Raw genomic sequence first — 144,179 nt, forward strand, 5'->3', positions numbered from 1 at the left:
TTCTACCAGCTTTCTGATGAGCTGACTTTGGTATTGACAGGCTACCTGCCGCCGCCTGAGCCGCACTGACAGGGTAAACAGCGCCCATCTGCTGCTGCTGCTGCTGCTGGACACAAACGCCAAATAAGGCCTGACCCTGAGTGCGTGCTGAAGGAGAGAGAGCGCGGGGGGGGGGGGGCGAGGGAGAGTTACTCCGAGTCCTTGACTGATGCTTATGAGCTGCATCACTTCGGCTGGAGTTCTGGAAAGCACGGAGTATCCACTCAGTGGAAGTGGAACTTCCTGCCCGTGGCGTCTCATTGAACGTGTTCTTCATCGTAAACAAGTGAATGAGTCAGAGCGCGGCCTGCAGCTGTGGGGCGGCAGCAGGTTGGCGTCAGGACGGGAACTCATGAAGATCCTGGTGTTTAGAATCAGGTTCTGTGTTCCACACATTAACCCTTTGAGTGCAGCTATAAACGATGTTTATGTGTGAGGATCCCCACTCACGCGGCGCTGTCTCTTTAAAAGCGAATGTTTGGCTGAGTTTACATTTTGTGAGGCAGGGCTCCCTCTTGTTTTCTTTACAGCAGCCTTCAGGCTGATGGATGGCAGCGTGTGTGTGTGTGTGGAGCTGTCAGGGGTCACATGTTTCTCAGACACACACTGCTCATTAATAAACAGTGTGTGTGTGTGTGAGATTACGCGCCCGTTATAATGAGGGGCCCGTTCTGGTGCTGTCATCTCATCAGAGACACACTCCGACACTTTATTCTGTCTTCAAGGTCTGTTGTTTTCCTCTCTGCTGACATTTATTTGCATATCAGGCACCAACTTTTGACTTTTGACCTCATTTTCATATTATTACAACAGAACACAGTCAAATAATCCCAGTAATGTCCTGGACCTTCCTCTCCACCATGACACACACAGTTAAACAGGAAACATGTTCATGGTCGTGAGCTCTTTGACGCCTGGAGAGCTGCACCATCATGGCGACTTAAAAACAGGCACATTAGTGGAAGTGAAATGAACCTCTGACACGCTGAGACGGCTGTGGTTTGATATCTTTAGAGTCTGAGCAGATATTAGAGGAACTTCACTGTACCTGTGGTCTGACGCTCATGGGTCGACATTTTTGTTTCTCATGAAACATCTCACACAGTTTGTCTTATTTTACACAGGAAGTGGGCTCACACACACACACACACACACACACTCCAGCTGGTTTAGGAAACTTCTTGCTGTCAGTTTTACTGTTTTTGTTTTGTTCTGGCTCGAGCAGGTTCTCTGTCAGCTCGTGGGTCTCTGCCAGACATCAGCCAGTTAAAGTTAAAGTAAATTAAATCAGACTCCATCAACAGCAGCTGTAGATGGGCCGTGAGGCTGAATATGTGCTCAACAACAGGCTCTGGAGGAGCTGCAGAGGCTCACAGAGGCTCACAGATATGTGGCGCTGTGTTTGTGTAAGGGGTAAGGAGGAGGAGTTACATATTTACCTCTGAAGTTAGTGTTTGTTCCTCCTGTTATCTGTCCGTCACTCGGCCGGTGCTGCACATGATGCTGTTTGCTCAGAGACCATCACGTTCAGTCTGACGGGTTCCTCTCAGGGAAGTCCGGCATCTCCTCTCAGTTACATTCCACCTTCGGGGGTCCGGGCGTCCTGACCGGCTCGCTCTGCGCAGCTCATCCCACATCCGTGCGTAGCAGCCATGTTTGTACCGCTCCTCTGATCAATGCGTCCGTCAGCTGATCACAACCTGCAACAAAACACAAGTCAATTCTGTGATAGATTAATGCCAATGTTATTGTTTTCTTGTATTTTGTGGATTTGTAATCTGTATGTATTTAGTTTTTTCCTCCCCCCAACATGTGGCCCTGATGCAGCCTGTGCTGTTCAGGAAAATGTGAGACGAGGTCAACATTTCAGAACATGTGTGCATATTTCATAGTCCTGGCAGCCGAAGATGTGATTGTGCACCAGGAAAATGTGTCTAAGGTTATGAATGAATATTAATAATGAATGCATGAAGAGCCCTCGCCCAGTTTTTATTCCCTAACCTTAAAAAGCAGCTTTTTTATGTCAAATCAAACCACGATTAAAAATCAAACTTTCAGCTGAAAACACAGCAGCTCACGGCGTCAGGGGGACTCGGACCTCAGACCCCCACCCCACGTCCCCAGCCTGGACTTTATAACCATTTGTCATATCTGGCGGATGTATTATCGACCGATGTGTCTTTCTTTGTGAGGACGTGTTGACTTTTCTGCAGGACACTTACACAGAGGACTTTTTGTTCCAGGCAGGTCGATGTGCTGCCACTCTCAGTGCAGCTAGGTGGAGGGGCTGTGGAGGTGGAGCAGCGGCTGAACTCTGTACGTCTCTTTTGTTCCACATCGATGTGGTAAAGCTGCAGCCCCCCCCGTCGCCTCCGTCAGGAATGTTTGGAGAGTGAAAAGTTCAATCGACCTGTGGCTTTCATACAATTCAGAAGGAGCTCAGAAATCAATGTGTCACGCTGCATATTTCCGTCACCTCCGCAGGCCCCTGCTGCTCCGTCATTACCGCCTCCGCTCACGTGTCCCGGTGGTTGAAAGATGCAGATCGATGGTGCAGCAGCTCGTCCCTGCTGCGGCTCCTTTCAGACTCACCAACAGGTGACACTTTGTGTGGCGTCCCAGAGGAGCTGCAGGGCGAGTCGGTTCATGCCCTCTTACGCAGCTCCACACTGGGACTCACAGGCGCTTCCACCTGAGGCTGTCAGCATCTGACAGCGATGGCACAGAATTAATTTATGACTTCATAATGAAGGATGTTTATGAGCAGTAAGCCTGTGCGGTGCCCGGCTTCCTCTGAGGCTGACGCCGCTGACTGCTGCTGCGTTCAGCAGGTTTGTAAATATCAAACAGGCCTTGGGGTTCACAGGCGAGCCGCCGCCTCCGTCCTTGTCCTCTCCGAGCCTCTTATCAGTCTGAGAAAACACAGCGAGCGAGGCAGCGAGCAAATCTGACAGATCCAATCAGTCATGTTAACAGCAGGGTGGGAGGACTGTGACCAGCGAGGTTCATGTGTTCACAGGGATGCACCTAAAATGGTGTCAGACTCCGGTTTGTCATCAGGCCGCCCTGTGAACATGTGACACACAATCATACAAAGATGTCATGGAAACTGTCTGATCACAGACCAGCTGTAACATCGGCCGTGACGATGACGGACAGATGCCTGCAGTGCAGCGAGGAGCCGATGCTGCTCCTGGAACATCTGAAGAGAATGATGAGGACCTACAGGAGGAGACGTGTCATTATTTATTGAAGTTTAGTTGACTTTCAGCTATTAAAAGACACCATGTGCTATATTTAACTGGCTCAAAGGTTAAAATATCAGCACATGTCCATTCAATGAGATGACAGGATAAGAAGACACATTTCAAACACACACACAGTAACACAGCTACAAACAGGTAGAAGGCTGCGGCTCAGACAGACACTCTCTGAATGTTGGTCATGTGACTGCTGCTCACATGTGAAGTCATCAGGAGCTCACAGACAGTCTGTGATATGACTGCTGAGTCTTTAATGGCTTCCAGGCTGCACTAAACGGGAGAAATGTTTGGTTTCATTTTCTAAAACCTTCTCCATGAATACACTTTTGAAGCTTACGCTCTCTGATGTGAGTGGATGTCACTAAGAGAAGCTGACCTCCTGGATGAGGCTCTGGAGCAGTTTGTGGACCTTGGCTGGCCACGGACAACAGAAAACGCATTACCCACCAGCTGTGAAAGTTATCGGTAAACTTTGTGCGACATTTCAAAATTAGTTCTGACGAAGAGTCAGACTCTGCAGCGAGTCTCCATCCAGACAAACTTCTGCAGACACGGAGGTCATGTGAGCGTCTGAGGAGGTTTCTGCAGAGCCAAATGCCACAAAGTCCACAGAGATGGAGCGGATTTGTTTCACTTCTCTGTTCTGTTTTGTCTGCAAAGTGCTGAGAGGGGTTTTGCATTCAGAACTAAGCGTCTCGGAGCGGCCGGCTGGCTTTCATCTCTGCCGAGCGCGTCCTCTGACTCATAAGCAGCAGCTGAACACACAGCGGCTCTCTGTGGCCGCCGATCAATAACCATTTCCAGCCCAGGAGTTTTCTCAAGCTCTGTCAATTTGGGGATTGATTGTCTAAACGCTGCTGAATGTGTGTGCTTTTATTAGTGTGTGTTTATCAATTTGCTTCCATGAGTGTGTGTGTGTGTTCAGCCTCAGGCCAGAATAAGCAGCCTGTGTGTACTCTGAGTAATTAGACTCTGCTCTCCAGAATAAAGTCATCACAGCCTTCCTCCATTTCACATTTGAAAGGATCCAGTGTCTGACTCAAGCGCTTCCTGCGCCTCGCCATCGCGCCGGCTTTAAACCTGGTTCTTGGTCGGAACAGACCCTTTCTGCCCTCTGCAACAAGCTTCTCCACCTTTTTATGACTAATCATGGTCGCAAAGGAAACAAATGACCACAGGGGGGCGACAGGTATGTGAACACTGAGGAGCTACAAACGCTAATCTTAAATATCATGCTAACCATCATCACTCAGGACATTAAACAACTTCTAAACTGGACCACAGGAGGGCGCCAAACACACCAACACAAGCTGTTTTTTTGTGGTTTGATTCCCCTTAGATCAGATGTAGTGCTCTGGATTCAGATGTCCGTGGATGTTCCTCTGGCATCGTCATCATTTGTGACAGAAATGTTGCTCTTTATGAAAAACACACAGCCCCTACATGCAGCACCTGATTCTCCTGAGTGGGATGGAATTAGCTTCGCACAGCTGGAAGCTGGAGGTGTTTACTGTTGGACAGAAATAGCTGCAGCTGCCGGTCCTGCTGCTCGCTTTGACACAGGGGACCGGCGCTGATTTCCACTGAAGGCACACTTTGTGCTGGCGAGTGTATCCTGACTTTCCGCGGCAGCTCGGTGCGTCCTGGCTGAAACCGAACGTGCAGAATATGCGGTGTGAACGAAGGGAGACGATGATGCTGCGATGCCTCGACATGATCAGGTTTATAAAAACAGCACGCGCTGTGTGAGAACTTCTCGTCATGGACTCCAATCTGTGGCTTCACCTTCTTTAACGTCTCCTCTGACTGTGCCGTCCCAGCATCCTCTCTGTCTCGCTGTGTTTTTTTTATTATTTGTGTCTGTGTGTGTGATGGGGCCAAATTTTCTGCTCCAGTTTTCCTGCCTGCCGCTCAGCCTCCCGCCTGTAACATGCTCGTCTTAAATCAGCTGCAGGAAGCGGCTCCTGCTGCGGACAGCGGAGCTTCATGTTATTCAGAAGAAACGCCTCACCTGAACCAGGCTGTGTGTTTAAACTGCTCCTACATGAGGCTGTTAGAGGGCTCACCTGAAAGTGAGTTAACAGACTGCTCTGGATGAAAGTACAGACCTCTGCTGCCATCTTTCTTCTACGTTTCACTGCCTGGTTTGTGAGAAACTGATGTTAAAAGGCGCCGGACTGCACGTCCAGGAGTGATGAGAAACATAAGAATGTGCAGCTTAGTTTATGAACCTGTCTGAACCAGCAGTGCCTCTTCTAGCCTTTATGCTAAGCTAAGCTAAGCTAAGCACACAGAAATGAGAGGACAGGCTTAAAGAGAATGAGTAACAGAGTAATCAATAAATAATCTGTGGGTTGTGAATGGTATCAGGGAGGAAGGATGAGCAAAGGGGCTGCCCCCGCTGAGCTGCAGCTGTCTGCTGTGGCTGCACATGGGTTTTAAAATGGAGGTCAGTGTGACACAGGGCTGTGTTGTTCTTGGCCCTGGGCTGGATTCACAGCAGGACGCCGTTCCTGTCAGAGCCCCACAGACAGCATGGCTCTCCATCCATCCATCCTCCAGACTGTCTGCTGATCCATGAAAGGCTCTGAAGGCAACAGGTCAGCGTGAAGATCCACATGGAGAAGAGGCCAAAATATAGAGAGGATATGGCCCACGACCACCCGCATGGTCCTTCACAGGGGGACACGGACACAGGGGGGACGTTGGATTAAACTCAGTAAAAATGAGTTTGTTGAAAGTAGGAGTAAAAAAAGCTGTTTCAGGGCCTCCTGCAGCTCCTCCTTCAGCTCCTCCTGCAGCTCCTCCTGCAGCTCCTCCTTCAGCTCCTCCTGCAGCTCCTCCTTCAGCTCTTCCTGCAGCTCCTCCTGCAGCTCCTCCTTCAGCTCCTCCTGCAGCTCCTCCTTCAGCTCCTTCAGCTCTTCCTGCAGCTCCTCCTGCAGCTCCTCCTTCAGCTCCTCCTGCAGCTCCTCCTTCAGCTCTTCCTGCAGCTCCTCCTGCAGCTCCTCCTTCAGCTCTTCCTGCAGCTCCTCCTGCAGCTCCTCCTGCAGCTCCTCCTTCAGCTCTTCCTGCAGCTCCTCCTGCAGCTCCTCCTGCAGCTCCTCCTTCAGCTCTTCCTGCAGCTCCTCCTGCTCTCTGCTGTCAGCCTCCAGCAGATTCTCCAGCAGATGTGGAGACAGAGCGAGTGTGTCACAGCTTCACCGGCAGGAGCACAGAACCTGACAGGTTCTCCTCTGCTCTGGGGGCCGGACATTTACAGAGACCCCAGCACCTCCCGAAGACCTCCATCTGCCTGACCGGGGGGGGGTTTGCTGACAGAGAGCCAAGATCAAACATTTAGAGCGGAGGAACTGAGCAGGTGGAGCAGAGACGTGGAGGTGAAGGAGGTGAAGATGGAGGGATGGGGGGGGGGGGCTGATGACATGAAGAGAGTCGGCCATCTGCTCCTCTTTTCAACCTTTCTGACTGGCCGGACAGGATTGTGGATTAATAATATGATATAAAGAGGTTTCAGTGAGCGCCGCCGCCGCCGCTTTGATCAATCACATGTTTGTTAACTCAGCAGCATGTGAGGGTGAACGATTGGAGACTGTGTGGTGGAGAGGCAGCGGAAACAGAGGAAAAGGTGCAGGTGGTGCTCATGTAGTGTGTGTGTGTGTGTGTGTGTGCAGTGAGGTTTCACTGAGCCTGCACTCTAAAACCTGCAGTGAATTCCAGGTTTATCTGAGCTTAAATACCTGAAAAACTCAGAGACGAGCAGCGCTGCAGGATTTCTCTCACCTAAAGTAAAATTACTTTATTTATTGATGTTCTCTCTCCACATTGGACTGCAGAGCTGCTGGTCCCGGGCAGGGACAGCTGCTGGAGTCTCTGTCTGCAGTGTCCAGTGTCAGCTTTGGTCCACACATGGACAGAGGACTGATGGATCCAGACTTCATGACCCCCAAAAGAACCAGGAGGAGACAGAGCAGCCTGAACAGGAAATGACGACCTGAAACATGTCGATTTAAAGATGGAGGTCGGTCAGACGGCATGAAGTGATTTCACAGTGATTGATATCTGGGATTAGCAGATTAGCTTAGCACTGTAACAATGGACCTGGATGGATGAGACACGTCTGCAGCAGAAATCAATTAGACCTGATTCAAAGATGACGTGATAAGAAGGCTGCTTCTTTGCTCTCTGTGTCATTTTAACATTAGGGACTCGTTTTTATGCATTAAATCCTCTTCTGCTGGCGCCATCATCCACATGAAGGGATGCTGGATGTGTGTGGCAGGCGCACCACGCCGTCCTTTGTGTGTCCCTGCCAGCAGTTTGCAGGTTAAATTAAGTCCTTTGTGTGCGACGCGGGGCCTTTTCTCCAGGTTGTGGTGGCCCTGCCCCGGCTCTTCAAACACGGAAACCACACGCCCAGCAGGGGGAAAGCGTGCCTTCGGCTGAATAGCCATTGTCTGCCCAGATGATTGTGAGTCACTGTAACTGGCAGCACAAGCCGGGGGAGTCAAATGATGTGATGCAGCAGAGAGACCTCCATTGTGGCCCCGTGTGAAGCCGCGGCAGGGACGGCGGCCCTGGCAGATACCGGCTTGTCGGACACTTGCAGGAGGCTTTGTGTGAATAGTGGAGTGATTCAGACAGCGGCGGCCGGGCGAGCATCATTCTCAGTAGATCAGACTGACTCTGTGAGTAGAACGTCTGAGGTTTGGTCAGGAGGTCACGGCTGCTTCCTGACAACGAGACCACAGGGTCTGGACCGCAGGGCGCCAGTTTAGCTCTTTTTAAAACTCGTGCACAATAATTCAGACTTCAGTTGTGTTTGGTTTGTAGTCAGCAGAGAGAGTGAGAGTTTAAATACAAGTGAACAGGTTCAGAATAACAGCTGTCATTAGTCAGCAGAGCTCAGACATGATATCACTGCTCAGTCCCAGCTGCTTCATAATTCAGAAGCAGATTCAGATTTTTTTAGGAACCTGAACTGTTTTTGTACATTTTAATCACAGACATGCAGATTTATAATAAAACTGCTTCTAATAATCCTGATTTGTGCTGATACTGAAGTCCTCTTCCTGTGAGCTGACAGATGGTGAAAAAATCTTCAACTGTGAGAGCCGGCCAGCAAGCCGCAGGTGTGTGTGTGTGAGAGAGAGAGAGTGCTGAGCCTACCCACACACACTACCTGCCTCCTCTACATTCTCAGATCCTACGGGGTGCACAGTGGGACAAAAATCTGTTTTTTAGTCCGATTCACAGCCTGTAAAAAAAAACAAAACTGAGCTGGACGAGCGGCGTCTCTGAGTGATGGATGTCTGTCACAGCAGTGTGAACCTGCTCCTTCAGAAGCTGCTGGAGCGTACCACAAAGAAGAAGCTCGCTTCAGTCCTTTCATGACTCGTGTTTTTGTGCTTCATCTTAACGTGTCGTCCATCTGTGTGGAAGCTCTTCTTCTGCTGGTCTGTGTGTCTAAACTCCAGTTTTCTTTCTCTTTCAGAGGCCAGAGATCAAAATGGGAGGCAAGCTCAGCAAAAAGAAGAAGGGATACAACGTAAACGATGACAAGGCCAAAGACAAGGACGCCAAAGCCGAGGGGGCCTCAGCCGAGGAGAGCGAAGCACCGAAAGACAACAAAGACGAGGCCCCGGCCGCCACCGACGCTAAGGATGTAGCGAATGACACGGCGGCTAAGGAGGCGCCGGCGGCTGATGCTGCGGCGCCCAAAGAGGAAGAGAAGAACGCGGCTCCTGCAGCCAAGGAGCCCGAGAAACCCGCCGCCAACGCCGAGCCGAAAACAGAGGCGCCCAAGAGCGTGGAGCCCGCCAAGGCCGAGGAGAAGCCAGCCGCCCCGGCCAAAGAACCCGCCCCTGCCGCCAAGGAGCCTGAGGCGAAAGCCGCGGCCCCCGCCCCGGCTGCAGAGAGCAAAGGTGAGGCCGACGCCAAAAAGACTGAGGCCCCCGCGGCACCAGCAGCCAAAGCCGAGGCGGCCCCTGCAGCCTCCCCCGACCCCAAGCCCACAGAAGCGGCAGCGGCGGCTGCGGCGCCGCCAAAGGAGGCCGCCGCCGCTGCACCTAGTTCAACACCAGCTGCCGACCCTCCTGCCAAGGAGGCGAACGCCACAGAGGCGCCAAGCAAGGATCAAACCGTAGCAGTTCAAGATTAATGGACAGCTTCTTTTCGGAAATGAAGAAATAAATTACTTAACTCAACAAGGATGAAGATTAAAAAACGAAAATGAAATTTACTAGCCCACCCATATTACGATAACAATAATAATAATAATTGTAATGATGATGATGATGATGATGATTTGTGAGGAGGACTGGAGGAGTTTCCCACCGCCGCAGATGATTATTGCTATTATTATTGTTATGTTTTATTCTATTTTTTTCTGCTGTAGTATTTGAACTTTGATACGAGTCTGTGTCGGCCACACGCCTCGCCATCCCACATCCCATCATCCCTCACACTCACACGGTCCAGAGGTTCGACCTGACCCATCCAGCACGCTGCGGATCAGTCCTGATGGAAGGAGGAGGGGGGAGGGGCTTAGAATCACCAGCTGGACTCGAACTGTCCGCTCTCCAGCCCCTCCTCCTCCTCCTCCTCCTCCTCCTGTGTTCTCGGCTTGGTTCCTCGGGTTCTTCGGTGCTGTGGAGTTGTGTGTTCGTCCGGCTCGTCCTCCCCTCGGCTCCTCGGTGTTGTGCGGTCGTGTTGTTTCCTCGATTTGAATTGATGGTCGTCAGACCGGCTGCTGAGACTTTCTCAGACGTTTTGAAGGTTTCAGAGGTTCTGCAGAGAAAAACACGTTCTTAGACGCATTAAAACACTCACGGGAGTTTTTCAGATATTTTGTACTGAAACCCTTAGATATATTCTAATGAAACTAAGTGGTTTTTTAACATTTGTAATGCTTATAAAATCTGCAAAGCTTCTGTGAAAAGGATCTTCACGATGCTCTGAGAAGGTTTCGTGCACGTTGTGAACACATCCGGTGAAAACAGGCTGCACACTCACCGCTCTGAGCTGACGTCTGTGGCCTCCTGAGGACCGCTCGGACCTCTTCTCACCTGCTGCATGATGCTTGTAGTGCACGCTTGAAAGGCCCCGAGACAGGCAGGACATGGACATCTGTCTCCAGAGAACCTATTATCAGTGGAAAAATATACATACATTTGAATTTGAACCCCCCCTTAAAGCAGCCTCTCGGCCCCGCCCACAGAGTCTATGTGACTCTATGTGGCGGCCATTTTGCGCATGTTGCGGTGCAGCTGTGTTCTGTCCACTGTGGAGGAGGAGCGGGGGTGTTTCTGCCGATCATCAGACCCATCAGGTCACCTGGTCGGCGTGCGATGGTCCGTGCCACGGAGGCTGCCGCCAGCCATGCTGCGATAAGCCGTGCACGTGGAAGGGAGCCTCTGATTTTCACCCGTCATGCTTTTCCCCGTTACGTTTCAGATCACATATACGTCCATGTGTGCAGTGGTGGAAACATTACGATGCGATGAAGCTGTGCTGAGACGCAAAGTGGACGTTTTAATCTGACGATGAGCACGCAGCGCTGGAATCACAGGCTAAAATCTAAAACGTCGGTCAGAGGCACCAGCAGTGAAGCCTGTACAGCACTCAAACACCTTTCCACCTCTGCACACATGCATGTATGAGTGTATGCATCCATCAGTCCCATCCATCAGACACACCGCGTCTTCCTCCCAGCACTCGTAGCAGAAACAAACATCGGAGGAGCGCCGTGCGTCGCCCGGTTCAGTTCTTCTTCCTCTCTTTGACTCAGTAAATTGCATGTCCGTGGTTGGGTGAACCTGTAGTCCTGTCTTTTTTGGTCAAGTGGAACAAAAAAAAAAAAAAAAATTCTCAGTCTGCATCCATGGCAACTACAGTTGATATTTTCATTCCATGTCTCACTCCATCGCTTTTCCCACACCACACATTCATACAAAAAGATGATATGAAATTGATGCATTCAAAATTATATGTACTTGTATAAATGGTGCAACAGTAATAAAATGTAAGAAATTGACCTTGAGCTCCGTGTGCTGGTCCACTTTTGTTTTTCAGGGGCGTACACCCCCCACCAGAGACGTCCTGAAGAAGTCCTGTTTAATGAACTTTAAGGTTAAACGTAACTGATGAGGCTGATAAAACACTGGAAGCTGATCACTTCCTGTGAGTCACACCTGGCACAGTTACAGCCCCCAGCCTCTCTGAGCTGTCATACAACAAGGACAGGCTTATTTTAAGGAGGAGAGAAATTGAGGTTAGATCAGCGACGCCTCCTCCATCCTCAGCAGGGCCGGTCTCAAACTGACTGCACTCTGCAATAAAGGAACAATATGACATATGAAAGTTCAAAATAAAAGAAACGTCTGCAGGAAACTCTGCTGGAACATGGTGAGGGTGAAACAAAGCAGCTGAGCCCCGTCAGCTGATGACTGCATGAAACAGTCCACAGCTCCTCTACGTGAAGTGAAACACCAGAAAGTCCTGTGTGTGCAAGCAGAGAAAATAAAGTTTATAAATGTTCTTACGGTAATTCTTAAAAGGACACATTTCTGGTCAGACAGAGGAGTGAAGAAACTGACGAGTATAAAGAGAATCAAAAAGCAGGATGACAGACAGACATCACAGCAGATAGACGATCAGACAAGCGGCTGCGTGTAGACGATGAGGACGTGTATAGAGGACAGTTGAGCAGAGGGGACAGGTGAGGACAATCACATGAAGCAGAGCAGCTGGGGGACCTCAGGCAGAGCAGAATGACAGAAGAGTCAGATGATCACAGAGCAGGTTGAAGCTGTGGAGGGCCTCACACAGACACAGGTTCAGATTAACACACTGCTGCAGAGTCAGGAACATTAAAATGCTCAGAAGCAGGAGCTCTGACCTTTAGGGTGTGAAACCAATCACACACACACTGGAGAGACAAGCCTCTGTCAGAACCTCGTCCATCAATCCATCAGTGTGAACGTTGGGATAAAAGAAGCAGACACGCAGTAATTACAGACAGAAGCGCTGTCAGGCGGACGACTGCTTTCCTGTCAGAGGCGTCACGTCGTGCCACAGTGACGGCGCCTGAATGAGAACAAACTATTGTCACTTTCTATTTTCCTGCTTTAGAATATATTTGAGTTTGAATAACACTCGTCATTCACAGAGAGGCTGCGGGCGGCCGTGGTCCTGATCCGGCTGCACCGTGCTTCTGTCCTCAGCGTGACCCCCCCAGTCCCTCACGACTGATCTCACGACTTCACGGGTTTACCTGAAGGTTCTGGCGAGAACCGTGACATCACACAGTCCTCTGTGTGTCCGTTGTGTTTTTATTTTGAAAATCAAGCCTTACTTCGTGAAGTTGGAAGTTGGACGTGTCTGGCACCGAGCCAGCCCTCATGTGGCTACATGAGGAACTGCAGTTCCACGTCAGCTCCTGACATAAGTAGCTTGATAAACATTTACATTTCTCCCTGATGTAAAGCAGATTGAGGAGATGGACAGATTATCTGTCAGCCTAAATAAGAAGCTCATTAAGAAGCAGAACTCCCTGTTTGTCTCCACATGCCCCCCCTCCAGTCAGAGCATGTGGACTTGCTGCAGGTCTTCCTGCTCTCGTACTAAGGAGCTCGTCACTCGGCCGCCTTTGTTTCTGCCTCTCCACTGAGATGCTCTTTGAAGCCTGCATGAGGAGCTGTGTGAGTTTCAAAGCCTTCAGCTTTCTGACTGTGAGCAGGTCCTCACCCAGCCTCCATCGCTCAGCTGTTCAAAGCCGAGAGCGTTGTGGGGGAGGATCACAGCGAAAGGGGGGGGGCATGATGGAGGCGAGGCTTTGTGGAAGATCAGTCAGATCCTCCTGACGGGTGGATGCTACTCTCCATCCTCCGGGCCAAATGTGCAGAATCTGTCAGGGACGATCTGGCAGCATGTTTGTCACCAGATATTCTCGTGATGGTAATCAGACATGGTTCAGGCTGTGGGGACACAGAGACGTGTCAAAATGTGAAACAAAGAAGAACACGAGGCACTGTAAAGGAGCCACAGAGATGATGCTTATTTTCAGCTTCTCTTGGTGCAGGTGTGGGTAGAGGAGGGTCAGAGAACTCAAGATCCAGGTGTTAGTCTCAGCAAGCAGTGCAGTCAAAATGAGAAGTTAAAGCAGAATAAAGAAGACACATCATGTCTATGGACAGACAGCAGGAAGAGCAGAGGAGGAAGAGGAGCATGCATGCAGTAATGTGCAGCTAGATGTATGAACAGAGGCAGAGAGGCTGGTCTGATAGCTCTCAGAAGGACTACACAGGAAAACAGGCCTGCTGAGAGAGTGGGGGCAGCACTGCCAGCCATGCTCATTGGAGCTCAGAGGGTTAACCTTTAGAGGAGTGCTCAGATCAGACCCTGTCATCACTTTGTACAAACACCAGTGATTAGTGGAGCTCAATGAACAGCAGTGAATGTTGGCTGGGAAGACCAGCAGGTGTAGCTGGAGATGGAGGAAGCGGCTCATTGATCCTTCACGGCCATGATGAACGACATCCTGAAGAAGCAGCACCTAAAATGAACACTTCACCTCCATAAAGCGCCGTTTGGCTGTAAGGAAAGAGTGAGAGTGACCAACAGTGAGGAAGAGGAGGACGGCAGGTGGAGCAGGTGGAGCAGGTCTTTGTAGAATAAGCAGAACTTGTCTTGATGATCTGAACGCTGACCTGAACGCGTGGACGCTCGGAGCAGCTTCTGATGGAGTCAGCGTGAGTACACTCACACTGACTCCATCAGAAGCTGGAGTAAAGGCAGTGCTGGGGAAATGTGCATTTGTAACAAGCTAGTGGAGCAAATTTGGAGCGAGTGAAGCATGAGGGCGCTCCTAAAATATTCAGCGTTTCCCATGATCTCCCCCATGTTTCCCCCGTCTCCCTGGTTCTTGCGTAATCTTACATAATGTTCTGAATATTTAACGTGCTGCTCTCCGCTGCTGAAGGAACGAGGGCGACGGGCTTGATCCACTCTGGAGGAAGTGGGAGCAGCTTGTTGCAGATAATGAAAGGATGTGTTCTCCTGTCGAGGAGGATGCACACACACACACACACACACTCTGAAAGCTGCCTACTGCTGAAGTTTAATTGAAATGTTTACTCTCCAAAAACACGACTCTGTGACAGCTGGAAACAAGAAGCAGCTCCATCATTCACAGAGTTCCATGTGTAGGCTGCAGCATCCCCCGTGTTCCCTCCACAATCAGCCAATCAGAGCCCTCCATCATATTTGGACTTATTCCGATAAATAAAAGTTATTGATCCTCACAGGTGTAGTTCAGCAGGATCATCCTCACTGATTAACACCACTTTATGATGTTTGAAGCCTGAATATGATCACCAGAAGCTAAAAGCTAATGCTAAGCTAACTACAGCACCGTCACATGACTCCACCACCAGCACCACCAAGTTCACCGCTCTGACCTCTGACCTCTTCTACAGTACAAACACCTTTAATGACATTGTCTGTGGTCCCATTTAGCATGTAGCTAACAGGTTTAGCATCTTCACTGTGTGTTTGTGTGGTAGAATAAGAACCTGCTGAGACACACACTGAGGGGACAGGAAGTGCTAACATGCTAACACGTGGGCCGGGTGCTGAGATGCTTCCTTGGGCGTCTGCACTGTGATTGTGACTGTGATGGAGAAACTGCTCTTCATCCTCTAAGCGTCTGAGTGCATCAAATCAAAATGGAGGAAGACATTTACATGATCAGCTTTAGCTCAAACTGCTGTTTGTCTTAATTAAGGAAGGTTATTCAACACTTTATTTCTTAATATGTAGGAATGTTAGAAGTTTAAATGATGCACAAAATGCATCAGATTCTCTCTGACTCCTTAAAAATCTGAATTCTGTGGCTGTCTGCAGGTCGGTGTTGATGAATGTTGTTTATGAGCAGCATCAAACCGAAGACAAAAATGGACCAAAAAAAAAAAGGCGACACAACGGGAGGATGACAGCGGCGGCGCCTCATTTCCAGAATTAATGGCGGCTTTAACGGCTCCCTGGAGCTCCTCTGTGAGGAGGCATCACCATTAACGGGCCACAACAAAGAACCTGAAGCCACCGGTGCTACAAGAAGAAGCAGGAAATAACTGGAGACACCTGCTTTGATGTCCAACACGCCACAACTACCCCGCTGAGAAATCAGTGGAAAAAACTCCATGAAGAACCCGAGCGCCGGCCCTCCGCCCCGCTCTGACGCCTCATTGGTGCAGCCGCTTCCTGCATCCTCACGATTGGCTGTGAAGGCAGCCTCAGTGCCGGCTCTCGCCTAGCAACAGGCACGAGTGCATCCACTGCAGAGCACCCCACCACCCCACCCCCACTTACCCACTCCTGAGTGGGAGAGCAGCTGATAGATCGAGCAGAGAGAGAGAGAGAGAGAGAGAGAGAGAGAGAGAGAGAGAGAGAAGGATGGCAAATGTACACGAACACACAAAGTCACAGGGCGTGCACACACACACACACACACATGCATACACACACACACAGCAGCAGTTGTGTGTTGTGTTTTGAAATGTCACTCAGATCTCAGTTCATCACTGAACATTAATCATATTAATCATATTGATTGATCGCTTCCAACAACAACAAGTCCAGAGTGTGGTTCAGATCCTGGAGCGAGTGGACACGGCGTGCCAGCAGAACGCCGGCTGAAGCACCACGCTGCCTCCGCCAGCGCGCCGTCCTCTCATCCTGGTGTCACAGGTAAGAGACCATCCTCATGATGTCACAGGAAGTCCTCGGACCAGGCTCTGTCCATGGTCTGAGGTCCACTTCGTGATTGGTTTTATTGGTTTATTAGCTAGTAGTTAGCTAGTTTATTATAGATCCCCATTAGTCACTGCCTCAGCAGATCACCTTCTCTCTGTCCCTTTAAGCCGCCGCTCTTCACAGCCAATAAACCCACTGTCCTCTCACTGTTCTCCCAATTTAGATCTCACAAGTTTGGCAGACGATTACAAAGACTGACAGGTCTGTGAGAGCGTTAGCTGTCAGGCTGCTGCGGAGCAGAGGAGGAGGAGGAGGAGGAGGAAGAAGAGGAAGAGTTGGAGGAGGCATCTTCATGTCTCACTTTAAGGCTTTGGTTAATGTCACACAGGTACGCGGCCGCTCGCACCTCCACACACTAACAAGCTGAACATGGTGCTGATGTGACATCACAGCTTCTTAAATGAGGGGACGCTCCATCCATGTTCAGCCACTTACAGGCTCCAGGATCCAGTTACAGATTCAACCAGGGACTGTGTTGCTGGGAGGTGCCCGTGCTGCCAGCCACAGTTTTATTCTGTCTGTGTTGGGCTCACAGGGCTCGGTCTGGCTGGAGGTCTGAAGGTCTGAAGGTCTGAGCGTCAGGGTTTGATGAAACCTCCGGGGCCTTTTGTCCCAGTCAGCTCTCAGAGTGTATATTTCCTGTCCCTACTGCAGCGTACTCCATCAGGGTCGTTCAGACACCCAGACCTGTTACCTCCTCCAGATCCTGCTGGGGGGACCACAACCTGCTCCCAGGCCAGATGGTAGATGTAATCTCTCCAGCAGTGACATCTCCCTGGGTTGGCCCTGAGCCTGCTACACCTCTAAATCGAGGCGGCCAGATGCCCAAACACGGACGCTGTTTTCTTCTGTGTGATCAGATTCTTCCTCAGACTGTGCGGTGAGCTGTGCACTCGGCTCAGTGGGGAAAATGTCACATGCATCCATTCAGGAGGAGGAAAGGGTCCAACAAGTGCTCCTGCAGATCTTCATGAAACTGCAGGAGAAATCCAACACAGCAGCAGGAAGGCCGTGACACGTTCACTCCATCAGAGGTGCTCCTTGCCGAGCCTCCACCCAGCCTCCACCTCCAGCTCCTCGCTCCTTTTTTTGTCCACCTCTCCATCCTGCCCAGCAGGGGGTCTGTGCAGCCATCGGGCTCCGCTGTGTGGGAGAATGGGGGGGGGGGGGTGTTTCTGTGATTGTTATAATTTTCATCTCCATCCCCCCCGTTCATGTCTCTGGTCCGGGGCCATAGAGGGGAGTCAGCAGGCTTCAGTGGCCACGTCGTCATGGCAACCTCATACATACCGCACTGTACTGCTCTCAGAGACGACACAGCGATGTCGGCGAGTCATTTCTGTGTGTTTACCTCCATGTGACGTCTGTTTCTACAGCTGATGGAGGAGGTCTAACAGGGAACACACACATGTAATCATCACACACACACACTGATGTAAAGAATGTCTCCATCAGGTTCGTCGTTTCTCTGCTTACTCACACATGGACACATTCTTCCAAACAAACACTGCAGACTGCAGCTTGATGCTGCTTTTCTGCTCCGCTAGCTTCAGCTGGCTCTCTGCTCTCTCTGCTCCCCGCTGAGGATGTCTGTCTCCACATTTTTAGAACAAGAGAGAGAGAGAGAGGGAGAGGGAGCGTTCATTTTTGGCTTGTTCGCCTCAACAAGCTTCAATTTGTCTTCCACTTAGAGACCAATCGACTCGCTCAGCCCTTCGCCCCTGAGACCTGTGAGCGGTTTGGATTAGAAAATGGAGCTTTGCTAAACAGCGCTCAGCGGCGCGTGAGGTCCTCGGCTGGACGTCCAGAAAAAACAAATCTGCTTTAGCAGGATGGAACAATTGTGTCTACAGACCCACAAAGAGACAATCCCATCCAGCTCGTCTGGTTCCTGATCAAAAAGAGTGTTTGAATGATTCCAGCCCCTTATGATGTCATAAGGGATTTATTAGGTGGCTAACCAGGAAGTTAGCATCGACTTGTTTCCGTGAGCTAACAAGACAAAGTTTTTGTAGAATAATCCTGACTCATGAACACCGCCATCTTTAAAGCCTAAATGACACCACCGTGACCTCTGACCTTCTTCACAGCACAAACATCTAGATGATGATTTAGCCACTTGTTAGCAAACATCTGTGATGTACTTGCTAGTGGGGTGGAATGTATGACAGCTGTTAGCATGATAGCATCAATTAGCATTTGCATACTTAGGCCACATGACTATGAACATGTTTACAAAGAGTCAGCTAACAGCTAGCTAACAGCTAACCCGGTCTAAACTGGTATCTGCTGCTGGCCGGGCTCGCTCTTTCTGATCCCTACAAATCAATGCATGAGCAACATCAAATCTGAGCATCAGGTTCTGGCCTGAGACCTGGGGAGGTGCAGCCAGCTGGCAGAGGGAGCAGGGATCCGTTACCTTCCCTGGAGTCTGGCTGCTGGTGTGGCTGAAAACACAAATACCAAGAAATCCTGCGATGTTTCGGGGTGCAGCGCTGTTCAGAGGCAGACCTGTCACATCCTGTTAGGGGAGTGTGAGGCAGCGGCGTGTGTGTGTGTGTTGGGGTGAGACTGGTTCTTGGATGTGGGTTCAGCAGCACTGACAAGCCAAACATCATCGCCACCCCCCCCCCCCTCTCCTTAAGCCAGTCTAGCAGCTTGTCCTTCCCCAGGGTCCCGTGTCTGCCATGTCAGTCCACGTCTGGGTACTCAGTGGATCATAAAAACACACACACACAGCTTTATAAATACTCCTTATAAGCATCAAGATTAAATATGAAGATACATGTCTGTCTGATCATCAGAAGGCAGAGCGCCCTCTTGTGGTCATGTGAATAACTGCGTGTGACGATGGAAGATGGGATTGTGTGTGAGGCCGAAACCTGACCGGATACACGGTGCTAAGATCAGACAGGGTGATACGACAGATGAAATAAAAGACTTCCTGTGTCAGTGTCTCCTCCTCTGTCCCGCCCCTTCAGCAAACTACCCATGGAACCCGAGGCTACAGAGGACAGACGTCTCGTGTGTGTGTGTGTGTGTCTTTGCTGAGCTTCACACTGTGCAGACAGACAGACCTTCACCTGAAGCTCCGTCCTGCTCACAGACGCACCGTCCTCCCAGAAATAACCCGGCCTGCAGTGTTTGCTGACAACAGCTCCACCTCGTCCTGTCAGCGCAGCCGTCAGCTCCCAACACTTCCTGTCACTTCTCAGCCGCTAAACCTCTTAAACCGCAGACAAGCAGCAGCCTCTGTCCCAGGAGAGACGCTGGAGGGAGACTCTGAGAATGTAGGACAGTCGATGGCGCCGCGCAGCAGTGCTGTGATCACTGAGCGTAACAGGCCGTGATTCAGGAGGCGTCCTCGTTTCTGTTTACATTAACCTGCATAAATATGCTCCCAAGAGCCGTCATGACTCCACCTGGCCTGTGGGTGGCAGTGTAGGAAGGAGAAAATGATTCCATTACTGGACTACAGCTGCTCTGGCAGCGTTACTACACAAATAAGGTCGCGCCAGCTGACGCGCAGTTCACATTCAAACACGAATACAGCGTTTTCCGAAATCTCCACTTTTGCCGGAGTTTTCAGAAAGATTCGTTTTCAGAGGCTGCTGGTTGGTCCACTTTGTCCTGATCGCTGCCATCAGTGCATACTTGTGTTCAGGTGCGTGGGGCCCAAAGACAAAAGGCAAAAATATTCAACAAGTGAGCCTAAATTTAAGACCCCAAAAATCCAGAAACTCAAAGGATCCAAATAAACAAACAAAAGATGAACCAAAGACCTGAAAACAGAACCGAACCCAACCAGGAGGGAGGACCACAGACAGTGGGAGCAGTCAGGGCGGGCATGCAGTCACTGTGGAGAACACAAGAGGAAGTAAGACAGAGACATGCAGGGAACCTTTCAAAATAAAACAGGAAGTTCAAGGAAACCATGGAGAGTGAGGACTGAACATGAAGGTAACTAAACCAACTAGAAGAAACTAGCAAAGCAAAGCAAAGCCTGGACAACCCAACCAGAGATCACGGCTACTGAAGGGTTAAAACAGACAGCTGATGCTCTCCACTCAAACACACATAGCAGCCCTCACACAGATATGATTCAGTCAGATGAAGGTTATTGATCCCCGGAGAGGAAGTGGGTCACAGAGCAGCAGCAGGGGCTGAATGAGAGAATCCAGACCGCAGAGAGGACGCTGGCCTCCATCAGTCTGTGGGGGGGTGGAGGAGGAGAGTGATAAATAAATATACATCCAGACCTGGTGCTGCATCATCCATGGACTGTACATAAAGATGAATGACGTGACATCTGGACCGCCTCCTGGTGGCTGGCGGCGCCGTGAGCGAGATGTTTTGGTCTGTCGTCCATCTTTATACTCAGCCACGGTGTTGGACTGTCATTTAACGGATCATGCAGCCTGTCAGGGCTTCTGTCTTCCTCCAACATGGCCGCCTCTCTCTCAGTATTTAAACTCGGATGCAGCTGAAACTTCTGGTCCACCAATAAAAACACATTTCACATGCAAAGGAAGAGCCGAGCCGGAAAGGATCGAAGCCTGTCTGCAGCTCCTCTCTGTGTTCCTCACACTCTGAAACACTGCTGTTGTTGCTTAGCAACCATTACACCCATGAAAATATAACAAAGAACAGTGAGAAGATGCTGTAATCTCTGAGCTCCTGCAGCGAGGCAGCCTGAACCCTGAGCCGGAGTTCTGAGGATGACGTGAGAAAAAAAGAGTCGAACATCTGAGACAGCAGCATAGATGAGGAATAAGTCCAGGTCCTGTATGAAAATGAAATAGTTTAAAGAAAGTCAGAACCGTTCAGAAACAAACAGGATGAATACTGTAAACGTACACTTTCAGAGCCTGATGGAGAACCCGATGGAGCTGCTGAGCTTTCAGAGTCTGATGGAGAACCCGATGGAGCTGCTGAGCTTTCAGAACCTGATGGAGAACGCGAGGGAGCTGCTGAGCTTTCAGAACCTGATGGAGAACCTGATGGAGCTGCTGAGCTTTCAGAGCCTGATGGAGAACCTGATGGAGCTGCTGAGCTTTCAGAACCTGATGGAGAACCCGATGGAGCTGCTGAGCTTTCAGAGTCTGATGGAGAACCCGATGGAGCTGCTGAGCTTTCAGAACCTGATGGAGAACGCGAGGGAGCTGCTGAGCTTTCAGAACCTGATGGAGAACCTGATGGAGCTGCTGAGCTTTCAGAGCCTGATGGAGAACCCGATGGAGCTGCTGAGCTTTCAGAGCCTGATGGAGAACCCGATGGAGCTGCTGAGCTTTCAGCTTTCAGCTCCTTCAGGGTTGTCCCGGGTCCGGAGCCGTCCTCAGGTCTGCCTCCTCCTCCCTAACCTCGGCGCGGCCGGGTACATTTCAGAAGCAGCGCATCATGAGGCGGAGCGCTGAATCATAAAATGTGGAATCAAACATTGATGAAGGATCCGTGAATAATTCAGAGGCCGTGTGGAGACCTGCTGCTGCACAGGAGATCCAACAGGAGGTGAGTCAGACACTCTGTGTGTGTAAACGTCAGGACTCTGAGCTGACCGACCTCTGCTGATAGGGGGCGCTCTTAGGCTAAGTGGAGCCGTGCAGAGTTGGAGCCTCACTGGTCTGGGCTGCGTTCACAGTGTTTCGGTGTTTCACACCATCATGAACCTTTTCTGGCTGTTTGTCGCCTTTTACTCAGAATAACGGTTTGACATTATCGTGAACTCCAGACGCTCCCAGCCTGCGAGGCGGGCGTGAACTCTGAGTGATCAGACCTCATCTTCATCACTGATCTTCATCACTGATCAATGAAACCCTGTCTGCACAGACAGAAGGCTGATGACACTCAAGGACCCACAACGCTTCTGTGGTTACAGTTGCTACATGAGAGTTTCTCTTCACCTCTGTTTAAATAAAACTTCAAAAAATCAATGTGAGAAAAGTTGTTTTTACATTCTCTGGATCCAGACTCCATGATCCCAAAAGAACCAGGAAGAAACAGACGCAGCACAGACTGTTAGACCTGTTAACAGGTTCACCTCACTGTGATGATCAGCTGTTTGAAGCAGCAACCAGCCCAGTGCATTCTGGGAGTTGGATTTTACAGACAGTTCCTGTGTAATTTTGCACTCGCAGCTCTCCTCCTCCTCCTCCCCTCCTCTTCCTCCCCTCCTCTTCCTCCTCCTCCCCCTCTTCCTCCTCTTCTTGCTCTTCCTCCCCTCCTCTTCTACCTCCCCCTCTTCCTCCTCCTCCCCCCTCTCCCCCTCTTCCTCCTCCCCCTCTCCCTCCTCCTCCTCATTATGGTCGCTCCCTGGGACACATTTAAATGTTTTTCTTTTTTCTTCGTTCGTCCGGTTTGTCTCTTCTCTTTTGTCCTCACTGACCCATTTGAGCACTTTCAGGTACAGCCAGAGAGACTCACTGATGTGGGCTCGGGGGCTTGTTGCCTAGCAACAGGCAGCAAGCGGGCTTGTGTGGCGGCGGTGGTTTTATGTAACAGTGGGTTTGATGGTTGAATGTAGGGCGCTCAGTCTCCAGGGGGGGAGTGTAGGGACACGTGTGTGTGTGTGTGTGTGTGTGTGTGTGGCAGCAAATTCTTTGCATTCAACAAAAATATTCATTTAGACACAGACAAGAACTGACTGGAAACACTTTAAACTTCCATCAGTCTGAAGACGCATCAGGTGTTTCGTCTTTACAGGAAACCATGAGGAACCGCCCGTCATCTGTCCAACCAGGGAAACACAACCAGCCGCCGAGGAGCTTTGAAAGCTACCATGTAGCATCTTAGCTGACATGTCTGCAGGAAGGAAAATAAAACCCCCAAAAGTGCCGATACCTCCTCCAAACAGCAGAACCTGGAGGAGGAGGAGCCCGGACCAGCAGCGGCTCGGCTGTTAGCACACGGCTGTTAGCACGTGGCTGTTAGCCGCACTGGATAGATTTGTGAGGAAAGTGTGAGCATAAAGGGCAATGCTGCAGTTCCTCCAGTGTCCACTAGAGGGTGGCTTCAAAAAGAAGTCATTACCTCGCAGACCTCCAAGTTAAAACGTTTTAATGAACACGTTTACACCTGGAGTGTCCAGCGTTGTGTTTGCTCTCAGCTTTATATGCATGCATGTGGTGTGTGTTTGTGTCATGCTGTGTGCCTCTGTGTGTGTCTCTTCTCCCACTCCGCCTCCTGCCACAGATGGCGGTTGACTCTTTGTGGTCAATGGAGGAGCATCACAGACGGGAAGGAGGCGGTTGCCATGGTGACGGTGACGTCTCATTCAGATTCACTTAGTATTTTTATAACCAACTGATGCAGAGAAGCTGGTTTCTGCATGAACTCGGTGAACCCGGTCCTCCTGCCATCACTTCAGATGAGCTCGTTATTATTATTCCCTGCTGCTGTTAAAGTGACGGAGCTGACGGGTGGATGCATCTGAGGTAATAAACCCGAGCTGTGATGGTATCGGCACTGAGAGTGTGTGAGAGACAGGAGAAATCAGTGTGTGTGTGTTAAACTGTTCTCAGAACTAACTGCTGCCCAACTGTTCACCACTAGAGGGCAACATCACCATAAATGAAACACTAGCATGCTGCTAATAGCTCAGGTCAGTTCACATTAGGACTGATGGGACAGCAGGTCCTTCCTCCATGGCAGCCGGGGTCCTCACACACATATATATATAAAGGGGCTCTGCTGCTGCTGGTTGGATGTGTCCAATCAGAATGGAGGATGCTGGGAAGTGGCTTGTGGTGTGGGACTGCCTCCAGAGCGCCCCCTATAGAGCAGGAAGTCTAGAGAGTTCATTCCATGAAGAAATTCTGTTCTAATCAATGAACTGATGTAAATTTGTGTTTAGTTGTTTTTGTTTTAAACACTCACACACACACACTGCAGCCTCGCCGTGCCGATGTCACCATAGCAACCCACATCTCTGCCTCTCCCGCTGTTTCCTCCTCCTCCTCCTCCTCCTCTGTTTTTTCCTCCATGTCAAGAGAAAATCTATATGAGGGAGAAGAACGATCAATTTCTCCGAATGCAGCGTGTTTGTGTTTGTCTCTGTGGTGACCGCATGCTCCCTGGTTGATTTACAGATTTATTCATCAGCGATGGCTCCACACACACACACACACACACACACACACACACAGTGGGAGGACATTTAAAGCTGCAGTGTGTGAACTTCTCAAGTCAAACAGCATTTTAAGATACTTCAGCTGCGCTGCACAAAAACAGTTATTAATGTGTTTTAATCCAGATTAATCACAGCAATTTATCATTTCTGGTTGTATACTGACCCCTAGTGGTCAAGAAGCGACTATCAGGTGTCCACTACACAAAGCCATTATGTTAGATGCTGTATACCAAAAATACCAACTGAACAGTCACTTCCTGTTTCTGAGTCACATGGTCTCCTCCTCTGCCCCGCCCTCTTTAACAGACTGAGGCTGTTGATGGTGATAATACACAGCTTTGATTCATAATAAAAAAACCCTCCTCCTCCTCCTCAGCAGGATGAAGGCTCCAGGTCAGAGTAAAGAACAGACGAAGGGACGACAGATCAGTCACTGCAGGAGGCTAACCTGGAGTCTGTCGCCATCATGTGGACACTTTTGTGAACTGCAGGAGGAGCTCATCTCCTCCACTGTGTCCCCACAAACCAGCAGGGTTTCCTGTCTGATCAGAAGACGTTTTGACTTTTAGAGCTCAAAATAGTTGAAGTCAGCTCCTGAAGACTTTCCCTTCATGTTCCTTTCACACTGTAAACATCTAAAAGACCCACAGCAGCAACACCTCTGTTAAACATCTGTCTAAATATTACTCTCTCCATATTTTTAGGATCCGTTTTTAACAAACAGCTGAAAAACCTTTAAAATGATTATTTATCAGCTCTTATCAAACATCGACACAGTACAAGGAAGTCGTGCTTTTGATGGGGACTACTTTACGCGGTGGAGTAATCCACTGCTTCCTTGGTGTGTGTGTGTGTTTTCTCAGCATTTAAACTTTTATTTTGACTTCAGCTCAGAAACTCAGTGAAGTTCTGCACTGAGGATTCATGACCCGGTCACCGTCCTAATGGACAACACAACGCTTGGAAGCCGTTGACTGACCCGCAGTCCGTCTGATGCCAGCTGTCAAGTGTTTACTTCACGTGTGCAGGAAGTTTGGCCTCGAAAAGTCTCCTCGTTCCTTCTTCTTCTAATAACTGTCAGTTTGTTTTTGCTGCTGATCTCTGTTTGTGTAGTTCTCACGTGATCATACACACGACAGACCCACACCATGAGAATCAAAGAGGCACACACACTCGTGGCTTACATAAAAAATTAGACCCCTTTTATTGTGTTCTCATATATAAAAGAAATACAAAAAAGAAACATCGACACCAGGCGAGGGTCAGAGCGGGGCGGGGTTCCTGGGTCTCAGGCTGGGGAAGGGGGGTCGGTGGCTGGGCGACAAAAAAAGGGGAAACGACAGGAGGAAGGTCAGACAGTCCGAGGGGGTCCGTCACACAGACATCGAACAGATGAGGGCAGATGAAAACAGAACCCTCCCTTCCCCCCCACCACATCCTCCTCTTCCTCCTCCTCTTCATCCGAAGTAGAGTCTCAGTTCAAAAAACCTTCATTAAACTCAGAGCTAAGGAGGCAGCGGTGGTCTGAGTGGCTGAGTTAAACCCCAGTGGGAGGAGTGAAGGAGCTTTGGTGAGAGGTGGACTTCATTCATTGGAAATGACATTCATGATGTTGAAGGTTCGGCAGTTTGAACTTCGCCTCACTCTGATCTGACTGCAGCTGTAAACACACTTTACATTCAGAGCGTTTGTGGTGTCCTGACCGCATCGCAGCGGGGCCACAAGGCCGGTCCATCCTTGGTAACAAGACCTGAACTCTAACAGCCAAACTTTGAGGTTGCTAGGCAACATGAGCATCAGATCAGAAAGAAAAGACTGCTGTTTTGGACACTGCTGTGCTTCTTTCCTCCATGTCTGACACCGACAACACTCCACACATGCATATTCACAAACACTGCATGGATTCTGACCTAATGACCCAAATTCAGGAGTCAAGTCCAGATTTGTGTGTCCACACAGACTAAGCAAACCAGATAAGAGTGTCTTCAGCCCTGTAATCTGAATGTAGCCTTTGACCTGGACCAGGCTGCACAGCTGGGTCTGAGCCCGGTGGCCTGCCCTGAAATGAGTTTTTGTGCTGCCATCGTGTGATCGACATGGAGTCAGAGGCGGACCAGGCCCTCAGCAGCCTCCACCTCCTGTGAGGAGAAGCTCAAACTGCAACAACTCTTTTTGTAAACATGCCAGCGTTCTTCAGGTTTAACTCAACCACCGCGACCCGTTCTGCCTGACCAGCGGCTCCGCCTCCGAGAGAATCTGCACAGAACTGAAACTCCAGTCTGCTCCTCAGGACAGCTCAGTCTTATCCGCCGCCTCGGCGTGATGGCCGCTGCCCACCTCGGTGCCGCCGGGCGCTAACAACGTCCTCCGGTTGTAGTGGTGGTGGCCCTTCATGATGCCCGAGTTGTTGTTCTCGTTGAGGATCTGCTTCTGCTTCTGCCGATTGAGCGACTGCACCAGGCCGAGCACCACGGCCGCCAGCGAGTACTGCCCGGTGATTTTGCGCGGCTGCAGGATGAGCGGGTTGGGCTGGACGCGGCCCAGCAGGAAGTGCGTTCGGATCTTGCCCTCCTGCTCGCTGATGCCCTTCACGTAGATCTCGCCGCGGTACTCGAAGGCGAACCCACGCTCCTTCAGGATCAGGTAGGTCTCCTCGGGCACCTGGATCTTACCGCTCACGCCGGTGCTGTCCATCCGGCTGGCCAGGTTCACGGTCTTCCCCCAGATGTCGTACTGCGGCTTTTTGGCGCCGATCACGCCGGCCACCACCGAGCCGTGAGCCATGCCTGCAGCAAAGATCAAAGACGCATCAGAGAACATCCATGAAACAAAGAAGACTCTGTGTGAGCTGGCAACAGACGGAACCCCGCCCCTCTTACCGATCCTCAGCTCAAAGTTGTTGAAGGAGTGCTTGTTGATCTCCTGGATGCTCTCGTTGAGGGCGATAGCGAAGTCTGCCAGCGCACACAGGTGACCCCATTTATCTTCACACTGCTGCAGGAGCCAGAGCAGAGAGAGGAGTCAGCAGAGCAGCAGGCTGAGGCCAGCGCCACTGCCTCACAACTGTCTGTGTGTGTGTGTGTTAGATTAACACCTCCGATAATATCAGTCATAACGAGTTTTTACTGAGTCTGACCTGTTTTTCAGGCGACAGCCCGGAGACGGCCATGTAGGTGCTGCCGATCGTCTTTATCTTCTCGATGTCCTGGAAACGGTCCTCGCCGAGCAACTGTGGGAAAACACAGAGAGAGAGTTTGTGATGTTTTAAGTGTGAAACATGCTGAACACCGTCACAGGCTCCTTCTTCCTGCACCACATCACTCTCACTGTCCCTGCAGTGTGGGCTCTCCCCTCTCCCACTTTGCACCGATCCAGATGCTTTCATCTAACACAGATGTCGCCTCCATCTTTGAAAAGTCTGCGGCTCACCTCGTCAAAGTCGGCGATGATTTCGTTGAGGAGCCTCAGGCACTCCACTCCCTGGTTGTTCATCTCCGTCTGCGAGTAGAAGTCGGCGAATCCCGGGATGGAGGCGAACATCACGCCCACGGCGTCGTAGGACTGCGAGTACAGCTCCTGCAGGGACAGACACGCCGCTGACCGTCACATCGCTCCTCACAGAGATATGTTCACGGTAAGGGTTAAACTTTCCCCACAAGCTGAGTAAAACATGTATGTATGATGATTTCTCTCCTTCTCCTCTGACAGACACAAAGGCAGAATAAATGTTCCACTACCCTGTTTCCACCACCAGGGGGCAATGTTGACATGTGACCAGAGAGCAGCCGGTCCTCTCACACATGCACTAACTCATTGTGTCATTAGGGGAATATTTTAATTCTAGTAAACACTTCCATCAACATTTCCTCTTAATATTTCAGGAGACGGTCTCTCGGTGTAATTACACACTCAGCCTCTGACACCTCCGCTGACATCATTCACTTTTAATGAGCTCAGTCAGAAGTCACAACTTCACAGGGAAACTTCTCACTTGGCGATGACCTCTGAGGTCGTTACTCAAACGCCCCTCGCTCCCCATCCCACCGCCGCAGCGCGCCGGCCGCCATGTTGGCATCGAAATTAGTGGAGGCCGAAAGAAAGCAGGTCCACGGGCGCTCAGACTGCAGAGCCTTTTATATTTTAATGAACCAATTTATCTGTATGTGTGTTCTGTCCTTGTGCCTGTAAGGCGTCCTCGAGTGTTTTTAAAGGCGCCAATAAAAAAAACATTTTTATTATTATTATTTTGCTCTTTGTTCACAGGGTTCTTGCAGGTTTTAGTTAAATTTGAGACATTTTTAAGACCTTTCAAAGGTGAGGGAGGCGGGGGTGATGGCTTGAGCCCACTGAAGGCTGGTGTTTCTCCACCTTTGGACAAAACAAATGTGGTCGTCTTGCAAAGTTTACAGCGAGCTTGCTGGTTGCAAGGAACCTGTTTTCCCACGACAAGAAGGCGAAGTGACTGAACAGCAGCACCTCAAACAAAACAACAAAAGCAGCTTCTGATTGCAGCGTTTTACTCGGATTTTACGCGGCCAACACTTCTCAGGAATGAACAAAAGCAAAAAAAAAAATCAAGACTTGACAAGATTCAAGACCTGTGGGTGAAAATCTGGCCTTAAGTTTTAAATGTTAGACTTTTTTACGACCCTGCAAGAACCCTGGTTCAAGAGGATTTACAGGATTTTATTCAGATGTGTGATTATTAGGGAGGATGTTATTGATTTAATTATCTTATAGTTTCTTGATTTCATAATTACTTCAGTGATTTCCTCTGTTGAGGACAATCATGTGCACTCTACCGATGATGGCTTGCATCATTGATTGACTGTCCATGATTAATCAATGTGTTCTGACATTTCATGAACACACCAGTGGAATATGTCCAGAACATGTTCCTGGTTCCAGACTAACAGCTCAAACCTCCAACGTTAGAGCAGATCATGAGGGTTCAGATGATCACATGTCCACGGCTGTCCTGACCTAGGACCACCCGATGCCCTTCTTAAGACTTTACAGATACATAATGGGGTGGACAGCAGCCATTACAAACTCTGCATGACCTCCATGGCTCCTCCAGAACCCCACAGGACCCTCAGCTGCTCTGATGGCCATGCCTGGTGCACCTCTGAAGGGACGGACACCCTTCTCCTCAGCAGTGACTCTGCTCCGAGCCCCTCCCAGGAAAAAGCATCTGTACCATGTAACCATGGCAACTGCACATAAAAAAAGTCAGAAGCAGAATCTGAACCAGCAGCAGCTCAGTGTGCTGAAGTGTCCTCCAGCAAGAAACCCTCTAAATGAAAGCTCCAGTCCAGAGACTCCTGTTGACACTCTGTCACTTAATTAATTCCAAAGATCATCCAAACCTCTTCAGGGGTGTAGGATCCTATTAATAAGCTGGCGCTCCGGTATCTGAATCACAGAACAATAAACAGCCTGATTAATAATGTAACGAGTGATTAGGACCCAAACTATCCTAACAGATGCATTTTTAATCATGTCCCTTTTAATTAGGAGCAGGCACGGCAGCTGACATTCATCACTGATCTCCACCTTTGTTTGGGAGGTGACGGAGGATCGGAGGAGTCGGTGACAAAGAAGCCCGGCGAGGACAAAGTGGCGATTTGACTCCTGTGTGCGATAACTCTCCTCTCTGCTGACCAGAAGCATCTGTCACTGCTGAGAGGGTAAACAGGATGAAGGCGTCGCCTTTTTGCCACATTAAGCTGCACTAATCACATCCTGGTGATGGATCCATAAATACCTCCAAATTTATCTCATCTTTCATCCTAATTGCTGGCAGCTCATTACAGAGCGAGGTATCAGCCGCCATTTTAGAAAGACGCGTTTACACGTTTACGATAAAATTAATCTCATCGCAGTTTTTTAGCAGTGACGGACTGACACGCTGCAAATAAAGATGGACCAACCTTCTGTTGGGTTTCTTAAAGAACAGTTCTGAAGCTCACTGCTTCAGGGTTCATCATGTTGCCGCCTGACTCCACCTACCGCCTGTTGAAATATGGACAATAAGGTGGAGCACCCTCACCCTGAGTACAGGGGGAGCATCTTTGGATCGGCCAACATGAATCATTTTGCTGTAAAACTGGACATTAGAACATCGAGGTCTGTGAGGAGGGACAGCCAGCCCCCAGAGGCTGAAGGTTCGTGCTAGTTTGCATGATAAACATCAACATGCTAATGTTAGCCTTAGCTCAACAGAAAACCACACAGGCCAGAAGATGGCGGCACATCTGGTTGTAGATCAGCCTCAAAGGGCCCAGTCAGGGCTGAGTCTGTTCCCATTGATCCCCAGAATCTCCACATAGCTGCACACTCATTGCTCCTACATGGCTTCTTTGACTCCCTCCGGTCCTGTCTGCACTGGTACCAGGTTTCCTCTTGGCACCGCATCCTCTGATAGTCTGCAGCAGTAGCTTTAATATCATGACTGTTCTAAATGGCCAAACATACACCGACACCCCCTGGCTGTCAGGTGCAGAGCGGTTTCAGCCACACCCATTGCTACCAGGCAGATAAAATGATGCTCCACACCCGGTCTCTTCTCAGAACTCTGGCATTGAATGTAAATTTCCAGATGTGATCCGGCACTCTGCCTGAATTCCTTTTTCCCATTAGGTCAGCTTGTCAAACGTCTTCTTCGCCCTAGTCACCAGAGAAGTGCCCAGGAGCAGCAACAGCTACAAAAAAACGAGCCAGACGAGCCCACAGGGACGAGAGAAATCGATCGTCCTCGGTGGCAACAACTGCTGCTGAGCTCCAAACCGAAGCAACATCAACAACACGCCGTAAAGTTCACCGCTGCCCGGCTCTGATGAGCCATGAAAATAAAAACCAGGAGCTAATGCACTGCTGGATGAGGCTGAGAATAATTTCAGTGAATTAATGTGAGTGACTTAAATGCTCCATTCAGTGGAAAGTAAAAGGGCAGCGGCGGCAGGAGCGAACAAAAAGAGAAACTTTATAAAGTTTGACTGCAGAGCCGGGCCGGCTGACTCACTGCTGCGACACAGAGACAAATCAATGCTGCTGACTGACAACATGTTATTAACATCAAATACAATGCATGCGAGCAAAAAAAAGGGTCTGCAGCTCCACAAAGACTTCCGGCTGAACGAACCGCCCAACCAATTCTCTCTCTGTAGAGTCTTTGAAAAGCAATTACACAGAATGTTCTTGTCTGCACAGGCGGGAGGCTGAGCAAACGCATTGTAATGAACGCAGGGGGGTGGGGTGGGGGTGGGGGAGTAGTCTGCGTCTCTGCTTTCTAAAACAGCCAGGAGTGTTTAGATGTGACCTGTCACTGACTGAGCGGTGAGCTCGGGTCTTATTTTCATAACTCCCATCAGCCCTGCTGATAATAACGTGATGTGACACCTGAATAATAAGATACACAGACGAAGCACTCACACAGGACAGAACACACACTTTATCCTGTCAGCTTATCTAATTGAAAAAGAAATTATATGTGGTGTGCCACAAGGCAGCTGTTTGGATCCCCTGCAGTTTCCCCGTGGCTCTAATAAAGCTCCAGTCCAAACCAGAGCTGCTTTGACCTGACACCGTCACACTGACGGAGCAGAACTGTAAAAATAGTTTGACTGAATCAAGAAACCGTCTGTCACATACAGAAGGTCAAGCCATCTTCATCATTCATCTGTTAAACATATTTACGGGCACAGACTTGGAGCTGCTTCAAATATTCGACATGTTTTGCATCATTTGTTAAGAACAGAAGTACCTGATGTTTGTGTTTGTGTGTTGATTGTTATCCTGTTATTGTTGTAATGTCTGTGGACTGATCTGTAGACTGATCTGTAGTAGCCTGAAACCAGGATCAGAGCCCCCACTGAAGATGTCCAGTGTTCTATAACAACATGTAGCCAGTAAAAGTGTCGTTGATCCGTAGGAACTCGGTATTCGACCCTTGTGACCCTGTGTTGCACTGACCTCATTGTCCCGGTCCTTCTCCAGGAAGTGTCGGGCCACATGGCTGGGGAGGATGTTCCTCAGCATGTTCTCATTGTGTTCTCGTAGCTCCTTCATCTCGTTGATCTCCTCTTTGGCCTGGACCCGCCACAGAAAGTCCAGACGTGCCGTGTACTCCAGCTGGAAAACAGCACAGATCTCCAGGTGAACACCACACCTTCCACAGGGATTTACTGTAAAACACCACCTTACACACCTTCGACCTGTTAGTTCAGTGTGTTCAACTTCATCACACTAAGGGCAGATGTTATTTGCACCCAGTGGGGAAGCCAATGCGGAATGTGGCTACTAACAAGTATTGAAATTTAACTATGCTATTAGCACCTGACAGCGTGTGCACTGCGAATCAACTAAAACTAACAATGATTCTGCAATAATGTCAGCACCATGACTTCCTGAATATATGTGTCTAGTTTCACCCAGGTGCAAATAAACAACTCAGCACTTGTTATAACACGTTAGAGCCAGATTTTATTTACACGCTGGTACTAATAATGATGTTTACATAAAAGATGCTATTTGCACTTGCAAGAGAGGCTTCTGGTTAACATTCAAACCAATCAATCAGCTGAGTCTACATTTATATACAACTTTCTGAACACAGACTACTCTCACCCACGTGCAAACAGACACTATCTGTTATTTTTAGTAAGAAGTAGCACATCAGAGTTTTTGTTTACACCCTGGTGTCCAAATCTAATGATGCTATTTGCACCTGGCAAGTCATCATCCAGAGCAGAGTCCACATTGATGTTGCTCTTTATATCATAACACCAGACTATAACCGCCTTCTTGCCAAACCAGGACATCAAGGGCACAAATAGCTAAATATCATGAAGTGACTATTCTCACCCAGGTGTAAATAGACACTCTGCTTTAAAGTGAGAACCCGCTGCTTTCTGTGTGCCCCTCAGAGTCTCCGCTCCTTCAGAAAGGCTTCTCTTCATTACTTAATTGCTGAAAAATGTAAGCAGAGCTCAGGGAAAGTCTGCTGTTGATGTCATTTAGATGATGGAAAGGCTGAGCCGCCATTCTGGAACGAGCCGCTAAATTAAAAAATCCGTTAAAGGCTGGATCAATTATGTAACACATGAGAGTGCGATCAATCTGAAGCGCAGCAATAATAAGCAACAGAAATTGCTTTTTTGAATGCACAATTAATACAAAGTCATTTGAATACATTAGAGCTAAACAAAAGTCGCTGCTGTTTGGTTTGTAGTTGCAAAGGAGACGGGTGAAAAAAATCATCCCTGATATTGAAAATTAATTTGGAGGGCAGACAGATAAGCCTGTGAGGATTTAAGCGGCTGGCGGAAACCGTGTTGTGATTAGTCGTGGTATCAATTAGTCGCTTAATCATATGAGTGAATACAAAAAAACTTCAATCTCATTTTCTGTTTTTCTAATTAAGAACGCAAAGCCTGCCGGGCCCGCGCGGCGGTGGGATAATGAGATGGTGGCCGCTGAAAGAGCGGGTCGCTCCGTCGTTAACCAACATGACCTCTGCAGGCTTCTATTAACCCTCAAAGAGCAAAAATACTCCAAAATCCTAATGAAGGTTTTAGTCACCACAGACAGAGCTGCAGCTGGCTCACACAGCCCCTTCACACGGCTGCAGGTCCAGGCATCAGGGCGGAGTTTAAAACAGCGACTGGGGTTTGACTCCATTTTACTGGCAGCCATGTTTATTCCAACATTGTATAAATAGCGTGTATGAACTAAATCTAAATCCCAAATAACAACATTATGGAGCGCATTTCAGTCAGTTAAATTATGGACAGCCAATCAATTTAGAAACTTGAGAACATGGCTGATCCTCGCCAAAATAGCAGCGATAATAGTCACAACAGGAGACAGGAAGCTGGTATTTACAGTGGGATCTGTTGCCATGGTACCCAAGAAAATGGCAGAGAAGCTGACTGCGCTGGTGGGTGGGAAAACGTTACCTTCTAACAGTTTGTTATTGACTTCATTTGTCAGCACTGGATGTTGATGTTTAAACTATGTTAAATTGTGTATGTGTCTGTTTTTTAATTCCTTAATTCTTTTGTTGTGTTTCAGAAAACACAAAGCTGGACTGTACCCAGGCCGAGATGGAAGATTTCAAAAACTAACAAATATCAAGAAATATCTGCAAACATCATCTTCTCTGCCATTGACACGTGTAACGTCTGGATCTGGATCATCCTTTTGTCGCCGTGCTGTCGTCCATTGTGAGGAAAACGCACAAACACAGAGCGTGTTAAAACTGTTAGTGTTTCTGTGACGAGAGACACTTAAAGCCGTTTCACTGTGATGTGAAGAAGAGTCTATTACAGTAGAGAAGGAGGGACGGGTTCACTCCTTTATTATTCCTCACAGCCTCTTTCATTACCCAGGCGCTCGCTCTCATTCAGGGCTTGGAGTGTTGCGCATAATGTCTTCACAATAACACAACATCTTCACACATGTCCCCCTTTACAACGTGCAGAGATGATTCTCAACACAATCGTCCTCTCAGCTCTTTCATTGTGTAACACAAGTTAATGTGTTGAGTTTGTGCTGCAGGAAGTGGATTTTCTGTGAGCTGAAGAGTAAACTAAGCCACGAGCCTAATGGTGGAGACGGAGCGCTGATGGCGGCGGCTGTTCATGAGTGGCGCTTCCTGTCAGAGCAGTAATTACATGATGGTGAACACGGAGCACTTATTTTGAAATGATTAGTGTTTCTTATTTTGACATCACAGCTTTCTGTTGAATCATTTCAAGACCTGCAAATTAATCAGGCTAGCAGAGGAGATCCAATCTTTTAATTAAGTGGTGTAACAAGTGATCGTGTCACAACAACACAGAGGAAGTGATTCCAGCTTCCTGCGGTCAAAGTCTTCATAAACAGGCTCCGATAGGAGCGAGACGAGACCAAAGCAGGGGGAAGGCTAACTCCACGACCATCTCTGGATGTGTAAAGGCAGATATTTTCAGGGTTTGTAACACCTCCACAGGATGACCACGTTCCCCGGCTGTTTAACACATTCAACACATAAACCACTGAACGCGTTGCCAACATGGCCGAGCCTCCCACACCGACTCAGACATCTATCAGAGAGGGTTCGTCCATATTTATTCACAGTCTATGTTTCCTCCTGACCAACACGTTTTGCATGCTCTATATTAACACAACCACAAGGGGGCAGATGTGAGCACAGTGGTGCATCCTTCAAATATGGACGACTGACCTGAGGTCAGGAAAGCTCACCGGTGGCTCTAAATCCTGCAGAGACTAAAGGAAGCTGGGCATGCCCTCCAGCATCCTCACCAACTTCTACAGGTGTGGTGCTGAGAGCCTGCTGACCGGCTGCATCACAGCGCGGGACAGGATCACAGCAGCTCTACAGAGAGCGGTGGAGACGGCACAGCACGTCACTGGAACCAGGACATCCACCATGAGAGGTGTCTGTGGAAGGCACCCAGCACCACCAGGACCACAGACGCCCAGCATGCAGACTGTCCTCCTGACAAACATCTGACAGACGAGGCAGGAGCCTGAAGGACAGATTCCACCATCCACACACACACACACACAGTCTGCTGCCGCACACACTGTGACACACATTTGTCACTTTATCACTGCACCTACTGCCCTCAATCCTTATTCTGTTTATGAGCGGTGTGTAGATATGTCTTTAAACCAGATCATTCTATACATCCTGCTGCTGGGTCAACCCGTTTCTTCTCATTCACGACGTGTCGTTGTATTGTTGACCCCGTGCTAACCTGCACATGACAAATAAACCTGACCTGAACTAATAACCATCTGAGGAGAAGCGTGATCTAAATAAAACCTGGATTCAGGTGTGCTGAGTTCATTAAAGTATTAACGCTGCAGTGAAGAACGGCCGCTCCTGCTCGGCACACTGGCCCTTCCTGCTGTGAGTAAACGGACTCTTTCATATGCGCTCTGTTCTGTGGGAGCTGTGAGAGCTCCACGCCTTCATGCTGTAAGCCGTCATTGTCTCTGCTTTGCCAAACAAGTGCCCGAATTGACCCAGAGAAAATCAATATGCTGCTGGATGACTTCAAATACGGCTGCTTTCTACTTTCATGAGGCCACAAAAGACCTTCAATTACGGCCGCCTCCCCTCCATCTCTGACCGCCGCCGAGCCGCTGAACTGCATGATCAAAGGTTGCCATAGAGAGAGCATGAAAGCAGCACGGCGACACCAGTTTCCTCCAGGCCGCTGACCGCTGCGTCTTTATAAGAAAGGTTTGTCTAATGTAGCCGATACGTTACAGACCGCTTTTATTAGGATGCAGCTGTGTGTGTGCAGGTCACACACTGATCAGCGACACAGGCTGACAGGATGTTTTCCTGTGCTGTGATGCTGCTGCCTCACCTCCAACCTTTGCTGCTCCCTAAATTGTCGTCTACCTGCTCCCTCTTTGTCACAACAGGCAGTTCAGCCAAAGACCGATTTTCCTTCCTCGCTCTGTCCTTCAGCAGAAGATGAATAATGCCGCTTCCTGTCTTCACCTCACCCAGCTTTATCTCACCGCACAGACTATTCTGGCTTTAATTAACCCAAAGACACATGATCTGTTGTGGAGATTTTCACCTGTCGCCACTCTACGATGCAGCGGCGTGTGATTCCACCCACAGAAATAGAAACATGGCTGCATGTCTTCAGGAGGCAGCCATGACTTACAGTATATTCTCAGCATGTTGTCTGAACAGGATGGAGCTCCTCTGGGGTTCCATCTTAATCACAGCGTCGCTTCTGGCACCGCTCAGTTTATGAATTATTAATGAGCTGATCAATCGAGCCAGTTGTCACACAGTTTTTCCAGTGAGGACGTGTGTGACTCCTCCCTCCTCGCTCTCTTGCACTAAGGTGGGCGGGGCTAAGACCCAGAGGGACAAATGTCCAGGATGAGCAACAAAGAAACGAGAGGATGGGAGGAGCTTCATCATGTCCCTGCTGTGAAACTGGACCAGATCGATCAGGATTGACTCACTTTGGTAGCCAGCCCTCAAGTGGACACTGGAGGAACTGCAACTTTTGTTGCAGTTTTATTTATAAGGGTTTTTTTTTTATCTGTGTTACTGTGTGTACAATTTTAAACACTCACCCTAACTAACTATCTAACACCCTAACACAGCAAGGATTTATCAATAATTATATTTTCACATGTGTAATGAGAGCTCCCCTCTTCACACTTTCTCTCTATATAAATATAACTTACAGGATGAAAGGAAATTACCTTGTGTGTGAAATCAATCACTTTTAGTGTGTTAGGAGGAAAAGCACGGCAACAAGACACAAACATATATTATAAAAATCATTTTTTCAGTGTTACTGTGTGGATTTTTCCATCTCTTTTTTTGTCTTCCTTGACCGCCTTGTCTGCTCTGAAAGGCTGCGCTGTATCATGATACGGCAGCATGTATTATGCAGCAGACTGGTGCAGGTTGGGAGTACGCAGTACGAGCTGGCGCAGCCCTCAGCTGTGAGTCGATGCATTCAGACAGATTACAACAGGAGGCTGAGAGCTGGACAGAGAGACAGACGTGTGACAGACAGGAGCTGCACAGGATCACAAGCTACAGACAGACAGAGCTCACACTGCAACATAAAGTCCTGCTCCTCTATCCACGATCGCTACAAGCAGGGAGAGAGAGTTAGAAAGGCAGAACCATCGGGAGGAACCTCATTTTATGTGACGGTGCATCAATAAAAAACATCATCAACAACGATGCATGATTGTTTTCATCGATCATTACTGTTTGAATATACACATCAGAACCGTTGTACGGTCTTCTCTTCGGCCTTGTACTGAACGTCTGAACACAGCACGTCTGAAGCGTAACCATGAGCTGCTGCTTGCTTTATTTGAATCGATGAATCACTGGCTGCAGCTCTACTTTGTTAACCAGACTCTTTGTGTCATAACAAGTGCAGCGTCTGTTAATCTGTTATTTTTACTTTACGTTCGTCGCTAACACTAATTAGATGGTTGCATAGCAACAAGAATGATGCTGGGCTCCTCAGGCCCGCGGCGCTCTCTGTCTCTCTGTTATTACATTTTAAAGGAGCAGCTCTCCTCTTGTATCCACACCAAACATGCAGTAATTGTTTATATCTTCAGCAGCAGACAGCAACACACCAGAAAGTCCTCAAACTGAGGTATGGATGAGGTGATTGACAGCTGGAAGTGGGCGTGGTCTCACCTGCTGGCCGTGGTAAAACACAGCAAGGAGGAACATGGCCATCAGGAGCAGAGACGTCTCTTTGGTTCCCAGGAAGTTCCTGACGGAGCGGAGAGAAAAAAAGCTGCTGACATTACAGCTGCGAGGACATGGAGACATAATCAGAGGGTTTTTACTCTGAGAGCTCAGACTGCAGACAGATCAGAGGTTCTGATCTGAGGCTCGGTGAGGATTAACGCCTCACCGAGGTGTTTACGGCGCGTTCAGAGAGACTCCCGGAGCAGGAGGAGAATAAGAGCACATCACTGTTCAGTGTGAAGGATCAGCTGTGACTGTGAAATGTACTGAGGCTGGATGATGATACTAAAGACGCTGTTACAAAGTTCTAAGGAAGAAAAAATGACAATTAACTGCAGCAGCAAAGAAAAATACAGATGGAAGAAGCAGATATAAACCTTATAAACTAAGAGAGGAGCAGGGATGGAGCCCCTCTGCTCTCCGTCCAGTTCCTCTGTACGAACAGGCCCTCTGGTTATTTCCTCACACCGTCGGTGTAAATGTCACAGAGAACCTGTGCTAGATGGATTTTTTCTCACATTTGCAACATTCATGTCCAGAAAAAGGTCAACATGGCGGGCTCATGTGAGTCTGAGGCAGTCCCTGTACCTGTCCATGCTCTACACAGATCCATGTGAACTTTAGCAGCAGTGGTTACACTCTGAGCGGCAACACGGAGGTGGGCGGCTGATGACTCACTCTGTGTTGTGGTGGACGGTGTCGTAGCGGACAAACAGCGAGGTGTAGAAAGCCTCCGTCAGCAGCGAGTAGATGGCGATCATCACCAGCAGCACCGCCAGCTTCAACACGGAGTTCAGCCGCAGGAAGACGGCGCACGTCACCATCGCCAGGACGCCCGTAAACACGAAGTACTGGAAGGAGAGAGATGTGGTCAGCGGGTCTGACCTGTGTGACCCTGATATTCAGTCCTGTTAATCATTTAACTCTCAACTTTAATGTCTGAATTCTGTTTTTATTCTCAGGAAAGGTTTAAAATCTGAACCAGGATTAGTTTTTTACAGTGTCTCGTTGCCGGTGTCGATGTATTGAGTCTTTCTTTTATGATGGCTGAACTCATTGGTAACGGAGGCTTTCTGTAATTAAACTGAAATAGCTTCCATGATATCACCATGAAGTCAGTGTCCCCTCCAGCCACAGAGGCAATAATAAACCAATTAACTGACCCTTATATATATATAAAACGGTGGAATGGCCCTTTTTAAAGCATTAAGTTAACAGCCAGCTGCACCCAGCTCTCTGCTCCGGCTCACACATTTGGTAATAATCTGATAATATTGCGGCGTGTTTGCGTGCAGCTGAAAGAGTCCATAAGTCTTTTTTTACGTATCTAAAAACAGCTCTTATTTGCACACAGCAGCGCTCCTGACCCTGGGGAGGAAATAACTTTGTGATGTATACATGCAGCGATACGTGACTCAACCCGAGCTCGCAGCTATAAAAATGTGGCTCTCTTATTGAGTCCATCAATCAGCTGCATATTGTGTGAGCAAAATAACATAATGGATATTTTCTGCGTGACGTTCTGATGGCTCCATCCGTCGCAGCAGTCTGAGGCGAGACCTCCCTCTGGACGCGAGCAGATGTCGAGGATGTTTAATTCATCATTTTGCTGCTGTCGCAGAAACACAACAGATGGACCTGACTGCAGAACTCAGACACCTCATTTAGCCGGTACCTCTGGGTAGAAGCAGATGTCTGGGATGGAGGCCGACTCGTTGTACGTCTGGTTCCTAAAGGTGCTGGACTTGTCGAAGTCGCACCACAGCTGTGAGAGACCAAAGGGGCGGATTATTGTTGTTGTAAAGTATTAAAGTGATGCAAGATGAGTGTAAAAAAATACCCCAAATCCCCTTCCATACACATTTTCATCAAGCCTTTAATCTTTCAAGATGTTTGTGTCAGAAACTTGCAGCTGATCTGTGGGTAAACATGCAGAGACTCAGCTCTCACAGGGGGAGGCTCACAGGAAGTGATGTCAGACACACATAAACAGTGCTCTTCAGGTTAACTAAGGGTGACATCACGGCGTGTTTGTTCATTCATCTCATCGGCTGAACTCACTATGTTGATCATGGCTGCCAGGAAGTTGATGAGGATTGAGACGAAGACGATGACGTTCCGCGCGGCGTACGTCTCGTTGATCCAGCAGCAGGCTTTTCGCAGGATCAGAGGCAGACACTTGTAGTCCTCAGCCGTCGTAACCAGGACCAGGCAGGAATGCAGGACGATGAGGACGGAGAACTGGATCACCATGGTTACCATTCTGCAAAAAACAAAAGATTAACATACAGTTACTGCATGTAAACAACTGTTAAACCCAGAAGCAGTTTATCCTCTCACTCACCTTGCAGAGGGAAGCAGGCTCTGGATGGTTGTGATGAAGATGAGCACGATGAAGGCGCACACCAGGTTGGACTTAAAAACCTCATCCCTCATCTGTGAGTACTGCACCGTGAAGAGGAAGAAGAAGAGAGGAGGAAGAGGAGGTGAGGGGAAGATGGAGAAACAAGTGTTGAGACAAACACAGAGGACTGAAGACGAGCCACAGTGCTCCTCAAACACGCCAGTGCACAGACACATGCGACGGTTCCACCACAAACGGCAGAGAGAGACAGGAGCCGGCGGGCCGTGGGGTCCTGGGGAAGGTGCCAAGCTGACAAGCACAACGCTAGCTGTTAGCCGTTAGCCGTGAGTCAGAGACACAAACGGAGAGCGACATAAGCAAAGCTACACTTTTACAAGGCTAAAATTTGGATTAGGACTTTTTTTTACCCTCCAAGAGCAACGCTAACACTTTCACTGAAAGGACAGAAAGCAGCAGAGTGACTCCAGTCACTTTATTTAAATCCTGATTTTATCTCAGAATAGAAACTAGAGGAACAAGATAGATAATTCATTCACCTACTTAATGTTAGCATAAATAAAAATTAAACATATAATAAATAATATAAATTATATTTAGCTTGTTGTCGATAATAGTTACCATTAAAATTTTCGCAAAGTAACTGTGCTAATCACTGGTCCTGACTCGATCGATCTGTAAATGAGCTAGTGAGGAAGATAACGTTTAACCAAATGCTAAACATGCTCCGTAGCTTCCTGTGCAGGCATCAGATACAGCGGTTAGTAGTAGTAGTTAGCTCCGTGCTAGCAATCAGTAAACATGATGATTTATCTAACATGCATAAAGTAAATCTGCGTGTTTGTAGACTGGAAAATATTTCCTGAACTGTTGTGGTGGGATTTATTGATTAACTGCTTCCTGTTTGAGAATGTTAGCGTCAGCATTGAGTGGAAGGAAGCCGCCATGTAAGACTGAGCCACTTTTCCCCCCCGTGACCCCCGCTGCCCCGTCCTCGCTCTGTCTCTTTCTCAAAGGGTGCTGGGAAATTAGCAAGAGGATGCTTCATGTTTCTTCACAACTTTGGCAAAAAAACAAAAACAAAAACAAAAAAGGAGAAGAAGATGAGGAAGGCCGACAGCAAATCACTGCACATTTACTGAGGAGGGCAACAGAAGAAGAAGGTTTGGAAGATGGGACCCAAAGAAACACGCATGTGGAGGAGGAGGAGGAGGGGCCGATATGAAGATCAACTCAAAGGTCAAAGGTGAGTTCAGTCATGGAACAAAAAAAAGTCGGGGACTAAAAAGCTACAGGAGTGCACTGCATCCACCAAAGAAGAAGATTCAGACTTTCCTCTGACGTCCATGTGTCATGGATCCAACCTAACACCTCCTAATGATCGGAGAATTACCAAAAAATCTAAATAATCAGTCAAATTGCTGCTTTGGGCTGTTTGGCTGGAATCGGTTGCCATGGAAACTGCTTGTCCTGCATGTGTTTGATGCTGTCAGCTGTAGAATCTACCTGTCCCTCTAAAAGCGTCCAATATAAAGAGGAAATGGAGCAAATTAACCTTTAAACTGCCGTTTGTTTTCCATGTGAGAGGCTGATAAACAGCTGAGCTGATGTGTCAGGTTAATACATGCCGACCGCACACTATTAGAAATGTAGCTTATTTGTGGTTTGGTTCATTTTCACTAATCATAAACATATTTCCCTATATAAATATTTTCACTTAAATATGAGCGTGTAGTCAGACATTCTGAACTATGGAAGTCATAATGTTGGAGAAACCTTCTCAGAAACCTGTTTTCTTTGGTGAATGCCGTGTGCTCCCATAAAAACAAAAAGGTTTTCAATTATTTAAAAAAAAAGTCGAACATGTCAACTTTTTCCACAAGACTGTCAGAGGGTAACAGGTCCATGGCATGGACGCTTGGTCATGAGTAAACTGAAGGGGGCGCTGCAGTGTGGGTAAATCAAATCCTCAGCAGTGCTGTACGAGCTCACACGAGTCTTACCAATATGGGCTTAATAATATTTTGCAGGGAAGAATTAATGTAGAATATCAGAGATTTGAGTGTACAGAGTCCAAAGTGTGCCAGAAAGATAATTTGAACTACATTAATGGCTGCTACAAACAGGTAAGAATAAATATATATATCAGCACAGATTATCCATAGCAGGGATGGATTACTGCACAGGTATACTGGGTCCCAGGCCTAGGGGCCCAAAAGCTCAGGGGGCCCTGAACTCTCTCCTACTGTCGGCCCTGCAGTCAAAGCTCACTGTGTTCTATGATATACTTTCACAGGGCTAACACTTAATCCAAGTCATATTTGTTTTAGGAAAGCAGATTTTTTAAAAAACCCTCTTCACCAATCCTGGGATGGATCTCCCTCCAAACGTGTCACGTGTGGACCGGACACTTGGTCACATGGTAACGCAGCATGTTAGCATTAATGTAAACAGCCAGACCGTCCACACAGGAAGTGATGGGAGTAGATGCCACGCCACCATGACACCATCACCGCTTCCTCATCAAGCAGTGGCTTTTATATTTGTAGACAGGAAAGAAGAAGCTGTAACCATGGTAACAGAGACCCAACCCCTGCCGTCCTCTTCTCCTTGATCTAAACGGTCAGTTTTGAATGATTGTTATTGGCACACTGGAGACTCCGTACACTGTGACACTCGACCTGTGGTGAATACATGCATTTAATAATCTTCCTCTTATGTTACAGGGACTCATGTGAATAAATTAAAATAAAAATAATTTCAGGTGCCTTTAGCTTACTCATGATAGAACAAAAAAAATGTTGGTCATAGTTTTGCGTCTGAAAATCTTCATCTAAGTAAGAGTAGATATGAGGAGGGAGAGAGAAAGAAAAAAACATATGATCTATCTAAAACCCCAGCTACCTTCTCTTCCAGGCTGGAGTCTTTAAACATCAGTGAGAAAGGCTTGATATGCTCTCTTCTCAACTTATCGCCACTCCGTAAGTCGATGGCGCTCTCTATTCGCTTGTTAATTTCCTCAGGACCAGAGTGGACATGCAAAGCTTGTGCGAGATGGTTTGGAAGCAGATTTATCGAATTTCTCGTTAGGGCAGCCAGAGTCTAGAGGGAAAGCACATGCACATAGAATGAACCTGCTTGTCCCCCTCATGTTTCATTCAAGTTACAAATGAAAAAAGAAGAACAGACACACAGTTTGTTACATACACAAAAGAAAAGGGAGGACCAAAATGCAACATTCGCCGTCAGAGCAAGTCATGCATCTCCCATTCGCCTTCACAGCAGGTTACAACTTGCACTGTTAGTGGTAGTTATGCACACATTAAAACAACGCTGTCATTCATGTGCACGACGGGGGGGTGGAGGTGAAAGGTGGCGCAGCGTGAAATGAAGAAGGGAAAACGAGGCTGACAGGAAGAGCGTGGCTGAGGTGAGACGGAAGGAAACCAAAGGTTTTTAACCTGTTAACAAAAAGTTACTGAAGAACAATACAGCAGCCAAAACCCTAAAAAACAAACGTGTGCTGTTATAGGGTGACGACACATCAACACATCACTGTGATGACGTCATTTGTCAAGGTATCACAAACGGCTGAAGGAACAGCGGCCACAGTGAATAACTACAGACATTCTGAGCAGCCATGTTGACAGCAGTCCGCCTACACTCCAAATACAGGCAAGGAGGTGGAGCACAAAGGGAACTGAGGCCAGTCAGTGGGCAGAGAGCGCCCCCGGAGGAGAGAGAAGGGATCAGCCATCACAGCTGCTGTCTGTAGCTCCTCTCTACATCAGCATCTCTGCCCTAACTTCACCTCTGAAAACAGTTTCCCATCGTTATCTGGACAAAGGAAGCAAACGTTCAGGGTCAGAGCCGACGGATTAAAACGAAGCATATGAGCACAGAGAGCAGAGTTCCGTGAGGGGGTGGAGGCCCGACAGAGTAAAACACTGCTAAAACACAGAGTACTGTAAGGGGGGTCACAGATTCTACTTTGGCTTTGGCTGCCTGTTTCTGTGTGTCCAACACAGTCATGTGATCAGATATTCGGGTCAGAATTTAACTACTCAGATCAGCTTGTTGTTGAAGATTATGTCTCTTTGTCGCCTGTGATGTTGTAACAACATCATAACCACCGCAGCTGTCGGCTGGAATAAGCCACGTCTGTAAAGAAAGTAAAGCGCATCGTCACATCCCTCAGCCCCAGCCTGTCCCTGCGTGTCCCATCACCGACCTCGTCGTCTTCACCTCTGTTGCTATCCAGAAACAAGCAAAAGAACATTAACCGGATCCTCATCCTGAAGGAGACACCACAAAGGTCACACATGAGGAGTTAATTTCCTCTGAGCCGCTGACATTAGCTCTCCGCCATTAGCGGCGACTTAAAGCAGCCACATGGTGACTTCGGACAAATCACCCTCTGGAGTGCCGGAGCCCTGCAGAGCCGGCGGCCATTAGAGTCATTATGTGTGAGTGGTGTGTGTGTGATGATGGAGACGTTGAGAAATCCAATATGTATCTCACACAGACTCCGACTAAAGGAACGTCTCAATTAATGCAGAAAATCCATCACACTCAGACGGGTCATTAAGAATTCATTCTCTGTTAAGTTCGTCGATGCCTTCAGACAAATCTGCATTAATGGACTCATCTTTTTCTTCTTTTCTGTTACCTGTCGGCTTCTCATCATTACACACTCAAATGTGAGGCTAACCACAGCAGCTTGGAGGTTATACACAGCAGCGACAGACCCAGTTTGAAGTGAGAAACATTCAAAGTTTCATAAAAACGTGGATGTTTTGGAGTACATGCTCAGATAAATAAGGCTAAAACGGGATAAAAACAGAACCAGGAAAAGCCTGTAAACACTCATAGCAGCCTGAATTCAGCCATTTCTTCTCCTGCAGAGAGCTGAGCTGAGCTGAACTTGAACTCAGCCAAACCTCTTCCTGCATATGAATGAAAACTGGTGGCCTGCGTGTCAGATCATTAGCATATCAGGAGCGGCCACAGAAAACACACGAGCTTCATTATAATGAAGACAATCAGACGGCTTTGTGAAAGCGTTCCCGGGTCGAGTTTGGGCGTTGACACGCTCACCTTATCATCAGCTAATGTTAGCACGATCGCTCTGCAGAGACGCTCTCTGTGACAGTGGCTTTATGAAGTCCACGCTGAGCGTTCGGGTAGAAACCAGCCTGAATAATTCACTAAAAAACATTCATAGCGTTACTATTTTTGTCTCTATCTTCCTATATCAGGACTATTAAAGGGCAGCACGGGCATGAAGCAGAGAGAGAGAATTCATATGTGGAGCACGAAGCGTCCTCCTCACTTCTGAGAAGCAAATTCAACCATAAAGAACATTTAGAGTACATTTCTTTAAGTAACATCCGAGTCGTAAAAGCTACGGTTTCCACACTGCAGTGAACGTTACATAAAGTATATATTACTACACCTCCTTCCTTCCAGAAGCTGCATTAATCTTTCATGGAGAAAAGTCTTCGGAGCTGTGATGAAAGCATTCTGTGCACTCCGTCCTATCAGAAAATCTCCACTTTAACTCCAGACAGAAGCAGGTTTCTGTGAATCTAATACCTTACAGACTAGTTCAATAAGATACCTGCCCTCAGCCTCGGACTCCAGGGTCACGCTATGAGCTGCGCTGCCATGATTGTTTTTGGCGTGCACGTCCCCGAGGGAAGCAAACAGCCTAAAGGCCACAAGCCTCCATCTCTGGCATTTCTCTTCTTTATGCCGTCTGCTGTGCTGATGTTTCCCCGAGCAGCGCCGGGCTGTATGGGGTTATATGTATGAAACATATTAATAACACAACATTCATCTGTTGGAAATGCCAACATATGAAAAAAGGGCAGGTGGTGGTGGAGGTGGAGGTGGTGGCTACGCACGCAGAGGATTTTCATGTGGCGGAGCGCTCACATGTCTGCTGGTGTGACAGATTAACGGACACTTTGGAGCCAGAAAGTCGAACGCAGTGCAGCGTGTCTTGTTTGGAAGCAGCGCTCTTCAAAGGATTGCAGGCAGCCGGTTACATAAAGCACAAACAGCCCTCAGGGCAGGAGAAGGATCTGGACCAACACAGTAATAGAAAGTGAAATATCTCAACAACTCCTGGACTGACTGCCTCCAAACCCAGCATGTGCACTAAGGAACATATTTTCATAAAAATATGTTTTTATGCACCAGGTCGTCATATACACGCTATAATTAGCATTTATAGAGATATCTATTGGAGTTAGCATGCTAATAAGCTAGCCACTATACAGTCTGATAAAAGGTCCATGTAGGGTCTAGTTGGCCCCATTGTTTAACCAGAGCAGGTGTTGGTGTCTCTGGTCCAGAAGCCTCCAGCAGCAGCCTGTGTGAGGGTCTGCTGGATCAGCTCCGTGCTCTCTGCTGGATCAGGGACCAGGCTTCTAGTCCTCCACACTGCATGATGTCTCCGTGTGAGGAAGAGGAGGCTCCGTGTGAGGAAGAGGAGGCTCCGTGCTCGGCCGGCCGCTCCGTCCTGCGCTCTGACGTCTCCTCCCTGAATAAATGTCTCCTATCCGGACTCGGCGGTGGGAGTTCAGAGCCCGCTGCGTCTTTGTCCTCACAGAGACGTGGCTCAGAGACAGAGTTCTGGACGCCTCCGTCCAGCTGGCCCGGCTGGTTTGGTGCTGACAGACGTGCAGCTCTGTGCGGTGAGGCTTCGCCGTGGCGGCTGCTGTGTTTACATCAGCTCAGCTTCTACTTCCTGCTGCTGCTTTGTATGAAGACTACAGTGAGTGTGAAGTTATAGTACATCAGGACCGGAGCAGCCTCGGGATCGACTCAAGGGCGCCCCCTTGCTTACAAAAAGCTTCTTTAAAACATTTGTCACATTTTGTCACAGTAGGTGGCAATAATGTAGCTTAACGTCGGTTACCTTGTTCTCCCATATTTACAATAATCATCCTGCGAATTCGACCACAGCACAGAATCAGAATCAGAATCAGAATCAGAATCATGTTTATTGCCATGTAAGTGAAGGGGGTTCACATTACTAGGAATTTGCCTTAGTGATTGGTGCATACAAAGAACATATAATAATTAACATGCAATAAGATAAAAACTAAGATAAAATTAAGTAAATAAACTAAAGTAAGGCTAAATTTACATGACAGACATGGCGTAACAGACATACAATGAACAGAACATAAAATACTTGGCGGATGAAATGGTAAACATAGACCCTTATATGATCGAATGGAACAGTGTAATAATGTAATAATGTAACAGGTACCACATGGATCGGTGAGGTGGTACTCGTGTGCAAGTAGTGCAAGATGGAGTAAACAGTGCAAATAGTCGTCATTGTGCAGTGACTATACTAAAGTGACCTTCTGAAGACAGTGCAGAGCAGTGCATTAATTACAGTTTAACAGTCCAACAGCAGAGGGGAAGAAGCTGTTCTTGTGGCGTGAGGTTCTGGTCCGAATGGACCATAACCTCCTGCCTGAGGGGAGTGGCTCAAAGAGTCCGTGTCCAGGGTGAGAAGGGTCAGCTGTGATCCGACCTGCACGCCTCAGAGTCCTGGAGACGTACAGGCCCTCGATAGATGGCAGGCTGCAGCCGATCACCTTCTCAGCAGAGCGCACAACACGCTGCAGTCTGTGCCTGTCCCTGGCAGTGGCCCCAGCGTACCACACTGTGATGGAGGAGGTGAGGATGGACTCAATGATGGCCGTGTAGAACTGAACCATCATCCTGGCTGGCACCTTGAGTTTCCTCAGCTGCCGCAGGAAGTACATCCTCTGCTGGGCCTTTTTGATGAGGGAGCTGATGGTGAGCTCCCACTTGAGGTCCTGGGTGATGGTGGTACCCAGGAAGCGGAAAGAGTCCACTGTGGAGATGGGGGTGTCTGTCAGGGTGAGGGGGGGTGATGGAGCTGGCACTTTCCGAAAGTCTACTGTCATCTCCACTGTCTTCTGGGCATTCAGCTCCAGGTTGTTGTCAGCACACCAGGACACCAGACGGTCCACCTCCATCCTGTAGGCAGACTCATCCCCGTCTGAGATGAGTCCAATGAGGGTGGTGTCGTCAGCAAACTTAATCAGCTTGACAGACTGGTGGCTGGAGGTGCAGCAGTTGGTGTACAGGGAGAAGAGCAGAGGGGAAAGTACACAGCCTTGGGGGGTACCAGTGCTGATGGTCCTTGTTTCCGAGACATTCGTCCCCAGCCTCACATGCTGTCTCCTGTCTGTCAGGAAGTCAGTGATCCACCGGCAGATGGAGTCTGGAACATGCAGCAGGGACAGCTTGTCTTGGAGGAGAGCTGGGCTGATTGTGTTGAAAGCAGAGCTGAAGTCCACAAACAGGATCCTAGCATAGGTTCCCGGGGAGTCCAGATGCTGCAGGATGTAGTGAAGAGCCAGGTTGACAGCATCGTCCACAGATCTGTTAGCTCTGTAGGCGAACTGCAGGGGGTCCAGTAGGGGGGCTGTGATGGTCTTGAGGTGGGACAGTACCAGGTGCTCAAAGGACTTCATGACTACAGACGTCAGTGCCACAGGTCTGTAGTCATTAAGACCAGTGATCCTTGGTTTCTTGGGAACTGGAACAATGGTGGAGGATTTGAAGCAGGCTGGCACATGGCATGACTCCAGAGAGGTGTTAAAGATGTCTGTGAGCACTGGAGTCAGCTCATCTGCACAGTGTCTTAGGGAGGAGGGGGACACACCATCAGGTCCAGGAGCCTTGCGGGGGTTCAGTCTCCTGAACAGCCTGTTAACATCCTCCTCCAGGATTGAGAGGGCAGCCGAGGGGGAGGAGGAGGGGGGTAAGGAGGACTCTGATGGGGTATCTTTGATGTGGATGTCCGTGTTGATGGGGTGTGGAGAGGTATGTGGAGAGGTGTCAGGGCTGGCTGATAGTCCATCAAAGCGGCAGTAGAACTCGTTCAGACTGTTGGCTAATTGCAGGTCGTCAGCTGAGTGGGGGGCTTTGGGCTTGTAGTTGGTGATCTGCCTCAGTCCTTTCCACACAGAGGCAGAGTTGTTAGCAGAGAACTGCTGCTGGATTTTCTCAGAGTACAGTGATTTAGCACTTCTCACCTCCTTGCTAAACCTGTACTTGGCCTGTTTGTAGCAGTCTCTGTCCCCACTTCTGAAAGCGGCCTCCTTCTCTAGCCTCAGCTGTCTGAGTTTAGCTGTGAACCAGGGTTTGTCATTGTTATAACTCACCCTGGTGCGTGTTGGCACAATACTGTCCTCACAGTACTGTATATATGACGTCACAGTGTCTGTATACTCATGAAGACTATCAGTGGCAGCCCTGAACACCTCCCAGTCCGTTGTCTCAAAACAGGAGCGAAGCTCCTCCACAGCCTGGCTGGTCCACTTTTTAGATGTCCTCACCACAGGTTTGGAGAGCTTCAGCCTCTGTCTGTACGCAGGAATCAGATGGACCATCACGTGGTCAGATAGTCCAAGAGCAGCACGGGGCACTGCGCGATATGCCTCGCTTATTGTGGTGTAACAGTGATCCAGTGTGTTCTCCTCTCTGGTCGGGCATTTGATCAGCTGTTTGTACTTCGGGAGTTCTTTGCTCAGGTTTCCTTTATTAAAGTCACCAAGGACAATAATTAAAGAGTCCGGATATGTTTGCTCCAAACACAGGATCTGATCCGCGAGTGCACGCTGAGCCTCGTGCACGTCCGCACCGGGCGAGATGTAAACAGCGGCCAGAATGAATGAAGCAAACTCACGTGGAGAGTAAAACGGCTTACAGTGAATGAATAAGTATTCCAGAGCAGGAGAGCAGTGCTGGGAGATCACAGTCACATCAGTACACCAACCACTGTTGATATAGAAACAGACACCTCCACCTTTGGTTTTACCGGAGAGTTCCCTGTGGCGATCCGCTCGGAGGAGTTGGAATCCCTCCAGCTGCAGCGCGCAGTCCGGTATCTGTTCACAAAGCCAGGTCTCCGTGAAGCACAACACACAAGATGAAGAAAAGTCCCTGTTCCTTCCCATCAACAGTGTCAGCTCGTCCATTTTGTTGCTAAGTGAGCGGACGTTAGAGAGAAAAATCCCAGGTAACGGTGTGCGCGTCCCACCACGTCTCCGGAGGCGCACCAGCTCTCTTCCCTCTGCGCCGGCGTCTCACCTTTTTAACTAAAACGTGTAGTAAATCGGCAGCAGATGCTAAAAAAACTGGTGATAAGTCCACAGGTATGGTAAATCTGATGTTCATGAGCTCTTCTCTGGTGTAAGAGCATGCAGACACACAGTTTGTGCATAAAAACAAACAAAACAGAGCGCACCAAAACACCAGGGCGTCCGTACCCGGCGCCATCTTGATTTGTGATCAGTGAGCATGTTGCTCTGAGATGGCACGTTAAAGTCAGAGCAGCTGTTTGGGTCACACACAAAGTGAAAAGGTGAACACTTCCAGGGTGCCGTAAACACCTGATATCGTGACAGCTGTAATGGAAGTGAATTAGGTGGAGACGGTGGAGCTGCATGTGTCCTCCTTCCATTGTATGTGTGTCTCTGAAGAAAAAAACATGAAAGCGAGCCCTCTTCTTCCTGGCCTGGATTTCATAGCGTGGCGTCTGACTGACTGAGTAACTGGGTCTTCTGAGGAAACAAGTGACCCCCTTCGAGGTGAAAGTGATGTGACAGTGCTGTGCATCATGGGAGCCAGCAGGTACACAGTGAAGCATGAAAGAGGTAAAGACAGAGCCTTCCAGCCGGCGCACAGCCCACACAGACCTGGCAGTCTGATTTCAGGGCTCCGTCCGTGCAGGAATCCTCACACCCGTGATCAGAGGGATGGACGGGATACCATGTCATTTATTCAGAGCTTATGAACCGGAAGAGTGACACATACACTCAGTGCTGTCTCTGTGTTTACCAGCATGCTTTGCTGCACATTATACAGAGGCCGGCAGGGCCCACATGACCATGGACGCTCTTACACTGTGTTAGGATGTCTCCTGTATTAACCCTCTGAACCCCAACAGACACAAGAAACAGTGAAAACTAAAACAACATTCTGGCTTTCATCCATCTAATGGCCCTGACATCCTACCCTCTCTGACCTCCAAGGCATCGGCACTGTCTCTCTATTACTGGTCTATGCAGGCCTGTGTGTGTCAGTCACAGTTTAAGATCTCTCAGTGGAACAAAAACAATGGAAGTTTCCACTCCTCCCTGCATAATTAAACAAAACTGAAATATTCACGTTTTGTTTTTCTCCCTTTCACGCTGTTTTTCCTCTCTCTCTCTCTCTCACACACACAGACACTATTTCACTTTGTCCTCAATCCAGTGATGCTGAAACAGACCAACAGGAAGGCGGGACGGGGACCCGGAGGACACAAAACCACCGGAGAGGGAGAACTTCAGGAGCGCCGACATAAAAGACACTTCAAAAACTCCAGCGTGAAGCCTTTGATATGCAAAGAGACGCGGCCGTCCTGACAGCCTTTCATTATGCCAGAAACAAAGAAGTGGCACTTTTCACAAATAACATTCCTCAGATTGCAAACACACGCTTACATCACATGCTATGAGCTGCAGCTGAGGTAACGCAGGGTTCACGGTTAGCTGCAAGAAAATAACACGCAGCTCAGACACAAGCTGAGACAAACTGGCAGCTGATGGTCCTCACTCACTGACATCTCCAGTGTCTCTGTCTTTTTGAAGCAGCCTGCCAATGTGCTTAACAAGAAAGATGAAGCTAAGTGATCTCGAGCGTTTCCCTGACGATGGGGATGGGGGGGTGGGTGGCACCAGTTGGAGGAACACTGAGTCCCCGGACAGGCGACGCGTTCTTTTTTTTTTTTTTGGCGGCAGCTCGTCCCCTCAAAGCAATCTGGGGATGCAAAGGCGGCTTGAACATGCAGCTTCCTCCCTCTTCCTGTCTGAGCACTTATGGACGATGACATGTCCACACCTCCAAGTCTGTGTGCGGCCATGTGGGCTTCACAACAACATTCTCCCAGAGTGTAGCCCAGAAAACTGAATAAATAAGCTGAGCTGCTGCACAGAGCACTCTGAACCCTCTCCATGTCAAATCCAATACATCACACACATCCCTTCCAAAAAAAAAAACAAAGTGCAGACAGAAACGTCCACAGATGTAAACCCTGACGTGTTTATAAGGAGGGCGCCCACCCTGTTTACAGCTTGAAGCAGGACAACTGCACTCATGAGAAGCAGGAAGGAGGAGGAAGTCTTGCTGCTCCTCAAATCGCATTTCTCCTCTTCTTTTCCTCTGCTGCCTGTCTGGACCATTGGATTCATGTAAAAATCATTTATATGCAGAGTATCTGCTGGACTACATACTGTAAGGCTGACATACTTCCTGCCTGCTCGAGCCGGTGTGTTGCAGACTGAAACGGCTTTGCTACAAATGTGAAGACAAAACAGACTGGTATCTTTAGCTTGGAGCAGAGTGAGGGGTCACATCTAATGGGACCTCATGCACCGAGTGGTGTGGCAGCACTGGAGCAGCAGCACCTAGATGCAGGAGCCAGGAGGGGTCCAGCTGCTTTGAGGTCTTGAAAAATGACCCGGGTGACTGAGAGTCGTCATCAAACAATGAACCAAAGACATGAGCTGCTTTTTAGTTTCATCTGGTGTTCTGACATGTTTCTGAATGAAAACAGATGCTGCCTGTGAGGCTGACTTTGACTGTTTTTGATAGTAGTAGTTGTTCGTGTGAGCTCGACACACACAGCCATGCAGCGCAGTCTGTGGTCAGCAGAGGGCGCTGTGAATTTTCAGGAGAAAACCAGATACAATCAAAACAACCAGCATGTCTGTGGACAGGAAGTGAAGGAATTTGAGCTGCTGACAGTGTCATAACGTTCAGGTCCCAAACAAAATAAAGAGGAAAAACTAAAACGCATTTATAGAGTTTAAATTAAAGCATAAATCCTGTTTCATGCTGTTTTCTCCAGTTTCAACCATCTGAGATAAAGACACCTGGAGGGTCTGTGGTGGGGGGGCCGGGGGACAAATGGAGAAAGAATGAGGGGGATGTTTAAATGGGCCACACAATCAGAAGCTTGTCATCTTAAAAAGAAAAGCAGGCTGACACACAGCGATGCGTTGCCATGGAAACACATTCTCTCCACCATCCACTCGTTCCCAAGAAAACAAAAGAAAACAACAAACGGGCGAGAGAGACAACAGAAGATCTCGTGCACCGATAAGACCGCCCATCTTCAGAAACACCGCCGCGCTGCAGCCGCGCTTACACGCCGGCGCAGCTTCCTCCTCCGCTGCAGAGACGGTTTTCCTGTCAAGATGGGCGCTCCTTCACAGTGTGACAAAAACGCACCACGTGACTGCAGCAGCGGCGGCACTTACATTCTGCTTCCCCACGATGTTGTCAAAGGGGAGCTCCGGGCTCCACGAGGCCTCGTTGAAGGTGGCACTGCTGGCCCGGCGGTCGGCCGAGCTGGCCGCCTCCTTCATGATGTCCTCTGGCAGCGTCAGCAGGCTCTCCTCAGGCTGCTTGATCAGGTACGTCTCGATGTTGTGGCGCCGGAGGAAGTCGTTGCGGTCCTTCCCGTGGCCTTCCTCCACCTCGTAGTCGCCGTTCAAACAGTCCAGAGCGGCTTTGGAGATGTGGATCCTCCTGAAACAGGATCCAGAAATTTAGGTCAAATAAATCTGACTTTTTGTCCTCCTGCTGTCACTCAGACAAAGTCCAGCAGCAGTCCTGTCGCTGTTTCCTTGGAGACATGGACGCCTCAGCCACTGAGGAAAGTATGTGAAAGAAAGCTGAAACAGAAAGCCCATCAACTGGTGACACCTTCATGCAAAGAATCAGCCAATCAGAGAGCACGCAGGTGTGAATGAAATCCTGCACAGTGTCAGGTCAATGACTGAACTCAAAGGCCTGGTCCCCCATGTTCCAGCACTTATCAGAGGGTGTCACATGTGCTGGATCTCTCATAAAGATCTTCAGTCAATTTTTGGCCTTTCTGTATTTCTGTATTTCTCCTCAGATTATATATGCTGTATATATATGTATTTACTGTGGGTGGTACGTGTAGAGACAGAAAAGCTGTCCTCACCCTGGGATGCCTCCTGACTCCAGCTTGTTGGCGATGTCCACGTCCCAGGACCAGACGTCGAACTGCCACTTCCTGAGTCCCAACACGCCGCACAGCACCGAGCCCGAGTGGATCCCGATACGCATGTCGATGTCGTGTTTCGTGCGTGATCTCACATATCTGTAAAAAATAAAATAAAAGAACATCAAAAACAAAGGGTTCAGTGAAGGTAGCAGAGGGCATGCTGGTCCTGTGAGGTGTGTTTGGGTCCCGCTGTGCGCACTAATGCAGCAAATGAATGAACATGAAATTGACCTCTGGTGAAACGGAGCGCAGGCGACGCTGTCCGCCAATCACTGGTTATAAATCCACAGAGAATGGAACACAATACGTTTCACACATATCAGCGGCTCTTCAACTAAAGGGTTGAGACACAGCCCCTGCAGGCTCCACACCCCTTAATACATTTGTTTCTCATTTCATACTTTATTATAATAAAAAGCAGGCTGATAAAAAAGTGCAGACCGGGCTGTCACGCCCGAACCTGCCTCCCGGCCTCATTTCATGCTTCATAACAGCAGCGACGAATGTGAGGTGAAAGGCATCCTGGGAGTTTGTGACAGGTGCTTAAAGTCAGTCGACTGCCGAACGGGTGGAAATTAAGTCAAACCACCTGCAGTTGGTCTGATGACGAGGAGGATAATGAGGACGGCGTGGAGTCTGAGGGAGACTTTGAGGTCAGAGACGTCTGCATGAGACCCGTGCAGCGGAGAGCAGAGAGTAATGACATCAGCAGAGCTTTGGGTGCGCTCGCCTCTTCATCCTCAACACTAATTAACCACTGTGCTTCCCTCAGTGTTAATGTGCTGCAGGTAAAACGAACACTTCCTGCTGAGGATTGGAGGAGAGCTGTGTTTTCTGGGCTCATTCTCAGAGGAATACTTCCACCAGGGGACCAACCGAGACACTGGGAGTCTGCAAATATTGTCATTGTGTCAGTTTTATAATCTTTACTTTTCAGGGTGTTAGTCAAATGGACTAAATCACCGTGTGAAGATGCCACATGACACACAGACCTGGCTTCAATCCAAACGCGGCTGGCTTCAGTTTCCTGAGAACACCACCACCCCCTCCAGTGGTTAAAGGCTGACAACGGCTGTTCATTACCCACCTGTGTGGTTGTGGTTAGGTCCCTTTTGTTGGTTAATGGTCTGAAACTGGACCATGTGAGGAGCTAGTTAATGACCCATTGTTATCACCTCCCAGGACGAGATGCAGGGACTGAGCTGCTAACAGGTGAGAGCTGATGTCTGAGCCCTCCTCTTCCTCTGGGAGGGACTGTTTAGTTTTACACAGATGGCCTCCTTCCAAATCCTTCTCCTTACCTACAAGGCTCTACATGGACTAGCTCCATGATCTCTGCAGGACCTGATAGAACCGTATGTTCCTAACAGAACAGTCAGATCTCAGAGCGCAGCTTCACTTGTAGTTCCTAGGATTCATCACAGTAGAATGGGAGGACGAGCCTTTAGCTGTCAGGCACCGCTACTATGGACCCAGCTTCAGTTCCTGAGGCAGACACTGCCTCCACCTGTAAGACCAGACGACACCCTTTCTGTTCAGTAAGGTGTATAACTAGTCTAAACTAGTGTCAGATCTAGATACAGGCACGTGTCGACATGGCCTCAGCCTCAGGTAGAACAGGTTTCATAGGGCCGATACATTCTTAGCACAGCTATGCTGCTACAGGCCTACACTGTTAGGGGGCACAAACATGACCCACTGAGCAGTTCCCCTCTGACCTCTGACCTCTGCTCTGTTCTCATCAGCCCGGTTCATACTAATGATGATGATGATGTAATGAAAGTTTCCTGATGAAGCCCACAAACATGTGGACAGCAGACTGATGATCATCATCATTAAATCCATATTCTGAGCCTCCACACACACACAGACACACACACTGACAGACACACAAACACAGAGACACACACATACATGCACACAGACACACGCGCACACACAGACACACGCACACAGACAGACAGACACACGGACAGACACACAGACACAGACACACTTTTTGTCTTTGTGAACATCTAACTCTGCTTTCTGATTTCCACCCACAGCACTGCGGCACTCTTGCAGCACACGTGTGTGTGTGTGTGTGTGTGTGTGTGTGTTTGCCATTTTGACTTAACAGTATACAGCACAGATCTGCCGGCTTATCCGTCACTAATCCCTCTCTCTGCTCCACACATCCTCTCCTCCCTGAGCATCACGCTCAAAGTGATGCAACGGGGTCAAAATGCTGCGACGACCATCATGAAAGTGAAAACGTCGCCTCCGGCTTCAAAAGCACAAACGGCAGTGTGTGTGTGTGTGTGTGTGTGAGTCTTTTCATGACAGTCTGAAGTGATTGTGACACTTATGAACTGATGATTACACAGCGACACAGAGCTTTATAAAAACACGATGCCTTCTCTAAAAAACTGATCGTTATTTGTCAGTGATCTTGTGCAGAAACTCAGCCGGAGGGAAAATTCTTACAAATGCAAATAAAGCGGGGAGGTTTCTGTCAGACCTGCTGCACCGAGCGCAGCCACAAACAAGATAAAAGGCATGTACAGATCTGGAGGTGAGATATTTTTGTGTTGCTAGATGATGCCTTTAAAGCTGCAGAGGAGTCTTTCTATAGGAAGAAATGAAACTGGTTTTCTGCATATAATGAGCATCAGTTCTCACTCATTCATACACATGTTACAGCAGTGATGTTTAAGGCCCCGTTCACACTGGAGAAAGTCAGTCCAGCTAGAGTAGGATTGAATCCAGATCGCCTTTAAGCTGGATACGTTCAGACCTATTTTCAAATCTGGCTATCACACGCACGTGTCCGCACTTAGTCCAGCTTAACCCGGCTTGTTTGTTGTCTGTTTAGGCTGTTTTTTCCCCTTGTCATTTGTTCTTTCATTTTTTTCCGGAAGTATGACATCACTAGCGGGATTCACTAGCTGCATTTGCGTTCAGACTGGAGCCAGATGTAAGCCAATCCAGCTAGATCCACCAGGTGGATCGAAATCAATCCGGATATATCCAGATACGGCCCGAATCCCGCTCTAGCCGGATTGATTTCCCCAGTGTGAACGGGGTCTGAGAGGAGGACGGTACCTGATGGTTTTGAGCATGCTGAGGCCCATCTCCACACAGCAGTGGGCGTGGTCCTGCCTGGGCTCAGGTAGACCAGACACACAGTAGTAACAGTCTCCCAGGATCTTTATTCGTAGACAGTGGTGTTCCTGCAACAGACAAGGTTCATGTGAATCAGCTGACAACAGAAACACACCAGGTCATCTCTGTGGTGATGATTCTCAGCTCAGCCTTCAGAAATCTGGTTTAAAGTTTCAAACTCTCTCTCACTGCAGTTAGTAACACACATCTTACCTGCCTACTAACCCAGGGTTTCCCACAGACCAATTTGTGGCGGGCCGCCACATAATCAACACCCTCCGCCACAAATTTCCGATTCCATGTTTTTTCGCCAACGCGATTTTATGATATAGCTATCCTTCATCCGTTCATTCAACTCCGCGCAACTCTCTCTCCCTTTTGTTCTCGTTCACACACTCGCGTACACACATAAGCGCACATGCACACACACCGACAGCAGCTGATCCACCCGCCCCTCCTCTTCATGCGCAGTGCCTCACGCCTGCAGACTGAAGAAGGACAACGAGAAGACGGCCAACGTTATTGATAATGGAACATCGCGCACCCTAACTCAGCACAGACAGAGCTGGTAATGCAGCAAACTATCAGGCGATGTGAGGTGAAACGTGGTTACGGTTGAAAATGTAATTTTACAACACAACAGGTTGACATATGGGGTCATACGAGGTCAGTGTTGAGTTCATATTGTGAAATAAAAACCTGCAGATGTTTGTGTAATCCATTCCTTGAATGACACACGCTCTAAAGATTCAACTAAAAGTAAACTACTGGAAGGTCCAGGCAGGGTTCTAGTAAAAATCACTCAGAACTAACTTGTAGAATGAAGACTGAACTGAATGAATTCAAAATGCTTCTTGTAGCTTTAAAAGCTGTCATTAGATAAGCACACAGGTGTTTAACTTGTAAACCCTGATGACCGACTCGCGGACCGATGTGACACTGGCGCCAAGATGCCACCACACATTGCTAACTGGTCTGTGGGAAACACTGTGATCATTATTTACATTTTTGCAAAACAAATTGTATTTGACTCATCTTTGCACAGACATGTCTGAGAGAGGAGAACACACTGACCACACGGCGAACAACAACACGAAGGAGCGGCGACTTACGTGTGCGAGGCGGTCGAAACGTGCAAAGAGTTCATTCAACATTCGCACCAGCTCCTGCGCTGACAGCGTCGTGGAGAGGTTAGTGAAGCCTTTAACATCTGCGAAAAGAATGCTGAATAAAATACGGAAATGTCACTGAAACATCCACAGCGTAACAATCACTTATGGTATTTGAATGTTCACACATTTACACGACTCTTACACAGGATCACCAGGGCGTCCTGTGAGCCGGGCCTCACCTGACATTCTCGTAGCGGTGGATGTAGATTCGGTGGAACTGATGCTGGAGGTGTTCGTCCTCTACATTTGTCATGTCGTTGATCATTTCCAAAACTACAAAACGTGGCAGGACTGATAACACCAGTCTCTCCTGTGGGGGAGGAAGAGAGTCAGAGCCGATGATAAACCAGACGAGAAGAGGCCGACAAACACAATGGTACTGTTGTTGACATTCCACTCATTTGTCCTGAATTAGTGGCTACATTCTTGGATCAGATGCCTTTAAACTCTGTTTTTTGAGGCCACAGTGACCATCAAACTCTAATGAGTTCATCCAAATATTAATGACTTTCCTCAGATATTGATCATGTTGTTCATATTCGGGAGGACACCGGCCGACTGTTACGCTTTGGATATGGGATTTACAACAAAAGGCCAGTGACCTTTGACCCCTGAATTCAAATCCAAGTGATATTGTGTTGTTCAGCAAACATTTGTAACACATTCAAGTAAATTATCACATTTACAAGACAGAAAGCCTGGCTGTGAAAGGGTTACAGTATTACATGAGCAACAGTGTGTGTGAGTGTGTGTGTGTTCCTCAAAAACCTAAAAAGCTAAATGCAGGATTAAAGCAGAAGAAGCTTTAAGTGGGGACAAAAGTCAAGAGATAAAGATTAAACTGGAAACAGAAGCTCGTGAAAACGAATGACATAAAGTCTGTGAGACACTCAGCTCCGCCAGCCCGAGCTCCTCCAGCAGGATCCGCCAAAGCCTCCAGAAACTACACGACGAGAACGTGTGTGTGCTGACGCAGTGCCACTTGGCAAAGGCGGCAACAGATTTGGAGTGGGAGCGAAACTGCGTCTCTCTAATACTGAAAATATCAGAGCCAACCAGAAGCCAGAGAGGTGACATCAGACTTCTATCCGCCCGATTCTGACTCCGCTCAGGAAGAACATGTTCGCTTCAAAGAGACACAAAACTATAACAGCGCCTCATCACCATCCTGCTGTCACAAACACACACAGCACACCCTGTGTGGATTCATCCGCCGCTGAAAATAGTCCCCATTTACTTCATGTATGTACCTAAAAGTCAGAACAATGCACTGCAGACGCTGCTGAAAGAGACAAACCACCGAGGCACCGGCCTCCTTAGAGCAGCAGAGCTAAGTCTCCCCCTTCTGGCGGTGGGAGTGATCACGCTGTGGGTGTACATGAGCGGTGGTCTATGGAGAGACAAATGATGTTTTGATCACATTTTAATTGCACCCTGGGTTACACACATGATGTCTGCATATTTGAAAGATCCTTTCACTAACAAAGAAAGCCGCAGTTGTTGAAAAGCTCGGCCTCCAAAGCTAGCTAGCTTGTGACAGACAGACCACCTCTCTCTCTGCCTCTCTCCAAAGACCTCTGTTCATATTTTTTTCAGAATGAAGGCCCCTTTTGGTCCACTGGTGGGGCCTGATTTAGGCACTCTATGCTGGGACTGTCTGTGGTTTGACCCGTTACAGTTGGGCAGAAATGACTTGGTGATGTTTAGGAAGAAGATTCTGGCCTGTTACCGCAGTAACAGTGTGATGCTCTGTGTAGAAATCAGAGACCGTTTCATGGCCGTCTCTAAATGTGAACACACTTCCACAGAAGTCAGCTGGAAGACTGGAAGCTGACATCAACATCTAACAGTGATTATGAACCAGCACAAATCCCAGACACTCAGCAGGCTCACAGAGGCCGTCACTGCTGTGTGCAGGTGATCTTGGTTTGTGACGTGACAAACAAAACATCAGATAGGATGTAAACAAGCTCATAAGAAGGCCAGTAATCAATAAGGCCAAATAAAAACACACCAGCACACGTGACTCAGAGCAGAGTCCAGTCATCAGAGGTCTGACTGCACAGAAGCATCTGCTGACAGCGATGATTCAGGGCGACATGACTCCTCTGAGCTGAGATAACAGCAGCTGTTTACAGTCTGCCACGCTCAGCCTCGCCTGCAGACGGTGGCTTCAGGTATTCAAAGCAGGTTTTACACAGACGAGGTAAAGAAGTGAATCTTTAAAAGCTTTAAAATTCTTATTTATTCTGCAGCTGTATGTCAACTGACTACAATCTGAAGCAAAACCGTGTCAAGACAGCAGATGTGCCGGCATTGTTGTTGGATCATAGATACACCAGCACGTGAAAAAATGAAAAATGTAACCTCATATGCACTCAGTGAAGCTGCATGACGCTGCCTGAGAGCTCTGGAGAGCCTCTTCAACCCTCCAGCACAAGTGGAGAGAGAGCGAGAGAGCGTCCTGTGCTCGCCCAGCCTCAGTGATGGTGGGACATCACTTTCCTCAGCCTCAATGTCACCAAACTGCACCGCTTCAGAAGCCACAGCTGGGAAGAACCTGAATGTTTAAAACCTGCAGCGGCGGTTAAACAGGAGCTCAGACTGACTTATTTCATTAGCTGAACTCTGACGCCGGGTTCAGACTTTCTGCGGGGCGGGTGCACAGGCGCACTGCTCCTGACCGCTGGTATGGAGGGAGGATCACGTCCGACTTGTGTAAAATGAATGCAGCTGCATAATAAGCAGGATAATGCACAGAACGCTCATCACAGCAGAGCGTACGCCCCTCTGGTAGACAGAGCGGCAGCACAGCCATGCTGGACCACACGCGAACCCTCGCAGACCCTCGTGCCGTCGGCTTCACCGCACGGTATCCGTGCTCGTTTGTACAAAGTCTTCCATCAAGCAAAAAAAAACACTAACAGCAAATACAGCAAATAAATCCTGCAGCACTGAAGACGTGACCGTCAGCTCAGTGTGTTACAGTGTGTCAGAGGAGAGCAGGTGTGTTTGTGCGTGAGAGTTGTGTAGTGTTGGTTTTCTAGTGCACCCCCCCACCCACCCACCCAAATTAAGGTCTAGACAGACAAACATTTCAGTGAAGCGTTGCTAATGCTTCGGCTGCTGCGTCGCTACCAAGCGCTCGGGGGGTGATGGAGGTTCACTGCAAGAAATGTGGATTTTACACACACGTCTCAGACAGTCTGGACTTCTGAGCGCCTGAGTCAGCCTGCAGAGACCTGAAACACTGAATCCATTCTGCAGGCTTTGGACTCTGTGCAGCTCCACTTTGGCCTGTTTGTCCACTTAGTTACGGTGCTGTTTCCAGGACATGAGAGGAAATATTACCAAAAAAACCTTTGAAATTCTTTCTTATAGTTAAAAGTGTACAAGAAAAAGTGTCCTCTTTGACAATAACAGCGAAAACTCAACCTCACACACAGTTCTCTAGTGGTCATGTGACTGTACAACTTTATATTTGACACAGAATAAACTTTTCTTCTTGCTGCTGCTTTGTTGTACATTTTAGCTGCAAATGTTTTTCTTTAAAACTCTGTTGCCTTTTGGCCTTTTTTACATTTGAAATGTATTCTCACTGGTTACTCCAGTACAGCAGCGTCTGCTGCTTGTCCGGCGAGACACTTCTTACAGTGTGGACCGTTAACAGGGGCAGCAGAGTGCGTTTGCTCCACTGGACACGGTTGCCAGCAGACTCAGTGTCAGATTAGCTTTAAAAGTCATTAGCGCAGCTTGATATTAGCCGAGAGCTAAAGGCTTCCAGCAGCTGACTGACAGCTTCCATCTTCATTTCTGTTGTGCTAAAGGTTCACCAGAACACCCCCCCTGTTCAGCCTTCACTGTTGATGGTGCTGATTCAAATTTAATGTCCAAAGTTGACTCATATTCAGATTATTGTTAAGATGAGCGACACACACTTTGTATCTGGATTTAAAATCTTTTCTATTAGCAGACACGACTCAGATGTTTAGCACAGCTCGATGCCTTCATTCAAACAGTTTAAAATCTAAAAGTGTCCATATTACCATGTTTAATCCACGGGGCCACATGAGTTCTCATCTGTTCAATTGAATGGATAATCTGTTTAGGACCAATAAGGACTTCCAAGGACTGACTGCTTCTCATTAAAGGCTGTTAGATCTTGTGGATACCCTGGAGGTCTGTGAGTCGAACACAGACCTCCAGGGTAAAATGTCCGACTTCACAGCAGAAAGAAACATGTTGTAAATCAATGATTCTCGTCTCTATTGATACTGCTTTGAGTGACAGGCGTGTATCACAGCACCAGCTTCCTGCTTCCACGACAGCCCGCCCACTCACGCTCCACTCACGCTCCGCCTTTTTTCTGTCGCCTCGTTGAGCTGCTAACATGAGCAGGAGCGTCGCACAGAGAGTCCAAAGCAGCTCCACCCATAGTTTTTTAATGTCAATGCTTGAAGCTCACTAAAACATCATATAAGCCCAATATTTACGTTTTTTGTCACCAAGACATTTTCCTCTTTTGATGCTACATGTGCGCTAGTCTGCTAGCTAGTCTCTGCTAAACGCATCAGAACAGCAGGAAATTCTCTGTTTCTCGCTCAGAGCCAGTCCTTCTTGTCTGGAGATGTGAAGAGAGAAGCTGCTGTCTTCTTGCAGGATGTTGACAGCCAGGCTCTGATTGGTTGACATCATGGCGCTCTGCGCTGGGCCCCACCTCTCCACCACTCCATTATAAACACATCCCGGAGCTTATTGGAGCGAAACCTTCCAGGAAACATGACCGCTGTAAAAGCTTCCTGTGGCTTCTCAGAGCGCCGCTGTCCACTCCAGTATGTAAACAAAGCTCAATGTCAGCCTGAGTGTGTGTGTTTCCTTCTGCCTCTATCTGACTCACTCTGTGTGTGTGTGCACAGTGTGTGTGTGTGTGACAGCACTGGATCAAAGCAGGGCCCATGTTATTCTCCTCCCAGAGGACTCATTAGCCGCGCTGCTAACGTTCACTTCACTGAAATCCATTGAATGTTTAGCATCCTTCATCAAAGTCTCCTCACGCCGAGTGTCAACACAGGACGAACGGAGAGGCAGCGTGTGTCCTTCACACTCTGCTCTGCTGTGTGTGTGTTTGCGGTGGTCAGTGAAGGTCGCCTGGAGGTCACCGCGTCTGCGCTCCTCCTTCTACACCCAGTCAGATGGGGATACACCCGTCGGGATGACACTGCACTCGAGCTAAATGCTAACATGCTCACAGGGACACCGCCTGTTTATGTGTAAGTTCACTATGCTACTGCAGAGATTTGGCACGAAACCAGGACCCAGAGAGGATAGATTTCAAAACACTGTTTTCACGTTTCCATGGTTACGCCCCAAACCCAACTAACCAAATAATAGCCGTTAGCATGTGTGCAGTGGATCGTTTTAGTCTTTGTGAGGAAAAGATCAGCATGAAAGTCACTAAACGACACAACAAACTATGATTAAAGGTAAAGCAGCAAAATCCCTCAAAGCTGCAAAGACAACATAGTACGACATGGTAGGGTTGGGCGATATTGGCAAAAAAATTAATCACGATTAATTGTGGCATTTAGCCGATAACGATTAATTTGACGATTAATTGATGACAATTGCACTGACATGTTTTTGACTCTAAATCGTCACATTGTTCTAAAATGATACCGACAAATCATCAGCAGTGACCAACCATGTTTGAAATACAGTGGGGAAAAAAAGTATTTAGTCAGCCACCAATTGTGCAAGTTCTCCCACTTAAAAAGATGAGAGAGGCCTGTAATTTTCATCATATGTATACCTGAACTATGAGAGACAAAATAAGAAAAGAAAATGTAGAAAATGACATTGTAGGATTTTTAATGAATTAATTGGTAAATTCCTCAGTAAAAGAAGTATTTGGTCACCTACAAACAAGCAAGATTTCTGGCTCTCACAGACCTGTAACTTTTTCTTTAAGAGGCTCCTCTGTCCTCCACTCGTTACCTGTATTAATGGCATCTGTTTGGAGTTGTTATCAGTATAAAAGACACCTGTCCACAACCTCAAACAGTCACACTCCAAACTCCACTATGGCCAAGACCAAAGAGCTGTCAAAGGACACCAGAAACAAAATTGTAGACCTGCACCAGGCTGGGAAGACTGAATCTGCAATAGGTAAGCAGCTTGGTGTGAAGAAATCAACTGTGGGAGCAATTATTAGAAAATGGAAGACATACAAGACCACTGATAATCTCCCTCGATCTGGGGCTCCACGCAAGATCTCACCCCGTGGGGTCAAAATGATCACCAGAACTGTGAGCAAAAATCCCAGAACCACACGGGGGGACCTAGTGAATGACCTCCGGAGAGCTGGGACCAAAGTAACAAAAGCTACCATCAGTAACACACTGCGCCGCCAGGGACTCAAATCCTGCAGTGCCAGACGTGTCCCCCTGCTTAAACCAGTACATATCCAGGCCCGTTTGAAGTTTGCTAGAGAGCATTTGGATGATCCAGAAGAGGATTGGGAGAATGTCATATGGTCAGATGAAACCAAAATAGAACTTTTTGGTAAAAACTCAACTTGTCGTGTTTGGAGGAGAAAGAATGCTGAGTTGCATCCGAAGAACACCATACCTACTGTGAAGCATGGGGGTGGAAACATCATGCTTTGGGGCTGTTTTTCTGCAAAGGGACCTGGACGACTGATCCGTGTAAATGAAAGAGTGAATGGGGCCATGTATCGTGAGATTTTGAGTGAAAACCTCCTTCCATCAGCAAGGGCATTGAAGATGAAACGTGGCTGGGTCTTTCAACATGACAATGATCCCAAACACACCGCCCGGGCAACAAAGGAGTGGCTTCGTAAGAAGCATTTCAAGGTCCTGGAGTGGCCTAGCCAGTCTCCAGATCTCAACCCCATAGAAAATCGTTGGAGGGAGTTGAAAGTCCGTGTTACCCAGCGTCAGCCCCAAAACATTACTGCTCTAGAGGAGATCTGCATGGAGGAATGGGCCAAAATACCAGCAAAAGTGTGTGAAAACCTTGTGAAGACTTACAGAAAACGTTTGACCTCTGTCATTGCCAACAAAGGGTATATAACAAAGTATTGAGATGACATTTTGTTATTGACCAAATACTTATTTTCCACCATAATTTGCAAATGAATTCTTTAAAAATCCTACAATGTGATTTTCTGGATTTTTGTTTCTCATTTTGTCTCTCATAGTTGAGGTATACCTGTGATGAAAATTACAGGGCTCTCTCATCTTTTTAAATAGGAGAACTTGCTCAATTGGTGGCTGACTAAATACTTTTTTTCCCCACTGTACTTATTGATAACAGATGCACATTGCAGAAACTGTTTTAAAATAATAATGAAGCAAACATTTAAAGTAACTTTGTCCTTCAAATGTTCTAATCTGAAGTCACAGAGCAGTGCATATCAATATTCAAATTAAACAGGACAAATAAGTTCAGAAAAGTCACATCAGTGATTATTAATGTTAAAAATGTGTCTGTGCAAATGAACCTGTGACTGAATGTCGCACACTAGAGCATGTTTTCACTCAGACTGTAGAGCAGCAGCAGAAAAAACAAACAAACAAACAAACTGGACAATTTCACATTTAAATGCATGTGTGTGCAAATCAACCTGCCTTACGTTCTTCCAGCGCTTAGTTTGGTCGTAAGCAGCACGATGACTAAACGTTTCGCAGATTCTCGGCTGAGTGGAATTCTTTCCGATATCTGCTGGAGGAGACTTCGCTGTTGTAATGTTTTCCTATGTTGCTGTGGAGTCCTTAAATAAAGATCGGGAGGCAGCTTCATTTCTTTGATCCGAGCAAACATCCAGTTGCTATGGCAACAACCAACGCTCCACGCTTCCCACCTAATGCATGTCGCGTATGCATGTGCGGCACTATATACTACAGCTGTGGCCGGCGTTGTGTCCTCGTTGTGCTTTCTTCGGGCTCCGGCTTATGGTGACAGACGTTGAACCTCTGTTAGGAACGTGCTGCTCCGCATCATTTAACTGAACACCGCTGCCTTCCGCCATTTTTGTTATTGTGGGCTCACATGTGGGCGCTTAAGGGTGATGGTGAGAGTACGTCTCACACAAAAATGCGTCATCATGGCGACACGCGACTAATCGCCATAATCGATAAGTGGCAAATATTAATCGGTGACAGTTTTTCTGACGATTAATTGCACACAATACAATTTTGCACAAGCCTACGACATGGACAGCGCCCCCCATGGACTCACCTGTCTCTGGTTCTCCGTCTCGAGGCGCAGTCGAGCTTCGATGCAGCGCCGTGTCTCGAGGAAGGCCTGCCGCTGAGCGCGGTCAGACAGGTAGCTGATGAATATCCCCGCAGTGTTCATGCACATGAACAGCACAGCCTGAGCCGCTACCTGAAACACACACAGGCAGAGGGTGAGATCACACACACACTGAGGCTGTGGACAAATGCCACCAAACTCTAATAAAACCCTCTCAAATGCAGAATCTGATCACACTGTGTGTAAACGAACAGTGAGTCTGCTCTGCTTTGTGAGGTTTCTCTGAAATGTTAAAATTAAATGTCAGCCCAGTGCATTCTGGGTGTTGTAGTTATAAAATATAACGGGTGTTTTTCTGTGAGAGAAGCATTCTGTTAATAAAATGGCTGCTTCATTTAACTAGAGCTGTATTAAGGATTCAGAGTAAACAGTGGAGGAGACACATGAGGACACCGTCTCACAGGATCTTGTGATTTTAAGACATATAGACTCTGATCTAATAGAACCTCCTGATGCAGGATTGCTGTTCATTGTATCTGCTCGCTGCTGATGTATAGACATCTTTCATAGTGTGTCTGGAAGACAGAGTCCTCTGTTGTGTATCCAACATGTGACTCTTTAACGGCATCATGCCTCCTGCTGACCTACAGTGCAGCGTGTCAAACAAGGTCTTTGGAAACGCCATCATAAAGATCCGTCTGAGGACAAACTTCCTGCTGAAGGCTTTTGACAGAACACGTCAGTCTGATGTGGACATGCAATTAAATCAACTGAGGGGAAGTCCGGCTAACTGCTGGCGTGCTGTCACTTTCACTTCACCATGACTCCTCTTTCACACATGTGTGTTTCTGTCTGTAGGGTTTGCTGTGGCGAAAAAAAAAACAACACAGAAGACAGAAAACAAGTTGTCCCAGATGACTTCAGCTAAACAGGACCTGCAGTCTCATGTGAACATGAGATCAAAAAGACGCTGATAAGCTCTCAGACGCTGTGATGAGTCAATGAGCCACGACGAGAACGTCTGAAACCAGAGCCGAAGGAATAACCAGGTCACTGAACGCAGCTCCTCATTGACACGCACCACCTTATTACAGTAATTACCCACCGTGCTGCCTGCGGGGACGTGCACCGCGGAGACCTTAAAGACACCGTCGGTCCTCTGAGAGCGGATCTGAATATGCATAAATAAATCAGGCATGAACCATCCATCACCAGAGACACGGCGGCGGTGATCCTATCACCTGTGCTGAACGACCTGATGTGGTTGTGTGTGGTTAAATGTGTGTAAAACCTCGCAGTCGACACACAAAATGGCAGCAAAACTTGTTGCAGATGGGAGAATTTTGTCCTGCAGTGAACAGGTAGCTGAGCAAACACACAAACCAGCCCGCTCACTGGATCCAGAGTCTATCACAGCTTCACAGAGCAGAGAGACAACCTCAGTAATATTCAACCATTCCTCAAACAACAACAAAAAAACTAAGTATCATCATAACAAATGTGACCACTGGCATTACTCACTGTAAAGGTAGCATGTTAGCATCTCCCACCTCTAACAGACATCTGAGGACTAGCTAAAAAATGTCAATAAGCTTTGATGTTAGTACCTGCAGGCGCACGGCTTCGCAGCCTGTTCTTAGAGGATTACAGCAGATTACGATCTTCCAGACCCCATTATGTGTGAAGGACATTTCAAACAGGGCTAATGTGTAAAACCACCAAACCTGAACAAACTTATGTGATGACACATACATATAGTATCTTTTTCTGCATTATGTTTATCAATAAGAGCTGCCCTGCTCTCTGGACACGCCCACAGATGCTTTATAATCACGCCCCCTTCGGCCTGCAAAGCCTAGTTTACTTCCTCCAAAGCAGCAGAACAAAGGGACGTGCTCAGACCAGACAAACCTGGGTTAAAGACACACATGGATGCAGTCAGTTTTGACTTTCGGCTGTAAAAGCCGACAGGTATTTTGCCTTGTATTCATTTGTGTTTATGTATTTCACATCATCCATACTGTCATAAACCCACAACTATCACCTTTGCTGCAACAATAAATCTTTGGAATGGACTCATGGATGGTGTTTGAATGTTCACACCACCAGCACCCTAAGTTCAGTTTTTACAACAGCACTGGAAACACAAACGTGTGGTGGGCTGACACTAACGGCAGACTGCTCTGGTGCACCTCTATAGGAGGATGCTGTATAGGTGAAGCTGTAAGTGTGTTTGTGGTGTTCACTTTGCAAACAAGGAGCCAAAAAACACGACAACAACATACACACAACCCTGAGAAGCTTGCTGGATTGAAGATGCCTGGAGCTCAGACATAGAACAGGCCCCTCTGTCCAGGCCTGATCACATCCTCTGATTCTGATTTTACTGGCACATAGTCTCATATTCCCAAACAGAGCCTGGAGTTCTGCAGAAGGTCAAGAAGCCAAACATCTCATCACCCAAGCTAATAATCAGGACTTATTGATTGGCAACCTGCAGGCTCCTGCAGATACACTGCTGTCTGATCACTTTGTGCTTTTTGTCGGGAAATAAAAACTGTGACCTTTAGAGGGAAGCAGAGAGAGAGAGAGAGAGAGACGCTGTGTGGAGGAGCAGATGCTCAGGACCTGTCCGGGCCTGTCTGTGACTGGAAACACACACACACACACACACACACACACCTCCAGAGAGCATCACAGACACTGTCAGTCTAAAATAACCTTCTGCTGCAATTTGCCATCTTCACTTCAGTGTGTGTGTGTGTGGAGCAGTGAAAGGGTTTCCCTCTGTGAGACATGCTGAACCTGTTGTTTAATACTTGCATCATGTGAGGAGGAGGAGGAGGAGGGTGGCGGTGGAGGTAACACATCCCCCCTCCCTCGTGCAGCTGAGGAAGCCGCTGGTGTTGCAGAGAGTTACATCAGCCGGGCTTTGTGAAGGCTTCAGTCAAAGAATTAAAGAAGGCAGCCATGTTTCTCTGACTCACTCGTGTGCTGCTGCTGCTTCCTGGATGACAGATGTGCTCTTTAAATGCAGACAGACTTCTAATTAGCTGTTGTTGGGGACACATTATATCTTAAATTGCCAATTTGTGCCCTCTTGGTTTTTATTTGGTTTCCTCACTTGAGTCATGTGGACTCTCTAACACTGCTGGGTCCCCGTTCCTGTCAGCAGCAGCTCAGTCAGACAGCAGCTGCTGTACTGTGCGTGCTGGGAGCCGTGGATAGGTTACACTGTCACACTACAGCCTGTAAATGATCAAAAGGTGGAGATGTATGAATGTAGAAATAATGCAGTGTGCCACCTCACGTCCAGCCAGGAAGATCTGCCTTTAAATCTGTCTGACAATAGACTGCACTCTAACACAGGACATGTGGGCGAGCAGTGTCTATAGCTGGACTTCATATCAATCTGTAGTTTGTGTCTATGTCCAAGCTGCATGATTGTCCCTGAATTGTTGTGTTTTGGATGCTCTCTCTGCTGCTCTGGTGTCTGACTTCCTGCCAGCTCAACCTCGCTGGTGCAAACTGATGCAGCCAGAGAACAACCGAGCACCAAAACAGACACTTGGCACATATGTTTCACCAGGCAGAGCGAAGGGTCGCTTCCTGGAACACATGGTAAGGAACCTGCTGTGATCCATGAATGGATGCAGCCAGGCCAGTTATTCACTCTGCGGGTCTGGAATCCCTTTCACAGCCGGTCCCACTCAGTACAGCTGGTTGTATGCAGTTTATTCTGCATCTGTTGGGACTGCCACCCAGAAATCCAACTCAGAGACCAGAACTCAGACCAACAGAGACCAGACCTCTTTGTATAGAAGTGAAAAAGAATGAGGCTGGCTGGCCAAGAAATGAATAAAGAATCATGATCTAAAATTTTTGCCATATTGCCCACCCCTATCGCCACCCTTCTCTTAATATTTTAGATTAAATTTCACACATGCACATGTCATTTCACACCTTCAACACTTCTGGACAATCTCCAGACTTGACTAATGTGATGCTTTTATGGTAATGATCAAAACACAGTGAACAACTACCACAGATGTTTCACAGTCCTGTTTGTTAAAACTTAAAAAATAAGCTGTTTATTCAGAACGTCTAATTAATGCGAGGCACACTGTGACTCAAAGCGATGCTGATCAAATAACTTGAACGCCGCTCGGCTGCCGGCTGACCGCGCTGCCCATTATTTTAGAAAAGAGAAAGTGCTCTCGCTCTGGAGGCAGAACCATGTCACGGCAGATAAAACCCACAGACACACAGTGAAGTGCTCTGCCTCTGTTTTCCTCGGCAGTAAAATCGCTGCACTCAGAGCAGGAAAAAATAGAGCATGAAAAGGGGATTTTCTGACGTGTGTGGCTCTCAGCAGCATGGCGCTCTGACAGGAGCGAGCTGACATTTTAAAGGGGGCTTTCCTCTCTAGCTGCACGGATCGGCGGCGGTGTTAATGGAAAGGTGAGCGCGGTGGATGCAGTTCAGGATCCTCAGACAGAGGACAGACAAGTGCTGAGGAGGATTTTTAATCTTACAAATACTTCTTCCAAAAAAACAGACAAAATACGATGAATCTCTCAGACAACACCGAGCAGATCATCTATCAAACCCATGATGGGTCAGAAGCAGAGCAGCCACACAAAGCCAGGAATCAATATGAAATCACAGGAGCTGAATCGTGTTTTCAATAGTGGCAAAAACCCAAGCTTCATCCAGTCCACAAACCATTTCTTCTTTTTTACTCTCTGCTGTAAAAAAGCTGCAGATCAGCCACAAACTCTCATGTGACTGCTGGTCACAGGTGAACTAATCATGGCTTCCTGGTTCTGCTGAGGAGGCAAGAATCCTCTGTCAGATATATAAAAAGTGATTTGAATGAAATATGTGAATTAATAAAAATAAAGAACCATCAGGAAGCCTGACAATTTTCTTTAAAATGATCAAATACCAGAGGCTCAGAGGGTTACATCGGAAAGTGGAAGTCTTTCTAAGTGTTATCTGACTTCCTGGTTTGATCTCAGGTTCCATTTAGATTTAATTTCAAGAGGTAAAAGTGGCCTCGTCTGCAAAGTGGCTTTTACAGGTTTGCTTTCATCAGTCGTGTCTGTAAACACGGCAAGAAAACAGGTCAGAATCTTCCATTATTCATGTGAATATGCTTCAGACTGATATGGGCAGATATTCTGCAGACAGAGCCTTCAGAGATGCTCCACAGTCCGCTGTATAACACACAAACACCTGCTCAGAAACATACATATACAACCATAGCCTAACCCTAACCTCCAACATGACCTGAAATCCTGAGCTCTCCTCACACCATCACAGCTCTCGGACATTCTGCACAGCAGGGAGCAGGGACGGCGCCTGAACCCTGCGCTCACGGCGAGGTTTTACTCAACTGCTCTGATGATGTTTCTAATTCAGGCGGCCCGCCTCCGCTTCACATCCTGCTGTGTATTTCCATAAAGAAAAAGTATGTGTAGGAGTATCAGAGCATTCTTCCTTCAAGCTACACACACAGATATACAGGCAGAGGCCTCTCTGTCCCCGTCTTTTCCCCTGAGGCTCCTCGCTGTATCTCACAGAGCCGAGGAGCCTCCCGGTGCATCGCTCTGCGTTACTGTGTGTTATTGTGACTCTCTCTGAGGACGCCATCAGCGCTGATTCAATTTCTCCGTCCCCCTACACCCCCACCCCCAAAGGCCCCTGCTCCACCCATGGAGACGAAAATTAAAACCCTGTAAGCTGCGGCAGCCGTGGCGGCATTCATGTTGTTTTGTAAAAGAGCAGCGCCGGTTGGCCATAAAGGGCATCAGCATGGAGACCGCCGGTGCACTCATTAAAGGGAAATGCCAGCGATGTCGATGTTTTTAACAAGGCTTCGTTAACAGCAGCGAGCCACAGAGGGCTACGTGGAAAATGATCAGGCAGGGTTAATAATAGTAATAATTAGCATAATGTTTTCAGGTTGATGTGAGCGTGAGTGGCGGCCTGACACGGAATATATACACACACATGTTGAACTCAACATTTAACCCTTAGAACACAGAATTATAAAAAAAAAGAGAGGGTCCAACACGTGATGCATTCAAGTGCCATCAGAGAATCAAACCAAATCTGAGCTAGAGCCAGTTTATCACTCCACACGTCTCACCTTGAAATTTTTCAAAGATATATTTAATAGAAACTTAGGAGGAATCTTTGAATGTTGAACTTTCCAATGGTCCTTGAATGCATCACATGTAATATACAGATTTGTCTGAAAATGAAGCAGCTGCACTAACATGCTGTCAGAAAATAAAATATCTGCATTCCCCGTCCATTCGCCCGGCCATAGGAAGCATCAGGACTCCACTAAGAAAAACACCGTGTACCAGTCACGGCTAACAGACACCGCTCTGACAGTAAACAAACGGGACGCTGATCCGACGTTTTATGGACTCATCCATCTGGCCTGACCTCCTCCCTCTGTCACTCTATAACATGGTTGAGTGGTGTTTTGTTGCTTCACACGCTGTGAGGATCAGGTCCTTCTGTCTATGTCTGTAGCTTCTTTCCTCCGTGCTGCTTCCTAAACCATCTAACAACTGTGCTGAGACTCATCTGAGACAAAGTGAGGTGATGAAGAGTGTGTCTGACTTCATCATATCAGCAGGATAATTAGTGAGCGCCACCCTCTAACCCAACAACAAAAAGACAGAGCGGGCGGGCAGGCGGCCAGATCTGGCACCAGGTGAAGCACACATCCATCCTGTATCAGTTTCCCTCCTGCACAATGACAGCAGGACTCCTTATATTACAGTCTTAGTGGAGACTTAATATGCATGCACGCTGCATGAAGGAGTTCCAGCACCATCAGCAGCTTTTATTATCTGTATGAACACATTCTGGGATTTATTCTGCGGGGGCGCAGCCAATGATTAACTTGCGCTCCATTATGGATGGAGACATTCCACAGTCAGGAGATATTACATTTTAAATTTAACATGACATGGGCGGCCTCCATTAATAATTCATCACGCAAAAACAAGCTCCTTCTATTCTTTGAGGGGAGCAAACTGTTACATTTCTGTGGTCTGTGGCCTCAAACCAGCATACGGAGCTTTCATGAGCTTAGCGGGGCGAGAACCAGTGACCAGAAGACGGCTCGGATCACACAGCTGCTGCCGACACAAGCTTTCCACAGCACAGAGGTTACAGAATCAATCAGACCTCCAAAGCTGAAGCTGTGAAAGTTTACCAGAAACACATCTGCACTCACAAGAGTCAGTAAAAACCAAACAGAACGAAGCCAGAACTGACTCCTGAGCTCCAGTTCAGGTGCTGCATCCTTTGAAGGATGCATTTGTGGACTGATCCCAGCAGCAGTCCCTCCTTCAAATGCATCCTTTTCCCTCACAACAAAGGAAACAGCAGGTGGACCCCCCCCCCCCCCCCCCCCCCCCACAGCCTAACATATCCCAGAATTCACCACACACCAGAGAAGGTTGGATTCCCCCTTTAACAAAAGACACAACGGACTCCACCAACTGAACTCTGATGACTGAGATTCAGGCACTATACGTATCAGCTGCAGGTTGCCAGGCAACAGCAGCAGGTAAAGAGGAAGTTGGTGCCACCCTTAAGATCTACGAACAATAAGTCACCTCAAGTCTAACAGGAAGCAGAGCAGCGGGCGCTGGATGCACAGCGACATGACCAGCCGCACAATAAATGGACATCTAGTTATTTCAATGTGACCTGGCCGAGGTCAGTTCATGGTCAGTTCATACACTGAAAACCATCACAAATCAGCATCAAGCTGCCCGGACTTTACCAACGATACTCACATGAGTCGACCTCTAATCTGAATAGACAAAGTCTGTCAGGTGGCTCTGGTGCGCTCAGCATCAAACTACAACCTACTGACACTGAAACAATGGAGGCAGCAGATTCTCCTCAAACCCTGAACATCACAGGAGTGCACGAGTGTTTCTATAAAAAGTACACAGACGGAGGTTTCCTGATTTATAACCAGACGTTTCCATTAGCCTAATGCAGATCTGCCAATCACACTGGATGGGCTATGATCTTCTGTGACACAACGCTGCGTGTTGTTTGTCTGAGATCGTCTGTCCGTGTCCCACATTCAGACATCTTCCTCCCTGTGAGAACGTCAGACTCTTTTTGTCAGCTCCTTTCTACAAATCACGGATCTGTGCCGCCAATTTAAATCCCATGATATGTGACCTATATGCAGCTCGTTACCATGACAATATATCATGTCTTTCAGCAAAGACAATTGTCAGAGTTTTGGAGCCAGCGTTTGCAGACATAAATAACAAAGCACCAATAAACAAACATGGCTGCCGGCAGCACGTAAGGAGCAAGAAGGAAACGGAGTGAGGACATACAACAGCCCTGTAGTGTCAGAAGTGTAACATTCAAAATGAAGATGGCATTTAAAACTATCTGAATGCTAGGCTAGCTTTCTAATAGAAAAAAACGCCTTATTGGGGAGCATCAGGCAGTATATGTAAGTTACAGCTAGAAGGCTAAGCCTGGCAGGCTAGCCTGCTGATGTTCTTACTAACAAAGGTTTATGAGTAGATAAAATGCTCATTTGCAGCAGCTACCGTCATCATATTGTGTGTGACTTTTAGCCAAAAATAAAAGATGTAATGGTATAAAACACTTTACAACTAGCAAACAGCTCTGCAGAAAAGGATCTGTTAGCACGCTGGCTAGCTGATCACGTCCTCTCCGTGTCCTCCATTTGTCCAAACAAAACGTTAAAGCACCAGAAGAGATGGACAGCTGTGGAATTGACTTGATGGTCATATTGCTCGAATTTCTTACAAAAAACAGCAAAACAAATGAACCCTTTACCACCTAGAATGAACACAGGCCGCCTGGTACGTTTGTCTTTTTTCCAATACTTAGCTTTAGCCGATACTTTAACAGAGTTTGGTCATTTAAAAAGAACAGATGGAAATCTCTGACCTTTTCAGGGCCTGATTAGCAGCAGCTAGTGTAGCGATTTATTAGTTAGCATTACTCACAGTGGAATAATCAGCCTGTAGGAAGGACTGCAGCGGCGTGCACGGATGAAGACGTCAGTGTGATAACAGGCTGATCTGGCAGCTTCATAACAAACAGATTTCATGTCAGGCTGAATGCTGCTCCTCTTGGCTCTTCCTGAATCACAGCCTGGCTGTTGCTGCATGTGTAAATTGGACCAAGAAGACACAGCGTCTGCAGGAGGACGTGTGTGTGTTACAGCAGCTCATTTCAGCTGAGATGTTCACCAATATGCTCTGAATGTGTTATCACCAGCGGCCCCATGACGGAGCGCTGCATTCACTTTGCACAGCATCCATATGTGTTGCACATAATGTGTTTTTAGTGAGCAGCGTTTGAATGTGCTTTTTTTTTTTTTTTTTAAATCAGAGAAGAGGCAGGAACTCTACACTGTAAAAAGGCACAGGTTAATTTAAGAATTAAAAATATTCCCCAACAGCTGAGATCCGTGTGGTCTCTGAGGCTGCACAAATGAACAAAACACAAATAAATACCTCAAATCCACAAATCAGGATCAAGACACTAAACATCTTTAAGCCTTTTTCTGACAGAAGTCAAAATACTCTGTTGTATTTCCCATTTTAGTCTCAGATTTCAGACAATTTAAACTCAGGTTTTTAAGTCTGAATTCCAACATTTTCAAATCAAGTCTGATTTTCTCAGAAACCTGAAAATCTTTTTCATATTTCTGACCTTTAAAAATGTCTGTTTCACAGAATTCTGACTTGTTGCAGTCTGAATTGTAAGTTTTCTTCTCACTTGCATCAAAAAAAGATGTAAACAGTCTTTGTGTGGTTGATCGTCCCTCCCTTTGTGTAAACCCAGCTCTCAGACTTCTGGTTGAATCTGTTTGTACAGCCAGTCACACAAAAGCTCTTCAACTGTTTTAAAATGTGTCTTTGATTTTTCATCGGCCACATTTTTCAACACAATGCAGACACTCTACAAGTTTTCCCACTCAGCGGGTGGAACCTGCAGTGACGTCACATGCAGACCTTCTTTTGGCTTAAAGAGAAAGTTCAGTTCTTTCAGGTCAAGCTGTGGTTACACAGTATTCCAGCCATGCATGGAACTACTCACTGACCTGAAACACACAGAAACACACACATGGGAGGTGAGCTAACCCCCGCTCAGTCCTCTATGAGACCACATCCGTGGTTTTATAAGAGCGACCTGTGACCTTTGACAATCCTCCCGTTGTCTAACACAGGACAGCAGTGCTGGTGCAGCTGCCCCCGCCGTGGCCTCCGGCGAGGCTTCTCCTGAGCATGTGATCCTGACATTTCCCCACAGCTCAGCCTGCAGCTCGCTCGTCTCTTTAATGTCACTCTACGGACGTAACGTCCAGAAGCAGAAAGCAGCTATTGTTGTGAACTTCTGACTGATGAGGATGTTCTACAGAGCTCGACGTCCTCGCATGTTTCCACTCCCTACATCAGCCCCGATCAACATTATGCAGCAGCAGATACATTGATCTGCTGTCGACTGGAAGATCGAGGACACGTGCGTCTGTTCCTTTCACCCGACTGAGGAATAACACTCAGTTTGTTTATTATTAAAACAATTTTGGCATGATAAAGAAAAAATAAAACATTTGTTTTCTCTTCTGCCAATGAGATGTGACCAAAAGTAAGTGGACACCATGTGCTAACCTTAATGCTGCCATCTGCTAGATCTGCAGCTGAGGATTGTATCGTTGATAGGGATGTTCGATACTGGCCGAGTACGAGTGCTCACCGATACCACTGGTACCGTACTTTAGCGTAGCGCTGCCTCCACACTCTCCTGACATTCACAAAGTCACGTAGTAACCTGCTGTTGACCTGCTGGTTCATGTCCTCTCTACCTGCATCAGGCTGGGTCACAGAAAGCTCTGTTTACTCCATCAACACATACACACAGAGCAGCTCCTCACCTTCCCTCTGAGCACAGCTGCTGCTGCTGCTCTCCCTGTCTTTTCCTTTCTGATGTTGTCCGTATATAAACATGTTCTATCACATAAATGTTTCTCTACTTTTAAACTGAATCTCTCCTCGTACATGTCTGTGGCTGTTAAATCAGCGAGTCTGACAGCGTTTTATTTTGAACTCTTTTGTTCCGGTGCCTGACTTCCTGTCTGCTCCATGTAGTTGGTGCAAATAGACGCGTTCTGGGTGTGACACATCTCCAAAATAGACCTGCCGCGTGTCACTTATGTAGCAGCACATAGCTATGCCTCTGGGACGCTGCTACCCGGCTGGTGTAAATACTCTCATTGGCTGTAATGGAAGCGTTTCACAGCGGCTGTCGCTACGCTGCAGTTACGCTGCAGCTTTGCGTGCGGTGTAAGTCCGGCTTTAGGGTGCGGGATGTATGTATGTATGTATTGATGTGTGTGTGTGTGTGTGTGTAAACGAGAATGAAAGGGCATTGATCTGTATGGAAAACACTGGCTTGTTTCTTGTGTCATCAAGAATGTGAGCTACTGAACTAAAGAGCCCTTCACCCTCTGCACTGCATTTTGTGGACAGAGTCCTGAGAACAAACTGTTTCATTCATCGACTCATGCTGTGTGTTTATCAAGACAATAAAAAGCTCAAACAAAAGAACTTCACAGTTTGCTGTGGAAGAACTTGTCTGTCCTGACGTCGCCCACCTGACCCCCTGACCTCATCACCATTCATCTGTACGAATTATCATCAGTTGTTGTTCAGAATTCAAGTTACAGACTTTGTCCCTTAATTCATTTGAGTTAAATTCTTAATAAGTGATAATTAAGGCACTTTCACTTGGATGTTGCTTAATTAGTGATGAATTGCCACCATTTAAAATAAATCGCAGACCTTGCAAATGAGGTCCTTGTGATGTAGGCAGGTTTTAAAAATGAGCCATGAGCCGGTTTAAAGGAGACATTTGTTGTGCAGCAGCAGTGTGTCTGCTCTCCAACACACTGCTGGTTATTCCCTGAACTGTCAGGGCGACAGATCCCTGAGGGCAGCTTGGCAGCTTCAGCACAACAGCCTGAGGGAGAGGAGAAATTGTCTGTGATACTGTATCCACTGAAGACCATCCTCCCGGGAGACACCCAGCACACACACACAGACACACACACCAGAGAGCAAGCCGCTACACGCCTTCAGAACGCACACAGCACAATCCAGTTTGTGTTCAGTCCTGACACCAGACTGGAATAACAGAGAGGATGTGTCGGACTTCCAGCTTTACTGATGATTTAAACGCTCTTTCACTTCGTACTTCACCTCCTGCTCAAGCTGCTGAACACAATGAAACATTAAAGAGCTAACGAGTCGAACTCTTCCCCCAGCGGAGCTGAGCAGCGAGCGAGGATTGGATTTAATCCAGCAGTGTCTGCTGGATGTGAAAACCGGCAGCTGTTCACTAATATGTTCGTTCAAAACAATTGAAAGGTGAGATGATAGTTATATTGCCCCCTAGGGGCCAGAAATGAATCATTGCTTCTTTTAAAAAGCGCAGGTCTTCAACAACCATCACAACGACAAACAGAAGCTCTTTTTGTAATATGCAGTGTTGTGAGTTAATCTATTACCACTGTACAGACACAGTACTTCAATCAGTCCTGCTCCCCGTGTGCGGCTGTGACGGCCACACTTCTACTGACTCTGACACTTTCTAAAAGCCAAAGGTTCTTCCCACCACAGGAATCTTATCGGACATGACAGATAGTCGTTGTTGTGTAATCCCAGGGTGTCGACCCCCCCCCCCCCTGGCAAATCTAAGCGGTGATCTTGTCAATTTCATTGCCAAGTGTCAAACTGCAGTGTTTGGACTCAGCAGCTCCAAACTGAGGACAACCATTATGAACCATTTATAATCAGAATATTCTGTACGGTCTCATCTAGGCATGGGGCGGTTCAGGAAAAAACTCGGGACCGCTTAGTACACGTGTCAAAGTTCAGGGTGTGTTCTGTTCGGTTCAGGACACAACACAGCACAGCAAGTAATGCAGGGAGGCATTTTTCCCCACTGGCACCGAGACCAGTGTCGCCAACTTGGCGACTGTCTCACTAAATTTGGCAACTTTCAAAAACTTTTTTTGTCAAAAGTGACTAGCGACAAATCTAGCTTCTTTCTCTGGTGACTTTTGGAGACTGACATGAAAGCACGTATCGTTCTGCAGTTACCGTCCTCAACGAGCAGCGACCGTGAGCTCCTCCCCCGCCCTAAAGCTCTGACTGCAGCTTCACCCGGCAGGCTCAGCTGCAGTCAGAGCAGAGAGGAGCCCCACACCACTCTTTGTCTAACCTAACCTCCTCTCTCTGAAGCACCAACACAAGCAGAACACAGAATGGAAAGCTCAGAGGGGCAACAGCAGCAACACCATGTAATAACTGATTCCTAAATATGGTCAGTGTTGGATAATTGGGATAAATATTTTATGCTGATCGATGGTGTTTCCAGAGTGTTAAAAAAGTAGAAAGAAATCTCAACAATGTAGACCGAACAAACCCAAAAACCATGACCTGAGAACCCTGATACAACCCGAACAGTGGACTCTGTGAACCGCTCCACCCCCAGTCTCATGTCATGACTATATCATTACATCCCTATTCATTTGTCGTTAAAATTAAATGAACTGCACAAAAAATCAGGTTAATGAACAACAAATCCTCACAGAGGTTTTTCCAGTCAGAGCTACTGGAGGAGGAGGAGGAGGCCCTGGTGGCCAGCGTACAACTAAAAGCCAATTAAACTCCAGACGGTTGGAGCTTTTCTGCCCCAAATATTCATTATAAAACATTTTCATTTTTCTGCAGTCGACACTCGACAACATGTCGGCTGAACACACACATCCATTTTTCTGAGTACCTGCTGTTTTCCCACATTTCAAACAGATATCAGTAATCCAGCAGTAATCTCGTTAAACGCTGACCCCAGAGGAGAGTGGCGGGGCGCTGCCGGCTGGCTGGCTGGCGCCCGGTGCTATGAATAGATTACTGCTGGGAGGTAATCCTGTTTGAAATCATCCAGAATGTGAAAAATACGCTGAAAATCATTCCTACACCACGCTCACTGTTCTTAGATTCACACAGGACAAAGCTGCTGCTGAACCCACTTTAACGTGAGGATGGAAGCGAAGACTCATCATGGGGTTATTTCAGAAACAAGAGTCCAGAGGACGTCCTGCTTTTATCACACACAGGAGTTTTAGAAAGCTCCTCAGAAGCTGCACATGTCTGCTGAAAGTCTAAAAGCTCCTTAGAAATATGACTACAACAATATACAATGTCTTTATCTCTGACACACTGAAAGTTTGATCCTGATGACGATTGTAAAACATTAAATATCCACGACTCCTGAAGCAGCGAGAGAGAAAGGGAAGGAGAGGACGACGACCTGTGGGACCAGCAGCATGCTCCAGGGACGGGCTGTAATGGCTGAAAGTTTTTATCCTGATCATTTCTGGCATATAGACGGTAACGATAAGTATAGAATAGACTTTATCAATCCCTCTGGGACAGTCCCTCGGGGAAATTCAGGTACCAGCAGCAATACAACACCGACAGTCAGAGCAAGATTAGCACTAAGAGATGCTAGTATTAGTAGAATACAATAGAATCAAAATAAAAGATATGAGGAATTATGTACAAACACTGCACCCCAGCATACAGATGGATTATTGCACATACAAATTATTGCACGTGTGTTGTATCAATATGATACAAATATACTAATCAGCTTAAAGTTTGTAGTCAAGCACACTCCAACGCTTTGGGATGAGCTCCTCCGTTTCACATCACACTCGAAAACACTTCACCGAGCGGCGTTTAGATGGTAAATTATCATGATGTGGATTTATTCTCAAGATTTCACCCATTCCTAGTGTGCACACAGCTTTATTTATGCATGTGCCTGTAGGATGTTCTGAAGCCACTGTATGTGACAGATCTCATACTGTATGAACACAGTGTTGATTGAGCTCCTAGTTCTATTATTCTTATAATAAAAAAAAATGTTAACTTATTGGCCATAAGACATTCTAGGTACTTGCTCTGAGCATTTTTTTAATATTGAGTCCAGAAAGTAAACTTCATTTGTTGGACAAACCACAACCAGACAGCCCTCAGAGGGCTCTGAGGAACGGTGAGGATGGACAGGTCCCTAACCACGGACACTGTCCTGACCCCAGTCATGGGTCCTCTCCTCAGTCATCCGTCTGCTTGCTGCACATCTGACCTCAGGAGACCACACAAGGTCACACGGTGTCCATAAAAAGGAGCCGATGTGTGTGATATAATCAATACGCCTCGTCCTTTAACCTCCTGACCCAGCCCCGCAGCCACTGACACACCTAATTAACAGATACACACTGAGGAGCTATTGATTAGAGGGGGACTGCTGCTAAGTCAACGTGGGCATTATGAGGATCACAGGAACTTAAAGAGATGATGAATACTTCTGTAGGTTTGGGGATATTTTTCACATAAACTGTGTACGTTGTGTCTTTTTAATGTTTAAAGGGAGATGTTGCAGATTTGTGTGATTATATGTGTGTAAATGAACAACATGTCCCCTCCATGCAGCCTGCTCTCATTCATTTATCAGCACAAGCACCACACACCATCACTGGCCATGAAGCGTCATTTTGAAGCGTCACGCTGCTTCTCCTAACTCTGCAGCAGAAGCACGTCATTGGATCAGTGACGACACACACTCTGCCTGCGTGATGCAGCCACGGGTTCGTCTGAGAGGCAGAGACACAATAACGGGTAATTAGGTTCTGTCAGCAGTTCAGTGAGAGCCCCACAAAGAGAGGCTTTCATTGAGATGAATGTCTGGCTGCCCCGCTGATAATGGGGGAAAGGAGGAGTCATCGTTGAGTCAGCGTTTAGCAAGAAGGAGGGGAGAAAAAAAAAACCCCATGACTTGCAGGTGAGTTTGGAGGTCGGCCAACACTCCTGAACACGCCGACACACTTCAATTTACATTCAAACTCCAATAAAAGAAATACACTGGAGGGAGTGAAAGAGCCTGTGTGTGATTTATCTGCTCAGGACAGGCCTCTGGCACTTGAAGTCCACAAAAAGGTTTAGGAGCCCAAAGCAGAGGGCGAGAGGAGGAAATGAGCCGCTACCAGGCGTCTGTTTTATGGTTTTAGAGCCCAGACTCTGGGCTGCAACTCTTCCTGACACTGTTTCATTTGGCCTCCCTGAGGACGAGGCCAGAAGGATCAACACAATGACAACAACGGTGACCGAGGCCAAAAATCCTCCCAGAGGTCCGGAAATCATCCTGAATCAAGGCGCTCATTCCTGAAGAGGAATCCTCACACCGAGGCTTTCTCCTAATGACACAACATCTGAGATGGGACTTTTTAATCTGATCATTTTAAGAGTAAATATCGACGCTATTCACAAAAGATCTAGCAGATGACTCATTGGAAATAATTCAAGTGACCTTAAAAAAAGTGACCTCCTAGCACATGCTTGGTATGAGCCGCTAGTGACTGAGAGGTTGGAAATGTTGCCTTACTCACTAGCCTTTTGTTTTACATTAGCACCTCTGTTTAGTTGTGAGTTTCTGCTTGTGTTGCAGGATTTTATTTTTCCTCTGTCAGCCACTGCCCTTTGGACAGCAAAGAGATGGGGACTAAACAGGAAATCTTATAAAAATGTAGAAAATACGCTGTTGAGGGAAGTTTGTGTGAACAATCTGAGGGTTTATTTGAATTGTTTAGTTTTCAGGACAATGTTTTATTTAGCAGGAAAAGAGCCCAGAGAGCTGATTTCCAAGGTCTTACCGAGCCGACCCGCACACATAATTGCCCAATTGCTTAGAAGAAGCTTTTAAATTATTGCAGAAAATGTTGAAATGACACTTTTCTGGAGGTTAACCAGTCAGAAGCGTCTCACTGGGTGGCGCTCACCTGCTGGTTCTAAAAACCGATGCAGAGCGCTTATTTGTGACAAAGGAATGAGACTGAAAGACGGTTAAAAGCTTTGTGGTGTCTGAGGTAATTTTTGGAAATGTCTGAGAGGTCACCGCACTGAACTGTCGCTGGAAAACTCTGCCATTAAAAGCTGAAAAAGCAGCGGTTGATGGCTCCGATCCTTCATTAAATATTAAGAGCGGCTGAGTGCAGTGTCTGGTAACAGCAAGATTGTCCGAGATCAACCGCATGAAACCGGCGAGGAGGAGGAGGAGGGCGAATGGGAGAATGGAGAGGGGGGGAAGAATGAAGTCACTGATTTGTCCTCCTCCTCCTCCTCCTCCTCCTCCTCCTCCTCCTCCTCGATGGTTTTCATCAGGCTGAAGATGCTCACACAGTCAACAAGCCTAGACTGAATGACAGCAGCACTTTAAAGGTTACTTCAGATACCAGAGAGTGTCAACAGATCAACATGGCTGCTGTCACTGTCACAGCAGCGTGACGACAGAAATTCTGTACCAGAAGCTACACTGCAACATAGACAGCTTCATCACTTCAGCTATTAACCAAGGTTAGGTGTCCAAACCAGCAGCATGTCCACGGCTTCTACATGCAAGCAGAAATCAAAGATGCTGACTATGTTTGTGACAGCTGGCTAAAATCCAACGCATCCTCGCAGAGACAAAGACCAAATGTAGGTCAACACAATAAGTAATGACAAGGCTGGTAAACCCTGCAACCAGCTACACACGAGACAATCAGGAGGGCGGCGCTGGATAATGCTTATTGCAACCAATCATTTGTCCAAATAACCATTAAGTGTGTGTTGTCTGTACAATTACATTTCTGCTCTAGATAGACCTAGATCTAAGATAAGAGCAAGCAGACCAGAGACAACAGAACTCCAGCCAGAGCCAGAAGAAGAAGAGCAACTCTTTGGCACAGGCGAAGGGTCTGGGCAGAAGGATGGAAATAAAAGGTGCAGTTCTGCACATGAACCTTAAGACCACGTCCTTACAGATCCAGTACTTGAAACTCCTGGCACTCCCGGGCAGCCAGCTGACTGCATCCTACATTCTCCACATGCTATAAGGAAAACTTCTCTTCTCCATTGTGTTTGGCTAAGGTTTGTAGTCACATAATGAAAGAAGTGAAGGCGCCAGCTTTCCATCATGGCTTCAGTAGCACAGGGAATCATAGTGTTTAAAGCTGTGTTCCATTTTTCTAAGAGAAATCCTGTCATGAAATTCAGGATTCAAGAACTTCAGGATTAAAGAAGAGAAGCACAGCCGTGGCTGAAAGGGAAGAGGCAGCCAGTATGAATCCCTCCTGTGTTAAACTTTATGGCAGGAAGTGTTTAAACTGACTTTTTTTTGGCAGCGATCGCTCTCATCTGTTCAGACACGCCGGACCGAGAGCCCAGCTGATGCTTCTTCTGCTGTCAAAACCTTCCTATGAGCCACCACTGGCACCGGATGAATGGCCGCCTCAATCATCAAGCACATACACCCAGTAATTGCATGTTACTGCGTGTGAATAAAAACCTTCCAGATGCAGCTGTGAGAACAGTGCCAGGGACAGAAATCCCCCTCCTCAAGCAGCTTTTTTTTATGCTTTGTTTTCAGGAGAAATTCTCGGAAAAGCTTCATTTAAATGAGAGACTGAGGTCATGATCGGCCCTGATCGGCGCTGTTTCACATAAATAACAGCAGATAGGCGTCTTTGAAAAGAAGTCTTTTGAGCGTTAACATGCACTAAGCGTTCTCCGCCCAGGGCGCGCTGACGGCTGCAGATGGAAAACGCATGCATGTGTTCTCCCTATCAAACCCACACTTGGCTTTTTGCTCCTATCTCTGCTGTGCAGCCGGCGCTTCAGGTAAGCCGAGTTTGACCTTGAAAGAGGAAGCTGCTGCGAGCCTGAAGAACAGCTAATCGGCCGGTACGGAGCCTTTCCTGTGTGTGTGTGTGTGTGTGTGTGTGTGAAGGAATAATGCACAGTGCTTTTATGAGGCTCTTTGCTACACGCCACAAAACACACACATTATCACACAAGCACACACACTCCACCACTGCCCAGAACAAACTAATCTGTTATTTACCGACGCCTCTGTTCATTTAACAGCGAGTAAGAGCCCTAAATGACTTCTGCACAAAGGCAGCCGTCAATAAAGCAGCCAGTGAAAAACAAAACGAAGGAAAACAAAGGAAAACACTGGGTCAATATGAGCTCATTGTTTTGAGAGTGAGAAGATGGGGTGTGATGGTTTTGGAGTGAAGGTTTCAAGAGGAAATGTGGCGGTCAATAACGCAGCCTTCGACGGGCTAGGCACAAAAGAGGTGGGGCCAACAGGGGGTCTCGAAAGAGATGGAGGCGGATCGATGGGGGTTATTCTGAGTCTGACAGGAAGAATTAGGAGGCGGGGAAGGTGGAGGGAGAGGAGAGTCTGGTGCCTTAAAAGATAAAACACAGCAGCACTTAGGACAAACAATGACAGCACGACAGGCGGACGGACGGCTTTCAGCGTTTCTGCGGTACGAGCTCCAACATGATCGGCTCCTTTTCCATCGTTGCCGTTTAAAGGTGTGTAGGGATCCTCATCCTTAGCTAGTTATTAGCAACCAACTCTTCAAGCCTTAAAATACTGTCACTAGGTATTTACTTGCGTTGACCACACAGCTTATTTCAACAGGTTTATAATACAAAGCTTTGGGTTAAAACAACATTCAAGACATTTTATCACCTAGTGATCTTTAATTCACACTGGGGGAAAAAATCTGGCTAAAGCGGGATTCGGGCCTATCCAGATGTGTTTTTTCTGAGTGTGAACACCTCGAATCCGACAGTATCCAGTTTGATTTCAATCCGGCTAGATCCACCCACGAGAGGTGGATCTAGCCGGATTGGCTCAAATGTGGCTCAGGTGTGAACGCAAATGTGGCTAGCGAATCCGGCTAGCGACATGCTACTTCCGGTTAGCGACATGCTACTTCCGGTTCACGGGGTGCGACACGGGACAAAAAAAACGCACGACGCATGCGCACACGCTGGCCTGAATGGACTCTGTATATTACGAGGCGCCACCTAGTGGTTTGGAGGACAGCAAACATGCTGGATGAAGCCGGATTGAGTACGGACACAAGTGTATGCTAGCCAGATTTGAAAATAGGTCTGAACGCATCCAGCTTAAAGGCTGTCTGGGCTCAATCCTACTCTAGCTGGAATGACTTTCTCCAGTGTGAACGGGGCCATAGTGTTTCCTGCCTTCAGGACGCATGGGTTTTTTCTCAATAAGTTAGCCAATCGATTAGATAATCAACTGATAAAAATATAACTACTACAAAGCCAAACAGAAGGACTCAAACATTTGGTGTTTAGAGGGAATAAACAAACCATGTGAGCTCTGACCTCACTTAAACCCACATGGAGCACTAAGTGTCACAGACGTCTCTGTCCACAGACATCTTTTTCATTTATATTATCTTATTGTCTCCTGGGATGTGTTAGTCTGGGTTTGACTTCAGAGAAATTTGACATCCCTCCTCTCTGCACTCTTACTATGTATATTATATTATGTTCACCACATCCTTAAGCAAACACAATTAATAACGGCAGATTAGCACCACTTGGATGTTTAATTTCACAGCATGCCAAGTCTTCCTAACCCCAGGAGTGCGAGTATGAGCCGTCCTAATCCTTTCCTCCGCAGCGGCGTCCATCCAGCCACCCCCCCCCCCCTCACATGTCACCACAACATGTAATTCGCTGATTTTAGGTCATCTCACGCCTGCAAAAAATAATCTGTACTGCGCACAGACTTTCCAGCAGGCTAATACTTCTAATAACGACATGAGCAGAGACTTATCGCAGCACCAGTGGAAGCTAATTAATAGACTCATCAGCGAACTTCCAAAACACTCCCGCAGATCAGCGACTGAAAAATGATCATGGCATAAAGGCACGGATCTGAGACGCACAAACCACAATCCTGTAAATGAAAATGAGTCAGAGACATTCAAATGCTAACATGTCCTCTCAAAGTTTAATCCTCTCTGTAAGACTCTGAATTCAGTTTTAATTTAACATTCAAATCTGGGACGAACGCACATTTCCATTATTGTCAGGATTATTTCTAAATATTAGATATCTTCATAAATTCAGCTAAAACTTGGAAGAAGAAATTCTCTGTCTTTGTAGCCATGATTGTGTTGCTTCCATAGAGCAGCAGGACTTTATGTTGCAGTGACCAACAACACAGGGAACAGTCAGCAACATGTTGCTCTTTCTGAACTGAACAGTGGATCAAATGCTGCACAGTGCTGCTGCACCCATGGTGTGATATCAGAGGTTTTACTGATAAGTGCTGACACACTGTAATGAACCACTGCAGAGCGTCAGCCTCTGAATCCAGCTCACAGCATCCTCTTTAGCTCTCTCGACCTCTGACCCTTCCACAGTAAAGCTGCGAGCAGAGCGACACAGCTGAACCACAGCAGGGGAAGCTGGGAAATCCCCCCTGAGCTACACAACAAGAGTCACAGGGAGCGGTATGCAATGAGCTGCATCACCCGTACAGTCATCCACGCCGCCACGCAGCGGGTCAGCTGAGACTTCAAAGCCAAGCCTGACGGCATTCAGCGTGAGGACGGGGCTATCAGGCAGCGTGAGTGTCACTGGGCATGCTCAGTGTGTTTTTCTTAGATTGCAGCATGTAAGGTTTCCACCGCAGAGTATTTTTGGAGTCTGTGAGCTGCGTGACTCGGGGCTGCGTCAGCATGCTGAAAATGAATGACTCAAAAGTTCAGTCTGCACAGCCTGTACCCATTTCCCATTAAAAACTATGATAATATTGTAAATGTCTTGTTTTGTCTGACTGTCTGAAACAATTATCAAAACATGATGATATGAAGCAAAAAGTGGAATTAAAAAGCTTGAATGTCTCCGATGCGTCAGTCCTTGATGACTGTAGCACTGCTGCACAATGCTGAAAACAGACCTTTATATGACTGTAAACATAAAACCTCACTACACACCTGAAGGAAGTCAGTCAGGAATCAATATGCAATCATTCATCAAAGGAGACCACAGTGTGCAGGATCACTGTACGGAGACACCGTCAGCAATATGTTTACTCTCAGTTTGAGCACAGCATGTCATAGTGTGCGCCGCACCACCACACAAAGGTTGAAATAAAATGTCTGCCACTCACTAAAAACATTTTAGTTTTTTTTCTGTGCCTGTAAATTATTTAGCACTGGTTCTGTTTGTTTGTGTTTCATTAATTCATTCACACCAAATCCTCTCTGTCTGAGGTGATTGTGTAAAATCCCACATAATGCAGGTGCAGAAAATAATCTTGTTTTTTTTAAACAGCTCCGTTCTGAGCTCTTTCTTTCAACGTACATGCAGCAACATGAAGAGATATTATTATATTATATATTAAAACAGACCCCAGAGGGCTGGAGTTTTCTTTTATGTATATGTACAAAATTCAAAGAGGATCTCCGCTTCTACACAAACACATGTGACTGAGTTTTCAGTCAGCGCACACACACACACACACACACACACACACACACACACGCACACACACACACACACAGCTTCATCTGCAGCATTCAGCCACACAGTCTGTGCCTCTATGAAGTTTGTTCCCACCAATATTAAACCAACACAATGTTTCAAGGTCAACAATAAAACAAACACCTGGAGTGTTGACTTTGAGTACACACACACGCAACCTGGAAGTAAACCCAGGCACATGATCACAAAGCATGAAAACAATTCTTTAAAAACCTGCCTGGACAGACAGCAGACAGAAAATAAGTCTAACATTTCCATCCTGGTTAACAGGTCACAGCTACCTCAGCTCACAGACTTTACAGGAAGTGTCCGCTCAGCTGTAACAGACAGAAAACGTCCTCTGCTCATGGTCTAAGATGCTTCTGTGCATCTTCTGCAACTAATTTCCTTAAAACATCCTTGTAATAAAGATTAAAATAACCACTTCAACTCCTCAGTGTCTGGGTTGTGCAGAAAAACTACACTTGGTGTGTTCATCTGAAGCATAACAAGGAGATTTGGGATTATAATGATGGCCAGTAGGGGGTGCTGAACCAGTGTGGCGCTGCCTTTCAGGACCTCCTCTGCAACAGTGTGTGTGTGTGGACAGTTCCCGGTGCTGAAACCTCAGCAGTCACAACAGGCTGCTCTCACACACAGACAGAAACCAACACAGCCAAAAACACGACAACACGTTCACACAAAGAACAACATGGATGCCACGACAGAACCAGCCTGCAGCAGGCAGTAAGCTTCAACAAGGCTGAAAAAGTTTCTGGAGCTGAAATAAACAGAGTAAGGAGCTGGAGGAGGAGAGGAGGGGAGGAGGAGGAGAGGGGAGGAGGAGGAGAGGAGGGGAGAGGAGAGGGGAGGAGAGGGAGGAGGAGAGGAGGAGAGGAGGGGAGGAGAGGAGGGGAGGAGGAGAGGAGGGGAGGAGGGGAGGAGGAGAGGAGGGGAGGAGGAGGAGAGGAGGGGAGGAGGAGAGGAGGGGAGGAGGGGAGGAGGAGAGGAGGGGAGGCTGAGACAAAGGATGGAGGAAGAAAGAGAGTGAAGGGAAGAAGCTGGGTCCAATAAACAGGATGAGGAAGATGAGAGAGGAGGATAAGGAGGAGGCAGAAGAGAGGTGGGAGGAAGACAGATTAAAGGATTAGAGGATGATGAAGGAAGCAAGGCAAGAAGGGGGGAAGGGAAGAGGAGATGATTAAGGAAAGGTAAAGTTAGAGTGAGCAATAGAAAAAAATGAGGAGGATGAAAGTAAGAAGGGGGAGAAGGGAGGTGCAGGGTGGAGATGTGAAGACAAGGACAGGAAGCTGGGTAGGATGATGGAGGAGGTGAAGGAAGCAGGAGGTGATCAAGGTGATGTGGACGGGACACGGAGGGGGGAAGAGGAGGGTATGAAGTCAACATAAAGGATGAGAAGATGGGGAAGGGGAATACAGGGGATGAGGGGTGGAGACGGGTGGAGGAGATGGTACCTGGTTGGTAGAGAGCTGTGCATTCTGGGAGATGAGCAGCTGGACCAGAATGTGGAGCCCCGAGGTGAAGAGGCCGGCGAGGATGGCCCAGGTGAGCGGCAGCGGCAGCATACTGTAGGTGGCGAACAGGGTGAAGAGGACGTATCCCACCCCGTCTCCCAGCAGCCCGTAGCCCAGTCCGGCCGCCAGGATCTGCGTGGCCATGGCCACCCAGGTGACCACGCCACTGTACTGCAGGTAGCTGTGCGACGTGGTGTCCTTCCGCACCACCACTAAGGCACAAATGACGACTTCGATGCCCGTGAAGAAGCCCAGCAGCGTCCCTTTGATGGGGTCCATCGGGGAGGAGGCCAGGGTGAGGTGCAGCACCAGCAGAGTCAGCTTGGTCACCACGTCCAAGATGTTCATCACTACCACCGACTTGCGCCTCTGGCCCAAAAAGTAGCGCTGGTACAGCCGCTCGAGGTCGCGGGACTTGAAGGCGTTCCGCAGCGTGGGGAAGATGACGCCCCGGTACGTGTAGCCCCAGTTCAGGAAGAAGTCGGAGTTACTCGGCGCGCAGTCGATCTGCAGGAAGCCCAGGTCGCTGCTGGCGCGCTCCGGGAACACTTTAGTCCCTCCGTTGTTGTGCCGGTCTCCAACCGACGTCCGTCCCGCCGACTGCTTCCGCGCGCCCTGGCTCGGGTCGTAGGGCTCGTCCGGCCCGATGCCCTTCACCCCTCCTCCGCCTCCCCCGCCCTGCTCGTGGATGAAGCGCTGCTCGGTGATGTGCCGCACCGCGTTCTGCCACAGCAGCCGCTTGGGCCGCGCGCTGCCGCTGCTGTTGCTGTTGTTGCTGCTGCTCGGGGTCTTGTTGATGGTGTACAGCTCCTCGCTGGCGCTGGAGCACCGGACCTCGGACAGCTCCATCGCTGCGGCCGCGGGTCGCTGTTGTCCTTGTCGTCGTTTTCTTCTGCTCTCGGTTGTGTCGGTTTGTATTTCCACTCCTTTCCCGGAGTTAACTCAGCGATTTTGGGGAGAAGACGTCCTCGTGTGCGCATTGAACCGGGGGCGCGTGCTTCTCTCTCGGGTTGCGGCGAGCACGGCACGGGGTGAAGCGCGGTTGGAGGTCATCGTCACGCGAACGATTCCACTGGAGAAACGGCACATAAATCCCACTCGAGTGGAAAAGCATCTTCGGGATTAACCGCGCACCACCACCGGGCACCGAGTCTCCGTGCTGAAGGCTGAAAATCACCGGGCGGCGTTTCCAAGCAGCAGCTTGAGCCACCGTGCGCCAACCGTCCGCACCATCAGGGTGCCGCGGCGTCACTGAGAGCCAGGGTCCGTGCAAAACAAGGCGGAGGTTCTGGTGCAGAAACGGAGTCCGGCGGCAGCTCGCCGAATCTGAACAGCCTCCCCCCAAAAAGCGGGCTCCAGTTGGCACAGCTGGATCCGCTCACTCTGCCATTCCTTCCCTATTTGCGCAAACAAACACGCATTTTCGGGGTAATCCCGGTCTGCTCTGACGCTCGCACAAGATGCCACAAAAAGAACAAAAGAATCCGGTGGGGGTAGAATCCGTTGGTCTCGCGCAGCAGGTCTGGACCGGACCCGCCAACTTGTTGTTGCGGCTCCGCAGAGAGGATCAATGTCGAGTGCGCGAGCTCCTCAGCGCAGATCAACACGAGGAGCTCGCGCCTGGATGCAACACCTGGCCGGGGTGGGTGGAGGTGAATGTGGGTGTGGGGGGGCGGCGGCGGCAGGGAGCGGATCCGAGGCATACACACTCACACATAATCACACACAGACACACACACAGACACACACAGTCCCTCTGCTGTGTTCTGTGCGAGGAGCCCCGACAGGAAAGTGCAACAACAACGTCCTGTGTGTGAGGATGAGAGCGGAGCCTCCTTCCTCCTCCTCCTCCTCCTCCTGTGAGCCGTGTCTCCGCGTGCAGACCTCCTGATTTTGTCTCTCACCTTCCTCTTCTCTTCCTCCTCTTCCTCGGTGCTTTAAAAAAAGGGCGTGCAGCAGCGGCAGCACCCGCGTGGAGGAGATTTACAGAGAGAGCGAGGCTGGTCAGCGCGAGCGAGTCAGCTGCGCTCCGGTTTGACGTCACAGCCACCGCTGTGTGTGTGTGTGTGCGCGCGCTCCTCTCTCGTCTTGAACGTCTGTCTCATCCCACGCTCTTCTTATCCTTCATCCCTTTATCTTCCCTTCCCTTCTTTCCTCCCTTTGTCTCTCCATAGCTTAATGGACTGAACTGAACCACTCCACGCTGGGTCTGTTGCAGGGAGGCCTGCAACAATCAATAATAACAAAATAATAATTATTATTCTTAGTATTATTATTATGTCCTAAAGAATCTTAAATCTGCTGTGTATGGGCCAGTCATGACCCTACAAAGTACTTCCATAATAGTGTTAGAAATGTGTGCTGTGATCGCCCCCTACAGGCTGACACCGGGTAACTGCAACTGAATTTTCCTATTGGCCGTCTTCCTATTATAACAATAATAATACATCGAACTTATAAAGCAGAGACGCTCAGAGGGGCTTTACAGATGCATTATTCGTTCACACCACATTCACACAGAGTGGCAGTGGTAGGTGTAGCCACAGCTCCCCAGGGGGAGACTGATGGAGACGTGGCTGCCTACGGCCTCGCCGACCACCACCGATTCATTCATACACATTCATACACCAGTGAGTGCACTGGAGGCAATGTGGGTAAAGTGCCTTGCCCAAGGACACACAACAATGACTAGGGCTAGATTGAGCCGCCAACCTTCCAATTATTGGACAACCCTGCTCTACCACTGAGCCACTGCTGCCCTAACAGCTCATCATAACTTATAAATGACATTAGGTACTAGTTGTTATTGTCAACAAAAGCCTCCAGCAGCTCAGTGACAGTAATCAAATGTCTCCCATCAAAGATCATCATCATAAGAACAACACTTGCTGCACAGTGTGGGGAGGCTAGCTTCCATTTCAAACTGTTTCCCAATATGGGAACGCCATAACTACATATCTGTTCTTACACCATGTTGTAAATAATGCTAACGGCCCAAACATGCTGGTCTGAGCAGATAGCGTGCTAGCATGCAGTGCAACCACAACAGGATGTTGCCAATTATATTTTGTGACAGCACCCTCTAGTGGACAGGCTGGGTGGACAGAATATTGCACAGCCAGCAGGGTGTTAAATGAGGTGAGTGGTCATAACCACCTCAACAATTCACAGACGTGTGTGGAATGCAAACATAATACTGAGCCCGCCTTGTTAAGTTCTCATTTTGCAGCCACGTATTTACATTTGTTTTCAGGCGCTGTGTGTTGAGCTGCCTCTGATGTCTTAATTCGAGGTTTAGTGTGCCGTCGCCGTTGGTGTAAATCCTTCAAGCAAGAGCATCCACTCACTCACTGAAAATGTAAACACTATTCTCTGCGATAAAGACCTGAGAGTGAATCTAATCCGGGGCTCGCAGGCTCTCGCATGTTATCATAATCAAAAACAGTAAACTCTCAAATTAATCACAAGGGCAGAACTCCCCAGAGATGTTCCACAATCACCAGCCACACATCTCTGCACTCCTGTCTTGCCAGTGGGGGGTTCACTGGTTAAAGCCTAGATTAATTCAGATTAATTTGTGTGTCATCAAAATGCCCAAAAAATAGAGAGAATATTATGGAAGGAAATGTGCACGGCAGGCCCTCCCTCATCCCCCGCTGTGTGCGGGGATCTTGTCCCACTTTTTCTTATCCAAGGGAAGCAGTGCCAGGGCCTGTCAGAGCTTGCTGGACTCGGATTAGATCGGGTAAAATTATTCCTTCCTAAACCTTGAGGAGCTGCAAGAGGTCCTTATGAGGAGAAGCAACCCCCACTTTGACTCACGCACGGCTCCAGGCGAAAGGAAAGTTGCCTCATTGCTATTCAGTCTATTTTTACCCTGCTCTTGTCTGCTGCGTCTCCGCGGTGGCTCCTTTTTTTTCTGCTGATTCCCAGGAAAGGAGAATTACTGAAATCCTTCTCCAAACCGAGTCTCACCAAACGCTATCACGCACCAGTAAGAGCCAGCTATTATTCAACATGTCCTTTATTTGTCCTTATAAGTAGGGCGCCATAACTGATGGTGGGGAGAAAAAAAATGAAAATGTAAAGCAGCGGTTCTCACATATCCATAAAGACGAGGTGCAGCGTACAAATGAAGCTGCACGTCAGAGGATATGTTAAATCCTGCTGCTCTGCAGTTTCTGCCTGACGTTTCCTGCCAAGCAAACACTGTTTACACCACAGCTTATGAATAACACAAGCATCCGTCCATATTTCAGTGAAAATATTACTGATCTATCCACATTTTATCAAGCCTGTTGTTCACTTTGTCACCTGCTAGAAAAAGTATTGTGGTCTGGCAAGATTGATCCACAATCTATCAATGTCCCTTGTTCTGATCAATATCTGGAACAGTAGGAGACAAAGGTATTGGCAGCCCTGTCAGTTTGACATGTTTTGCATGAAGCATTGGTTTAATGCATTTTTGTATTGAAGCTGACTAAATGAACATTTCAAACCAATTATGTGATCAAAAATTTTACAATTTTACAAAAAGCATCATTGGTTGATGACAAAAGTTTTGGCACTCATTAAATTCTGGGACCTTTTCAAGACTAAAGACAGAAAAGTTTCAAATCAAGTCAACAGTGAGAGGAGTTATAAAGAAGTTCTTTTGACTGCCACAGTTGAAAACCAGCCTAGATTTGGACGTCCAAGAAAAATTGGACTTACAGCCAGGAACAACTGTACAGAGAACACTCTGAAACGGGTACAGAGGATGTCGACCCACCCCACCTGAAAGCTGTCCACAAGAAGACGCGACTGGAGGATGCTAAGAGGTCTGTGAGCGAGTCTGACAGCTTCTTCTCTAAAGTACTGTGGTCAGACGAGACGAAGATAGAGCTGTTCCAAAATAAAACCCCTCGCTGTGTGTGGAGACAGCCAGGAAAAGCACAGTGATGGCTCCGTCATGGTTTGGGGATGCTGCAGCAGTGCAGGCACAGGCAGTCATCATATCATAGAAGGAAAGATGAATGCCGCCATGTATCAGGAAATACTCTGTGATCACATGCTCCCATCAGCAAGGACGCTACAGGGTCGACGTTTCTACTTCCAGCATGACAGCGATCCAAAGGACACGGCCAGACCAACAACTGACTGAAGAAAAATACATGTCTGCAGTGGCCATCCCAGTCCCCAGACCTCCACCCCAGTCCCCAGACCTCCACCCCAGTCCCCAGACCTCCACCCCAGTCCCCAGACCTCCACCCCATTAAGATGTTATGGGCAGAGCTGAAAGTTGCAGCTGCTTTAAGAAAGCCTTCCAGTCTGACTGAACTGAAGACATCCGCCAGTAAGAAGGGGCCAAAGAACCTGTGCAGAGGTGTCAGCAGCTGGTGTCAAGCTACAAGAACAGATTACTAGTGGCTGCAAAGGCCAAAGGCCGACATACAAAATACTAACTGAAGTGCCAAATTCTGACAGATTGCAAAAGAATCTGTTATGTGTTGATCATATAATCATTAAGAAATGTTCATTTAGTTTACTTCAAAAACTGTTTGCATTAAACTGCAATTCTTGTGTCTCCTACTGTACATGTTCTCTCTCTCTCACATACACACACTCTGCTAACAGCCCTGTTCTCCACTCACACTCGCAATCAAAAGCATTTTCTACCAGCGAAGACATCTGCTCAAACTCCGATAAGCAATCAATCCAGAGCTCCAAAGTTATTAACGAGCATGTTAAAATTCACTTCATAACACAGCTGGGTCGCAAACTGTTGAATCTTCGTGTCAATGTTAATAAAACACACACAACCTCTAATTAATAGCACGTCATTTTACTTCTTCAGACTGGAATTGTGACTTGTGACTAACAACTGAGAACAAGAGCAGCTGTTACTTCTGTGTGCTTATTTATTTAGTTTCATTTCAAAATGAGATTCAGAAGAATCAAAACACCCTCTCTCTCGCCTTAGTGTTCCCTTACATTGTTTCTTACTATATGCAGACTATTCAAATGCACAGGCCCCCTAAGCAACCAGGGTGCAAGACATTTTCTCTGTGGACAACATCTCGATGCTTCAGAGCTTTACAGATTTGTACTACTGGACCTTCACGCTCTTCCTTCATGTACCTCATCTCCACCAGGAAGCGCTCATCTCTCTCAGCACAGCCTGGATGTCTTCAGGATGTCTTTGCAGGTGGCAAGAGGCAGTTGGGTGACTCAAATCAGACTATGGGTGAAGTTGGCCTGTAGAGAGATAGAGAGAGAGAGAGAGAGCAGGTTAGCAACAACAATGACAAATACTTCATTGTCATCTTCTTTCTTAAAAGGCTATGTGGCTGCGTTTTGTGATTTGTGTCCTGGCTATAATTGAGGAGTGTCAAATTAATCATTACAAAACTGTTTTGATAGAAGTTTCACCAAGGCATCCAAACACCTTTTTTACAGCCTGTGTAACCGCTGTTGAGACATCAGAAAGAATCAAGACACTTTATTGTCATAGAACAACGGGATTTGGTCCGACAGCTGAGAAAAGGCAATCTATACAAAAAGACAATAATACTCAAAACAAAGCTACTGCAGTATAATGACATGGTCAAGTCCAGCAGGATGTTATAAAGTGCAGCGTAGTGCATACAAGCATATAGACTTCAGCACAGGGTGTGAATGTGTGTCAGTACAATTAGCCTTGGGATGCTGTGGACAGGTAATGAAATAGTATTGTTTGCACACAAACGGCGCAACCATGTCGACAGGTAGCTAGCTAGCTAGGGTGACGTTACCATGGAGACAGCGTACACCACAACAGGAAAAAAAGAAAAGTTTGACGTTCGATCACCACAATCAACACATACACTTATAAATATTCTCCTGTTCAATAAATATGTTGCTTTAATCACTTCGCCTCACGTCATAAATAACGTTACTCCTCCGCTTTGCTAGCCGAAGCTATGAGGCTAACACGAACGCGCTAGCTTATGAAAATAACATCAAAGGCTCCAACAGCTGCGTATGTACGTGGTATAAGGGGGCGTGGCTAAAATTATGACATCATAGGCTCTTCACTGACTTCTTATGAAAGGCTCTTTATGATGTCATCAAAAGTCTATAAAGGTTATAGCTGCGAGCTTAGTTCAGTACAAGCATTCAGGATTATTACTAAAGATATGTTCGGGAGCACAGTGACTCCAGTGTCCAGCATCGATCACAGCAACATTTCTTCACCTGTTACACTAACAGGGGAACGAATGACGACGAACAATCTGACAACTTGCAAGATTCTGCAGAGCCAGAGGGCTGCTCTGCTATGTGCACAGCAGGAAAACGCTAAGCTGCTTGCTGACCTGGCTTCTCTGAACCAGGAGATGGCCCAGGAGCAGCAGTCAGGAGCAGACAGGAACAGTTCTTCACCTGCTGCACTAACCTCCTCAAAGGAGGATCTGGCCATTCTGAAACAGGAGATGGCCATTAAGCAGAAACAATGGGAGCGTGCATTGGCAGAGAAGGAAGCGGACATGATTTCCCTTCAACAGTCTCTGGATATGCAGCTTAAAGAGGCCAGAGATGAAAATCAGCACCTCAGAGACACTGTGGAAGAGCTGCAGGCCTACAAATCTTCTTCTATGAAGCGGTTTGTGGACTTGGAGAGTAAGTGTGATGATTTGACTCTGACCAGTGAAAAAGAGGCTCTCCACTACGAACTGGAGGAGATCGCAGAGGTGATGAAAATGCAACTGCTGAGCCTGGAAGAGGTGCTCACAGCCGAAGACAAAAGCCTTGAGAGCATGCAGCAGCCCCTTAATGACGTCGGAGAGGAGACGAGGCTCCTGGAAGAAAAACTCAGCGAGCCTCAGATGTCCAAGAAGGAGCAAAAAAAGGCAGAAAAGAAGCTGCAGAAAGAACGTGAGGAGGCAGCAAAAAGTCCTTCCAGACATGAGGAGCTGGCCTCTGAACTTTCCTCCATGCAAAGCCTGCTAGAAACTGCGAACCACACTGTCCAGGAAACAAACCTGCTGACCAGTCTGGCAGAGGAGAAGATGGCCTTGGAAGACAGGCTGCAACAAGAGCTGAAACTCCTCAGAACCACCAACAGTCAGATCCACACAGAACTGACGGAACAGAGGAGCCTGGTTGAAAAACTGAATGCTGAAAACAAAGCACTCAGGGAACAGCTGAGGCAGCTCACAGGTCCGATTAGACTGGACCTGGAGAAGAACGAAGCAGACATCATCTGTCTGCAGCATTTTCTTGAGCTGCAGGAGAAACAGACTGAAACATTAACACAAGAGTTTCAGGCTGTCCTGGATAAAGATGGTCTGATCCAAAAACTGGTGGAGGAGAAGTCCTCCTTAGAAGAGCAGCTGGACAGGGCCATCGCTGAAACTGAAGCCGTCAGCAAAACTGAACTGGACCAACGCACTAAAAAATGTGTGGAGTTGGCAGATACAGTATGCACTCTGCGAGATGACCTGGACCAGGCCAACCAAACTGTCCTGGATAGAGACAGTCTGATCCAAAAACTGGCAGAGGAGAAGTTTTTCTTAGAAGAGCAGCTGGACAAGGTCATTGCTGCAGCTAAAGACGCCAGAAAGGAGGTTTTGGAAGAACTGACCCAACGCACTGACAAATGTGAGGAGTTGGCAGATACAGTATTCATTCTGCAAGCTGACCTGGACCGGGCCAACCAGACTGTCCTGGGTAGAGATGGTCAAAAACTGGCAGAGGAGAAGACTTTCTTAGAGGAGGAGCTGAAAAAGAGGCTGCAGAAAGAAAGGAGAGAACAGGAGGAGGTAGCTGAGGCAGGCAAAAGAGGACGGGAGGAAACACAGAAACTTCAAAAGGACAGAGAAGACCTGCAGAACAAGCTGTCAGAGAGGGAAGCAGACATCATCTGTCTGCAGCAGTCTCTGGAACTCCAGCAGAAACCGACTGAAACATTAACACATCAGTTTCAGGCACAGTTGGACCAGGCCACCTCTGCAACCGAGACCAAAGACTTCAGAAAGGCTCTTTTGCAGCAACTGGACCAATGCATTCACAAATGTGCAGAGCTGGTAAATGTGATTTCTACACTGCAAAGCGACCTGGACCAGGCCAACCAGACTGTCCTGGAAAGAGACGGTCTGATCCAAAAACTGGCAGAGGAGAAGTCTTTCTTAGAAGAGGAGCTGAAAAGGAGGCTGCAGAAAGAAAGGAGAGAACAGGAGGAGGCAGCTGAGGCACAGCTGGACCAGGCCAACCAGAGCACAGAGGAGAAGTCTTCCCTGGTAGAGGAGCTAAAACTTGAGCAGCAGGCTACAAAAGAAAGCTTAGAGAAGGTTCAGCCTCTTCCTCATCAGCAAGAGGAACAGGCATGCAGACTGATTTTACAAACATTTGTGAAAGAATGGGCCGTTTTCAGTAGCTCAGTGAATTCCACCATGGAACTGTCATAGGATGGCACCTGTGCAACAAATTGAAATTTCCTTGCTCCTAAATATTCCACAGTCAACTGTCAGCTATATCATAATGAAATGGAAGAGTTTGGGAACAACAGCAACTCCACAAAGTGGCAGACCACGTAAACTGACGGAGCGGGGTCAGCGAATGCTGAAGCGCATAGTGCAAAGGGGTCGCAGTCAACTAAAACTTCTGACAGCTGTGCAAAAAAATCTTAGATTTTTACCTTTTTTTTCCAGAATTCAACAATTCTGAGGAAAACAGTACAGTAAATTCTCAGATTTAAGTCAACCCTAACAAGAAACCCTTCACACACACACACAATTGAAAAGGAGGCACTAAAACTTCTGAAAGTTGTGCAAAAGAAATCTCAGATTTTTACCTGTTTTTTTTCCAGAATTTAACAATTCTGAGGAAAAACATCCAGCAAATTCTAATATTCAAGTCAACCCTCAAAAGAAGCCCTCTTCTCTCTCACACACATGCACATTTAAAGTCTATAAGCATCTAAAGCCTATAAGTGTCCGAATGTTGAATATTTAATATAAGATATAAGAATATAAATAATGAGATATAAGATACAATATAAATAATAACAGGTGGTGGTTCTGGTTTATTTACTGTATGAGTGGTTCAAGCGCAGAACCTAATTAATAAAGACTGTGGTGTTAGGTAGAGATGGGGACTCGGGTCGCACTTAAGTCACACAAACAAAGACTTGACTTAGACTTGCCATCAGTGACTTGAGACTGGAACCTGGAAGATATTTCACAAAACACAAGATTATATACACACATATACACTACAGTTCAAAAGTCTGGGGTCACCAGGCCAGTTCTACAGCTTCTCTGATCAGCTGTGCTAACATCGTTTCACAGGAGTAATCATCAATGAGCCTTTTACCACAATTAGATAACACAATGTACCATTAGAACACAGGAGTGATGGCTGCTGGGAAAGGGCCTCTGTACACCTTTGTACATATTCCATTAAAAATCAGCCTTTTCTAACTAGAACACTCATTTACCACATTATCAATGTCTAGACTGTATGTCTGATTAATGTTATCTTCACTGAATAAAAAACATTATTTTTAAAAAATAAAGACATTTCGAAGTGACCCCAGACTTTTGAACGGTACAATAGTTACACTTAATTATATAATATTATAAATATAAATATAAATATACAGAATGTGCAGACCAACAGAAGCAGAACCACAACCAGCTCTGGATGCTGAAAAGGTTGAAATCTGCAGGTAAGACAGGGAGCTGATGCTTCACTACATCAGCCCTGTCCACCAGAACCCGCCGATGGACCTGATAATGACAAAAATAAAAGCTCTTAATTTATCATTCTTACACATTATATCAGATGCACCTCAGTGCTGACTAGACTGTGATGGTTTCCAAGGTTTCATCAGGGTAGCACTGATCTCCTTCATGTGCGCCTGTGGATGGCCTCCTCCATTGTCATGTCCAGATTGTTGTAGGTTTTCTGGGCTGCTAGATTCTTCCAAAGAAACGACACTATGCTCTCCAAACAAAACAAAAGCTCTGGTATTGGATTTCTCTACAGTATTTACGATAACATCAAATCTGGAGTAGAGCACCATTACTTTTCCTGAGAAAACCCCCAGAACATTGCTGTAAACAGCGCCAGTAAACACATCTCTATTGAAAAATACTTATGAAATGTGTACCTTGCTCGTTGGCCACTGGCAGTGCAGGGAGAGGGCGTCATAAAGTGACGCTGTTTGCTGGACAGTGGCAATGTTCCGGAAAGTTCCTTTTCCCGAGCTCCTGGATTTGCCTCTGTATGAGCGCCAGCTTGGGAACTTTGTGACCCTGAAAAAACACCCACACATTTTTTAACTGATGAGCACAGGTGGCGCACAAACAGAAACATCAGATTAAAAGAGGCAGCATACAAACAAATGGAAGAACTTAAAGATTCTTTTGTGGGGGAGAATGTGCGGGACATTTCCAGACGTTGGGCCGATGACGGGGAGTCTGTAGACATGTAGACGGAGGAAGGAGATGAGAAAAAAAAACAGCTCACTGATTGCTGCTTATTTACTTTGGAGCGAATCACCTCGCCATGTTTCAATCTTGTGGCTCAACAAATCATACATTTGAACCTTTGGAGGGGAAAAGTTGACATAACAAACATGCACTGTGGTGTCAAACGGTGTAGTTTCATGCTCACCATAGGAGCAACGGAGGATGTTGATGAAATCTGTGATCGTCAGCATACCTGTGATAGAAAATACTCCCACTGTTTTATAAGATACTTCTACCATTCCTCTCCCGTCTTACCCACAAATCTTTGACTCTTACTATCCCACAAAGGCGCAGGCTTCAAGCCACCATTGCAAAAAAAGGCCTTTTTCACCTTAGGAGGCACAAGGAAACATTACCATCGTTGATATGTGCAGTAGTGCAGTTGTGAGACTGCACCCTTGCTTGTAGCGAGGTATCAAAGACGACCAGTTTACAGCTGCTTGGAATGGCATCGCAGCAGCGGTGGCTTTTCATAAAGTTCATGTAGACAGCAGCGTCAGCTTCTAGGAGGAATCACAACAGCTGCTCTCAACACGGCGCATATGTTGATGTGGAAAGATTCATGCACGCACACACAGATAAATGTGCCTGTGACTTACCTTGTGTCTGTATTTCCTGCTTCTTTTCTGGGTGTGACACCAACAACAGGAGCTACTACAGGAGCTACTACAGGAGCACATTCAGCCGTAGACTGAGACTACGAGGAGCAGCACAGAACGCCACAGGAGGTCCTTCCTGCCAGTAGCCATCAGACTGTATAACTCCTCCCCTTTCTGTAGGAGAGGAGCTAGATAATCATGTCAGGCATCACTGTCATTCCCTCCAGTGGTCTCTATTTATGTTTACTTAGCACCTTACATCTCCAGATTTGTATCCATGTATCATATATTGTGCTCATACTGCGTACTGTACTCTGATTTGGATTATAGTGACACTTATACTTATACTCTGTACTTAACTGCATCTAATGTAACTTGATACCTCTGGCACAAGAATTTCCTTCAGGATTAATAAAGTTTTATCTTATCTTATCTTAACAGAGAAAGGCAAACGATCTCCACATGACATTGTCAAAATGGTCTAAACTCACTTGGTTCGTTTCATTAACAGCCTTTTTATATTCATTTGAAAGTGGCATTTCACCTGCAAATAAGGCTCCACACTGCAAACAGCAGTCCATGGAAAAGTTGTTTCCAGGGCAGCAAACTGTTGCCGAGCGGTTCGGTTTGTTTCTATATTATTATATGTTTTGTCTGCCTTTATGTGATGAAAAAAATTCTAACAGGCGACTGAAAGATCTTAACTACTTAACAAGGATACGTGGCTGGAAAAGCTTCATGTCAAGCCCTGGAATGTCAGATGGCACAAAAGCACCACGATGTTCAACTACATGGCGTCACAGCAGAACCCCTCAGCTGGCTCTCGTTTCTGTTCACCAAGATACCCAACGCTTCAATAAATGGAGCACAACCTGCGAGCAAAGAAGAAAAACATGACTAACATTTATTACACTGTGATTAACAAGGCAAAGCTTTGCTCTCCAATATCTCCTCATCTGTTTACACTCTTCCCACATGAAAAAGATGTTCCAGCAACTGTTATTTATCATGCCATATGGTAATTTAATGCTACAAAAGTCTGAAGTAAGTGCATACTTAAAATGAACAGAATTTAACCTTCACTTTCAATCAGTGAATTTCTGCTACATAACACTCCCGCCTCACTCTGACATGTGGCGAAACAACCAGCAACAACACATCAGCAGCCATCAGATGTTTAAATGAAGCCAGCTGGACTCAGCAGTGATCCTCAAAGCCCACCACAGGAGCAGTGCTCCATGAACCCCGACCTGTACAATCAGGTTTCCCAACATGTACACTACCGTTCAAATTAAAGTACATACACACATACTGGGCTGGAGCCTATCCCAGCTCGGACCACCCGGGACAGGTCACCAGTCCATCACAGGGCAACATACAGACAAACACCCCTCCACAGCCATACAGAGTCACCAGTTAACCTAACAAGCACGTCTTTAGAATGTGGGAGGACGCCGGAGGAGGCCCAGGGAGAACCCACCCCCACTTCCTGTTTGTTTGGTGTTAGCTAGCTGCTAACGTTAGCTCACTTACCAGGTGTAGCATTAGCATCAGGCTTCCTCTCCGTAGTTCAGAGCAGCTGCTTCGAGACGCACCGACAAAAACATTCAGACAGCGCCGCTCGCTTCATGTCTCCGCGTGTTTAAGCTACAAACTGTGACTTTATATTATATTTTTTATTATAGCAGCATTAGATGCTGTCCGGTCGGGGAAAAGTACCGCGAAGCAACTGTGTTTGTGTTCGCGTGTCAGGTGACGTCAGGTCACAAGTCACGGGGTCACAGATACGTTTCTTCTTCTACGGTCTTAATTGAACACGAACGTTTGAAATGAAAAAAAAAAAACATAAAATAAAACTCCGATTTTAATTTATTCAATTATAAATAAATATTCTAAAGCAGAAATGTTATTTTTTCCACAGGGAGTTTTTAACCTAAACTAAAAATCAAAGCCAACAAATTTGTTCAAATAGACACAATAAATAAACACAAATGATTATGTTAACATCAAACTAAATAAATACATATGAATAAATAATAAAAGATCAGCTATAAGGGGGCAGATCAGAGCTGCGTTTGACCTCCTCGTCTCCCTCTTCTTCTCTGGTGGCTCCTGCTGCGGTTCATTTCCTGCTTCCTGTTCCTCTGCCCGGTCTGCTCTGTGCCTGAGAGCCCACACTCACAGGAACTCTTTCCTTCTGGACCTCAGATCTGGATGTGATGTCTCACGTCTCACAGGCCAAATCCCGTCTGTGTCCATCTCCCTGAAACCCATTAGTTTTTAATTGCTTGGCTGTGCTGAGTAAAATGGGACCAAACACTGTGCACCTTCGCCTCTCTCTCTCTCTCAAGCTTCACTGATCAGTACCGCTTTTGATTCGACTGCTGGATCCAATTTAAACAGCAGCATGACGTTCCACTCTCCAATTCAAACTAAACCGCACCTTAATTCACCTGACAGAGGCGAACAAAGAGCCAGCTCCCCTCGGGTATCTTTATCTTTCTTACTTTTAATTGGGCCACTCTATCAAAGAGGGATGTCTTGCCAATGAAACACTGTGTCATTTTAATTTTCTCTCATTAGCTTTTAAATTACTTAGCAGCCCTCCGACGGGAGAGCAGTCATTTTTAAGATGGAAATGAAAGAGCAGCTGGAGGTAGACAGGGGAGAAGAAAGAGGCGTCTGCAGAGCTGCTGATCGCACAGAGATGCTCTCCGACCTTTGGCCTCTCAGATGGGAAATGTTGTGGTGAGTCATGACTCAGTAAATGTAAATGTGTAGTTATCAGGTGTACTATAGTGGCAGGAGTGGAAGTTCATAAATGTCCATTTTCTGCTTCATTTTGGTTTTTACTGCTGTTGTCTGTTCCATGTGCCCAGCAGCAGCTGATCCTACCTGGACAGGCTGCAGCGGCTGATCCTACCTGGACAGGCTGCAGCGGCTGATCCTACCTGGACAGGCTGCAGCGGCTGATCCTACCTGGACAGGCTGCAGCGGCTGCAGCGGCTGATCCTACCTGGACAGGCTGCAGCGGCTGATCCTACCTGGACAGGCTGCAGCGGCTGATCCTACCTGGACAGGCTGCAGCGGCTGATCCTACCTGGACAGGCTGCAGCGGCTCATCCTACCTGGACAGGCTGCAGCGGCTGATCCTACCTGGACAGGCTGCAGCGGCTCATCCTACCTGGACAGGCTGCAGCGGCTGATCCTACCTGGACAGGCTGCAGCGGCTCATCCTACCTGGACAGGCTGCAGCGGCTCATCCTACCTGGACAGGCTGCAGCGGCTCATCCTACCTGGACAGGCTGCAGCAGCTCATCCTACCTGGACAGGCTGCAGCGGCTGATCCTACCTGGACAGGCTGCAGCGGCTCATCCTACCTGGACAGGCTGCAGCGGCTCATCCTACCTGGACAGGCTGCAGCGGCTCATCCTACCTGGACAGGCTGCAGCGGCTCATCCTACCTGGACAGGCTGCAGCGGCGGCCTCTGCCTTGCTCCTGGTGGCGTCACATGTGCTGTATTATTACACCGAGTGTCTGATCACACCTTGTATTCATATGTGGCCTGTCTGTGGTGCTGAGGACTCCAGCTGCAGGCTGTGTGCAGTAGCTGCTCCTGTTGAGGTGATTAAAGTCTGAAACAAGCTGATTCAGCCCTTTGTGTTTCTCACAGGATGTCTCCAGCTGTGCACAGCTGTGCTTGGATGTCTGAAGACTTCACCTGTCTGCAGCTCAGAGTCCTGAGCACCAGCTTAGGCCCCGTTCAGACTGGAGAAAGTCAGTCCAGCTAGAGTGGGATTGAATCCAGATCGCCTTTAAACTGGATACGTTCAGACCTATTTTCACACACGTGTCCGCACTCAGTCCATCTTAACCCAGCTTGCTTGTTGTCCTCCAAACCACACTTGGTCGTGTTCAGGCAAACCATAAAGACGAAGACACCACCTGCGCTTGTAGCGTTCTGCATCTGCGATCCGCTCTTGTAACATCTCAATCTCGGTCTCAAACTTTTCACATTTTGTCTTTGTATTTGCACTTTGTTGTCTTTTTTATATCATCGACCTCTTTGTGCAAATATCCAATGGATTTTTGTTAGCTCTGCATCCACCCTTTAACTTCTGCTACCAGAGGTGTGACCGTAAGAAAAGGCAGACCCTGACTGAGACCTCACCCACACACAACCCGATCTTCTGGTCTGATTTCCCCAGTGGGCCCTCTCCTTTCCGCTCCTGTCCTGGTCCAGCTCGATACACCACAGTCTAACAGGTGCTGCAGTCATGTTCATGTTTGATTCATCCAGTGAGAGCCTGGACTGATAAACTCCTCCACTGCCTGTCACTGGAGGCTCGTATTAATTTGTGCTAATGAGAGGAATGCTGTTTCTCTTCAACTGCCCCTTAAATGACCTCCCAAAGCTGCTGAAGCTTAAGCATTTATTTGAAAAATGTTAATAAACCTGGTTTAAAATGCAACTACTGGAGAAACTCATACTTACAATAATAGTCTTATACCTATATATAGTATACTTATATACAAGTGTATATATATATATATATATATGTATATGTATATATATTATATTTTTTCAAGTCAGAGCTGAAACAAGTAGATCATATTGATCAAAAGAGAGTGAATCTGTGAGCGATTTGTGGACGAGCTAATTATTGAAGTCAATTCTCAAGACATAATTACAGATCTCTTTCATTGTAAACCAAAGCCTTTGAGGATTTTTCCTTTTCTAGTTTTTAAATTGGATCAGCACAAACAGTGCACATTACTTTGGGAAACTATAACATTTTTTCTAGCATTCAAGTCTAGTTTGTACACTGTTGCCAATGAAGTTGGAATAGTTTGTGTTCAGACTGGTGGTGGAGAGGTTTGAGTGTCCGAATGGTCCGAGGATCCATGTTGTCGGGGACGTAAAGCCCCCAGCAGGGTCTCCCAACGCAAACAGGTCTTAGGTCACAGGCCAGACTGTGTTCAGAGTAATTCAGCTCTTGTTCTGCCATTCAGCTTCTATTCATGTGCATTCTAATGTGTTTTTTCATATTTTTAGAGTTCAAAGCAATCGATCAGAGAAGCTTTCAAAGCAACGCTTCATCTTCTGCAATCAAACTTGCATTTTCTTCAGGAAATGCTTTTTCTAGTTAGTTTGCTTGCAGAGCGTACACTTTTTGGCTCAACTTGGGCATACTTTGTGCTATAGAAACCGTTCAAATCAAAATCTTCAGCTTATTGAGGACATGATGGGTCAACTTTAGTTTGTTTCAGTTATATTTTATTTTATTTTAAAATATTAAGCATTTCAAAATCTAAATTTAACATTAAAGTCTATGAGAGAGTTCTTCAGAGTCTTCAACTTTTAAAAGTTTTCAGCGCCTGCATACTTTCAGCTACAGAAACCGTTCATATATCAAAATGTTCAGCTGTGGTTTTGAGGTCTCCTCTGAGTTTAACATTAGTGTGTATTGCGCAGAATCTTCAAAGGCAGAGTGGGTGATGTCATCGCTCAGAGTGCAGGAGGGAAAAACATTAAACCAGTTTCTGCATTTCTGTCCTGCTGTCACGTCTGCACCTTTTATCACAGGGATCATTTTGCCACCAGTTCGAAGGAAAACTTCTTAGCTTTCTGACGGTGTCACTCTTAAAACTGAGTACCAGCCGGTCTTTTCCTCATTAACAGATATACACCACACCATATAAACGGTGAAGTGACTGGAACCTATTTTCTAACTCGCCGCCATTTTCACATCTTTTACAGGATCAACATGAAATTGCAGACATTTGTAGAGCAAACACTTGTGATGCTCACAGTTTTTAAATGTGTGCTTCGGTTTGGACACACCAAGCAGTTGTTCAGAGGGTGCAACCCCCATTAAAATACATGGGATCTGCCCTGAGAGGAGTAACAGGAGGCTGACACACCTCTCTCCAACATTAATTAAGCTTAAATAGGCAGGCAGAGCTGTTACCATGGTGACAGGCTGACAGACAAGAAGCATACAAAGCAGCCATATTTGTAGTCTTTATCAGACTTTAAGCATTATATCTGTCATATTGATCATCCTTCAGCTGTATAGTATTCGGCTACTTCTTTATCGATTATTACACATGATATCTGCCACATTCATCGCTATGGAGCTGTTTGCTACACATCGCATATACTGTGTGTGGAGCAACATCTTGTGATTCTGACTGTGTCCATATTTTTTGTCTGAAGGCTTCGGTTGGACAAAAACAGCAGTTGTTTAGAGGGTGTTTTTACATTGGAAACGCATTAGGAGGGGGACAGAGAGAGCTGCAGTTAGGGGCAGTTGAAAACCATTCAGGTTGCCATGGATACAGGCAGGCAGGGCTGTTACCGTGGTGGCAGGCTGACAGGATCAAAGGCAAAGGTAGGATCAAAGGTAGGTGCTCTTATAAAGGTGGCTGGCGAACAGTTTCAAAGTTAGACACAGCAGGATATTTTAGGGAGTTCTGTGGAAACGAACCAATCTGAATTGCAAAGCAATAGGCGTTCTAAAAATAATCTCAAGCGTGATTACTGGACTAAACACGGAGAACAGAAGGATCAGAGAGGAAGAAGGAGAAACAGAGCTGCAGAGGAGGCTAACATATTAACAACAGATTTCTTCTTACAGTCAGATTCGTGGTGAGTACCAACAGTAGTGAGCGATAAGTGCAACTTTATCACGTTTATTCAAAGAGAGAGAGGGAGAGAGAGTCGTGCACATTTAAGCACATGCTGTGTGTGTGTGTGTCTGTGTCTGTGCGTATTGGGGCGAACTCCATTCTGTGTGATAGACAGACCAGAGAAGTGTAAACCCAGGGACTGTAGAGACGGTGGAGCTCTTGGTGACGTTACATTGATGTTAGACTCAACTTAAAGAAAGCGCTGGGAGGAAGCTGTTGTCTACTTAAAGTTACAGTAGATGGTTTTATTTGTCTGATGATCTGTTGTTTGCCATATCTGCGATGGACATAAGGGGAAGGGTTACAGGCTGGAACTAGAAAAGGGCATTTCCTGAAAAACATGCATTCCTGCAGCTGAAGCATTGCTTTGAATGCTGATGTGAAGGATTGCTCTGAATTGCTGGAGAATCCGAGGAATTACCTAGCAACGAATATGAAAGGTCTGAGGCTGGAATAAAGCCATAAGCTTATAAGAAGCACAGGCTGTGTGATTTGAATGTGGAAAAGTAGTATACAGCTGAAGGATGATCAATATGACAGATACAATGCTTAAAGTCTGCTAAAGACTACAAATATGGCTGCTTTGTATGCTTCTTGTGTGTCAGCCTGTCACCATGGTAACAACCCTGCCAACTCTCTTTGTCCCCCTCCTAATGCATTTCCAATGTAAAAACACACTCTAAACAACTTCCCTGTTTATCAACTGCCCCTAACTGCAGCTCTCTCTGTCCCCTTCCTAATGCATTTCCAATGTTTCCCATCCAGGGTGTGTCGTGTTCTCACAGGGTATACCCCGCCTCTCACCGAAAACTAGCTGGAAGGCTCCAGGCCCCCGTGATCCTACACTGCAGAACAAGCGGGTTAACAGAAGATGGATGGATGCATGGAAACACTCTCTAAACAACTGCTGTTTTTGTCCAAACTGATGCCTTCAGACAGAAAACAAGAAGAGAAGCGCGAGATGAAAGAGCGCAAAGAAAGAGAGAAGCGTGAGAAGAAAGAGCGCAAAGAACGAGAGAAGTGCGAGAAAAAAGAGTGCCAAGAACGAGAGAAGCGCGAGAAGAAAGAGCGCCAAGAAAGAGAGAAGCGCGAGAAGAAAGAGCGCCAAGAACGAGAGAAGCGAGAGAAGAAAGGACAAACGTTGAAGCAGTTTATTGTGGAATCAGTTGGCTTGATCACTGGACCGGAAAACGGAATCGTCCTCACAAAAGAAAATGAAAACCTCAGAAAGGCTGCCGAAGAACATACCCAGTGTTCTTCCAAGTGTGAGGAGCTGGCCAACGAGGTCTGCATTCTGAGGAGTGACCTACTGAAGGCCAATGAGACCGTCCAGGAAAAAGACAGTATGATAAACCAACTGTCAGAGGACAGGTCCTCCTTAGAAGATCAGCTGAAACGTGAGCAGGAAGCAAAAGAGAAGCTCAAGCAACGTAACAGCAACCTTGTTCCAGAGGTGTTTCATCAGAGCAACATCATCGATGACCAGTCTCTGACTCTGCAGCAAAAAGAGACACAGCTCTCAGAAGAAAATGAAAACCTCAGAAAGGCTGCCGAAGAACATACCCAGTGTACTTCCAAGTGTGAGGAGCTGGCTAACGAGGTCTGCACTCTGAGGAGTGACCTACAGAAGGCCAAGACCGTCCAGGAAAAAGACAGTATAATAAACCAACTGTCAGAGGACAGGTCCTCCTTAGAAGATCAGCTGAAACGTGAGCAGGAAGCAAAAGAGGAGCTCAAGCAATGTAACAGCGACCTTGTTCCAGAGGTGTTTCATCAGAGCAACATCATCGATGACCAGTCTCTGACTCTGCAGCAAAAAGAGACACAGCTCTCAGAAGAAAATGAAAACCTCAGCAAGGCTGCAGAAGAACATAACCAATGTTCCAAGTGTGAGGAGCTGGCCAACAAGGTCTGCACTCTGAGGAGTGACCTACAGAAGGCCAAGACCGTCCAGGAAAAAGACAGTAAGATCAGCCAACTGTCAGAGGACAGGTCCTCCTTAAGAGATCAGCTGAAATGTGAGCAGGAAGCAAAAGAACCAGAGGAGCTCAAGCAACGTGACAGCGACCTGATTGCTGAGAGCAAGGATCCCTGCAACCAACTGTCCAAGAGCAAGGCCAAGTACAGACCTTTGGACCCCGAACAGGTGGTAGACATCTTTCAGCCAACTTGGTTAAAATCACAGGCACCACCAAAGGAAGAATGTGTCGCAGAGACACCAGAAAAGAGCAAGGCCAAGGTCACACATTCAGAGGACAGTGAGATGGACAGCCTCTTTCCAAGAATCAATGCAGACATCTGGTACTACCATGACAAAGAGGAGTACCGGAAAAGCTGGTACTACCAGGTCTGCCAGGCCGAGCAAGAAAGTTCAAAATACCAGGACAGCTGGGACTACCAGGAAAGTGTAGACCACCAGGACAGCCGTGACTACAAGGAGAGTGTAGACCACCAGGACAGCCGTGACTACAAGGAGAGTGTAGACCACCAGGACACCCGGGACTACAAGAAGAGTGTAGACCACCAGGACAGCCAAGACTACAAGGAGAGTGTAGAGGCTGACCAATGCAGCCTGGGCAACCCGAAGAGTAGGGATAGTTGTGGAAAGGAGACAGGCAAAAGACAGAAAGGAGGAAAGAAGAAAAAGAAGACAGGCAGAAGACACTGAAGTGACCTAAGTCTCTGAATTTAACCTGTTTTTTTTCTGACAACCACCACTCATGTTCTGTTCTGGTCATTGTGTGTCTGTCATGTCAGTTTATAGCCTTACTGTTAATTTATATTGTTCACTTTGGCTCTTACCACTTTTATGCAGGTTTTATCTTGTTTCCTGTACTTTGATTATTTTACTTTGATGTTATTAATACATGACTGACTCCTGTCTGCAGCACTTCAACGAAAGTTGTTTTTTTAAAATGTGTTTTATAAATAAAATTAAAAAACTTGACTTAACCTTGTTTACTTGACCTTATTTTATCTTATTTACACTGTTAAAAAATATGTATAAATTACGGTTGAAAAATGTCAAACAGTGACAGTAAAAGACTGTAAAATTTAAAATAGTATATCACCGCTGAAAACACATGGAATTACTCTAAATCAAAAAACAGTATATAACTTTGATATATAACAGTATATAACAAACATTTTTTGTTACTCACTTTTAAATTTACAGAACAAAGCCATTAAAAAACACATCTTCATTTGTACAAATCACTTTTATGCGGATGACACAGTCATCTACTGCTGCTCTGCTTCACTTGCACAAGCCTTTGATTTTTTACAGTCTGCTTTTAACACTGTTCAATTACATCTGCAATCATTGAACTTGGTTTTAAATGCAGAGAAAACAAAAGTGATGGCATTCTCACCAAGGTGTAGAGGACAGGACAACTTGCCGGTAATGACAACACTCCAAGGAAAACACACTGAACTGGACACCAGCTATAAATATCTTGGATTCTTACTTGACTCAGAGCTGTCATTCAAACCACATATTTAGTCCACAAACTGAAGGTGAAACTTGGGTTTTATTTTCGGAACAAATGTTGTTTTTCCACTCAGAGCCCGCAGACTTCTGGTATCGGCAACCTTTTTACCACTGATCGACTATGGTGATGTTGTATACATGACTGCGTCGTCCAAACGTTCAGTCCTTCAGTCCTTGAACACTGTCTACCACTGTGCCTTGAGGTTTGTGACTGGCTGTAGCCGCCTCACCCATCACTGTGAGCTGTATGCCAAAGCACAATAGGCAAAAAATAAAAAAATAAGCATCCATTCATCAGTGCCTGTGTTTTTAAGATATCTTTCTATTGCTGCACTTATTTTCACTGCTCGATAACTGTCTTTATCTTGTTCACCAACTTTAAAATGTTGTTCTAATGTTCTTGACGTGTGCTGCTGACCACTTGGCCAGGTTGTAAATGAGATCTGGATCTCAATGGGTTTTTACCTGGTTAAATAAAGGTTAAGTAAAATAAAAAAATAAAAAAAACAAAATGAGATGTTAAAATATGTTATGTGTTTGTGAAAAAAGTGTTATACTTACAGTATAGTGTCATAGATTTGTTTTCTGGAAACACTGTAATTGTAACACTGTTATTGTTATTCACGAAGCAATTCGTCAATTAAGAATCGATTAAGAATGAAGCCTAATGTATCAGTGTGTATGGGTGTGAGTGAGTGGGGGTCGGTCATAAAAGAATATTCCACAACGCTGTGGCAGAAGAAGTGGGAGACTGAGGAGAAGGGGCGGCATTATTTCTCTATTCAAAACAAATTAAACACAAAACCATGTTATCTTGGTCAAGGAAGAAGACAGGCTGTATGATGACCAGACCCAGATTAGGTCATTGTGGTTTGGCATGGGATCTTCAAAAGATTGGGAAACATGAAGACGGTCTTTTCAAAGTCCGCAATACATTTCAAACAGTTGAGCATGTGTTGGACTGCTGGATATATGAAGAACAGAGAGAGCAATTATTTCTGCTCTACTGGACACAGGAATTAACAGAATATCACTGCGAGGCATGTTAAACCCATCTGAAAACCAGCCACACATTGTGAAAGCAGTTTTGAATTTTATCACAGCAACAGGAGTTCTCTTCCTCTGAAATGAATGGGAATACATCGAACCATTAGCAACCCTGACCTGTGAGAGGCAGCAATATGCCAAAACGAAATACTTGGTTTAGTTAATTAAAGAACTTAAGCTTAAATACTAAAACGGCCGAAAAAAACCACTCCACAACTCAGGAACTTTAGTTAGCCATCGGTTAGCTAAACCTTTAAAAAGCCAAGATGAGCGGTGCCAAAAGAGAAGACACTAAGTGAACTACATGTCCGCCAAAGACGACGATCAATGAACATGACTGCACTGATGTGAACATTTTTGAGGACCTGGAAACTGCCGGCCGTAGCCAGGTGTATCTGCCCCTCCCAGCTCTGCCCACTAGTTCCAAATATGGTCCCATGGCTTGGACTATGTTGTTACAAAATATTTTATTATACTTTATTTATTTATTTATTTATAAATAACAAATATTTTGTTTTGAAAGTCGTCACAGCCACCAGCACAAAGAGGGGCAGCACGAGCGGAGTTTAAGCAGCAACACCCATAATTATGCGTGATTTTAAGTCCAGATATAATTAAAATGAGTGAGTTGTAAAATAATTGATCCCCCGTACAACTGACACTAGAAGAGAACCTATCATTTGGGACCAGAATGGTTTTTTGTACCAGGCTGTAAACATGTTCATTTCTGCTGTGAAGGTGGACATTTTAACATGGGAGTCTATGGGAAATCACTCGCTTCTCGAGCCAGCCCCCAGTGGCTGCGGCGTGAACTACATGGTCTGACACTTCTGCATGGGCTTCAAGTCTGAGCCCCGGATGTTGTCGCTTGGTCGCAGCTCAGCGGTCAACAGTAAGAATACACCGAACACCATTATAACAAGTGTAGACAACGAATCAGGCTGAAATGTGGACATACAACTTGATTTTGGGTGAGGTAGGGTGGTCCCACCATCACCTGTAGGTATCTTCTGAGTCATGTCTAACTCCCACAGAGACCTTGAGTTGTACACACACACACACACACAGACACACACCTGACTGTGAGCCACAGGGACGGAAGGCCTTCTTTAATACTGTTAATTGTTTTAGTGTAAATACTTAATTACATTGATGCAGCTTAATTCTCCCTCATTATTCCCAAAGTATTTGAATTCTTTATTGTTAAGGTTTTGACCTCTCATAACAGCGAACAGATGTACAGGCACTCAGTATGTTAAACTGGTCATGGTAAAACAAAAACAGTACAGCTGTTATTTACAGAAATATAAAATATAGATGGATGGATGGATAAAATATAAACAGTCAGTGTTATTTATGGCACAGCGGTGAAAGGGCTTATAAGGTGTTATTTGTCTTTAGGTGTGTCTGTAGTGTTTTATGATGTGGGCCTTTACAGGTTGTAGCAATAGGGACAGAAAATGTTCATTTGTTTTGCTTGTTTAAAGAAAACCTCCACTGATATTTTGCCAGTGTGACTGGTCCCTCCTCCACAGCCTGAGCGGCCTCGCTGTCCCTGCAGCAGGCTGCTGAGTAGAAGCCTATGACAGCATGGACGTTGTCTCTGTTCCACCTCTGTGTCAGCTCAGCTGCTGCGTTCACTACTGGCTGTGACATTACTTCTTCCCTTTTTTTCCACAATCACTAATTTATTACAAACATATCTGAGTAACATCCTGACAGGTAAGCGGATGCAGAGCGATGGCAGTGTGTCCGTGTTGCTGTTGGATTGGCTGCAGATTGTTGGCTGTAGCCTCTGTTTGAAACCACATGTGTTCAACACTCTTATCACCTTTAGTGCTGCAGCGCCTGTATGAACATGCAAGCGAGTGAATGACAGTTTAAAAATATGAAGGTGTGTGTTCGTAAATGTGTTGATGATGCGAGTGAGGGAGCATCAGAGATGAGCATGTGTGGATGAACCGAGTGTATCGAGCAGTTGGCAGCTCTGAAGCAAAGGACACGAGTAGTAACACAGATACATGTGTATGTGTGTGCTAATGAAAAAAGTGACAAGCCAAGGGTTAACGGCAGGACTTAGGAGTGCCCGTCTCTGGCCTAGAGATGCTTGTGACTAACACAACAATCCGTAGTCTATAAGAATGGCAAGGAGCAAGAGATGCTAATAATCAATTTGATCCAGGAACTAGTTCCTGCTACCTCATCATTAGTTGATATCTTACAAATGCTAATGTCTGGGAATGTTACATAGGGAACAGTAAGATGCTAGCCTCAGTTTGAAAGAGGACATTAATTCATCATCTTCCACCCTCTAACAGACAGAGAGAGCCTTCCTTTAAGACACTTTTAAAGGAAGCGAGGCTTTTCTGAGAGCTGAGGACGTCACTGTCTCCTCCAAGCTTACACTTTCAGTCAAACAGTGGGACATGTTGCAGGAAAACAGGGGAAGCACACAGCTCTTATTCTATTTCAGTGAAGTGATTCGGCTCACCTCGCACTTTGTCCTTCTCTGGCTTTACACCGAACAGCCATTATCAAGCTTTCAAAGTCCACAACATCTAAAAGCTCTTTTCCTGCATCAACCTACTTTCTTTTCTTTTTTTTTCCACCAGTTGCTTGTGTCCTGCTGGTTTGATGGATGGGTCACGAGTCCAGTTGTTCAGGGTGTCAGCAGTTTGCCAATTAAACCAAAGGGGAGCAGGGACAGAAGTGGAACAGGTATGACTATGATTAGCTTCAGTAGGGAAGCTTTTACCTCAGCGAGGTGACTTCCAAAGAACCTTACCTGTCAAATCAAACTCTCTCATTTTGCACAAAATCCCAGTGCGGCTGTTACACAGTTGCTAGATGCCAAGATGGAAAAGGAGGTGTCCATGACAACCAGAGGGTTCAGTGAAAAGAGTCGCCGTGCATCCCCGGCCTGAATACTTTTTAAAGTGCCAAAAAAGACACACAGTATTTTGATGAGTCTTTTTTCAGGTTCTGAGTGCTCCTTGCTGGTCATTGATTATCTGATATTCATGGCTGGTTATCAGCAGCAGGGAAAAAAAATCTGATTGTTCAGATCCTGACGGACTGAGCAGCAAACATATAATAAGAGGTGTTTAAGTAAAGATCAATATCGCTTAGGTTCATTTACTATTGTGTTCCCAGCTGATAGACGGACAGACCTGGAGGTCACAGGTTCACCTCCCCTGGTGCCTCTCTGTCAGCGTGTAACATGGCAACCAGACGTGTTAGGCTGTAAAAATAGACCTCCACAGCTGGCTGTGCTGTGAACACTGTGAGATGAACTCCGTGTTTTCCTGCAGCTCCCACATATTTCTGCCGTCGTCTCCAGTCAAGCGCGCGCTCTCCACGAATCTGTTCACATACATTTTGTTCTTGTTGGACTCAAACTGTGCCAGAGCCGGCAAGCAGGTGGCTGATTGTCAAACAGATGAAGGCGACAGGCTGCGTAGCGATAAAGTGGGAAGAAGATAAAGTGGAGCAAATAATTAGGGACTCGAGTGTGTACATAGAAGAGAGATCCATCCTTTGTAAATTCCCTCCAATGACTGGATGTCTGGGAGAAGGAAAGTAAAGGAGCAGTGTCACACTGCAGCTGCCTCATTCTACTTTCCTCTAATACGTTAATCTCTGTCGCCTCACAGCAAGAAGGCTCCTGCTTCCATTCTGAATGGGGCCTTTCTGTGGAGTTTGCATGTTCTCTCTGGGTGCTCCGGCTTCCTCCCACATTCTAAAGACGTGCTTGTCAGGTTAACTGGTGACTCTAGGTGTGAGTGTGAATGGTTGTCTGTATGTTGCCCTGCCCTGTAGTGGTATGAGGACCCTGGCTGCCAGTCCTAGCTCCAACTGCCCTCCAGGTTCCTCTCAGATACTGCTCAGATGGTGATGTCTGCCATCATCTTGATTTACAGTCTGTTAATGGTGCAGTGGCACAGGATGGAGTTAGCGCTCCATCTGTACAGCATTACAGGTTGACCTTTAAATTCAGAGTGGACGTAAACAAAGCTATTAGAACTGAAATGCTCCTCTGGTTTTTCCAGTTGCAAGTAGTCAGGGGTTTTCCATGCACAGTCAGAGTAAACATAGCAGAGAAGAGCCGTATTCAGCTCTTATTACCGATGAAAGTCACCTCAAATCCTGAGCTTTAGCAGAATCTGATCCTGGCCACAGTACATGGATGTTTCCAGCATTAAAGATGGATTAAAGACACACATGCTATCCACAAAGTGAGATTAAAATCATGTACGCTCTGCAAAATGAGATTAATGTTGCAGCTGACAAACTGTATCTGTTTCCTTGCAGTAAATCCGTCGACGTGTACGGCCCCGCTCATCGATGCAGATCAGCCACGTGACGTGCGCACGCTGTCTGATTCACTGATTTACGGCGCACATGTTTTGTTTTCTGCGGTCTGACGTCCCATCCGTCACCCTTCTGACAGCCTTTATGGGGCAGCGCGTAGCAGAGCCGCAGCGCGTGACGCCAGCCGCTTTAATTATGTGAGGCGCTACAGTAAATCTGCTGTCCGGGAAAATATCAGGGGACAAATACAGCCTCGATACACCAGTTCAATACGGCAGAGAGGACCAGCAAGTTCCAGCAACAGTCAACAAATACTGTCAATTTGAACACACAGATCAAAAGACATGAACAACAAGCTGATTTCTGTGTGTTTGTACAGATATATGAGTCAACACAAATGTTAGTTTTTTTGTGAAAGTGTTTCAGAGCCCTGCCTGTCTGAATCATAGACCTCATGTAAAAATCATTTATTTACAATGGACGTGCTGGTCTCCACCTCACTACAGTGGTTTTAAACTATGGTATCATCAACCTCTAGGATGTGAGGGAACAAAAAGTAGATCACTTCCAAGCTGCGGGATTAAAAATAATCTTGTACCTCTCACACAGGCGTTAAACACGGAGTCTGTATGTGTTTCTGTCACAAGCCAAGGTCTGCTTGTGGCGTTTTATTTTGAAAACGGACTGGACGTGGCTGACTTCCTGCATGCTCCATGTGGTTGGTGCACATCGATGTGGTGTGGTTGCTGCTACATGTATCTTTGACAGATCAGAGCTGAAGGTCGCTTCAGGGATACCTCTGAAGCGTAGCATGTCTGGTGTAGCACATGCTTTGATTAGAGTGGCAATAACCAACCGTGACTGGCACAGCACAGCCCGAACACAGCGCAAACACGCCCGGTGGGGCGCGGGGGTCATATACTAAACGTTATCAAGAGAGAGGAGTACATACAAGCAGCGTGTTTTTGTAGTCTAGGGCAGCATCATTGTCAGTTTCCATCGTCTTTTGGACCACAGCAGAAGTTTCTGAATGTCCCCAGCATGGTTTGTTGTCCCTTTAAGCTCCCTGACTGCAGAGACACTGAGGGAACAGGAAGTGTTAAAACACGTGCTTATGTCGTGGCACACTTTGCTACTTCCTGGCAGGAGATAATCATGACATGGAGTCATTCCTTGTGAGCTTCTAGACTATTTTCCTGAGTAAATGTGAATATGAACAGAGGGTTAGATTACGGCGAGCACAGAGAGAGGGCATGTTTAAAAGCTCACAGGTGGTTGGCTGAGGCTGTGGTTGTTTGTGACTGGATGAAGACGAGCTGGTATTAGCAGAAACTAATGCTCCAGAATCATATATTAACCCAAGGTGAGGAACATTTGTAATGCATCTGCGTGGATATAGTCTATGTTTATACCATGTTGTGAACTTCAGTATGGATCTGGAGGCAGCAGTGTAAGCACAGGCAGGGCTTTAGCTCGATCCCGACCTGATTTCCGGGCAGTGAAGACCACTGGAGCAGACCGAAGCCTTTCCTGCTCCTCAATTCAGTTAAAAGCTTCCAAATCCTGCCATCATTAGCAAAGCTCCAAGCTCTTCTCTGATTGTTTTTGTGGCTGCAAATGGAAGAGATTTATTTCATAACATATTGTATCTCTATTTTGGGAGAAATGGTTCTCAAGCATGCTTTTAAATAAAAAAATCATGAAATCATGAAACCATTTATTTCTGCTAAATAAACTTTTTCCTGAAATGAAAATGTGTATCTAAATGTCAGGACGGTTGATAGCCTAACTCATTCACAGACCTAGGTCCACTCATATTGACACTTAGTCTGCCACCATGGGACCCATCACTGTGTACTTTGCTAGTCTTTCAGCTTCAACAAACACAGTTGTAGCCACCACAGAAGCACCACGGAAGTGTCCAGTTGTTGGTGGCTCTGTAGACCCTCCATGGTTAAATGTCCTGCGTTTAGGCAGGAATGAATATGTGTTGTTAGGTAGGAGTTGGACCCTTTAGGACTCCTGTCAGAGGGTTCGTCCTTCTTTATATACGGCCTATGGTTTGGATTGGCTAACAGATGGCAGGAGTCAAAGCTCCCCACACAGCCATGATATTGAGCTTGCTGTTTGCATGAATGTGTCTGAACAGCCAATCATCCGGCTGTGAAGTGACGCCTTTATACCACCAGCTTTGTGTTTTTGGATTCAAACAGAGCGTCGGTAAATTACGGGTTAGACAGCTTCGGTTTTCAGTTCCACAGCTGCACTCTCCTCACAGATAACACCCAACCTGTGTGTTGATGAAGGTTATCGGCTTGCTCTCCGATCTCCTCCAGATGTCCAGCTTACTGCCTTTATGGTTTTGAAGCCCCCTTCTTTTTCTTTTTGTTGCTTTAGAGCCACTTGTATCCATGGGAGACGGCGGACCTCACAGTCGCTGCCTCATTAAGAGCGCTGGTGGCTGTTATTAAAAGGAGAAAGTGATGCTGTCCGGCAGAACTATTGAGCTGCTGTTTGAGGATGAACACTGAGCCTGCTGTGCAACCAGACGGGCCAGAGACTTACAGGAAGGAAATGAACACGACTGCTCTGGTCAGTTCTAAGCCTGCTGTTATCTGATCCTGTTTCAGATCCAGTGGTGTTTTTACACAGGAACTTTTAGGCAGTGGTAGTATATATACAGACCCGGGAGTTCATGCTGAGAGGTTAGAATAGTGATTGTTCGGTCAAGTTTGATAAACCTTTACATCAAAACATTTGAGTATGATGCACATGATTGTCATACCCATCTTGTTGTATGTTGGACACGTGGTCGGTCTCCCATATATGATGTCCAAGGTTGAGGATCAAGAGACCTGGAGGGGTTTGTGGTGCAGCTCTCAGTCTCTGTGTATTTTGCTTCTTTAAACGCCTCAATGCTTCCTTCTGCTTCACTCAGTGTTTATCCAATTGGATGTGGTTGGAGCAAGAGTACTCCCACAGTACAGTGTGTTTTCATCATATGCCGCTGTCTTCAGGTTAATAATAGGTTTGGGCCTTGGTCACCTCAATGGCAGATCCTGCCCCACTGCAAAAGGAGCCGCTCTGTCCTGGTCTCATGGCATCACCTCTCATCTGACATTTTTCTGGATACGCTGCCTGTTTAAAACTGAAGCTCAGTGACTCTATCCAAGCTTCCAGTATGTAACAAGTTGAGGTGTGTCTGCAAATGAGCTTGATAATTAGGGAAATGTTTCTGACCAAGAGCCAGAGCAAACACCTGATGTTGGTTGATTGCCAGAATGGTGAAAGTTTCAGCCTTTATCTGCAGCCAGAGTCCATCCATCACCATCTGTTGTTTCTGTGCCCCTCCCTGTCTGCAGAACGTCTGTTGATGAAGATGGAGAGGAAGACTCTGACTGAACAATCACTGCTTGTTAAAGTGATCCTGATGAGCAAAAGGTGGGGGATAGCAGCAGATCATTGAGGGCAGCTGTCCTGATCAGATCGTCTTCATCAGCCTTTCTGTCTTAGTGTGAGCAACTGTGTGCATCAATCACTGGCTCCAGCCTGTGCTGGTCCCTGGGGTGTCCATGCAGCGGCCCACCGGTGAGTGTCAGATGGTGTAGTAATGAGTTGTTATTGTGCCCGTTGATGCGGATGCACCTCAGTGATGATCTGGGGTCACCACTGGAGTAATGTGCCATTGATTGCAGGATCGATGTCTCATAGGAGGTGTTCAGCTTCTTAACGTCTGCACACTCATGATCCATCTCTATTCTAGTTACACAGGGGACATTTTCAGTGAGGGTGAAGTTCAAATTCATGGTAGATTCTGAGTGTGGTCTGGATCCCTGACCCTCTGCCTTACAGTGACTCTGGTTCTTTCTTGAATAATGTCCATAATTTGCAGATATTCAGCTGCCTGTCCCTCCTAACTCCTCCATACTTTGACAAATTGGTAGACGTGTCTAACAGGGATGACTTTTTTGACCTTTTCATTCCCAATTAGATGCCTGGGCTTTGTGTGTCTGCCCACACCAGTCTGATATCATTTCCTTCACAGATTATGTTTTTTAATATGTATCCATTGAACTGTTGGAGTCGTAAGAATGAAACGCCTCCATCCAGCCGACTCGGCATGCTGCGTGTGCCTCATGATACATGACGTAGCACACCTTGAAAACCAAGCACATGACGTAGCACTGAAGGGAATAAATCAGCCCCATAATCTGATTCTGTTTAGTCAGTATTTTATTGATAATAATAATATTGGAGTGATGAATCCCTCAGTGTCCTGAACAGACACTGTGATTTCCAAAATCAGAAATACCAGCAGACCAGACTAAACCCGTTTGTAATGCATACTGCTACAGAGAATGATGTGAACTCCATACTTACCGATGAAAATAAAGAACAAAGTCAACAATAAATGTAGGCAGCAAACACAGTACAACAGCGTCAACACTGAGAGCTCCTTTTATAATTGATGGCCTCGCAGACATTTAAATGTTATCTCTGCCATTCTTCACTCAGTCCCGCTGCCTCAGATGTGAGACATGAATTTCTCTGCTGATCGATGCAGCCTCCCTGCAGGAGCTGACACTCGGTTCCACAGCTGAGCATCATGTTGAAGAATCTCCGGCTGGAAATATGAGCACTCGGCATTGGCTGATAAACAGCCTGGGCACTGACGACTTAGCGGCGCGTCCTTCTTCTCTGCCAGAAACCTTTTCATCACTGTGGAGGTCTGTTGATATTCGACGGCTGATGTTGACCTTCCTGTCATTAGTCAGCTTGAAGAATGTGGCTGCAGCAGAATGTGAGCTTCGTCAGCAAACGGTTGGACGGGTGATTCTTCTGCTGTCTGTATGAAAATATGACAAGTTTGTGGACTCAGAAAATCTGAACACATTTGCCAGTCCCTTCTTTGTAGAGGCTGAGAGTGATGTCAGTGAAGATTCGCAGCCATTTGGCTGCTCGTCCAAGCAGCTACGTCAGTTCTGAGAGTGATGGACCAATAGGCAGAAATGTCTCAGACATGGCAGATTGAGCCGTGTGATAATGAGGGGATGTTAATAACTGGCAACTTTGAGGTGGTTTTTTGAGAACATCTGTTCTGGGGCCAGCTGTGGATTCTGTGGGACTTTTTCTATGGGACATTTTTCATAGAGTTATCCTGAAACATTTTCTCCAGCAGTCATCTGCAGTCGGATCAGTGCTGGATGGAGGCCCTGAGAATATGCCGCGTATCTCTGTGTGTTCATGTTCATCCACAGACGAGCGTGAGTCATCTCTGCCCTTTTCCGCTGCACACAGTTCAGTATAAACAGCTTTGTTTGCATGTGCACTGACACAGCACTGACACAGCTGCTCCGCTCTGCATCAGGCCTCCACATACTGTATATAGATATGTGTGTTTACTGTTTAATGAGTGTCTGTGTGCAGACAGTATATACAACTAAAATATAATAAATAAATAATCAATGAACGAACTTCATAACTTTCACAGACGTGACCTAACACTTCATTTCTATGCAGATGACCTCTTTATGTTCCTTTATAAATCAGAGACGTACATCTGTAGCTTTCGGTGGAGCAGCAGCCAGCTCTGACACGCCACAATCATTTAGTCTGATTGATGCATTAGTAGCTCTGATCCTGTAATTCTGTTTCACAGCCCAGTTACTTTTCAGGGAACAGACCTCCACCCAGCAGCACCACCTGCTTCCCCAGAATAACCTCCTCCTCATCCTAATGTCCTCCTCAACACCTCCACCATCCAGTAGCACTTCTTAATTCAGTATAATCGAGTATTATGTTTTTTTTTTTACTTTGTTATCGGATTGGACCTTCGTTTAGTCTTTTCAACATATTTTCCAAGAAGCAAGTCAACGTTTTGACATTTGTTTTCTCAGAATTATGAATTTTATGATTATTTTAGATTTTTTTTGTCATGATATGGACCAGTGACCTTAGGGTTTTCATCAAAATGAGAATTTAACACATATAAATTATTATGATGTGAGTCTGTCTTTGTTTTGTTTTGGGTTGTTTCTTAGCTTTAATCTAACCATTTTATGCAGTGCATAAAATGTATTCGGTAATACCAGCTACTCAGAGGACAGGCTGGTGTTTTCACACAGCTAGCATGACTTAGCTACAGCTATGCTAATGCTAATGTATTTTCACCTGCACCAGAGGCAAACCAGTCCACTGTTTAAATCAGCGGAGTGTTGTGTATTTAAGCCCGGTGTGCTGTACGAGGACTGAAAGCTGTGATCTGGTTTTAGAAAACACTTTTAATGTGGCGGTCGTTCTTCATACAGGAAATGAAGGCGGGCGGTGAAGCAGACACATCACATTCTAATTCATTAAACTGATGATTAAAGCTGCATTAGCACACGGCCGTCTGCTCCACATCACTGCACAGAAATCCTGAGCGCTGTTATCTCTGGACGCGGGCCCTCCGTGCTTCCAGGCTGAGGTGAAGCATTGATCAACATTCTGCAGAGAACCGTCCAGCAGCAGAGGCAATATTTACAGCTGTGACCTTGGGGTCCGAGTGTGTGTGTGTGTTTATTCAGCAGGAGTGTGTGCTGCATAACGCCACGCAACACAACTCTGTGTGGGTTGATGGCTCAAACACAGGCCCTGACTGCATGCATCACTGTCCAGGTTGTGTGTGTGTGTCACTGCAGCATCAGGTCAGCTGTACTTCTGTTCTTTAATAGATCCTGGATAAGATGATGACAAGATGACCCGTCTGCTCCGAGGCAGATAGCTGCTCATGTTGCATCGCTAATACTGCTAACAAGAAGAAGAACAGTGCATGTTTCCTGCCAGTGTCTCTCGTTCAGTCACTCAGGAAACCTCAGAGAGGCCACAGCGTCACCAGACCTGGCCTCCATATTGGTTTCTGTCATATTTATCCACAAAGTGCATCTCATCACGGTGACACTCTCAGTTTCACAACAAAATGACTCGACACGTAGTTCAGCTTAGACTGTGCAACAGCTTGAAAACATTCATCCAAGAGTCCAACGGCTGTTTGGAGAAGCTAATCACTCCTGGCTCCGTCTGAGCTGCTCAGCTAACAACAGCTCCGAAAGATCTGCCAGAACAGAAAATCAAAGATTCTTTCAGTCACCTAAAGACCCCCCTTTCCCGAGGTTACTGCTGTATGTGCACCAGGTACCTCCCAATGTACGGAGGAGGGTTAGGCCTGCTGGGAAAATGAATGAGTGGTTAGAGTGTTTTTAGACATCTGAATAAGTCTTAGACTTTGCTCTCAGTGTTATGATGAGTTTTTTGAGGAAAGTGCCGCTCCTCCTCTTCTAGTGAGCGGGTTGTGTATTGACCTCCTGTGACACACACGTTAGCTGTGTCCCAATTCAGGGTCTGCATCCTTCGGAGGACGCAGCCTACGCGGTCTCAGGAGGCCGCGTCCTCCTGAGGATCCTCCTGAGGATCCTCCGGAGGATCCTCCACCGTTGGTAAATGGGACGGTCTGGCCTTCAAAGCACTTCCTGATTGTGGCGCGACGTCATAAATTTTGCCCCGGGAAAAACAAAAGCAGCGACAGCGACACAACACGGACTACACAACAAACGGGACAACAGTGTGGATTTAGACATTTGGAATATTTTAATATATTTATTTGTTGTTGGAGGAAGAGGAGAGGCGGCTCCAGCGGCAGCAAAACCGGTGACGGCTCATTTTCTTCAGGCTGGGAGAGCGCAGTGGGGAGGTGACGGTAAGCTGCTGTTTAACCATATTATTGATCATAATTAATATACCGGTTACTGAGCAAACGCTAGATATATAACCAGTAGATAGACAAATATGATTAAATGTAATTTATATTTTATTCAATCGTAAGACTTGATACAGGGTCTGTTTGTAATTTTAATACTTTAAATAAATAGCTAAATGTGTAAGAACCCTGCAAATAACCCTGAAAGCACTGCTTTAATGTGTAATTAAGCATCAGGTCTGTCACTGCACCAGAGAATTACTGCTGGGTGGAGGAGAGTGGGGCTCCCTGCAGGACCAGCTGTCTGTCCTGGAGGAGGTGTACTGACCATCATCACCTTTGGAGGGTGAGGATACATATTTTATAGCTTTTCATATTTTAAGCTGCTTTGGAAGCCGCTCTGTTGAAGTTATTATTTTTATTTTTGCCCTTTTTAAAAACATCTTTAGTAACATGGCAGCCGCCGATCGTCCGCTCTGCAAACCCTGATGGACGATGTGGTGGACAGAGGAGACAGACACCCCCCTCCCCCAGATGATGTCCCACTCACAGCCAGAGGACTCCAAGGTCTTCACCGTGGCATCATCCAGTCCAGCAGCACCAAGGACTCCTGCTCAGCCAAACATTTATATATATGTTCTTTGTGAATAGTATTTTCTGCTGATCTTTATAAATAATAAACTGTACATTTTCATAATGCCCACTGGTAAATAGTTAGAAATGTTCAAACTGTGTCTTTGTAAATATTGTACATAACACAACAATAAATGATTTACTGTGGTCACTGAGAAGTTGTTCAAAAGTTTATTAAATTATAAATAGATAATGAAACACATAATGTAACAAGGTTAGAAGAGTTTAAGAACACAGAGACAAGAACGATTTAATAAGTGACCATTTAAATAACACAGAACATCAAAAAAAATCACTGCTGTCCAACATCCTCTCCAATGAGCTGAGGTCTGTCCGCTCTTTCTCTCCCTCTCTCTCTATCTCTCTCTCCCTCCCTCTCTCTCTCCCCCTCTCTCTCTCTCTCCCCCTCTCTCCCTCTCTCTCTCTCCCTCCCTCTCCAGTCTCATCTCCTCCGTTATCAATTGTCAGGTTTCTTCTGTTTCTCTCTGCTCCTCCTTCAACAAAATGCCAACAGGCAGAATGACCGTTTGATATAATAACGATAATATTGCTCCTCACGTGAACTATACTTTATACTATACTACAGTAAACAACAAGAAACAACATTCAATCAAAGCGTTTAGTTTACAGCGCCTCGTATCAACAGGACGTCATGTTTGTAAATATAAAACTCATTTTTTTAATGCCACTGTCACTACTAGCATTTTAAAACTCTCGAACTACTGCTCTGTACTTACATTTAAATGTGAATTCGGCACTCCTGCCGCTGCCGCTCGCTTGGTCCGTCGTTGTACTATTGGACAAAAAGTAGGTCGCAAAGCATTGTGGGATATTTAAGGCCACGAAGGATGGTAGCGATGCGTCCTCCAAATTCAGGCAAAAGGAGGACGCATTTGAAGGACCCTTCGACTTTTGGCGAATTGGGACAGCCTTCGTGCAGCGTTGTGACGTAAGCGGCCTTAAAATGCGCACTCCGAAGGATGCAGACCCTGAAATGGGACACAGCTTGTGTGTTTGTGTTGTTCTCTTAATGAGGTCAGCCACCTTGACTCTGATCACCTGCTCCGTCACTGGTGGTGTGTTCAGGTGTGCATCGTTAAGGCCGCTGAGCAGTCACTCGGTGGAACAAAAGGTCCATGATCCTCGCTTACAGGGAGATGGATTATTGATTAGTTTCCCCTCCGCTTTCAGGTTATTTTTGCTTATAAATTCACCTTTTGTCTCATCTCATGCACGTCTGAATACACGAGCACTGCGTGGTTACTGTCGGACGTGCAGCCCTGATGCAGATAACAGCGTCCTCCTCTCAGCTGCTCTGGCTCCGTGCTCTCGCTGCACTTGAAGCCGTTAATTATGGCAGCCAGTTCACGGTTTGGATAGCAGTGCTTTGGCGCTCTGCGACATCCCAACTGTCAGTTTAATCACAGAGCAGGGGCGACGACGGCGACCATGCCGGGGCTGGCTGTACCTCGCCTCATCTTACACTGCAAAAAATGTGTGTGGGGGGGCCGCTCTTTGACTCACTGAACTCTAACCTGACATCAAGAAGCGGCCTGCAGGATGATGTGTGGTTCATCTTCAGGGTTTACTGCTGAAGATGAAGGAGATTTATTGATTTGTTATGGATTTAATTCAAGCAGATTATGACGTCTCAAAAGTCCCATTTAAAAGCTGGCGCCGCCACCTTTGAGGGGTTCTTTAACCCACTGAAGTGGGACACTACTAACAAGCTTTGCTGCGCAGGTCTTCAGGTCCTCCTGGAAACATTTCTGCTGACGTTTGTGCTACTTGAAGCATTTCATGGAGCATCTCTCGCAGCCGCTGTCTGTAACTGAGTCCTAATAAGATTTGTATCATCAGGTTTTGTTTGTAGAAGAGGTAAAACCTAACAGGAGGATCCCGGTTTCAGCATCTCTGCTTCTGCTCAGACTCTTCTTTCAGTGCGGAGGACGGGAGCTCATTCAATCCGGTCGTGTTTAACCTTTTTCTGTTTCCAAAACCAAACGCACAGCACGACATGCAGAGCAGCGTGACTCTGTGAACACAGAGCATACACAGAAATGGAACATAAAACATCAGGTCACACAGCGAACCACGCACAGCTGAGGCTGATCTGCTCATTTGTTGTTTGCTGTGACCGGTTGGTGCAGATTTGTGGTCTGACATCATTCGTTACAGACGTGTTCTGTGAACTGCTGACAGTACAGTGGGTTATTAAGTGTGTTTTGTTTTTTTTCCTGCAGCTGCCACTCGAGGGCAAGATGAGAGAGAAGATTCTAAAACAAGCCGAGAACATCATGTGGAATCAGACCGCAGCTCTGCTTTCACCCTGAATCCTGAATTGCTGTTGGTGCTCAAAGCGGCTCCACGCTCCTGGAGGGGTTTTACAGTAAGGCTCACACACACACACACACACACACACATGCAGGGTGCACATGCCCAGTGACACATCACAAGTGCTGTCTGAATTACGAAGCCTCATTAATGGTCCCTTTCTGTCTGTGTTGATTTGATATGTGTCACCCGCCACTGTGTGTACTCACAGCAAATACGACATCCTGTCCTGGAGAGGGTCGAAAATAGCTGCTCATTAACTGGCTTCTCCTGCACACACACAGACACAGACACACACACACACACAGACACAGACACACACACACACACAGACACAGACACACACACACACACACAGACACACACACAGCCACACACACACACACACACACACACACACAGACACACACACACACACACACACACACACACACACACACACAGACACACACACACACACACACACACAGACACACACACACACAGCCACACACACACACATACAGACACACACACACACAGCCACACACACACACACAGACACACACACACTGATAAATGAAGCCGTATGCACACACGCTGACAGGCTTTATCCTCACATGCTTACACACATACACATGCAGTTGGATTCATGAACACGCTCACTAACCGTGATGTGACTCATCATTCAGCAACACGGAAGCTCGCCTCGTCAATAATCCGACATATCGCATCATTGATCATGAGGATGGACAATGTTGATTTTTATCAGTCTTAAAAATCATGTTCTATCATGTTCAATCAAAGAAATGTGCAAATGTGCACAGTATGCACAGTAAATGTCAAAAACACGCAGTTCCTCTTGTGGCCCCTTGAGGAACTGCAGTTTTTAGCTCATGTTTTCCAGCATTATTTTATTATGAAATGATTCTTTGTTTGGCAGGAAGCTGCAGACATGGTCATTTTGGAGGGTGACGTGTCTGCTCAGCCGCGGTGCTCCGAGGGAAAGAAGCCTCAGCCACAGTCCAGACACACGACATGTGACCCAGTGTGTGAGCGCTCAGCGACGCTGGCCTCAGTCTGACAGCATCCAGGCCGGGAGGTCAGACAGAAGCCATCTGCTCGGAGAAAACCACCGAGGAACATGTTTGTGTTTGTAAAGAAGAACATCTGTTTGTGTGTGGAAACATGGTGCAGCAGAGTGAAGGTCAGTGTTCACAGCCACGTCTACGTTACACATGTTCAGCATGTTCACCCTGCTGATGTGGTACAGAGCACATCGTGCTGTGATCACAGAACCTCATGTGAATAAACTGGCTGTGGCATCTTCTAGCTCCTCCTGTAGGAGAAATATTTACTCCTACTCCTTATATCACTGTTCAGAAGGTTGAAGCGAAGCATCTGCATGTGTAGAGGTTTCTTGAAGACTCCTCCAAGCATCTTCATCAGTTCAGCTTCTCATTATATCACTGTGCGCCCTCCTGTGGTCGTTATCAGGGCATTCACAATGTTCCTTGACTGGTCATTTGAGTCGATGCCTACAGACCTCTGTGTTATAATTTCCAACATTACAGCACTTTATTCCTTTGCTGTAAAGTTGGACACGTGAACACAATTTTATGTACATATTTTTCAACACATATGGCGGTATTTTCTCTATCTTGTCGTAGTGGACACGATGATGTCAGCTGTTTGGTTGGTGTGGAAGTCTGACAGTAACGGAATTCTTTTTTAGTCAGCAATCAGGGAAAGGTTGTCGGAGACAGTAAAATCACGTTTCTACTTCATTTAGTTTGTCACTCTTAGCTCAACGCTCACACGCTGCATGTCCTGCTCTGTGGACGCTGCAGGCTCCACCTGAGCTCAGTGTGGAGGCAGCTTGTGTTGCCTGTAAAAGAGCAGCGACCCGTGGGGAACGGAGGTGAAGGTGCTGCTCATCGACTTCATTATACAGCCGAGCAGCAGCAGCAGCCTTGTTTTAATAACTCACGCCTCGCTCATACTGAGAGGAGTGGACGCCTTGAGACCGCAGCCTGAAGGACAGCACCAGCACCTCCACCAACAAAACATCAGAGGCATGTGGCCTCCGTCAAGCTACCGGCTTTAAGAAGGTGGTTAGCAGTTAGCATGTCTACACAGGATGGCTGTGAGGAAAATATGAAGTCTTGACCTTTGACCTCTGTGAACATCAGCATCTAATAGGACTGAATGCCTCAGTGTGCAATAGTAGCTAGCATTAGCTTACAAGTTACAGGAAAAACATAGGTAACTTTGAGGCACAGGAAGATTTTACATAGTGCTAAACGGGCTGTAGCACCCCCTACTGGCAGGAGGCTGCAACTGGAAGAAGAACTAAAATGTGTTTATTGTGTCAGAATGCTGACTTTGAATGACTTCCAGTGATACAACAGCTGGCTGTTGTCTCAGTAGTAGGTGGACCGAAGTGTCCAAAACTGCACCTTTGAAAGAAAACCTCCACAGAAACCAGACTTTATTTTCCATTATCAGTTAAACTCGTGCAGTAGCTGATCATAGATGTGAATCCTCTGTGTGCTGTTTTCTGACGGAGACTCGGGCCGCTCTGGACCTGCTGTGAACAGCCGCCTGCGCTGGCATCGCCTCTGAGAGGCAGCCTGAGGCGATGAGTCATCCAGAGCACTTTTTTCCCTCCATTATAATCTGCTGCGCCCAGCTCGCCGCCCGCGTGGCTGCTGGTTCAAACATTAATCAGAGGATTGTGGAATAATGAAAGATCGACCTCTTGATGTCAGCAGAGCTGCTGATGGGCAGGAAGCTGATTGTGATGTCAGCCATCATGTCTTCCCCTGTTTGTCTCCGTTTCTTCTTCTGTTTGCTTTGCTGCTTGATTAATCGTCTCAAACATCTCCACTGGGTCCTTCAGCGATACAGAGGATTCTCATTGTTTGAGTCTTTTGTCTGCGACTGTCAGTCATGAGATATTCCAAGAGATATGGTGCCAACTATCGATCATGGCAGCACAACACTGCAGTGTTCTTTGGGTTATACGCCTCTCCTTTCTGTCTCCACATGAAGACAACATCTATAGTTCAGCTTCATCCAGGCTGTGTGCTCTGTCTCCAGGTGGTCTCTAGCAGACCTCAGTCTGTGTGCTCTGTCTCCAGGTGGTCTCTAGCAGACCTCAGTCTGTGTGCTCCGTCTCCAGGTGGTCTCTAGCAGACCTCAGGCTGTGTGCTCTGTCTCCAGGTGGTCTCTAGCAGACATCAGTCTGTGTGCTCTGTCTCCAGGTGGTCTCTAGCAGACCTCAGTCTGTGTGCTCTGTCTCCAGGTGGTCTCTAGCAGACTCTTCTCTCACAGATTTTCTTTCCAGAACCTTCCACATGTTTCTCCTCCTGTCTCTGATGGTCTGCTTCTGTTTGATTAACCCTCTCACAGCAGCTCCTCAGACTTGAAGCTCTTTGATGAACTTGTAGATCTTCTGCTGCTTTGTAGACGTTAACAGTCTAATCAGGTCTAGACTTATTTCGGTTACTTGTCAAGTGTTAAGACTAAATGTTACTTGTTACGCTGTGTGTGTGCTGCCAGATACTTATGCTCACTTTTAAGTACTAATCAGATGTTTCCAGGGTCACTCGTGGTGTCATTAATAGCAGTGGTTTGTACTGTGGACACACAGAGGAGAGTCTTTAACCTGTGGTAACAACGCTGTGTTCAAATGTCTTTTTTCTGTTAAAAATAATGTGGAAAATATTAGAAAAATCATTTAGTGTCTAACTCTGTTGTGTTTGAACTGGAGGGTTTTAAAGGGAGGCTCACAGTGTGTTGTACTTCAGCCTCCCTGCAGTGAACGCTTCATTCAGAGCAGAGGCTCCGCTCAACACAGTCACATTTTCCAGTTATAATCCAGGCTGTTTAATGAAGGCTCTGCAGAGGCTTCATTTGCCTTCCACTTTAATTAAATCTCATTTTTATTTTAAATCTAATTTTGGCTGCAGCGGGTCTGGAAATCCTCAACTCGGCAGCTTTGAATTGAAGGAGGGGCTGCTGTCGACCAATCAGAATGCAGCTGTGTCTGCACAAACACATCTGTGTTTATCAAGAACCAGAGGCAGGCGTGGATCAATCCAGCACCGCCGCTGTACAACCAGCAGACACGCTGATGTCTTTCACCCAGAATAAGCTGCGGCTCACAGTGGAACACAGGCAGCAGCAGCCTGAGGCCGGGTGTGTGTTACCTTCTACTATCCGATGGTGATGTGTTGTTTTCACTCGTGCACATCCCATGCCAGACTGTGCAGCAGCTGGGTGGTCATGTGACTGCTAACACGGTTCCTGGAGAGCCTTATTTTTTTAATCTGGAGGAACGCTCTGTTAACACCAGACCAAGAAATGAAGTTAACGCTGAAACAACTGACTGCAGTTCCTCAACTGGCCGCTAGAGGGCTCCCAGCAAAAGTGAGTCAACCCTCATAGACCTCCTTGTTAAAATGCAGAACAACACAAATAAACCTGTTGTAACAGTAGAGGTGAAACCATCCCTCAGTCATGGAACTGAAGAAATCCTGATTATGATCCATGTTTGGCTAATGTTACTTAATAAAATCAGAGATGTGCTGCACATATTTTCTACAAGTCTGTAGGCGTGCTGGCTGATCTGTGTTGAGCTAAACCTGACAGTTGTATCCACTGGGGAGTCCAAACACACACATCACTGTGAAATCCAATATTTGTGAGGGACTATGTGCATAGAGACCTTTAATGTTCAGCATCCATGTTTGCCTCCACACATGTGATCATATTCTTATGCACAGTGACACACACTCCACTGGCTTTCTGATGGCCATGTGGCTCATTGATGGCGGCATGTGTAGCACAGGTGTGTGTGTGTGTGTGTGTGTCTCATTTCCCAGCCTGCCTCTAATCTGTCAGATAAACTGCAGGTGTGTGAAAACCTCCTGGACGTGCAGATGTCCTGCGTCCTGTCAGACCCAGCCGAGGCTGAGCTGTGGTCACATCACAGGTTTAGAGATGGATTCCAGCGTTTATTCTCTGCAACATTAGCTGATGCCTGCAGATGAGTTTGTCTTGTTCGGCAAAGACACAAAGATTAGCGTGGTTGTTTCGGAGGTCTGGAATCGGCTAACCTCGTTAACAACAGGAATTCAATTCAGGTTCCTCCCTCTGCCTCATTTCTGTCCGATCCAATCAGCTGACAGTCGTCCTGGAGCCGCTGACTGCCATCAACTTTTCCAACAAAGTCTCAGATCACGTGTGTGACCCAGATTTAAACTCGGCACTGAAACGCAACACAAGACCTCCATTCTTCTGCTGCTCCTCTGTGTTCCACCTGCTGATGAGCGCTAATCCTACCAGGGGCACGGAGACGTTTCCACACTCTCCACCTTCACTTCAACAAGGCTGCTGTTTGTCAGTCAGTGCAGCCGGCAGACGGGTTTTCTGTGCAGGTATTAACCTGTGTTTAACTGGATAGGTGGAACCTGCTTCCTCCACATTATCTCAGGACAGAGAGCCAGTACAACCACACAGTGCTGAATCAGACCCGAACCAGGAAAACTATTTAACCAGACCCAGAGAAGAAGAAAATGACTTTCAGACAATGAAGACTACACTGAATGAAACGGTCTGTTCACCAGTTCTGACCATCAGTGATGGTTGGTCCTTGGCTGCCCTGTTTGAGTTCATACAGGCTTCTCTGGGTTGATCATTGTTTAGTGTTTTGGTTAAAGTGGTGGGCCTGGTTGGATCCTGTCTGTCTGTGTTATGGTTCTGGGTTGTGTTGTCTGTGTTGTTGGCTCTGCTCTCAGTTCTTCTTTTTTCAGGATGGCAGGGCGGGGTTTCCGGTTGGTGGGAGGCTGCACACCTGCTCTTCTCTTCGCCTGTCATCACTTCGTCGCTGGGTTGTGCTACCTTCAGCGGTGTTCTGTTTCATCTGTTGTGACTCGACCTCTGATCTTGAGTTTTTGTGTTCTTGTATGTGCTCCAGTGGATCCCTGGAGCCAGCCACGCCATCCTTGACACACGTTTGCCACATTCTACCAGTATTTGGACTTGTCTGTCTGTGTTCTCCCTGCAAAAGATCGGCTTTGTCTGTCAAACAGAGTAAGGCCTACTCTGTTTGACAGACAGCGCTCCAGTCATCCCACCTTAATATCCTACAGCCTGAATTCTATCCAAGCCCTTTGTGTTCTGAGACTACAAGACTTCATGTCACGGTCCATTCTGTTTATATTGTTAGGAACTTGTTCTCCTGTTTCCTCTCAGCCAATCACATCTCCTAAACCAATGCATCACTCCAATGGGTCAACCCCGCCTCCTCCTGAGATCCTTCCTCAGAGTCGCTCTGTGAACGTTCTTCCATCAGCTGTGAGATAAGATAAGAGCTGTCTGAGGCCCCGGACCATTTAACTGCTGCTGTGACCTTCAGGGTGTACAGAGCTGTCCTTAAACTGAGGCACACGTGTTATTAAATGTGAGCTTTAGAAGGTTCAGTTCAGGTTCAGTTCTGTGGCAGGAATGGTCCAGAAAGCAGCCTGCAGGAAGAATGAATGCAGTTATTACACAATAAGACAAATCAGTGTGCATCAAGGCTGACACAGGGACACATTTGGTGTGAGAGGTTTGACAAAGGAGGTGGTGACTGACCGTCACAGAAACCTGCACACAAACAGGAAGTTAATTCATTTAAGAAGTGAGGACCAGATGGACCTAATGACGGTTTCTAAAAATATCTGACGTGCAGACATCTTCACGGTGATTTAAAGAGTACAAACACGTCCTCTGTGTTTCTCAGGTCAACAGTCCAACCATCAGGACACACAGCAGACGGTTTATGAGTGTGTTAATCAATAACAGATTCATATACCAGAGGCTGACTCACTCCCTGGCCCTGATGTCCTGAACGCTGGCAGCCGTGCATCCTGGCAGGCTGAGGGTCTGTGGAGCTGCTCCAGATGAATCAGAGTTTCACTCCATCACACCTCCAGACCTTCTTCCTCCTGGAGGGTCCCCAGCTGCTCCCAGACCAGCTTCATCAAGGTCAAGGTCTGGACCTCAGTGTGAAATGACCTGAGGGATCCTGATTCTGGCCATGGCTTCTCAGAACCAAACAGAACTGACACTTCACAGGACGTCGGTTGGTCTGAGCCCCCCATGGTTCAACCCCACCTCATAACTTGAAGCCTGGAAGATGGATTTGTGGGAGTTTGTGATGTCACATATCCAGGTCCTTGGACCTCTGAAGTGGACCGCCCTGCAGAGGAAACCAACCAAATGCAGCCTGGATACTCTTCTGGACCAGAGAGGGGTAAAGAGATGCACGTCCATCTAACTCTGACATGATCACACAACAGTGACCACACAGATTTTAAAATCATCATTTAAACATGTCAGATGTGTCAGAACCATGTTTTAACGAGTTAAAATGTGCTAACAGCAGATTTAACCCCTGCTGTGCTGCTTACAGCGCGGCTGCTGAAATGAGTCACAGTTAAATGAGCTGATAAAATAACCTGACAGTGGACAGAGCACAGAGGAAGTGGCGAGGACGTCCTGCTCCGGGCGGAATCAGCGTCCCTGCAGTGCTAAAACCCTTCCCATGTCTCCCTCCATTATTCAAGGTAAGGCCCATTTTAGCTCTGCAGCTAGCTGCGGGGCTCGGCCCGGGCGGGGACCGCGGCCTTGACACGCTGTTGGGGAGAGGACGCGTCCGTCCTTGATGCTCGCTGTCGTTAAGCCCCCTGCATGTGAAGGGAGGGGGGGTGGCGAGCCGTCCCTCGTTTCCTATCATCTAGTCATTGAAGCCTCACGTTACGGCCGTGCGGGATGGATGAGCCGTCACATGTGACCCTGCAGAGCTGTCAGGGCGCCGGGATGAGGCGGGCGGTGAGAACAGCTTCATTTATGAGGGGCCGCAGCGCAGATGACGTCTGCAGACTTTAAATGGAGCGTTTTACATCTGAAGTCATACATCTCAACATTTAACCCTGGAGTGAAGCACCGGTTCTGGTTAATCATTGATCAGTCGTTGCAGCATTCAATGACCACAGATACCACAAACGTTTTCCACTTGAACCAGCAGCCTGTCTCCCCAGAAAAGAAGCCTCAATGAGAGGAATGTGATGTAAACTGTCTTTAACCTTTGACCCCTGCCTTAGGACTCTCTGGGTTTTTCCTCTTTCAGGCGTGCCCGGGCAGCTGCAGGATGGGGAATTAAGAGCTGAGTGGTTCCACCTGCACCACCTGTCTCAGGTCACCTGCAGCTCTTCAGCTCTCCCAGGCCTGCAGCTCTGGTCAATAGATCAGTTCAATAGAGTCCAGGGTCAACCACACCAGGCAGGACCCTGGGCAAAGAGGTCCCTGAGACGATGCAGAACATAACTGTGCTAGATACAGGTTGGATGGTCCCGGGTCCAAAGGTGCTGAGAACCACCAAGCTTCTGGAAACTTCCAGATACAGACCAAAGGGTGACCCCAGGTGACCTTAGGAAGAAGAAGCGAGAGGAGTACCAGGGACTGAAGGAGAATCTCAAGAGGAGATGTGGAAGGTGAGGGCAGCCGTCTCTGTGATGGATCTGATCTGTCCAGTCACAGCTAGGTTTACTTCCTGTCTGCTTTCCAGCTCCTCTCCATCTCTTCTGTCCATGAAAAGCAGCCACATATTCTACATTTTAAGTTCATGCTTGCAAACAGGGGCCTCCGTTAAGAAGCTTAACTGCAGCGGCCCATGGATCGCTCTCTGGAGTTTTATTAAACAGACGGATCATCAGCTTATGGAGGGGGCGGGGCCACGGGTGTGGATGCGTGGCATACATGTCTATAAAACGATCAAATCTGCATCGATTGACTTATTATTAATCCTGGAACAATGCTAACACAACAGCGCGCTAACACGCCGCATGCTTTTGTCCAAAGGGACTTCATGAGGATTCATTTTCAGCAGGTTACCATGCCAACGCTGTGTTAGCATGCTAGCACAACATGATGGCATCCAGAGCAGGATTATTACCTTCTGAGGGCACATCCTCTGGGACATTTACGCCGCATAGCATTAGCTTAATTGGCATGTTACCATAGCAACACTGCTAATTATCATGTTAGCACACTCCTTCTGGCGCCATTTCATTCAGCGTGCTCAGACCGTGTCTGAGTGTTTTCTTTCAGTCACATGTAACCCGACCTGTGACGCTGTGAGCGCGTGCTCCTGCCTTCCTTCATCGGAAAGCTGATTATAGCAGCTATCGATCCGCTAACAGGGACAAAAGAGTTCAGTGATGAATAATTGAGTCCGACGCTCACTGCTGGTCGATCATGGAGGCTGATCATTGGCTGATATATGGAAGCAGGTCAGAGCCGTAACCTTGGCGTCTCACACACACACACACACACACACTTTCATAGGCTTTTGATTAAACCACGAAAAAGAAAAACATTAAAGTGCACGACTGTGTGCGCAGACAAACAGGAGCTGTTTTTGTTGACCTGGAGGTGAAGTGTGCGTCCACATTAGAGCATTACTCATCCTCCATCTTAACATCCTCTCAAGGAATTTTGCATAAACATTTTCATACTGGAAGCGGCTTCATCATCGTTGATTAGGTAACCGTCAGCGGTTATTTCTGTCCTCCTGAGTTCCTTCTCCTCAGACACACGGTTAACCCTGCACGTGACACTGACAGAGAGTGTGTGGGTAAAGGGGTAAATGTGAAGAAGTAAAGCTTAATTTATCTCTAGATAAAATGTTTCCTGAGCCTCAGACTCCTGAACTCCTGCATGGCTCCACTGTGGAAAACCAAAACAGGTGAAGAATGTGCAGAGATCTGGTCCCACACAACACCAAACAGGCAAATTCCATCCATCATCTGAACCTGCTTCGCCCTCCAGTGCAGGGTAACAGGGGTTAAATTCACAATAAATAAAACATGTGTCACATGATTATTATGATTGTTGCAGTGTTAGTGATGGCCGAGCTCTCGCTCTCTCTCTCACACACAGTGGGAGGTTAAATGAAGCTCCACAGAGCTGCTGATCTTCCTCAGAGAATATCTGATGACCCGAGCTTTTTATTTAGACCACACACAAGGACGAGGCTAAAAACAGTTCACTGGAGAGGAGGAGAGAGAGAGGTAGAGCATCCTCCACACACACACACACACACACTCACAGACACACACAAACACACACAGACACACTCACTCACACAGACACACACTCACACACGGACGGTTGGTCTCATTTGGTTTTTTCTTTTGTTTTTTCTCACCTATAATGGAGCCGGCACGCTGCCATGGTTCAGTTAGCATGATTTCAGCCTTTATGTCATCTCTCTCACAAACACACACACACACAGGGCTTTACTTTAACAATGACGTACACACACACACTGTGGCTTATGCTCACTAATCATCTTTCTCATTCATTCTTGAAAAAAATATGGAGGGATTTACTCACTGCTGGGCCAGACGTGATGCAGGAGGGGCGACCTGTGTGTGTGTGTGTGAGAGAGAGAGAGAGTGTGTGTGTGTTATTTTTCTCAGATTTAGCATCTATAACGGCACAGGGGTCAAAGGTCAGAGTGATGGTTTAAGAGCTAATCGACCTCACGGAGACGAGCATGGAAGGCATTCACATGCTGATGTGAATCAGACAGCTGCCGTCTCGCCACCGCTCTGCCTGCAGACGCCTGCGGCTCTTTGAGGCCTCATGGAAGCAGAGCTGTGATCAAGCCGCTGCCTCCTCCTCCTACAGACGGCGACGCTCTGCTAATAAGCGCCGGCCTGGAAGCAGTGTCAGAGCAGCCACGGCGGCAGCTGTATTATTTTTAATCAGACACACAAAGAAAGAGCCCTCCTTTAAAGAGTGACAGTCAGTCAGAGAAAGGTTAAACACTTCAGCCTGTGAGACGTCTGCTCAGCAGCTGTCAGCGTGCGATAAGGCCGCGCCTCACAAACACCTCCGCTCCTGCACGGCGCCGGCTGATATCGGCTGTTATTGTGGGTGATTCAGGAGCAGCATAACATGAGTGGGCCCTCTGCAGAGGACACGCTGCGAGGCGTTCAGGGACGCTGCCTGATTTAAGCAGGTATGAAATGAACATCACTACGCCACCTTCCTCATGTCTCTGGATCCTGTGTGATGTTAGCAGCTAGAACAGGCTAGCAGGAGAAGCTAGTCTGGATGTGATGATAGTCAGGACTGCTGCTTTTTTGGCTCCTTTTTGTTGTTCTAGGACTCTTTATCCCTGCGAGCTTTAAGTTTTCGCCGTCCTCTCATCACTCTGGTTCATTGACTGAGTTTAGAACCACTTTCTTCAGGTCACTGGCTGTCATGCAGTCCCTGTGCCACCTGTTGTTGTAGGTGTATTATTGATATGTAAACGTAAAATAAATGTGTATTTCATGACTTGAAATGTCTAGATTTAAAATGAAATCCCCTCAGAATGGCTTTAAAGCTGCTTACTCAGTGACGCCTGTTTATCTCAGAGGTCAAAGCGACCTTTGACCTCAAGTTCAACGTCCAGGCTCCAAATGTAGGTCTGAGCTGAAGATATTGATCGTGTTCACAGCTGATCAGCACGGAAAGTGAGTTCAGGTGCACAAACCTTTAGTCCAGAACGTCGGAACACCGAGCTTTGATTTTTTTTCCCGTTTCTGAGACACTGGTCCACACGAGGTCACGGTGACCTTGACCTTTAACCTTTAACAACCAATAGATCCAAATCATCCTGGAGTCTGTAGTGAAGTCATTCCTGTGTTGGTTGTGTTCCTGAGCTGGGGTCCGTTCTTTGGTCGTCACACTGGCCTTGAATTGCGACCTTTGACCCATGGGAGGCTATGCCCGACACGGTGAGGCTGTCCACAAACTTTCATTATTGTGTGGTGGGCTGCTGTGTGTGTGGTGCTTTGAGCAGCAGCTCTTCAGGCTGTGTATCGTCCCCGCTGACTGTCCGCCATGACGGAGCTCAAGGACACACACAGACTGCAAGATCCACTCCATGCCTCTTCAGACTTCATTTCCCATGTACAGGATGGGCGCCCAGCCCTGAGGGAGGCCCCTCAGGGTGCCAGCCTGATGGGGTGCATGTGCCATTAAACGGCTGCTCATCTCCAGAAGAGGGCATGTGTTCCTGTTTCAGAAGGTCCTCACACACATTCATGTCAGTCTCCCTGTGTGGACGGCCTGTGTGAGTCTGTGTGTGACAGGCTGTCCCTCCATGCTGTGTGACCAGAAACAGGGTGGAGCTGCAGAAGAAGCTGCAGCGTCAGGGTGAAGCTGTTTGATCCCCACACACATCCTCCACCCACACGCTAACCGCTACGTGCTAGCTGTCAGAGAGCCTTGTCGTGTTAACTCTCTGATCTGATTGGTTGTCCAGGAATTAGCCTCATCTGTTTTAACTTCACAATACCATCATCCACCCGCCTCCACCTACATGATCTGTGACTGTCATCCATCACTCATGCTGAACACAGTCCGGTCCTCTGAGGCTCTCTGGACTGCGCCGCCTGCTGTCGGGTTGTTTCAGAGCTCCTCTTCATCCTCATTATCCCCCAATAAAACAAATCAGACCCCAGGGGGCGCTGGTTCTGGCCTCCACCTCCCACCCCCCGCCTTTAATTTGTTTCTCAGACATATTTTCATATCTGACATGGTGCCGCTTCGCTCTGAAGGCTGAGCTGTGATCAAATTCCTCATTGAGATGCAGATGAAGGGCCGACCTGCTGCAGGCTCACATTTAAAGATGGCCGCTGGTGTTCTTTGATTTCAGCTCATCATCCGGAGCCGAGACTCACAGGACCTCCTCCTCCTCCTCCTCCTCTTCCTCCTTTTCACACACAGCTGTGCAGACACTTCGCCTCACACTGGCCTTATTGTGGCGGCTTTAAACCACTCTCACCAGTGCACAATGACGCAGAGTCGGTGACTGGCTTCGCAAGGTGTGTCGACAACAGGTGTCACACTGGATCAGACCTGCAGACGTGCAGTATGAACGCTCAGAGGTTTCCTGGTCCTCATTTCTGAGTGTTTTAATTAAAGGTTTCACCGAGTGTGGAACCAACGTGTGTGTGTGTGTGTGAGGTGATTGTGCACCATTGGAATAACTGGACAGTGAATTACTCTCAGTGTGGGACAATAGATTGTTCAGCGCAGCGTGTAATTATCACGAGCCAGACGAGAATCCAGCGTGCAGAGAACAGAGAGGGTTAGCGCTGAATTTGCATCGCTAATGTGCCGAGGCGACAGACTTACCACTGTGGAATACATGAGGGAAGAGTAGTGCGAGTGTGCAGAGAGTGCAGAGAGTGTGCAGAGAGAGTGCAGAGTGTGCAGAGAGTGTGCAGAGTGTGCGGTGTCAGCAGTGGTTCACTTTCTTCAGGAAAGCCCGTTTTTGTGTGTTTTTATCTGCGAGTCTTGCTCCAGCAGTCCGTCGGTTGGATGTTAAGCTCACGTTGGTGCTACAGGAGCAGAGAAAACAGAGAGCTGTGGTATTCCTGACTCCACCTCCCACAATGCACTGGGAGTGTGCAGCCAATCAGAGACCCTCAACTTCTCACATGTCAGAAGAAAACCTCAGTATATGTGACAAACATAAAGACAAAAACTTGTGTACTACTCTGTATTTAAGGACATGAAAGTTGTAAAATCGTGAACCCAGATTGTGTATTTGGAGATAAAGCGTGTGTTATTCAGACGTTGCAGCAGCAAACAGACGTTCTGCTTCTTCTGTCTGCAGCTTCGGCTCAGATAAAAAAGTTTGGATGCACCGTTAGGCTTTGATCAGCCAGGTGAGACACAGAGGAGAAGGCAGTGTGTCTTAAACAACACACACACACACACACACACCTTCTCACTGCACCAATCACTGTGGCAGGGAGTCGATGAGTCATCCCTGTAGCTTTTATACGGGCGCTGCATCAATCACCCTCTCCTGATGGGAGCAGATGGTGCGTGGCGGCTCGAGCAGTGTGGAGAAGGATGCTGCTGGTGTGTGTGTGTGTGTGTGTGTGCAGAATGCCAGCCATGGTGAACGGTTGGATGGAAACTGATGCAAACAGCAGCGGAGGCCACAGGAGAGCGTCCGCCCACAGACAGCAGCGCCTTCTGTTGATCCAACGGCAGAGAAGCAGCTGCAGCACAGGTGCAACAAAAACAGAAGAAGAAGAAGGAGGCGGAGCAGGAGGAGGAGGAAGAGGAGAAGGAGGAGGAGGAGGAGGAGGAA

General features: G+C 47.2%; 2 protein-coding genes and 1 pseudogene across 2 annotated transcripts in view; 1 reads left to right on the plus strand and 2 right to left on the minus strand.

Annotated features, from left to right (window-relative positions):
• Positions 1-11,216, plus strand: part of basp1 (brain abundant, membrane attached signal protein 1) — a 26,817-nt gene extending 15,601 nt beyond the window's left edge. The window contains exon 2 of the mRNA XM_028428350.1: positions 8,794-11,216. Coding sequence (XP_028284151.1) covers positions 8,794-9,459 — 666 coding nt within the window. The 3' untranslated portion in view covers positions 9,460-11,216. The remainder of the gene's footprint in view (positions 1-8,793) is intronic.
• Positions 11,217-25,766: 14,550 nt separating this feature from the next.
• Positions 25,767-92,896, minus strand: adcy8 (adenylate cyclase 8 (brain)). The gene is made up of 18 exons (XM_028427006.1): positions 91,591-92,896; positions 67,590-67,739; positions 59,510-59,640; positions 59,271-59,382; positions 58,099-58,226; positions 54,952-55,110; positions 54,239-54,509; positions 43,779-43,976; positions 40,857-40,957; positions 40,574-40,775; positions 40,188-40,277; positions 39,191-39,363; positions 38,456-38,534; positions 32,212-32,370; positions 27,667-27,813; positions 27,374-27,466; positions 27,117-27,231; positions 25,767-27,023 (listed from the first exon to the last, which is right to left on the minus strand). Exons 1-18 carry the CDS (start codon positions 92,497-92,499, stop codon positions 26,524-26,526), a joined length of 3,717 nt encoding a protein of 1,238 aa, XP_028282807.1. The 5' UTR covers positions 92,500-92,896; the 3' UTR covers positions 25,767-26,523.
• Positions 92,897-102,470: 9,574 nt separating this feature from the next.
• LOC114449758 (5'-AMP-activated protein kinase subunit gamma-1-like) lies at positions 102,471-103,649 on the minus strand (annotated as a pseudogene).
• Between the last annotated feature and the right edge of the window lie 40,530 nt (positions 103,650-144,179).

The sequence above is a fragment of the Parambassis ranga genome, chromosome 17 (assembly GCF_900634625.1).
Source record: "Parambassis ranga chromosome 17, fParRan2.1, whole genome shotgun sequence".
Classification (NCBI taxonomy): domain Eukaryota; kingdom Metazoa; phylum Chordata; class Actinopteri; family Ambassidae; genus Parambassis; species Parambassis ranga.

Bases quoted from the DNA above. Each gene is read 5' to 3' on its own strand.
- adcy8 (XM_028427006.1), bottom strand. From the start codon at position 92,499: ATGGAGCTGTCCGAGGTCCGGTGCTCCAGCGCCAGCGAGGAGCTGTAC. The intron at 43,977-54,238 runs GTAAGTGCCGCC...CTTTCCCTCTAG, and splicing joins ACATCGTGGGGAAGCAGAAT to ACTCTGGCTGCCCTAACGAG. The intron at 38,535-39,190 runs GTGAGTCATCAG...CCGCTCCGTCAG, and splicing joins ACCGTCCACCACAACACAGA to GAACTTCCTGGGAACCAAAG.